Genomic DNA, 144,179 nt, shown 5'->3' with positions numbered 1-144,179 from the left:
GTTCTCATAAGTCCATAATTTACAAACAGGTGGTGAGATTGTCTAATCAATTTGGTCTTATCTAGGTAAAACTTCAGCACTCTTTTCAGATCCAGGGAGTGCAAGGCTTTCTCCGCCGGAGTATCCAGATTGGGGAAAAATGTTGGGAGTGATATAGTCTAATTGAGGTGAAAATCCGACACCACCTTCGGTAAGAATGATGGATGAGTTCTTAGAACAACTCTATTCTCATGGAAAACCATATAAGGTTCCTTGGAGGACAAAGCCTGAATCTCACTGACCCTCCTAGCCGAAGTAATGGCTACGAGAAAAGCTGTCTTCCACGTAAGGTGTTGCAAAGAAGCTCTGTAAATAGGCTCGAAAGGAGGGCCCATGAATTTAGATAATACTATGTTCAGTTCCCATGGCGGCGAGGGTTTACGAATGGGTGGAAAAACCTTCTTTAAACCTTCTAAGAAATCCTTGACTACTGGCATTGTAAAGAAGGATTTCCGAGAAGTAGACTTATGATAAGCTGTAATGGCAGATAAATGTACCTTAATAGATGACAACTGCAGACCTGATTTCGCCAGATGGAGCAGGTAAGACAATATGACCTCCTCCTGAGCCAGAATAGGATTTTGACCCTGTTGTAGACACCATATGTAGAATCTCTTCCACTTGAACGCGTAAGAGAGCCGCGTGGAAGGCCTCCTGGACTCCTTTAAAATGTTCATGCATTCCTGCGAGAGCCCTAGATGCCCATACTGTAGGAATTCAGGAGCCATGCCGTCAAGCTCATAGAGGGAAGGTTGGGGTGAAGAATCTTGCCTCCTAGCCTGCAAAGGAGATCCGGTCTGCACGGCAGCCTTTTCTGCGGTTGTTCTGACAGGTTGAGGAAATCCGTGTACCAGATCTGTCGAGGCCATTGCGGGGCTGTAGGAAGTTGGCTCTGTATGTACTATTTCAAAGTAAGAAATAGCATGCACAGAGTCCAAGGGTTCCCCTTAGAGGTAAGATAGTGGCAAAAAGAGATAATTCTAATGCTCTATTTTGTGGTAGTGTGGTCGAGCAGTGGGCTTATCAGAGGGTAATGTTAAGCACTTGTTTTACACACACAGGCAATAAATGAGGAACACACACTCAAAGACAATTCCAGGCCAATAGGTTTTTGTATAGAAAAATGTATTTTCTTAGTTTATTTTAAGAACCACAGGTTCAACATTTACAAGTAATACTTCAAATGAAAGGTATTTCACTTAGGTAACTTAGGAACTTTGAATCAGCAAAATAGCATGTACAGTTTTCACAAAAATGGCAATAAGGGGGCATGGCCAAGATGGCGGCATGGTAGGAAGCGTTGGTCCGAGCTCCACTGCCCTGGCCCTTTGAAATGCTGCATGGTCTACCAGGGGGGTCTTATTGAGCCCCCCCAGGGTCTCCGAGTGCCACTGTGGAACGCGCACTGCCACCTGAGGGCTTCGGAGCGCGTCGGGTGGCCGCTGCCTGGAGGGTGCTGCCGGTGAGCTGAGGTGCGGCCTGGGACGTGGTGCGGCCGGAGCAGCCGCCTTTTCCAGGGGTGGATTCTTTCTCCCCAGCGCTCGCCTACCCTCGCGCTTGAGGGTGAAAGACTGAGGAGGCCCGGCTCCCCTTCTGTTTTTAGCTTTTTGGGCATTCTGGCACTATCGACCTGCCGGGGGGCGCGGAGGACCCAGGCTCAAGGCGTCATTGGGCTGGGAGTGCGGAGGGATTCTCCTCTGTGCCGGAGCTGCATGGGGCTGGAGGCTGACTCCTCCATGTTGAAGAGCCTCGCGACGGGAAGTGGAGAGGCCTGAGATACAGAAGGAGGTTGGGGGAGGCCATTGCACTGTCTCGGAGGCACCCTGCACTCCCCTATAACAGCAAGTAAGTGTCAGCCCGGGTGGGCACCATGGCCTGGGACATCGCGGCGGAAGATAAAAGGGGGCTACACATGAATAGAGGCCCCGATCAAGGTGACACCCCTGAGTTCGCCAGGGAGAGCGGGCTTGGCATATGAGGGCAGAGGATTTGAGAGACACGTGTGGCAGGAAGCGCTTTCTGGGTGCGAGCCCCAAACATAGGGGTTACTGTGCATCCCTGAGCCCGTTGTTACCGGTGGAGTTGGTGTGGTCACGTGGAAGATTGATCCGGCAAGCCGCCTGGGCCTGCGAAACATGGCGGCGGCTAAGACAAAGTGAGAGCGGTCAGTGAAAGACATGCTGGCAGGTGCTCGTTTGCCTACGAGTGGCATGGCTGAAGACCCACCGGCGACAAGACCTCCTGAAGGTTGCCTGGAAGTGGACTCTGATGGTAGCTCGCCGGTCACAAAGGGTTTCTTGACATCCCTTTTTGATTCACTTCATAGCGATATACAGGATTTGAGACGGGACATATCCCAGGAGGTGAAGGAGTTGAGAGGAGAGGTGACCTTCTTGGGAGAGCGTGTCTCGCAGTTGGAGGAAGGAGAGATTCCTCGTGGTGAAGAACTAGCGGGCCTACAGCAGGAGGTTGTCTGCCTTCGGGAACAGCAAGATCATCTCCAGCTAACAGTCGAGGATCTGGAAAATCGCGCGAGGAGACAAAACATCCGTATCAGGGGGGTTCAGTGGGGGCAGAGAAGGAGGACATCGGGGACTATGTGAAGGGCCTATTTCGTTCTCTGCTGGGCCCGGATGAGACGCAGGAGATAGCCCTGGATAGGGTGCATCGAGTCAGCCGTGCTGGTTGCCCCGGGGACCGCCCCCCAGACATTCTGGCCTGCCTACATGACTTTGTTCTCAAGGAACGGATTTTACAGCGAGCCCGCACTCTCCAGAAGGTCCTCTTTAGAGGACAAGAACTTCAACTATTCCATGACCTCTCTGTGCGCACGTTGCAAAGGAGAAGAGAATTCAGACCGATCACAGAACACCTGCGGGCGCACAACGTTTCTTATTTTTGGGGTCACCCATTCCGTCTGGTCTTTCGCTGGGAGGAGCAGCTCCGGCAGGTGACGTCCATTGTGGAGGCGGCCCAGATCCTGGGCTTGGAGGATGAATCCCAGGGGTCGAGTGAGAGGTCGGCCTTGTCGGGGGTGGCCAGCCTCGGTGGTGACGAAAGGAGGAGGCGGAGGCCGTGGCGCCCGTCTCCCTCGGAGCTGAGATCGGATAGGGAGTCTGCTCTGAATAGTGTGGCAGCTGGAACTTCGGCATAGAGAAGAGTGCCCGGAGGTGTCCTGATTGGTGGCAGGCCTTGATGCAAACGGCATGTCGGCCGTTGGAGGGGGTCGGGCGGCAGGGGTGATGGACGTGGATTATCATATATGACTGGTTCTACTGCCCTTTGGAGACCTTTCCTCGTGAGGAAGGAAGTGCGAGGACTTATATATTTTGTGCACCTGTTGTGCGAGATGGCTAATTCTTGTTGAGTTTCCCGGTGGGTTTGCACGTATATGGAGTTTCTACCAGGGCTTGTGGATACAGGTGGAGTAGATCTGACCCCGGAGCTTTCTTCTTGCACTTTATCCTCCTCACTGCTTGTAATTTTCAATTTAGCCCACGCTTCTTAAATGTATGAGCTTGAATGTCCGTGGGCTTAATAACCCTACCAAGAGGTTGGCCGTTCTGTCCACCCTAGAGAGGTCAGGCTGCCACATATGCTTGCTTCAGGAGACACACCTTGTCCTGAAAGATGTCTATCGCATGTGCTCCAGGTGGTTCCCGAGGCAGTTCTGGTCCTCGGTAACAACAAAGCATGCCGGGGTGGCGATTCTTCTAGCGTGCTCATTCCCGGGCGAAGTGGTATCCAAGTTTCATGAGATAGCAGGGAGGCTTCTGGCCATACGACTGAGATTGGGGGGCTTTTCCTTCACCATTGACTCTTTGTATGCGCCTAACTCCCAGCAGGAACCTTTCCTAAAATGAGCCTTGACCCCCCTGTTGCAGTCCCCAGATGGCGCTATTCTGGTTGGGGGCGACTTCAACTTGGTGATGGATGGAGGGATGAATCGTTCAGGCCACAGGTGGGGGCAGACAGGGTCTATAACTGAGGCTGGCAGTCATTGGCTGAATGAATGTGGCTTGGTGGATGTGTGGCGTAGGGCTCATCCCACGTTGAGAGACTATTCTCTTTACTCGGGGCGACTAAGACGTACGCTCGCCTAGACCTCTTCTTGGCCTCACAGGAATTTCTGCCCGGGAATGGGGACTCCTCGATCGAGCCTCGGTCTCTTTCGGATCACGCCCCGGTCACAGTGGTTGTTCATACGAGCACGGAGCAAGTGAGTGCGGCGTGCTGGCAATTTGGGGACTCAATGCTCCAGAAGGATGCAACAGTGCAAGAGATCCGCAAGGTTATAATAAACTAGCTCGACCAGAATGACGATGGGTCCACAGGCGAGACAACGCTGTGGGAAGCACTGAAGGCTGTTGTTAGGGGGGAGGTGATGTCGCTTTCGGCTAGAGATAATAGGGCAAGGAGAATCCTTAGAGCGGACCTGGAGTGGCGGGTGGGCGAGCTGCAGCGCTCACATAAACGTACTGGGGCCCGAGGGTTTGGCGTGAGCTGGAGAAAGAAAGGAAACAGCTGCGAGCGCTGGACTGGGACAGGGCAGAATACGCGGTGGCGCGCCTCAAACATATGTACTATGTGGGTAGTAATAAATGTGGGAAGTTGCAGGCGCATAGGCTGCGAGCACAGCGAACGGCATAAATGATACATATGGTTCGCTCCTCATTGGGGACTGAGGCGCGAACCAGTGACCAAATAGCGGACGCTTTCGCAGAGTTCTATAAGGCTTTATACCAGGTGGAGGAGTCTGACTCCTCATCTCCAGAGAGTTTTCTGGAGGGTGTAGCAATTGCCCCTATGCCGGAGGGGGATTTGGCCTGTCTGGAGCAACCTATAAGGGCGGAAGAGGTTATATCAGCAATCTCGTGCTTGCAGTCCGGGAAGTCGCCTGGGCCGGATGGCTTCTCTGCACTCTTCTATAAGACCTTCGTCGTGGAACTCGTTCCAGTCTTGGTGCGACTTTTTAATTCCTTCCGACGCACGGGGTCCCTCACGCCTAGCATGCTTGATGCCACCATTGTAGTAATCCCGAAGCCGGGAAAGGACACCGGGGATTCTGCTTCGTACAGGCCGATCTCGCTCCTAAACATTGACGCTAAGCTGTTTACAGGTGTGTTGGCGCATCGTCTAAACTACTATATGCCTGGCTTGATGGATCTGGATCAGGCGGGATTCATACCGCATAGACAGTGTGGCGATAATATTAAACGACTGCTTCATCTATTGGACAAAACGGAACGATCTAGAAGGGAGGCACTCTTCCTCTCTGTTGACGCTGAAAAGGCGTTTGACAGGGTCCATTGGCCATATTTGTTTAAGACGCTAGAGCGTTTCGGGTTGGGCCCTGGGTTCATGGCTTGGATCCGATGCATTTATCAAGCGCCTCGTGCGGCGGTACGGGTTAACGGGACGCTTTCTTTGCCTTTTTCGGTTCAAAGAGAAACACGGCAGGGGTGCCCCCTCTCGCCCCTTTTGTTTGCTTTATATGTGGAACCTTTGGCTCAGCGACTCCGTGATGACCCTCGGATTGTGGGCCTTAAATTCGGGGGAGATAGGCATCTTATCTCATTGTACGCGGATGATGTGATCCTTACCATGGCCGACCCTATGACCTCGCTGCCTGCGCTAATGCAGGTACTTGAGGATTTTGGACAGGTCTCGGGTTTCCGAATCAATATGCTAAAGCCGCAGGCTATGAGTAGGTTGATTAGCGCTGAACACGAAAAAGATCTGAGGGACCGTTTCCCCTTTATCTGGTCTTCCTCAAAGCTTCCATATCTGGGAGTGGATTTGGGCCTGACAGTAGCCCGTACGACGTAGCTGAACTATGAGAAGCTGACGCGGGAGGTACAGCGTGACTTGGAGAGCTGGGGAGGCTTAAATTGTCCTGGTTGGGCCGGGTGGCCGCCGTCAAGATGACCATCCTGCGGAAAGTATTGAATGTATTTCAGGCACTCCCAGTGGACCCCCCGCCGTGAACAATTGCAGTCCTTCAGACGGCGGTTTTAAGATTCATATGGAAGGGGAAGGCAGCAAGGTGACCGCAAAGATTGATCTACCGCCCTAAGCGGGAGGGGGGACTGGCTGTTCCTTGTCTCCTGCGATACTTTCAGGCCGCGCAACTGCGTTTCCTACTGGAGTGGAACCGCCCGTCCTCCGAGAAGCACTGGTGTTTCATGGACCAGGCGGTGGTGGGCTCACATATTTGGAAAGAGCTCTGGTTAAGGCGCCGTCACAGAGCCTGTGGGCTGTATACGTCCCCGGTCACGGAAGTTTTGATGCGTGTATAGGACCGTTTGGCCAGTCGCGCAGGCCTGACGACCTTTCCGTCCCCAATGACCCCTTTGGGGGAATCCTGATTTCGGCCCGGGTCTCCAGGTCAAGGCGCTTCGACGTTGGTACGCGGGGGGCTGTAAAAGGGTTGCCTGCTTCTTTGATGAACAGGGTGTGATCCCCTTTGACCAGATGAGGGAGACATATGGCCTGTCGGAGGCAGACAGGATGATGTATTATCAGATACGACACTGGGTCCTGTCGCCTGCCAATAGACCGTCAATAGATAGGCCCTTAACACCATTCGAAAAATGGATTATAACAAAAAAGGATGTCAAGCGATTGATGTCTGAGCTTTATGCTCTCCTGCCAGGGGGGGCTCGACCACCCAAATCTAAGGGTCAGCTGAGATGGGAGAGGGAGCTGGAAAGAGAACTCTCAGAGGAGGAGTGGGAGAGCATCTTTTACAGAATACATCACACTGCTTATAATGCAGCAGGAACAGAGTCAGCTTATAAGGTTGCTTCCTACTGGTATTATACCCCGGCAAGGATCCATGTATGGGACCCGGTTAAGTCAGACTTGTGTTGGAGAGGGTGTGGATTGTCCGGTTCGCTTGCCCATCTTCTGTGGCATTGCCCTAAGCTCCATCGGTATTGGGAAAGTATTTTAAACACTCTTGACTCAGCCTTCGACACTCATATACCTAGGTTTCCAGGCGTACATCTTACTGGGTCTTCCCAATGAACTTACCTTCCCTTTGAGGTCAATGAAAGGTAGACAGATGGCCTTAGCATTAAATGCAGCCACACAGTTGTTGTTGAGTATGTGGGGTTCTGACCAGATTTCGTCACTAACACTATGGCTCCATAAGCTATGGTTTATTCTCGCCATGGAAAAGCTTACTCTGTCCTCTTTGCAGAATGGTGAAGATTTTAAGGAATTCTGGCAACCATTCTTGCGAATACTGTCAACGGAGTTTACGGCATTGACATGTCCAACCTATTTGAGGGTTCTGAAGCTGACCTAGGGTGGGGAAGGGGTGGGCTGGGCTTGCTCGCGCCCGGGTTCGTGAATATGCAGATACAAGTCCTGGGGAGGTAAGATATCGATGCGATATTGTAAGCCAACAGAAGGGAAACTATGTTTGAGTTTTTCTTTTTTACTTATGTTATTTTTTAGTTTTTCCTTGCCTTACTGATTTGCACAGGACACATTGTATGTTACGGCATCGGTTTCATCATGTAATGTTACACATGCATTGTTATATTGAAAATATTAATAAACAGATTTGATCCTAAAAAATGGCAATAAGCTATTTTAAAACTAGACAGTGCAATTTTCAACAGTTCCTGGGGGAGGTAAGTGTTTGTTAGTTTTGCAGGTAAGTACACCACCTACTGAGTTCAAAGTTGGGTCCAAGGTAGCCCACCGTTGGGGGTTCAGGGCAACCCAAAAGTTACCACACCAGCAGCTCAGGGACGGTCAGGTGCAGAGGTCAAAGTGGTGCCCAAAACGCATAGGCTTCAATGGAGAAGGGGGTGCCCCGGTTCCAGTCTGCCAGCAAGTAGGTACCCACGTCTTCGGAGGGCAGACCAGGGGGGTTTTGTATGGCACCGGGGGGGGGACACAAGTCAGCACAAAAAGTAAACCCTCAGCGGCATGGGGGCGGCCGGGTGCAGAGTGCAAACAGGTGTCAGGTTTGCAATGGAGTTCAATGGAAGACCCGGCGGGGTCTCTTCACCGAAGCAGGCAGGCAAGGGGGGGCTCCTCGGGGTAGCCACCACCTGGGCAAGGGAGAGGGCCACCTGGGGGTCGCTTCTGCACTGGAGGTCGGATCCTTCGGGTCCTGGGGGCTGCGGGTGCAGTGTCTTTACCAGGCGTCGGGTTCTTAGAAGCAGGCAGTTGCGGTCAGGGGAAGCCTCTAGATTCCCTCTGCAGGCGTCGCTGGGGGGGGCTCAGGGGGGTCAACTCTGGATACTCACAGGGTCGCAGTCGCCGAGTAGTCCTCCCTGTAGTGTTGTTTCTCCGCAGGTCGAGCCGGGGGCGTCGGGTGCAGAGTGCAAAGTCTCACGCTTCCGACGTGAAACGTGGAGTCCTTTTAAAGTTGTTTCTTTGTTTCAAAGTTGTTTCTTCTATGGAGCAGAGCCGCTGTCCTCTGGAGTTCTTGGTCCTTTTAGATGCAGGGTAGTCCTCTGGGGCTTCAGAGGTCGCTGGACCCTGTGGAACGCGTCGCTGTTGCAGTTTTTCTTGAAGTGGGGAGAAAGGCCGGTAGGGCTGGGGCCGAAGCAGTTGGTGTCTCCGTCTCCTCTGCAGGGCTTTCATGTCAGCAGTCCTTCTTCGTCTTCAGGTTGCAGGAATCTATCTTGCTAGGTTCTGGGAGCCCCTAAATACTCAATTTAGGGGTGTGTTTAGGTCTGGGGGCCAATGGCTACTAGCCCTGAGGGTGGCTACACCCTCTTTGTGCCTCCTCCCTGAGGGAAGGGGTGCACATCCCTAATCCTATTGGGGGAATCCTCCATCCTCAAGATGGAGGATTTCTAAAAGTCAGAGTCACCTCAGCTCAGGACACCTTAGGGGCTGTCCTGACTGGCCAGTGACTCCTCCTTGTTTTTCTCAATATCTCCTCCGGCCTTTTTTTTCTCATTATCTCCTCCGGCCTTGCCGCCAAAAGTGGGGCCGTGGCCGGACGGGCATCTCCACTAGCTGGAGTGCCCTGGGGCGCTGTAACAAAGGGGGTGAGCCTTTGAGCCTCACCGTCAGGTGTTACAGTTCCTGCAGGGGGAGGTGAGAAGCACCTCCACCCAGTACAGGCTTTGTTGCTAGCCACAGAGTGACAAAGGCACTCTCCCCACGTGGCCAGCAACATGTATGGTGTGTGGCAGGCTAGTAAAACTAGTCAGCCCACACTGGAGTCGGGTATGTTTTCAGGGGGCATCTCTAAGATGCCCTCTGGGGTGTATTGCACAATAAAATGTACACTGGCATCAGTGTGCATTTATTGTGCTGAGAAGTTTGATACCAAACTTCCCAGTTTTCAGTGTAGCCATTATGGTGCTGTGGAGTTCGTGTATGACAGACTCCCAGACCATATACTCTTATGGCTACCCTGCACTTACACTGTCTAAGGTTTTGCTTAGACACTGTAGGGGCATGGTGTTCATGCACCTATGCCCTCACCTATGGTATAGTGCACCCTGCCTTAGGGCTGTAAGGCCTGCTAGAGGGGTGACTTATCTATGCCATAGGCAGTGTGAGGTTGGCATGGCACCCTGAGGGGAGTGCCATGTCGACTTAGTCATTTTCTACCCCCAGCACACACAAGCTGGCAAGCAGTGTGTCTGTGCTAAGTGAGGGGTCCCCAGGGTGGCATAAGACATTCTGCAGCCCTTAGAGACCTTCCCTGGCATCAGGGCCCTTGGTACCAGGGGTACCAGTTACAAGGGACTTACTTGGATGCCAGGGTGTGCCAATTGTGGAAACAAAGGTACAGTTTAGGGAAAGAACACTGGTGCTGGGGCCTGGTTAGCAGGCCTAAGCACACTTTCAAATCATAACTTGGCATCAGCAAAGGCAAGAAGTCAGGGGGTAACCATGCCAAGGAGGCATTTCCTTACACAAACCCCACCCCCCAAACGAAAGAGGATGAGACTAACCTTTCCCAAGAGAGTCTTCATTTTCTAAGTGGAAGAACCTGGAAAGGCCATCTGCATTGGCATGGGCAGTCCCAGGTCTGTGTTCCACTATAAAGTCCATTCCCTGTAGGGAGATGGACCACCTCAACAGTTTGGGATTTTCACCTTTCATTTGCATTAGCCATCTGAGAGGTCTGTGGTCAGTTTGAACTACAAAGTGAGTACCAAAGAGGTATGGTCTCAGCTTCTTCAGGGACCAAACCACAGCAAAGGCCTCCTTCTCAATGGCACTCCAACGCTGCTCCCTGGGGAGTAACCTCCTGCTAATGAAAGCAACAGGCTGGTCAAGGCCATCATCATTAGTTTGGGACAAAACTGCCCCTATCCCATGTTCAGAGGCATCAGTCTGCACAATGAACTGCTTGGAGTAATCTGAAGCATTTAGAATTGGTGTTGTGCACATAGCTTGATTCAGGGTGTCAAAGGCCTGTTGGCATTCTACAGTCCAGTTTACCTACTTGGGCATTTTCTTGGAGGTAAGTTCTGTGAGGGGTGTCACTATTGATCCATATCCCTTCACAAACCTCCTGTATTACCCAGTCGAGCCAAGGAATGCCCTGACTTGAGTCTGGGTTTTTAGAGCTGCCCAGGCCAGAATAGTCTGGATCCTGGGCTGGAGTGGCTGAACTTGGCCTCCACCTACAAGGTGTCCCAAGTAAACCACAGTTCCCTGCCCTATCTGGCATTTGGATGCCTTGATAGAGAGGCCTGCTGCTTGCAGGGCCTTCAAAACCTTCTTCAGGTGGACCAGGTGATCCTGCCAGCTAGAGCTAAAGACAGCAATATCGTCAAGATAAGCTGCACTAAAGGACTCCAAGCCAGCAAGGACTTGATTCACCAACCTCTGGAAGGTGGCATGGGCATTCTTGAGAAGTGTGGCTCAATGGTTAGAGCAGCAGACCCTGAAGCAGAGATCTGGCTCAAAACCAGGGTTCAAGTCCCGCTTCGGCAGGTCTTGGGCTCAATTCCCCTTGACCAGATAATTCTCGCCTCGGTGCCTAATCTAATTCATGGGTCCAACTCTGGGCAATAGCTTGCTTAATCTCCACAACGGCCCCAACAGCGCTTGGATGCCTGGCTTCACCCTGGGGGTGCTCAGGAGTGGGCGCCTCACAAGGAAAAGCCAGGAGGGGTTCCATAGCGGTATGAGTACAGCGCCTTGAGACCCTAACGGGTGAGTAGTGCGCTATACAAGTGCTAATTTACATTTTTTTTTTTTTAAACCAAAGGGCATAACAGTAGACTGATAATGCCCATCAGGTGTGGAGAATGCTGTCTTTTCTTTTGCTCCTGGTGCCATTTTGATTTGCCAGTACCCTGCTGTCAAGTCAAAGGTACTTAAGTATCTGGCAGCACCTAGTTTGTCAATCAATTCATCTGCCCTTGGAATGGGATGGGCATCTGTCTTGGTGACAGAATTAAGTCCTCTGTAGTCCACACAAAACATCATCTCTCTCTTTCCATTTTTGGTGTGAGGTTTGGGGACTAAGACCACTGGGCTAGCCCAGGGGCTGTCAGAGTGCTCAATGACTCCCACTTCCAGCATCTTGTGGATTTCCACTTTGATGCTTTCCTTAACTTGCTCAGACTGTCTGAAAATTTTGTTTTTGACAGGCATGCTGTCTCCTGTGTCCACATCATGGGCACACAGGTGTGTCTGACCAGGGGTTAGGGAAAAGAGCTCAGCAAACTGGGAGAGTGTTTAAAAAAAAAAAAGAAATCCATAGAAATAAAGCATTTTAGTCTGTTTATCAACATAGTCTGCCTTGCTGTTATACACATGTATACATGATTCTGGTATGGAAATTATCTACTACAAAATGCTATATTTTTCATATATATTTCATATTTATACATGTGTGCTTTTATATATGCTCCGGGATCCCAGCACGGGGCGGGAATATTCAATGTTTATGACTATTGATGAGGATCTTCTGGAAGAGAATTATATGTACACAATCCCAAAACAGGTAAGTAACAGTAAGAAAAAGTAGTGCAAACAATGTAGAATCACAATAGGATGCAATAGGTACACATAGGTATAGGGGCAACACAAACCATATACTCCAAAAGTGAAATGCGAAACACGAATGGACCCCAGACCTATGTGAGCTTGTAGAGGGTCGCTGGGACTGTAAGAAAACAGTGAGGGTTAGAAAAATACCCCACCCGAAGACCATGAAAAGTAGGTGTAAAGTGCACCTACTAACCCCAGGGAGCACAGAAGTCGTGATAGGGGGATTCTGCAGGAAGAACAAACACCAGCAATGCAACAACAGTGGATTTCTGGACCTGAGCACCTGTAAGACAAGGGGACCAAGTCCAATAGTTGCGACAATGTCGAGAGTGGGCAGGAGCCCAGGAAATGCCAGCTGATGGTGCAAGAAAGAGTTCTGCAACAAAGAAGAGGACTAGGGACTTCTCCTTTGGAAGACGGATGTCCCACGTCGCGATGAAGCTTGCAGAGGTGTTCCCACGCAGAGAGACCGCAGACAAGCCTTGCTAGCTGTAGGGGTCGCGGTAGAGGTTTTTGGGTGCTGCTGTGGCCCAGGAGGGACCAGGATGTCGCCACTTGGAGGGGGAGACAGAGGGGCGCCCAGCAACTCAGGGAGCCCTCACAGAAGCAGGCAGCACCTGCAGAAGTACCCTTACAGGCACTTGGAAGAAGAGTGAACCGGAGTCCACATGAAGTCACAAAAGGGAGACCCACGATGCCGGAGGGCAACTCAGAAGGTTGTGCACTGCAGGAAGGAGTGTCGGGGACCTAGGCTTGGCTGTGCACGAAGGAAATCCTGGAAGAGTGCACAGGAGCCGGAGCAGCTGCAAATCACGCGGTACCCAGCAATGCAGTCTAGCATGGGGAAGCAAGGACTTACCTCCACCAAACTTGGACTGAAGAGTCACTGGACTGTGGGAGTTAATTGGACATTGTTGCTGAGTTCCAGGGACCACGCTCGTCAGGATGAGAGGGGACCCAGAGGACCAGTGATGCAGTCTTTTGGTGCCTGTATTAGCAGGGGGAAGATTCCGTCGACCCACGAGAGATTTCTTCGGAGCTTCTGGTGCAGGGTGAAGGCAGGCTACCCCCAGAGCATGCACCACCTGGAAACAGTTGAGAAAGCCGTCAGGATGAGGCGCTACAATGTTGCTGGTTGTCATCTGGCTACTTTGTTGCGGTTTTGCAGGCGTTCTGAGCAGTCAGCGGTCGATCCTTTGGTAGACGGTGAAGAGGGAGATGCAGAGGAACTCTGATGAGCTCTTGTATTCGTTATCTAAATAATTCCCCAAAGCAGAGCCCCTAAATAGCCAGAAAAGGAGGTTTGGCTACCTAGAAAGGAGGATTGGCTACCAAGAGAGGTAAGAGCATATAGGAAGGAGCCTCTGACATCACCTGCTGGTACTGGCCACTCAGAGCAGTCCAGTGTACCCCCATCACCTCTGTTTCCAAGATGGCAAAGGTCTGGGACACACTGGAGGAGCTCTGGGCACCTCCCCTGGGAGGTGCAGGTCAGGGGAGTGGTCACTCCCATTTCCTTTGTCCAGTTTCGCACCAGAGCAGGATTGGGGGATCCCTGAACTAGTGTAGACTGGCTTATGCAGAGATGGGCACCATCTGTGCCCATCAAAGTATTTCCAGAGCCTGGGGGAGGCTACTCCTCCCCAGCCTTCACACCTATTTCCAAAGGGAGAGGGTGTAACACCCTCTCTCAGAGGAAATCCTTTGTTCTGCCTTCCTGAGCCAGGGCTGCCTGGACCCCAGGAGGGCAGAAACCTGTCTGAGGGGTTGGCAGCAGCAGCAGCTGCAGTGGAGACCCGGGAAAGGCAGTTTGGCAGTACTCGGGTACAGTGCTAGAATCCCGGGGGATCATGGAATTGTCCCCCCAATACCAGAATGGTAATGGGGGCCACAATTCCATGATCTTAGACATGTTACATGGCCATGTTCTGAGTTACCATTGTGACGCTATACATAGGTAGTGACCTATGTATAGTGCACGCGTGTAATGGTGTCCCCGCACTCACAAAGTCCAGGGAATTTGCCCTGAACGATATGGGGGCACCTTGGCTAGTGCCAGGGTGCCCACACACTAAGTAACTTTGCACCCAACCTTCACCAGGTGAAGGTTAGACATATAGGTGACTTATAAGTTACTTAAGTGCAGTGGTAAATGGCTGTGAAATAATGTGGACGTTATTTCATGCAGGCTGCACTGGCAGGCCTGTGTAAGAATTGCCAGAGCTCCCTATGGGTGGCAAAAGAAATGCTGCAGCCCATAGGGATCTCCTGGAACCCCAATACCCTGGGTACCTCAGTACCATATACTAGGGAATTATATGGGTGTACCAGTATGCCAGCGTGAATTGGTAAATTTAGTCACTAGCCTGTTAGTGACAAATTGGGAAAGCAGAGATAGCATAACCACTGGCAGGATCCCAGCGACACATAACAAACATACTGACAACATAGGGTCTTCACTATGAGCACTGGGCCCTGGCTAGCAGGATCCCAGTGATACAGTAAAAACATCCTGACATATACTCAAAACAGGCCAAAAGTAGGGGTAACAAAGCTAGAAAGAGGCTACTTTCTCACAGACACTGTAGGGGATTTATTGCTCAAGTAGCTATGCCCTCACCTGTGATATAGTGTACCCTGCCTTGGGGCTGTAAGGCCTACTAGAGGGGTGTCTTACCTATGCCACAGGCAGTGGTTTGTGAACATGGCACCCTGGGAGGGGTGCCATGTTGACTTTGCCTTTTTCTCCCCACCGGTACACACAAGCTGCAAAGGCAGTGTGCATGTGCTTAGTGAGGGGTCCCCAGGGTGGTATAATATATGCTGCAGCCCTTGGGGACCTTCCCTGTCCACAGGGCCCTTGGTACCATGGGCACCTTTTACAAGGGACTTATTTGGATGCCAGGGGTATTTCAATTGTGTAAACAAAAGTACTGATTTGGGGAAAAACACTGGTGCTGGGGCCTGGTTAGCAGGATCCCAGCAACCTCTCAATCAAAGTTGGTATCAATATCAGGCAAAAAGTGAGGGGTAACCATGCCAACAAGGGCACTTTCCTACAAATGCCTTTTGGCAGTTTGTGAATAACAGAACTCATCTTAGGGTGGCGCACCAGACATGACAAAGAGTCATCTGGAGCTTTGTACTTTTTGTCTAATCTGGGCGTAACTACTGAGAACGTGGCTGGGTTTCTCATGGATTTTAGTACTTCATGCCAAATATAGGTATGTTTCTTACTGATTATTTCCTTGGCTCTTCAATGTTTTGCAGAAAACAGTTGGGCTGTTGAGAGGTAAATGGAAGTTGAAACCTCATCGGCACTCTTTCCATTATGTTATTGAAACCACAAATGTCTTCTGGTGGTGAGTCGAATGGTGGTGGTATAGGAGGAGAAAGAGTCTGGATCAAATAGCCATCCCACTTGCTAGGACTGATGCCGAGTCTCTTATCTTCCCTTCCTCTGCATCTTCATCCGAGATAGGTGGATCATCTGCTGGTGGATCTGCTGTAGTGTGATATGGTGGTTAAGGAGTGTCCTGCAATTGCATTGTGCGTGGACGAGGGGTTAGTGTTTGCACTCTTGAAGTTCTTAAAGGCATTGATGGTTGTAATATAGGATCAGCTGTTGCTGGCTGAGGAAGCCTCCTATAATAATCCTGTGGCATATGCTGCAGATTGGAGACTAGTTCCCATCGTATCTGGAGTGAGTGTTACTGTTGATTGTAGTGTTCATAGGTAGAAAGCTGTGAAAGATAATATTCTGGGTGTTTAGCCGAGTAATAGTCATCCTCATAACATCGGTCTTCGTCATCCTCTTGACACTTTAATTGTAATTCAGAGGGTCTATGAGCCACCCCAAAGGTACCTTCCTCATTTGAGACATCTTCCTCAAGTAAATGTGCTGGATGGGAATGGTGAAACTTCGCTTGGAGAGGTGTACGTGAGCAAAATTACACTTCTTTCTGAAGGATGAACAAGTTGAATTATTGAATCAGGCGTCAATGGTGTCACTGGAGCCTCTATTTGTTGTGTTTTCTTGGACAGTATTACTGCCCATGGTAATTTGTTTGAGGTGGCCTTTGTCAGCAGAGTCTTCGTTGATGGTGACGTTGACAATGGTGTCTTAGTCGACAGTGTTGACGTCCGTGGAATCTTTGTTGAATTCGTCAACAGAGTGATTGCTGACAGTATTCTTGTTGTCGACGGTGGTCTTTTAAAAGGTGACTGCAGCAGCCTAGCTGGACAATGTAGCTTCTGAGGCACTTTCTTTGATGATGGTGCTGTTGTCGACGATAATGTGCAGGAAATAATGGTCATTGACGCTGCTGAGGATGAAGACAATATCATTGGAGTCAGCACTGAAGTAAACGTCAATGTTGTAGCTGTATGTTATCGACGTGAGAATAGGGCTGAACATTTTAATTTAGGTTCAGCAAGTATTTCTATAGTCGCTGGTAGAGATTTTGAAGGTCTCTTTAACAGAAACTTCTCTGATAGATGAAGTGGATGATTCAGATGAAACATTAAAGGACATTTTTGACGTTTTCGCCAGTGGTAGGTGTTCCTGAGATTTGTTATGGTGCTTAAAAGGCTCATGAGGAATTCTATTTGAAGCTTCTTTAGGTGGTCTGGAAGTCTCTTGTGTGGTCTATCCCTCTTGAGAGGTTTAACAATTGTGGAAGAGTCATCAATTTCTTCCTCAGAAAAAGGATCTTCCTTACATTTTAGCTTCTGCAACCATAATAACAATCTCCCATCCCAGCTGCGGCTGACTGGTGTTGTGGTGTGTGGGTGCTGCTTTTGAGGCCCCGCGGTGACAGAGGCCTCAGGTGAGCCTGAGGCAGGAGGCCGACCAGGCAGCGCACTGTCACCCAACCCTGTTGGTCCCCCTCCCAGGCCCCCACGCAGAGAATGATATTGGAGGAGCATTAACCACTCTCCCTGGGCCTCAGGTCGGTGACTTCTGGGCAGTGCGGTCCTTCTACTCACCATGATAACATCGATGGCAGGCTGCCTGTAGCTCGGCCCCCTGCATATGGACAGGGGCCCATACTCACCTGCCCGTGGAGTAGAGGGGGCAGGATGGACGGCTGATGTAGGCCCCTGCGTTGCTGTTGTGCTGCTGGGCGGGGTGCGATGAGCACGATTGGTGTGCTGGCCCCTGGTCTTCCCCTGCTGCTTTACTTCACCCACTGGGCCTATTTTGGCAGGATGCCTCAACTACAATACATTACAGCATTGCTATCTCTTTAGACTGCGTGGTTGAGGAATGTCCATTTGGCTGCCCGTTGGTGATCTTGTGCCTGGGTGGTTGCAGTTTTTTCCTGCTCTTAAGTGGGGTGGTCGTGGCTTCGAGGTGCTTGGAGCATTTGGTGGGTCGACTGTGGGGATTAGAGGCCTTTGCCCCCAGGTGGCCATGGGCTGCTGTGACCCTAAACACTGTAAACTTCTATTCGAAAAGTGAAAACAGACTGACATGGCTGCTGCACCTACAAGGGATGAAGATGATGCTCCAGATTGCCCATTATGCGATCAAGCAGTTGGAGCGAAGGACACAATGGCAGAGTTGCACGCCGGGTTCCGAGCCACTCATACCAGAGTTGACTAATTAACTGCCAGGTTGGACAACATGGAAAGCAGGCTGGATAAACAGCAGACGCGTCTGGAGGGATCAGAAGGCCACATCTCTGATATTGAGGATGGGACAGCGATGTTGAGGAAGCACCTCGAGAAAGTGGAGAGTAGGTTGAAAACAGTCGCTATGAAAAATGAAGATTTGGAGGCCCGGGAGTGCCGAAATAACTAGCGCATCTCCGGAATCTCTGAAATCATTAACACTGACCAACTGGACCTGTTCGTTGAGAGCCTTCTGGTGGAGCTGCTGCCAGAGCTTCACCTGAATGTTTGTGGTTGAGCGGGCACACCGTACCTTGGGTCCGCGGCCTACCCCTGGGGCACCTGCCCGTCTTATCATTGCACGTCTATTAAATTATAGGGACTGCAACGCTGCCCTTCACCTGGCTAGGAAAAAGGGCCTTTTACAATATCAGGGTGCAACTGTGTTCCTTTTTCCTGACTTTACACCTGCAGTTCAGGACGGCAGGTGGAAGTTTTCTGAAGTCAATGAGCCCCCTGGAACCTTGACATTATGGCGTGATATACCCAGCTAGGTTGAGAGTGGAGGTAGATGGTAAGCCGCTCTACTTTGACAATCCTGGTGACAGAATCACATTTTGTAAACAACGCCCTAGGCGTGGCGGGTCACCCGCGCCTGCTCAGGTGCACGACAATCTGGATGCGGAGCCCGCTTCTAGCATAGAACTGTCGAACCCCCCCCGGACTTGATCAGATTGGCCAACCTGGAAGTCCCATCCTACTTAATTCAGCATTGTTTCTCCCTTGATTATACATGATATTTACATTTTCCCTTGTCTGTTGACTTTTTTACAGGTTTCTTGTATAGACTGACCATTCTCATTCCAAAATATAATTCCTGCGTGTGGTCTGGGACCATGGGACCCATTACCCATGGGAGCTGCCGTGTTCCCATGGTTAATACTGAGATATTTGTTGTTCTGTTGGAAATGTCTTTGTTTAGGGTTATGTGGGTTTCATTAGGCAGTTTTAGGCCGGGTGTGGGAGGTGGAAGGGTTGTTCTCTTTCAATTGACTGTATGTTGGTATGTTGTTATGTAATGCCATGCAGACAACTTTTATACTTATCCCTTCTTTTTTTAAATATATTTTATTCTTTTTTGCGGTATCACACCATATATAAACAATATTACAGATGATCATTACACTTGATTGCCATAATGCTTGGGGCAATCATCGTTTCCCTTTTCCTGTTAACTTCAAATATGCAAGAGCATGGAAACCCCCCAACTGTCCCCCTATCCCCCATACTGCTTCTGGTAACTTCTGAGGTCTTAACATATCAGTACATTGGCCCTCATTATGACATTGGCGGTACATCCCACTTACCGCCATACTGACTGCCACCAACATACTGCAGCCGCGGCGGATATCCATTCACCATATTATGACACACATATCAATCCGTCACTATTCAGCCACAGACACAAGTCCGCCACACTAGAGGTCAGTGATAAGCTGGCGGTATCCAAATCCACACCGTTACCCCAACAGAACAATGCCAACCACATTATGACCCACAAATCACCATGGCAGACATTCAATGGCGGTAAGCCACTGGCGGGACATACCTCCGCGCTAAAAATACACACACTCAAACAAAACTACACTACATTGGACAATTCAAACTACAGACACCTGACACCCATACACACACCACACCAACACCACTAAAGAACACACACCCACACTGTAGGAAAGTACCATCTTGCCTGGCATGTTACCCCTATTTTTACATGTATGTCAGTTTGTTTTTGCCTGCCTGCTAGCCAGTGTTCATAGTTTGTGACCTGAATGTGTATAGCTATGTAGTGACTAACTGTGTCACTGAGGTTCTGCTAATCATGCTCTCTCTTCCTTTAAATTTGTCACTACAGGCTAGTGACCACTTTTACCAATTTCAATTGGCATACTGGAACACCCTTATAATTCCCTAGTATATGGTACTTAGGTACCCAGGGTATTGGGGTTCCAAGAGATCCCAATGGGCTGCAGCATTTCTTTTGCCACCCATAGGGAGCTCAGAAAAACCTTTACACAGGACTGCCACTGCAGCCTGAGTGAAATAATGCACATGTTACCTCACTGCCATTTTCACTGCAAAGTCACCTATATGTCTAAACATCACTTGCTGAAGGTTAGGTGCAAAGTTACTAAGTGTGAGGGTACCCTTGCACTAGCAAAGGTGCCCCCACATAGTTCAGGGCCATTTCCCCGGAATTTGTGAGAAGCTAAGAAAGCCTTCCAACATCTTAAAAACACATTCACTGAAGCAACCATTCTCCATCATCCTGACCTAGCTCAACCATTTTTTGTGGAAGCAGACACTTCCCAAATGGCAGTGGGTGGTGTCTTGTCCCAACGAGATCCTGAATCTGAGCATGTCCATCCAATAGCTTACTTCTCAAAGAAATTGCTACCCGCAGAGCAAAATTACACGGTGGCAGAGCGGGAACTTCTGGCCATTAAGTTTGCCTTCCAGGAATGGCGTCACCACCTACTACGAGCTAGACACACCATAACTATTTACACAGATCACCGTAATTTACAGTTTTTTCAAGCGACCAAGGCCCTGACTCCTCATCAATTACGCTGGCTTCTATTCTTTAACAAGTTTGACTTCGTAATCACCTATAGGCCAAGTATTACACAACAAAAGGCAGACATGTTGTCTAGGGTGGGTTTCTCCTCTGATGTTGCGCTAGAACAGGTCAGAAGCATTATACCCCCAGAAAAAATCGTGGCTGCGTGCACTTCCCAAGAGTTCCTTGAGAAAATACGGATAACCCAACACAAGGTTCCCTGTTCAACTGATGTGTATGAAAAAGAGGGTTTACTATACCATGCTGATCAGTTGTACGTCCCTACCAAAGAATTATGGGATACAGTGTTACATTGGGGACATAATTCTGTCCTCGCAGGTCACCCAGGTGAGAAAAAGATGTTAGATCTCTGTCAAAGATGGTTTTGGTGGCCCTCACTTGTGCAGGATGTCAGAAGCTACATCCAGACTTGTTCCACCTGTGTTTGGGATAACATCCCACATACTCCAGCCACAGGATTGTTATTTCCAATGCCAGTTCCGGTTGGCCCCATGGCATTCCATAAGTATAGATTTTATTTCTGATCTCCCAGCTTACAAAGGACACAATGTCATATGGGTGGTTGTAGATTACCTAACTATAATGGCTCATTTGTTCCATTAAAATGACTCCCTATGGCTTCCAAGCTCTCTGATTTGTTTGTCCAACACATTGTACAGCTTTATGGGTTGCCCACCACAATTGTTTCCATTCGTGACCCCCAATTTATATCACGGTTTTGGCGTAGCTTCTGTTCCTCTGTCGGCATGAACATCCGCTTGTCCTCTGCATATCATCCACAAATGGATGGGCAGACTTGAACGCGCCAACCAATCGCTGGAGCAAATCCTGAGATGTTACTTTGACACATGGTCTACTGAGTGGGATAAGGCTTTACCTCTTGTTGAATTTGTATATAACAACAGTGTCCACATAGCTACAGGAGTATCCCCATTTTACTGTTTGTTTGGTCTGAATTCAAGAATGCTACCTATAACTGGGTCCCAAACATCCACAAGAGTCCCATCAGTACAAACACACCATAAAGAGTTACAGGAGATTAAAAAACAAGTACAACACCATTTAAAACTCTACCAAGCTCAAGTAAAAAAAAAAAAACAAGCAGACAAAAGAAGGAGACCTGCTCCCTCTTATCAGATAGGAGATCAGGTGTGGCTCTCATCACAAAATCTCCATCTTATATGATCCTGAAAATTAAACCCCCGATTTCTAGGCCCCTTTCCTATTGCCAAAATCATCAATCCTGTGGTAGTAGAATTGACATTGCCAGATGATTTTAAGGTACACCTCTTGTTTCATGTGTTGTTGCTCTGTCCCTATTCCCCTGATACCTGTGATGCCCCACCACCCCCGGTAAAAGTACACAGGCAATGGGAATTTGAAGTGGCCAAAATGATTGACTCCAGACGCGTCCGTGGTGTTCTACATTATTTATTGGCTTGGAAAGGCTATGGGCCTGAGGACAGTTCCTGGGAACCCGAGTCCACAGTTCATGCTTCACGTCTTACTAAAAAATTCCATTCACTGCACCCTTCCAAGCCCCACCCTTTGAGAGGGTCCTTGGTGGGGAGGAATGTCAGGAATCCCCAAGGTGCCTCCTGCGTCATCTGTCAGCATCCCCAGGGATTAGGGTTAAATCATATCTCTGTTCTTGGTTAAACCTTCATGTTTCTAAGTAAACATAATGTGCTGTGTTACACAATTGGTTTTATCAATGCTTGTTTTACCAATGCTTGTTTGCTAATGTGAGCAGGTGTAGACATGGGCTTCTAATTGGGTGTGGTGTAGACATGTGCTTCTAATTGGGTGTGGTGACTCATCCACATGTGGAAACTCAACTGCTTTCCTGATTGGCTATAAATAGCAGAGTGAAGCATGCCTCCCTGCTTGGCTTTGTTTTGCTTCCTGATCTCAGCATCGATTTGGCAATCCAGCCCCTGCTGTCATCCTCGTATTCAGGACTTTTGAGGCAATTCTTCTCTTCGTTCCTGTACCAGCTAACACCAGGCATTTCTCCAGCACTCCGGAAAAGACGTCAGCTAACTGACTAGTATTGTCCAGGGGGTTGGTTCTTTGAGTGCTGCGCTTTCCTTGAACAGCTGGTGTATTTCCGAGGCTGCAGGGGATGGCTGGAGCTTCCCCCCGCCACCAGCACCACCACCACCACCAGTGGGCAGCCGTCTGATGCTGCAGGGGATGGTCAGGAGCTTCCCCCCACCAGCGGCTGCAGCAGCAGCACCACCACCACTGAGCAGCCGTCACCGGCAGCAGATGATATGTAGTCCTGCCTCCATGGGCTTCTGTGTGGCCTGCCCCATGCAAATCCTGTGGGTATGACACCCAGCTGAGAGACTGTGACCTTGCACTCCCCAGAATGAAGAGCACAGGGCACAATGCCCCCTCCAGAACCAGTGGGTAAGACACCCACCAACCCCAGCCTTCCCAGGATCAGAAGCACAGGCAACAATGCCTCCTCCAGAACCAGTGGGTAAGACACTCACCATCCCCAGCCTCCCCAGGATCAAAAGCACAAAGGGCACAATACCCCCTCCAGAACCAGTGGGCAAGTCACCCACCTGAGAGACTGTGGCCTTTCACTCCCCAGGTCCAAGCACAGGGCATGTTGCCCATTCCAGAGCATGTGGGCAAGTCACCTACTTGAGAGACTGTGACCTTGCACTCCCCAGGACCAAGCACATGGCATGTTGCCCCTTCCAGAGCATGTGGGCAAGTCACCTGTGTGAGGGACTGTGGCCTTGTACTCCCCAGGACCAAACATAGGTCATGTTGCCCCCTCCAGAACCAGTGGTGTTGTTTCAGCTCCCAGATGAGGGGCCCCCCTGTTCCCAGTCCCCCTGAGGTGCCTGCCTATTTTCCATCTGATGCCCCTGCAGTGTTGTCTCCATGTTGGCGAAGGTGACAAGTGGAACCATGTACAATATGGACTGGGCAGTGTCCCTTGAACTGTACATATGTATATACCATTTGCACAATCCTGTTGTCCTTGTATTATTCATCAGGGGTACGGGGTAAATATGTTTTATTACTGCAGCTGATTGTGTGTATGGTGTTGGGGGGGGGTGTGTTGTATGTGTGTGTGTCACTCTCTTTTTCCTCCCTCCCTCATCTGTGTGCTAGGCGGCTGTGCTCATCGTGGTCGTCTTCGCCGTCGTTGGTGTTCATGGTGGAGCAGGACGTAGAACATCATCAGGAATATAAGAGGTCCAGGCTCCTTGGTGGCGTGGTTGTTTCCTGTATCCCGAGACCCGTCACCTCCGCACTCAACCCATCCCTCGTCGACAGTGGAACAAAACCCCCGTGCTCACCGTCAACCAACCTACCCTCACCACCGACCCCAACGACGCAGCCCTCAGCCTCACGAACTGGATTACCAACTGCGCAGACAACCTTGCTCCCCTCAGACGCACGCATCGACAGGCCATCACCAAAAAACCTCTCTGGTTCTCTGACACCCTTAAGGAATCCAAGAAAACCTGTCGTGCTCTCGAGAAAGCCTGGCGCAAGGACCACACCGCTGACAACATGACCGCCCTCAAAAACGCAACCCGTGAACACCACCACCTGATCCGCGCAGCCAAAAGGAATTGCTTCACCGACAGACTGGACAAAAACAGCCACAACAGCAGAGAACTCTTCAGCATCGTTAAAGAGTTCTCCAACCCCAACGGCAACGCCATCACGCCCTCACAAGACCTGTGCAACTCCCTCGCCGCCTTCTTCCATTGCAAGATCGCCGACCTCCACAACAGCTTCAGACACCAGACCCAACCAAGCATCACCGAACCCACACCGCCGGCCATCACCCTCAACGCCTGGACCCACATCAACACTGAAGAAACCAAAACCACCATGAACTCTATCCACTCCGGCGCCCCCTCGGACCCCTGCCCTCACTTCATCTTCAATAAAGCCGACGACATCATCGCCCCGCACCTCCAGACCATCATCAACTCCTCATTTTCTTCTGCTACCTTCCCCGAAAGCTGGAAACACGCCAAAGTCAAAGCCCTACTAAAGAAACCTATGGCTGACCCAAGCGACCTGAAAAACTTCTGCCCCATCTCGCTCCTCCCCTTCCCTGCCAAGGTAATAGAGAAGACCGTCAACAAACAGCTCACCAACTTCCTGGAAGACAACAACCTTCTCGACCCTTCACAATCCGGATTCCGAACCAACCACAGCACTGAAACCGCCCTCATCTCAGTCACAGACGACATCAGAACCCTGATGGACAACGGTGAAACAGTCGCCCTCCTCCTCCTCGACCTCTCGGCTGCCTTCGACACCGTCTGTCACCGCACCCTAATAACCCGCCTCCGCTCCACCAGGATCCAAGGCCAGGCCCTGGACTGGATCGCCTCCATCCTCTCCAACCGCTCTCAAAGAGTCTATCTCCCACCTTTTCACTCAGACCCCACCGAGATCATCTGCGGCGTACCTCAAGGCTCCTCGCTCAGCCCAACACTCTTCAATGTCTACATGAGCCCCCTCGCCGACATTGTACGCAAGCACAACATCATCATCACCTCCTACGCCGACGACACTCAACTTATACTTTCCCTCACCAAGGACCCCGCCAGCGCTAAGACCAACCCACAAGATGGCATGAAGGACGTCGCAGATTGGATGAGGCTCAGCCGTCTAAAACTGAACTCTGAAAAAATGGAAGTCCTCATCCTCGGCAACACCCCGACCGCATGGGACGACTCCTGGTGGCCCACGGCCCTTGGCACCGCACGACCCCCTCAGACCACGCCCGCAACCTCGGCTTCATCTTGGACCCTCTTCTCACCATGACCAAACAAGTCAACGCCGTGTCCTCCTCATGCTTCCTCACCCTCCGCATGCTCCGCAAGATCTTCCGCTGGATCCCCACCGACACCAGAAAAACCGTGACCCACGCCCTAGTCACCAGCCGCCTGGACTACGGCAACACCCTCTATGCTGGGACCACTGCTAAACTCCAAAAACATCTGCAACATATTCAAAACGCCTCCGCCCGCCTCATCCTCGACGTACCCCGCAACAGCCACATCTCCGCACACCTGAGACACCTGCATTGGCTCCCAGTCAGCAAAAGGATCACCTTCTGACTTCTCACCCACGCACACAAAGCCCTCCACGACAAGGGACCTGAATACCTCAACCGTCGCCTCAGCTTCTAAGCCCCCACCCGTCTCCTCCGTTCCACCGGCCTCGCGCTCGCTGCCGTCCCTCGCATCCGCCGCTCCACGGCGGGTGGGAGGTCCTTCTCCTACCTGCCAGCCAAGACCTGGAACACCCTCCCCACCAGCCTCAGGACCACCCTGGACCACTCCGCATTCTGGAGACCCCTCAAGACCTGGCTTTTCGAGCAGCAGTAATCCCCCTTCCCCCTAGCGCCTTGAGACCCGCACGGGTGAGTAGCGCGCTTTATAAATGTTAATGATTTGATTTGATTTTGATTTGTATCTCCAAAGGTGAGTCCTTTCCTTTCTGTGCAGTGTTTCCGCCAGGCTTTTGATGTTGTTGGTACCGCCCAGGAAAAGGTGGCCCTTTCCAGGGTCTTAATATGCTGGGCGGAACATTGACTTCTGCCTGGCTGTAGGCGGCTACCGCCATGGTGGCTGTTGTTTCCGCCCTGGCAGTAGGTGTGGTAAGCTGGCTGTCTATCTGAATTATCACCGCCATGGTCATAATTTGGCGGTAATTACCTCCCGCCTGTTGGCGGTACTAAAGCCACTTTATCACCGACCAAAAGGGTTGTAATGAAGACCATTGTGTCCTTTTTCTCCATATCGTTACACATTTTCAGACCCATCAGCTATGCCTGGTGCATTTAGTCTGCACAGTCATAAGATACATAAACATTTATTTTACCCACTCCCAGCTGCCCATACCACAGCTTGCTCTGTTACTTCCCAGCACTAGCAGACGTTCTAATCCTCCCCAACTTCCCGTGGGGTTATTTGGCGCTTTTAGATCTTGCACCATTAGTGCCCAAGCTACTATATCTCCTGCCAGTTTTGGATCTGTGCGAACATGTTTCATCTGGACTTCTTCCGTTTTTGCCCATTCGCTGAAGTCTCGGTACCAGTCTCTATATATCAGTGGGGTAGGGTTGAGCCATTTAATCGCTATGCGACGCTTTGCCAATAAAAGTCCCAGCATTATAAATTTATGGTATAAATGTTTCCCCTTATGCGTGGGAAGTAGCCCCAGCAATATCACTCAGGGGATACGTACCAGCTTCCACTCAGTGGCCCCCTCCAATGCCGTCACTATATCCTCCCAGTATGAGGCCAGTGCACTACACTGCCATACTATGTGGAAGAAGTCTGCTGAATCCATAGAGCAGCGCGGGCAACAAGGGGATCTTGCTGGGTATATACGCTGAAGGATATTGGGAGCCAGGTACACCTGGTGATTATAATTACATTGTATGAGTTTGAACCTGGCATTGGATCTGCTGGTCCTAGTTCCCTCATATTCCCGTTTCCAGTCTTTGGCTGAGATCTCCTCCTCCAGCACTGCCCCCATCTACACTGCGCCACAGGGGTAATACATGGCACATCCTCTCTTAGGGCTTTATAAATGCAAGAAATCAGCCTCTGCCCTCCTTCCAGGGATAACAATGCACCCAGAGTGGCTGAGGCTGGAGGTTAGACCAGGAAACTCAGACCGCAGATCACGAACTGTCACCACCAGCTTTGCATACTGTAGGAACTGCCCTTGCCCTAACTGGAAAGCGTCCATAGCATCCTGCTGGGTGTTAAATTTCCCCTCAAGGAAAAGATGTCCTACAACCTCACAACCCCAGTCCATCCATTTCTTCATAGGAATGTCCAAGGCAACTTTCGCAAATGCCTGCATATCCCATATGGGTACATCCCTGGAGCAGGGGTGGCAGCGCAACACAGACACCACTAGGGTCCATGCATTACAAAACTGTTTCACTATATAGGGGGCTCCATCTTGCACTGTCCGGTTCCCCAGTAATAGGGCTGGCAGGTCGTTTCCCCCACACACACCCTGTAGGAGTTTATTCTCCCAGTTAATGTCAGGGTCAAACGGGTGTACTGCATGCTGCAGCTGGGAGGCAAAGTAATAAAGTTCCATATGTGGGAGCTCAAATCCCCCGGCTCCCACAGCATGGACAGTCCCACCCTCTTCCTCTTCTTAGTCCATAACAACTCTAGGATCAGACTAACTATTCGTGCAAAGTGTGATCTAGGCAATTCATACAGGGTATTCTGTAGCCCGGATAAGCAGCACGGCAGGACAACCATATTTTTAACGCCCGCCCTGCTCATCAGGGAAAGCGTCAGGCTCTTCCAACCCCTCCAGCATTCTGCCATGATTGAGGTGATAATATTTTTCCACAGTATGTGCCGATTATATCCCAAGATAGCGAAGGCCCCCAGCTCCCCATGCCAATCCCACAGATGGGAGTGTTTTTCGATCTGGTCCCTAGCTGTAGCGCCCATCGGTAACAGGTAGGACTTACAGAGGCTTACTCAGAGTACAGAGCACTCCCCAAATTTTTCCAAGGCATGCAAAAGAACAGGAATTGATGATTCTGGAAGCCACACATAGACTAGTACGTCATCCGCATATGTGGATACCACATGAGTAGCACCCCACTACATAAGCCCCAGGGGTTCAGCAGCTCACGCAAGTGCAGTGGCAATGGTTTCATTGCCATAGCAAATAGAAGAGGGGACATCGGGCAGCCCTGTCGCGTCCCCCGTTTTAATCAAACTGTTTCCAATACCACCTCCATAGTTTGCACACGAGCGACTGGGCATGGATACAATAGTTGGACCCAAGCAATATACTTCGGGCCAAGACTGTAGGAGGCTGGCCTGGCTTATAGTGGGTACCTTGTGGTACTTACACCCTGTGCCAGGTCCAGTTATCCCTTATTAGCAGAATAGAGGTGTTTCTAGCAGCTTAGGCTGATAGAAGGTAGATATGGCAAAGCAGCTTAGGCTGAACTAGGAGACATGCAAAGCTCCTACTATACCACTTATATCATATAGCACAATATCATAAGAAAACACAATACTCAGAGTTACTAAAGGTACTTTATTTTTATGACAATATGCCAAAAGTATCTCAGAGAATACCCTCACTTAGAAGGTAAGTAATATACACAAGTTATATGTACACAAACCCAAAACAGGTAAGTAACAGTAAGAAAAGTAGTGCAAACAATGTAGAATCACAATAGGTTGCAATAGGTGAACATAGGTCTCGGGGCAACACAAACCTTATACTCCGAAAGTGGAATGCGAATCACGAATGGACCCCAGACCTATGGGAGCTTGTAGAGGGTCGCTGGGACTGTAGGAAAACAGTAAGGGTGTCCAAAATACCCCACCCCAAGACCCTGAAAAGTAGGAGTAAAGTTACATTACTACCCCAAAAAGACACAATAGACGTGATAGGGGGATTCTGCAAGAACCACAAGCACCAGCAAACCACTGAAGTCCGATTCCTGGACGTGAGGACCTGCAAGGCAAGGGGACCAAGTCCAAGAGTCGCGATAGTGTCCAGGGGGGGCAGGAGCCCAGGAAACCCCGGATGAAGGTGCAAAAGGGCTGCCTCCAGGTGGAAGAAGCTGCAGATTCTGCAACAACGAAAAGGGCTAAGAACTTCTCCTTTGGATGGAAGGAAGGACCAGGATGTCGCCCCTTGGAGGAGGAGGCAGAGGTGGCGCTCAGCAACTCATAGAGCCCCCGCAGAAGCAGGCAGCACCCACAGAAGTACCGAAGCAGGCACTTAGAAGATTTGTGAAACCAGAGTCACAAAAGGAGGGTCCCACAACGTCGGAGTCCAACTCAGAGGGTTGAGCACTGCAGGACGGAGTGCTGGGGACCCAGGCTAGGTTGTGCACAAAGGAATCCTTAGAGAAGTACACAGAAGCCGGAGCAGCTCCAGGAACTACGCTCGTCAGGATGAGAGGGGACCCAGAGGACCGGTGATGCAGTCTTTTGGTGCCTGCGTTAGCAGGGGGAAGATTCCGTCGACCCACGGGAGATTTCTTCTTGGCTTCCAGGGTGAAGGCAGACAGCCCTCAGAGCATGCACCACCAGGAAACAGTAGAGAAAGCCGGCAGGATGAGGCGCTACAATGTTGCTGGTATTCGTCTTGCTACTTTGTTGCGGTTTTGCAGGCGTCCTGGAGCAGTCAGCGGTCGATCCTTGGCAGAAGTCAAAGAGGGAAGTGCAGAGGAACTCTGGTGAGCTCTTGTATTCGTTATCTGAGGAATAGCCCAGAGGAGAGGCCCTAAATAGCTAGAAAAGGAGGTTTGGCTACCAAGAAAGGAGGTTTGGCTACTAAGAGAGGTAAGCACCAATCAGGAGGGGTCTCTGATGTCACCTGCTGGCACTGGCAACTCAGAGCAGTCCAGTGTGCCCCCAACACCTCTGAATCCAAGATGGCAGAGGTCTGGGACACACTGGAGGAGCTCTGGGCAGCTCCCCTGGGAGGTACTGGTCAGGGGAGTGATCACTCCCCTTTCCTTTGTCCAGTTTTGCGCCAGAGAAGGGCTGGGGGATCCCTGAACCAGTGTAGACTGGCTTATGCAGAGATGGGCACCATCTGTGCCCATCAAAGCATTTCCAGAGGCTGGGGGAGGCTACTCCTCCCCAGCCCTTCACACCTATTTCCAAAGGGAGAGGGTGTAACACCCTCTCTCAGAGGAAATCCTTTGTTCTACGTTCCTGGGCTGCCCAGACCCCCGGGGGGGCAGAATCCTGTCTGAGGGGTTGGCAGCAGATGCAGTGAAAAACCCGGAAAGGCAGTTTGGCAGTACCCGGGTTCTGTGCTAGAGACCCGGGGGATCATGGAATTGTCACCCCAATACCATTCTGGTATTGGGGTGACAATTCCATGATCTTCGACATGTTACATGGTAATGTTTGGAGTTACAACTGTGATGCTACACATAGGTAGTGACCTATGTGTAGTGCACGTGTAATGGTGTCCCCGCACTCACAAAGTTTGGAGAATTTGCCCTGAACGATGTGGGGGCACCTTGGCTAGTGCCAGGGTGCCCACACACTAAGTAACTTGGCACATAACTTTCACCAAGTGAGGGTTAGGCATACAGGTGACTTTTAAGTTACTTATGTGCAGTGAAAAATGGCTGTGAAATAACGTGGAAGTTATTTCACTCAGACTTCAGTGGCAGTCCTGTGTAAGAATTGCCTGAGCTCCCTATGGGTGGCAAAAGAAATGCTGCAGCCCATAGGGATCTCCTGGAACCCCAATACCCTGGGTACCTAGGTACCATATACAAGGGATTTATAAGGGTGTTCCAGTGTGCCAATGAGAATTGGTAAAATTAGTCACTAGAAGGAAGTTACCTTCCTACAAAGGCATAGGCTCTCATTTCGACCTCAGTGGTCTTTTGTAAAGACCGCTGAGGTACCACTGTGCTGAAGACCGCCAGTGCAGACGTTTTTTCGGGCGGCATATTATGACTGCTAGCAGCCCTCCATCCTTTTTCAGACAGAGTGCCACCAGCAGCCATACTGGTGGTAAGCGGCGGGGAAGTGGAGGTTGCTCCACCTCCACCGCCCCGTCATCAGAACACCGCCCACCAAATCACGTCCCATGATTCGGTGTGGCGGTATTCTGGTGGCGGGGTGCTGGCGGTGGAGCAGCCCCCATGGATCCCGTCCCCTTTCGGAGGACCAACGGACAAGGTAAGTTGATTGGCCGTTAGGGGAGGGGGTGGGGGGGGTGTTGTGTGTTGTGTGCATGCATGGGAGTTTGCGTGAGTATGTAGAGTAGGTGTGTGAGTGCGTGCATGCATGCAGGGTATGTTGTGTGTATGGGAAATGTGTGCGGGTCGGTCTGTGTGCATGTCTGTATGTGTGCAGGTATGTGTTGTAGCGTATGTGTGCGTGCGGGGGTGTGTGTATGTGCATGTTAGGGGTGGGGGTGGGGAGGGGGTGTGTATGTTGGTGTTGGGGGTGGGGAGGGGGGTCCTGTTACCTTCAGGGGGTAGTGGGGGGGTTGGGGTGCGGGGTGAGGATACCCCTATCGGTACCAGGGAAGGAATTCCCTGGCACTGATAGTGCCTACCGCCATGGATTTCGTGGTGGTTCCAAACCACCCGAAATCCATGGCGGTATGCAGGGTCCTGATACTGCCGGCGGTCTGGTGACGGCCGCTGTGCTGGAGACCGAAGTCTCCAGCCCAGCGGTCATCACCGCCCTGGCGGCTGGAGTAGAGAAGTGGCGGATAACCATGGCGGTAACCGCCATGGTCATAATTCAATTTGTTTCTGCCGGCCTGTTGGCAGTATTACCGCCACTTCTCCCCCGTCCGCCAGGGTTGTAATGAGGGCCATAATTTGTCCATAACTTGCCAAAGAAACCCCCAATCCACAGAATTAAAAGCATGTTCTATATCCAGGAGTGCAAACGCTACTGGTCCCTTCCACTGCAGGTATGTGTGATATATATATGGGCAAGGCGACAAATATTAAACATTGTGCTGCGGTGAGGTATAAAACCACATTGATCCTCATGTTTGAGGGAGGCTAAATGAGGAAGTAGGAGCGCCACCAGAACGCTACTTTGTATCTTAATATCCACGCTCATGAGCGACGTTGGTCTATATGCATTGGAATCCATTGGATCTGTATCCGGTTTGGGCATAAAAGCCAACTAAGCTTCCCTCATCGAATCCGGCAGGTAGCCACGTGCGGACGCCTCTTGGTATACTGCCAACAGTTTCTCAGAAAGGATATCAACATATTTTTGATAGAACTCTGCTGGGAGTCCATCTGAATCAGGCATTTTTGATGTTTTGAATTGTTTTATGGTCCCTTGTATTGTTTCCCTATCGAAAGGGGCATCTAATAGAGCCCTGGCAGTCCATGTCAATTGAGGAAGTGAGACTCTGTCCAGGAAGACCGCCCCAGCCTCCAGGGATGCATCCCTGGGCAAAGCATATAGTCCATCAAGGTGATCCCGGAACACTGTATTAATTGCTACCTGTGTACTTACTCTCCTACCTGTATTGTCTACCAGGGCAGTGACAGTTGTACAATTAGCTTGTTGTTTGAGCAGGTGTGACAAAAGCGCACCCGCCTTATCACCCTCCGCATGCAAACGCTGGCGGTATGACCTATAAACATATTGTTCCAGTCGTCGCCAGTTGTTTAGTAGGGACCACTGAGTCTGCCGCCATTCTTCCATTCTCTGCGGCTGTGTTGGAAGGCATTTCTCCAGGTCTTGGAGCTTGGCTTTGTGATCAAGAACATCTTTTTTGAGCTGTCTGCATACAGACCCCTGATCACAACCTTCATTGCTTCCCAGTCACACCCCCTGGTCGTGGACGTTCCCCAGTTTGTGTCTAAGTATTGCGTCAGCCCGTCCCGGAGTGCCACCTCAAACAGGGCATCCGACAACAGCTCCGGTCACAACCGCCATGTTGGGACCACAGGCCTTGGATAGCCTTTATTCAATTTTACTAGGAGAGAGGAGTGATCCGAAATGTAACAGGCCAAGTATGCAATGGCCTGGATCAGTGGGGATAAAGTTTCAGACACTAAGCAATAGTCCAGTCTACTGTAAGTATTTGCCGCTGCGGTGTAACAGGAGCATTCTCTGAGAGTGGGGTTCCTATGGCGCCAGAGATCCTGCAACTGAAGCTCTCGCATATTATCTCCCAATTGTCTAGTCAGGTGGGGTTTCGTACACTGCCGCAGGGATCCCAGTCTAACGTACCATCCAGGACACAGTTACATGCTCCTGCCAAAATAACTTCTGCTGTTAGACATGGGGCGGCGGCCCGCACTACGTCCCCAAAGTAAGTCCCACTATCTACATTTGAGACATATGCGTTTATCAAGCATATTTCCCGGCCATCCAGGGTTCCAAACAACACCACATTTCTTACATCTGGATCTAGCACATGGTTTTTGTGTTGGAATGGGACCCCAGGGGCTATCCAAATCAATACCCATCTCGCATAGCCAGAATAAGAAGTCACATATAATTGCCCCTCCAGCGTTTTTGAAGACTAGAGATACAGCTCCCCCACGTATGAGTCTCCTGTAGCATTGCTATCGAAGCGAGATAGCGCTGGAGATAAGCATGTACCTGGCACTGCTTAGTTGACTGGGTCAAACCTCATACATTTCATGATATTAATGTATAAACGTCCGTCATGATCACAGTCTAGTACATATCTCTAAGAGAATTATTCTGCACCTCAAGACGGCGAAGTACACTCTTCCAACAACCTTCATAAGTAGTGAAGCCCATTTTGAAAAACCAAAAAACAAACATTCCCCAACCTAACCACTCCCATAAGCAGTGACCCGGCCTCTTCCAATGTGAACCAAAATGGCTTAGAGGCCAAAGGGCCCCACTTCATGACCCAATTAGGCAATAAAATCAGATTAGATTAGTAACCTATTAACCAATTATGTGTATCATTACGTTTCGTCAGATGTCATCACCAAGCCTAACCACGAGGCAGAGCCTCCAGTAGTCAGGACTCCACATCCACATTTAACATTTCTTGTTAACACTTAAATCATCGTGTGAGGCCAGAACTGATAAGGCCAGTAGAAGCCAGTCTCAGGACCTGTGCCGTCATCATCCTTTCATGTATCGGGTGCAATTTTACCCCTCATTTCCTAGGACCACATCACAGTAGGCAGGTCTTTCTTTCAACACTATCAATGCTGACCATCCCCTGTAACATCTGTGTTTGAGTCAGAGTGTCTGTGTTGTTCTCCAATTTCATCATGACCATACAGTTCGTCCCCCTCATCGGCCAGAGTTCCATCCAGTTGCACATTAATTCTACCCATTGAAGCCAGTGCCGGGGCGCCACTCTGCGATGGCTTCTGGGTGTGTTTCCTTGCACGCCGGTCCCTATGAGCTTCCGGCCAGTCCGCCTCCGGAACTCGATGGGATCCCTCTTGTGGGGACACCATGTCCACCCATTCGCTTGCCTCTTGCGGGTCAGCAAAAAACTGAACCTTGTTATTATGTATTACAAAGAGTTTTGCCGAAAACACTAAGCTGTAGTATAGAGTTAAATCTCGCATCCTTTTCTTAACATTCATAAAGGATTTGCTGAGATTCTGCACCTTCTGGGTGTAGTCCAGAAACACCAATATTTGGTGCCCTTCATAGAGTAGCTGTCCATTGTTCCGCACCTGTTGAAGGATCACATCTCAGTCCCTGTAATGAAAGAAACGGGCAATAATGGCACCCGGCTGCGCCGCGGAGGAGGCATCAGGGCCCTATGAGCGTGCTCAGCATTGAAAAACGGGGCACACTCCTCCAAGGGGGCTATCGTGACCAGCCATTTTTCCAGAAATTTCTTGACATTTCGTCCTTCCACCCTCTCCGGATATCCCACAAAGCGTAAATTGTTTCGGTGGGACCTGCCCCTTTGCATCTTTCCCCTGCTCCTCAAGTCTCACCGTAAGCATCTGAAGAGAGGAGACAGTGGGGGTCATTCTGAGTCTGGCGGGCGGCGGAGGCCGCCCGCCAGACTTCCCCCACCAAAATACCGCTCCGCGGTCGAAAGACCGCTGAGGGTATTTTGGGATTTGCCCTGGGCTGGCGGGCGACCGCCAAAAGGCCGCCCGCCAGCCCAGGGCAAATCATCCTTCCCACGAGGACGCCGGCTCAGAATTGAGCCGGCGGAGTGGGAAGGTGCGACGGGTGCAGTGGCACCCGTCGCGTATTTCAGTGTCTGCATAGCAGACACTGAAATACAAAGTGGGGCCCTCTTACGGGGGCCCCTGCAGTGCCCATGCCATTGGCATGGGCACTGCAGGGGCCCCCAGGGGCCCCGCGGCACCCCCTACCGCCATCCTGTTCCTGGCGGGAGACCCGCCAGGAACAGGATGGCAGTAGGGGGTGTCAGAATCCCCATGGCGGCGGAGCGCGCTCCGCCGCCATGGAGGATTCACAAAGGGCAGCGGAAAACCGGCCGGAGACCGCCGGTTTTCCGCATCTGACCGCGGCCGAACCGAATGCCCAGTGTCTTTCAGGGTATCCAATTCTCGGTTAAGCACTCCAATGGCGTCCTCTGCCTCTCAATCTCTTCGCCACTTTGTGCAGGTCTGCTCGTAGTAGTGTACCATCCACTTTGGTGACAAGTTCAGTGCATGTGCCCTTTATTTCGTTTAAAATGTCAGACATGCAGGGTTCCCATGAGTTGCAGCTCTCCAAAGTGCCCTGAGTATCACTCAGGATATTTATGTCTGTCCTATCTTTATCATGGGTGACTTGTGTATAATTAACAATCTTATTGGCCTGGGACTGCTGCCCTCCTTTATCCTTTCCCATATCTCCAGTGCCAGCCTCTGACACTCAAGTCAGAACCAGTACAGTAGAATTTCACAGGTCTTTCTAGTGGTCAGCGGGGCAGTCTCCAGAAGCCTTCTCTGTCCCAAAGTAAGGCTCTGGCAGCTTCCTCAGCCGCCAGTCAATCAGCCACTGAAATCTGTTGCGATGTGCCCCCTCCTGTCGTACGCGTGGGCTTCCACTGTACAAGTTTTACTCCCCAGCTCGGGTTACCGTGGCACTGGCGATTCCTTCGTTCCCCCTATGCCTCCAGGTGGCAACACTACAATTAGGAGGCATATTGGTTGTTCTTGCACTCAGGGCCTGTTTATTTAATACTGCACAGTTTATAAGCTGGGGGCCTCCGTCTCAACACTTTCTGGGCCCAGGGTAGGTATTTCCATGGGGGGGGGAGAATGGGCAAGCCTGGTACCTAGTGTGCTCCCCCCAACCGTTGTTTATATTACCTCCAAGGCCTTCCTCCACGCATGGCTCTTCATCTGCAGGCCAGTCATTCCCCACAGAACAGGCCCTTCTCTCTGCTGCTCCCACTGACTCTGCTTCCCATCTCCTTACTTTGGTGGGGGTGTATCGCCCCTGCTTCTGGGCAGCACCAAGGATTCCCCGGCCTACAGCCTCCACTCAGCGTCCCACAGTCACCAGCTCCCCCCGCCGGCTGCCATCACACCACCTCCTTCCCCCATCACCACACCATCACGGGTGGCCACCACATGTGCCTGTTAGTCCCAGTCATTGACCTCAGGTGGCACAGCGGTCGGGTCAGCCAGGGGAGTGCCGCCTCACCGCAGCCCACTTCAGCCAGGGTAGGCCACAGCTCCAGCCGCCGCTCTAGATATACTCTAGAAATCTTGAACAACATACTGTGCATGTAACTCAAATCCTAGGCAGACTTCGACAACATAAACTGTTCTGCAAACCTGAGAAATGCGAATTCGATAGAATGGAAGTGAAATTTCTTGGGTATCACATCAGTCCAACTGGTATTTCCATGGATCCTGAGAAAGTCCAGGCTACCCTACACTGGCCATCCCATTCTTCCATTAAAGAAACACAGTGTTTTTAAGGGTGGCCAACTTTTACCGCCAATTTATTTCCGATTTTGCTCAGCAAACCAGTCAAATAACACAAACTCTTAAGAAAGAGAATTTACAAAATGGGTTTATTTGGTCTGATACGGCCGAAAGAGCTTTCCAAAATTTAAAAAATGCCTTTACCCAAGCTCCAATACTACGACATCCTGATACCACTAAACAATTTATCGTGGTCACTGCTGCTCCAGAGAGAGCTATAGGGGCTGCCTTACTACAAAGATAAGTTGATGATGGACGAGAACATCTAATCTTTTCTGTCTCATGTGCTATCAGATTCTGAATGTAATTATTCTGTTTTGGAATGAGAACTTCTAGCACTAAAAACAGCATTTAACAAATGGAGACACTTCCTTATGGGATCTAGGGAACCTTTTGAAGTACGAACTGACCACCGAAATTTACAATGTCTACGGAACTTCCAATGTCAGAACAGTTGCCAAGCCCGTTGGTTTTTTTTTTTAGTCAATTTGATTTTTATCTTACTAATATCCCTGGTTCTCAGAACATACTTGCAGATGCTTTGTCACGACGTTACCATGAAGTTCTCCATTCTCCTTCACAACATCTTATTGAACCGAAAAGAATCATTGATCTAGTACAGTCTTTTCTCAATAAAGTACGGTCAGAATAATCCACTCTCTCAGACTCAGAAACTACGTCCAAAATTACGCAAAGTCAAAGAACATTTTTACTACAAAGATGCATTATTTCTTCCTTCCAAAAGGGTACAAAGGAGAGCACTCCAAATATGTCATGACTCCCCTATAGCAGGCCATCGTGGTATTAAGGCCACATAAGAGCTACTTCTCTGTTCCTTTCGGTGGCCTACGCTTAAGAAAGATACTGAGAGTTATGTGGCGTCTTGTCCCATCTGTGCCCGAGCTAAGACACCCTATACCAAGCCTGCAGGATTACTTCATCCATTACCTGTGCCACCAGCCCCTTGGCATACAATATCAACGGATTTATGTGTTCTTTACCACCCTCAGCAGGTAACCGAGTGATAATGGTGACTGTGGATTCTTTCACTAAAATGGCTCATTTCACTGCCCTGAAGAAACTACCCACATCACAAGAATTAAGACAAATCTTTATACAAAACATATTTTGTCTTCATGGTCTCCCTCACGTTATCCTTTCCGATCGTGGTCCACAATGTATATCACGTTTTTGGAAGTATTTCTGTAAGACTTGTCTTCTGGTTTCCACCCTCAGACTAATGGCCAGGCAGAATGTCTAAATCAGGGACTAGAACAATATCTACGTTGCTTCTGTAATACTACTCAGAGTAATTGGTCCACATATTTACCTATGGCTGACATTTCATACAATAATACAATACACAGTGCCTCAAAAAACACTCTTTTTTTCTGTTCATATGGTTTTCATCCCAAGTCTTTTCCTACTGTAGTGAGAGATTCTCTACGCTTCCTGCAGTCACTTCCTATATTCGAAGGTTACATACTATTCAACGCCTAATCCATTCTAACCTCCTAGCTACCAAGCAACAGATGAAAAGGATGGCTGACAAGAAACGCTAAGAAGCTCCATCTTATAAAGTACATGACAAAGTTTGGCTTTCCTCCTGGTTTCTACCTCTCCGTTTATCACAAAACAAGTTCAAGCCACGTTATTATGGACCCTTTTCTATCCTTCAAAAGATCAATCCAGTTTCTTTTCGGCTGCGTTTGCCTCGGACATGGAAAATTCATCCTGTCTTTCATGTCTCACAACTAAAACCTTATAGATCTGATCCTTTTGGCAGACAATTTACCTGTCTGCCTCCTCTTTTGGTGAATAATGAACCCAAGTACGAGGTCCAAGAAATTTGTGATTCCCGTCTGTTCCACAATCGCCTCCAGTATCTTATCCTATGGAAGGGCTACCCTTTGAGCGAGTGTTCTTGGGAAGATGCCTCCTCTGTTCACGCCCCCTTTTTGGTTCATCAATTTTTCCATCTGCATCTGCACAAACCCAGGGCTCCGGGGGGGGGGCCTACTGTTGCACCGTGGCCTACCGCAGCACGCTCGGAGGCACCAAGTCGGGACGTGGTTGCGGCCGCAGTACAATTTCTCGCCAGCCAGGCATGCCGCTTCCCTTTTTCTCTGTGTTTCCTTGCACGAGACCCTAGGTTTTGCATCGGGCCTTGGTGAGTTCGGGGTGCGGAGCGCCTAGGTATTAGCGGTGGCCCCCAATCCCCCCACTATGTCACATACCTGATTTTTGCTTTCCTCTGTTCTGTTCTCTTCTGTTTTTAATTTTCTTTTTCTTGTCTGTCTCTTTTTTGGGTGGAGTCATGTTTTTGCTTCTTCTTCCCAGCATGTCTTTCTCTTCCCTGCATGCATCAGGATCCCTATCTAACATGGTGACTTCATCTATATTCTCTATGGTATTTTTTCCCAAACTAACATGGTGTCTTTTCCCTTCCTGAATTTCACTTCCTGTTCTTGGGTATATAAGGACTGAGACACTTGATCTCATTGCGGTGCAACACTTCCCTTTGGTGGTGATCACGCTCCGGTTTTCCAGCCTTTCTTTTGCCTTTTTTCTGGCCCTTCCAGTTATATTTTTGTTATTGAAAACTTACCTTTGCCTGTGCCTTTTTGTTGTTCCAGGGAGTTCCAGCCTTTGAGTTTTTTTCCTTCGGGTTTTTCCTCAGGAACTCCTTTTGGAGGGCACGGACTGCCTTGATGTTCCCTTGTCAGCAGCACCGTGGCTACCAGAAAGGGTCGCCCAAATCTTGGCCAAGGCAGGACCTACAAGCGGCAAGACCATCCTGCAGATAAATCTGGTAAGCGACGAGTCAACCGTGAGAATTTTCTAGGAGGTGATTGATCCCAGCATTAGACACCACCACTCACGCCCAAGCATCTAAACCTCATTCCCTCCAAGCCTTGAATGACCTCTGCAGCGTCTTTGCTCTACATGACCCCTGGAGATTGTTTGGTACTGACGCCGTGCCTTACACTTTTCTTTCAGGGCCCCATGACACCTGGTCGCGTATCGACTATGGGCTCCTTACTAGTACTGTCATGCACTGAGTCACAGCTGTCAAGCATCTATCCCAAACATTGTCAGATCACTCACCGGTACTAGTCACACTTGCTATCTCCGCGACCAATGGCACTAGGAAACTCTGGAGGTTCCCTGACATAGCGTTGCATGACGCTCAGTTCTGCGCAAACCTGAGGAAAGGAATGGTTGAATTTTTCAACTTAAATGAAGACTCGGTGGGCACCTTGGCAGTGCTATGGGATGACTTTAAGTCATACCTCAGAGGTATTTGCATAGTTACACAATCAGGGGTCCTGCGCTACATAATCTGTCTAGCCCAGGTGGAGGTGCAGCTTACAGATATTAATTGTGAGCCAGCGGCGACCAATTTTACCTCCCAACTCCACCGTCGTAGGCTATTGTCTGATGATTTTAACAAATTGGCAGAAAGAGAGGTGCAATACATGGGCAAGTACACTAAGACAGGTCAATATGGCGAGGGGGACAGATTCTGAAGATGCTGGCCAGACTACTACAGCCCTCATAGCCCGCATCCCAAATACTTTAAATTAAAAGACCTGACGGTAGAAGAGAAGTTGGCTCTGCCGAGGTCCATTTAGAACACTTCACATACTACTTCCGCCTGTACACAGCGCAGCCCACACCACCACGCCCAGCATTTCAAAAATATCTAGACAACATTGCTATGGTATGGCTAACCACTGCCCAACAGCAGTTCCTCAGTGAGCCTTTCTCTGCGGAGGAGATTTCACAGGCAAAAGAGTTGTTGGCTGGGATGCACGCCCCGGGTCTGGATGGGTTTACTGGGATATTCTATAAGAAATATAAAGACATTCTGAGTCCTCGCCTTGCCTTAGAGCACGCAGAGGTGTTGAAAAACTGGCATTCTCCCTAAGACAATGCGTGAGACGGTTGTTACCCTTTTGCCAAAACCCAGTAAAGACCCTCTCTATTGTGAGTCATATAGACCATAAGATCTTAGCCAAGATAATCGCTACCCGCCTTTCCCTTATATTGGATAAGATTATCTCTCCTGCTCAATCTGGCTTTGTTCTGCGCCGCTCTACCTCCCTTAGCCTTTGCGCTGTTTTGCGGTACTTAATAGAGTATCTCCAGAGCTACCGGCAGCTATTGCCTTACTAGATGCCATTTGATTCCCTTGAGTGGCCCTTTTTACATTCCTCAAGGTTACACTGATTTGATCTCTCTGCTGTACTCGCATTCCACAGCTGCCATAGGATTAAACAGGGTACTCTCCCCCTTTTTCCCCATATCACGCAGTACACAACAGGGGTGCCTTCTGTCCCCCTTGCTCTTTATAATAGCAATGGACCCTCTGGTGTACCATTTATGGGAAGGGCACATACAGCAAGGACTACAGTTTACCAGTGGGCTGCTCTTGGTATCGCTGTATGCGGACGATACACTATTATTTTTCTACCACCCCGCCACTAATCTTAAACCCAGTGAATTCTCTAGGGCTGCATATTAACTGGAAAAAATCGGAGGTTTTCCCGCTGACAGCCAGTACCCATCCGCCTACAGTTCCCCTTACAATGGTGCGCTGATTCTGCAAAGTACCTAGGTATTCATATTCATAGAGACAAGGAACAGGTGATTTGTTTGAAGTAATGGCCTTCGATGGAGTGTCTTTCTGCCCAGGTGGACAGATGGGTGAAGCTACCACTTTCTATGGTGGGCCGTATATCACTTATTAAAATGGGGGTTCTTCCACCATTCTTGTATCTCTTTTTGAACATCCCTGTCCCACTCACAAACTCCTTTTTTGCGATACTCCGAGGCTTGCTCACTCGGCTGGTGTGGGCGGACAGGCATCCCCGTATTCGCTGAGAGGTCCTCACTCTCCCCTATGAGCTGAGTGGTTTGGGGGTTCCCCACCTTCAGCTCTACTTCCTTGTGGCGCAACAATCAGTATTCATACCACTGGTATCACCCTAGCGCTCGCATTCCATATCTTATCGCTGAGGGGGATTTGTCAGCTCCTGTCCCAATGGACGCCCTCTTGCCTGGGGGAGTCCCACTGCACTGCAGAGCTATTCAAACTCTCTCTACAACTAGCTGGGCATGGCATAAACTTACCCGCCTACTTCACTGTGATTTGCTGTATTCTCAGCACCAATATTGACTAAGAATCCTTTCCTACCTATTACGCAGGACGCACTTGTCAGCAACATTACAAACGTTCAATCTCCAGACCTTCCGGGATGTATTTTCAAATCATCATATATTCTCATGCACTACAGCTACCCACTTTACTGATGCCACCCAATTACAACACTTTGTACTCTGCCGCCTACAAAGCGCATGGCTCCAGCGAACTTTGCACCACTTACCTTGGTTGTTACTGCAGACTCGGGGACCCGATTGGTTTCAAAATTCTATTGTGTATGTACTGCGGCCCTCCCATTCTCAGATGCTCGATTCAGAGAGTCCTGGGAGAGTGACCTGGGACGTTGCCTTTACCAAAAAGTTTGGGAGGCGTGTTGTGCACAGAGCTGGTTTGTCTCACTTAACCAGCGCCACAAGGTAATCCATTTTAAATTCCTGAGAAGAGCTTATATCGCCCCCAGCAATACGGCCCACATTGACCCCAACCATTTCTCTCGTTTGCTTCAAGAGACATGCACCGACTGCAGACTTTCCACACATGAAGTGGCCTTGTGCAAATATTAGGGGCTTCTGGTGTGATGTGTATAATCGATTATTGTGGGATGGCCTCTCTGTCTCGATCCGCTTATGGCTCTTCACGGTTACACTGGAGATATACTGAGGACTATCAGGCACCTTACAGCAATTCCACTCTTATTGGCAAACGGGAGATACCACTTCTATGGGCTCCAAATACACTTCAAATGCCACTTCCTCGTTAACAAGCATCACATATTGTGACACTAACACTGAACTTTACTCCTCGCTGCAGCCTGTGACGTCTAGGCCTAAAGTTATTTGATAGCCACTGAGGGACTACTTGAATAAACTTGTCACTTCTCCACCATCCTCTCAGTGCTCTATTGAACCCTGAACATGCTCCCCCTTTTTCTTTCCATGATACAATTTGTGTTTCTTTTCGGATTAGTAATTTCACTAGCCATCAACCTGCTCATCCTGTGTTGGTAGCAGTAATGTGACTCCCATCACACGATATGCACTTGAAAATCTGAGAGACTGGAGCCTCTGTGGTGAGGGTTCTAAAGGGTGCTGTTGCATGATTGGACGGACTTTGGGTCTTGTTAAATGGCACTGATAAGCTATTAAAGTGAATATCTTTAACATTAACTAGAACTTTCTCTACTGCTTTCTATGGTACCGTGGGACTCCCACTTCGACGACCGGGAATGATTCAGGCATGTGAATCTATGAAAGATCCAACACTGGAGAAATTTAAGTAATCAATTATTAGGCCTTATGTTAATGTACACATATGTATGCATTACCTTGTTTAAATCCATTCTGGAGAAATTGGCCATTATAGCCTTTCCTATAGGCTGCAAAATATTCATGTCTTATGTGTTTCTATAGGCCTTCTGTAACAAAGGTAAACATCTACACTCAAGAAAACATATTATGAAAAGTGCTCTGGGATCTCTGCACGTGGGCAGGACCATTCACTGCTTATGACTATCAATGGACATCCCCTGAGAGAGAACCCAAATTTACAGGCCAGGAGATAGTAGGAGGGAAAAGTGTAAAACTCACGCTTGCTGCAGGGGACTTTAAAGTCTACCTATTGCTGCTCTGGAGTTATTAGGACCATCTTGGCAGCCAGTTGTAAATTAAGTTGCTTATACTTTAAGAAGAGCCATTAAAAATAGAAGCCATAGATGTGTGCATATCCATGTTCTAATCCTTTCAATTATATTTTAATTAAAAACATTCAACTATGACTGCCATGGATGCATGCACATTTGCATCAGCCATTTAAAAAAAAAAACAAATATTGGCAAAGCCAATAGGCTTCTAACTTATGACATATTGGTGGGGCGATGCATGTTCTTTTATAATTGTATGACCCTATCTGTGCCATTGCTTTCTGCAGGTCTACATTCCCCAACACCTATAAATATTCCCTTTGTATGTATATGTAGTCCTCATTATCAGTCTATGATGCCTTGGTATATAACGATCAGCGTTTCTCATGAAGCATTTTTTTGTATAAGTATACAATGATCTTACTAAACAGATCTGAGGACTGACCCACACCTTTCCAGTGTCTACTAACAGAAGGGGATTGGGGTCTTTACAAGAGGTGCCCAGATATATATGTCCCAAATGTAAAGCTTCCTTATACATCCTAGGCAGTAGTGTTTAGTGAATGTGTAAACTGATTTCCAGGCTGCTGACCTGCAGATTTCTGGGATAGGAATATTGCCCAGCAAAGCAGCAGTAGCTGCCTTGCCTCTAGCAGGGGGTGCTTTTGGTCTAGTAGGGAGTGTTTTGTTAGCCTTTTGATAGCAAAATAAAACACATGAAATTATTCCTCGCAAGATGGATTGCTTTGAGGTGGCTAAGCCTCTGCGTAGAGGACCATAATTGATAAAAAAACTGATCTGATTTGAGGATGCTTTGTATCTTGTCAAAGTAGAATTTGAGAACTCCTTTAACATCCAGGGAATGAAGCGATCTTTCCGCTGAAGTAGAGGGAATTTGAAAAAATGTAGGCAAGGAGATGGTTTGGTTGACGTGGAAATCCGAAACCATCTTCAGAAGAAATTTGTTGGCATGCAATACTTTGTATGGTTCATTTAAACAGAGTGCCTCAATTTCACTAAATGCCAGCAGACGTAATGGCTACTAGGAAAGCGGTTTTCTAAGATAAATGTTAGAGAGAGGCCTTATGTATGGGCTCAAAAGGGTCTTGCATAAGGCGTGAAAGAACTAGATTTAGCTCCCATGGAGGAGAAGGGTGCCTAACTGGAGGAAAGTCTTTCTTCAAACCCTCTAAGAAATCATTGATGACAGTGTTTCTGAAAAAAGAGGTTTGCGAATGACATTTTCTGTATGCAGTAAGAGTTGCTAGGTGGACCTTCAAAGAAGAGAACCTTAAGCCGGATTGTGCCAAATGGAATAAGTACAGAAGAATGACATCTTCATGGGAGGTGGTAGGGTCTTTGTTTTTAGATGAACATCATATGCAAAATCTCTTCCATTTGAAGGCATATGCAGCTCAAGTTGAAGGCCACTTCACTTCTTTTAGAATTTCCATGCAGTCCTGTGGAAGATTCAGGTGACCATTTTGCACTAGCTCAGGAGCCATGCTGCTAAACCCAAAGAGGAGAGATTGTGATGCATCATCTGGCTTCCAAATTTCGTTAATAGATCCGGTCTGCATGGCAGCTTGAGATGTGGAAGGATGGACCGGTGAAGGAGGTCCGTGAACCACAGCTGACATGGCTACTCCAGAGCTATGAGTATCATCTTGGCTCTCGACTGGCTTAGCTTGATGAGGACTGCCAGAATTAGGGGAATTGGCAGGAAAGCATAGAGAAATCTGCCAAATCAATTGATCTATAGTGCATTCCCCAGGGTCCCTTGTTGGAACTACAATGCAAAGCTTCGGCATTTGGCTTTTTCTGTGGTTGCGAACAAGTCGATGTCTGGAGTTCCCCACCATTGTAATACATCTTGAACTACTTCATTATTTAAAATCCACTCATAATTTTCTTGGAGGGATCTGCTGAGAGAATTGCCTTGGGTATTTTGCACTCCTGGAAGGTAAGTAGGAGATATCGATACGTTCCTGGCCAGAAGCCATCTCCAGATTGCCTGGGCTTCATGTGACAATGGCCTAGACCTCCTTCCTCCCTGCTTGTTGAGGTACTACATGGTGGTTGTATTGTCTGTCTGAACCACCAGAGAGTTGGAACTCAATGATAGATGGAACGCTTTCAGCGCCAAGTGATCTGCTCGCAATTCAAGGAGGTTGATGTGATATGTAGATTCTCTCTGGAACAATTTTCCCTGAATTTGAAGATGGTCCATGTGGACTACCCATCCGGAAAAGAGGCAACCGTGACTATGGTTTAAGGAGGAATCTCCAGATGGAATGGTATTCCTTGCAGGATGTTGGCCTGAGAGCACCACCACTTCAGAGACAGTTTTGTGTGACGGGACAGCTGAACCTTGTCGACCCATTTGCCTGTCAGTTGGTCTCATTGATCCTCAAAGTTTTCCTGTAAGGGTCTCAAATGGAGACAGGCATTTGGTGTGAGAAATATGCAGAACACTATTGAGCCGAGGAGAGAGGACACTGCTCTTGCGGTTAGATGAGAAATTCTCATGAGAGCTTGAAAATTCCAAAGGATCAATAAGCGTCTCTCCTCCGAAGGATACACGTTTGCTCAGAGGATATCGATGAGGGCTCCCAGGTAGTGTATCATTTGTATTGGGACAGAGATTGATTTTTGCAAGGTTGACCTGAAGCCCCAACCATTGCAGGAGATCACAAGTCCAATTGTAGTGAAGTTGGACCTGTTGAAATTTGGATGCTTCCATTAGCCAGTCGTCCAGGTAAGGATAGGCAAATATTTTTCATTTTTGAAAGTGCGCCACAACTACTGCCATGCATTTGGAAAAAGTCCTGGGTTCTGACTTTAGGCCAAATGGAAGCACCTGGTATTGTTATGATTGTGCCCTACTACAAACCTCAAGAATTGTTGATGTTTCTGGCCACTGGTATATGAACATATGCGTCTTGAAAGTCAATGGAGCAAATCTAATCTTCTTGGTGTAGTACGGGATAGATCTGGTGTAATGCCAGCATGCAGAATTTTTCTCACTGAATCCATTGAGGTCGAGAATGGGTCTGAATTTGTTCCTGTCTTTTTTCTTGACTAGAAAGTATCTGGAGTAAATCTCAGTCCCTCGTTGATAAGGAGAAACCGGTTCCACTGCCTGCTTCTGTAATAGGTTTGTCTACCCCTGCTTGTAATCGGAGAATGTTCAAATTGGAAGGTATTAGTGGAATAGATGGTGGAAGGGTGGAAAATCTGAAACAGTAACCATTGCAAACCCATGCATCTTGTGTGATGTTTTCTACTCTTCCAGGTAATATCGAATGCTTCCCCTAATATCGTAGGTAACGGAAGAGGGGGAAGAGATGATTGAGGGTTTTGTTCCTGTTAGTTGCTTGTCTCCCTGAGCAGGTTGTTGACTCAATCTTCCTTTAGACTGCTTTCTTTTATAAGGCTGGTAGGACCTTTGATAGTGTTGAGACTGAGCCTCAGTCTGTTGGCGACTGTAGGAAGGTAGCCTCTTTCTAGCCTTGTTACCCCCACTTTTGGCCTGTTTGTGAGTATATGTCAGGGTGTTTTCACTATCTCAATGGGATCCTGCTAGCCAGATTCCAGTGCTCATAGTGAAAACCCTATGTTGTCAGTGTGTTTCTAATGTGCCACTGGGATCCTGCTAGGCAGGACCCCAGTGCTCATAAGGTTGTGGCCTATATGTGTTCCCTGTGTGGTGCCTAACTGTATCACTGAGGCTCTGCTAACCAGAACCTCAGTGTTTATGCTCTCTCTGGTTTCTTCTAAATTCGTCACTGCAGGCTAGTGACTAAATTTACCAATTCTCATTGGCACACTGGTACTCCCATATAATTCCCTTGTATATGGTACTTAGGTACCCAGGTTATTGGGGTTCTAGGAGATCCCTATGGGCTGCAGCATTTATTTTGCCACCCATAGGAAGCTCAGACAATTCTTACACAGGCCTGCCAATGCAGCCTGAGTGAAATAACGTCCACGTTATTTCACAGCCATTTTTCACTACACATAAGTAACTTATAAGTCACCTATATGTCTAACCCTCACTTGGTGAAGGTTGGGTGCCAAGTTACTTAGGGCCAGATGTAGGAAGGCATTAGCGCCTCGCAAACGGCGAAAAACGCTGTTTGCGAGGCGCTAATGCCCTCACGCGATGCTGAAACACATATTGCGAGTCGGTACCGACTCGCAAAATGTGTTTCAGACTCACAAATAGGAAGGGGCGTTCTCTACCTAGTTGCGAGTTGTACCGCAATGTAGGGTTGATTTGTGACCGTGAAAGCGGTCGCAATTCAACCCGCAGTTACCATCCACTTGAAGTGGTTGGTAACTCATTCGCAAACGGGAAGGGTTCCCCTTTGTGAATGCTCACAATAATATTTTTTCAGAGAAGGCAGTGGTCCTATGGACCACTTCCTACTCAGAAAAAAAACGAAACTAAAGGGTTTCGGTACTTTTTCGATTTGTAGCTCGTTTTCCTTTAAGGAAAACACGCTGCAAAGAGGAAAAAAAAAAACTGCTTTATTGAAAAGCAGTCACAGACATGATGGTCTGCTGTCTCCAGCATGCCACCATCCCCATGAGTGCCTAGACTCGCTATGGGGTCGCAAACTGCGACCCACCTCATACATTTTTAAGAGGTGGGTCTTTGCGACCCCATAGCGAGTCGCAGAAGGTGTCTGAGACACCTTTCTGCATTTCCTTTTGCGAGGTGCAAATTGTGAGTCGCTGGGACTCGCAATTTGCACCTCGCAAAAGGAAACCTACGTACATCTGGCCCTTCATGTGTGGGCACCCTGGCACTAGCCAAGGTGCCCCCACATTGTTCATGGCAAATTCCCCGGACTTTGTGAGTGCGGGGACACCATTACACGTGTGCACTATACATAGGTCACTACCTATGTATAGCGTCACAATGGTAACTCCGAACATGGCCATGTAACATGTCTAAGCTAAGATCATGGAATTGTCACCCCCATACCATTCTGGTATTGGGGGGACAATTCAATGATTCCCCCGGGTCTCTAGCACAGAACCCAGGTACTGCCAAACTGCCTTTCCGGGGTTTCCACTGCAGCTGCTGCTGCTGACAACCCCTCAGACAGGATTCTGCCCTCCTGGGGTCCAGGCAACCCTGGCCCAGGAAGGTAGAACAAAGGATTTCCTCTGAGAGAGGGTGTTACACCCTCTCCCTTTGGAAATAGGTGTGAAGGGCTGGGGCGGAGTAGCCCCCGCCTCTGTAAATGCTTTGATGGGCACAGATGATGCATAAGCCAGTCTATACCGGTTCAGGGATCCCCCAGTCCTGCTCTGGCGCGAAACTGGACAAAGGAAAGGGGAGTGACCACTCCCCTGACCAGTACCACCCAGGGGAGGTGCCCAGAGCTCCTCCAGTGTGTCCCAGACCTCTGCCATTTTGGAATCAGGGGTGTTGGGGACACACTGGACTGCTCTGAGTGGCCAGTGCCAGCCAGTGCCAGCCAATGACGTCAGAGACCCCCTCTGATAGGCTCTTACCTCTCTTGGTAGCCAATCCTCCTTTCTTGGTAGCCAAACCTCCTTTTCTGGCTATTAAGGGTCTCTCCTCTTGGGATAATGAATGCAAGAGTTCACCAGAGTTCCTCTGCATCTCCCTCTTCAACTTCTACCAAGGATCGACCGCTGACTGCTCCAGGACGCCAGCAAAACCGCAACTAAGTAGCAAGATGACTACCAGCAACATTGTAGCGCCTCATCCTGCCGGCTTTCTCGACTATTTTCTGGTGGTGCATGCTTTGGGGGTCACCTACCTTCACCCTGCACTGGAAGCCAAGAAGAAATCTCCTGTGGGTCGACTGAATCTTTCCCCTGCTAACGCAGGCACCAAAAGACTGCATCACCGGTCCTCTGGGTCCCCTCTCATCCTGACGAGCGTGGTCCCTGGAACACAGGAGCTCTATCCAAGTGACTCCCACAGTCCAGTGATCCTTCAGTCCAAGTTTGGTGGCGGTAAGTCCTTGCCTCCCCATGCTAAACTGCAAACCTGTGTACTGCGTGATTTGCAGCTGCTCCGGCTCTTGTGCACTCTTCCAGGATTTCTTTCATGCACAGCCTAGCCTGGGTCCCCAGCACTCTGTCCTGCAGTGCTCAACCCTCTGAGTTGACCTCCGACGTCGTGGGACCCTCCTTTGTAACTCTGCGTGGACTCCGGTTCACTCATCTTCCAAGTGCCTGTTCGGGTACTTCTGCGGGTGCTGCCTGCATCTGTGGGGGCTCTCTGAGTTGCTGAGCACCCCCTCTGTCTCCTCCTCCAAGGGGCGATATCCTGGTCCTTCCTGGTCCCCAGCAGCACCCAAAAACCTCTACCCCGACCCTTGCAGCTAGCAAGGGTTGTTTGCGGTATTTCTGCATGGGAACACTTCTACACCCTTCATCACGATGTGGGACATCTTCTATCCAAAGGAGAAGTTCCTAGTCCTCTTAGTTGTTGCAGAACTCCAAGTTTCTTCCACCCGGAGGCAGCTTCCTTGAACCTTCATCCGAGGTTTTCTGGGCTCCTGCCCCCCCTGGACACTATCGTGACTCTTGGACTTGGTCCCCTTGCTTTGCAGGTCCTCAGGTCCAGGAATCCACCTTCAGTGCCTTGCTGGTGTTTATTGTTCTTGCAGAATCCCCCTATCACGACTATTGTGCTCTTTTGGGGTAGTAGGTGTACTTTATTCCTACTTTTCAGGTCTTGGCGTGGGGTATCTTGGACACCCTGACTGTTTTCTTACATTCCAAGCGATCCTCTACAAGCTTCTGGTCTGGCGTCCATTTGTGATTCGCATTCCACTTTTGGAGCATATGGTTTGTGTTGCCCCTAGACCTATGTCTGCCTATTGCAACCTATTGTAATTCTACACTGCATTACTTTTCTGACTCTTACTTACCTGTTTTGGGTTTGTGTACATACAACTTGTGTATATTACTTACCTTCTTACTGAGGGTACTCACTGAGATACTTGTGACATATTGTCATAAAAATAAAGTACCTTTATTTTTAGTAACTCTGAGTATTGTGTTTTCTTATGATATTGAGCATATGATATAAGTGGTATAGTAGGAGCTTTGCATGTCTCCTAGTTCAGCGTAAGCTGCTTTGCCATAGCCACCTTCTATCAGCCTAAGCTGCTAGAAACACCTCTATTCTACTAATACGGGATAACTGGACCTGGCACAGCGTGTAAGTACCACAGGGTACCCACTATAAGCCAGGCCAGCCTCCTACAGTGACCCTGATACCAACGAGGAGCTTGAACCCTCTGTGACGAGAAGCAGCGTTTGAAAGGCCTGAAAGATTTTCCTGAGTCCTTAAGCTTCTCTAAACTGACAGCTTTCAATGTCTCTAGCTATGACTTCATCCTTGCCATATTGTCGTCTGTGTGAGAGCCGAAGAGGGTGGTTCCAGAGATTGGTAAGTTAGGAATCAGACTCTAGTTTTAGAGGTGAGGGGCAGCCAGAAATGTTGTGGTAGGGAAACTCTGTGGCAGTATTTGTGTGCTGCCAGCAAAGAAGAGTCTGCTGCTGCGCAAATGAGCTGAGTCGATACCATTAGGCCTTCACTGAGAATTTCGTAAAACTCCCCTCTTTTATCTTTAAGATGTTTAAAAACTTGTAGTGATTACTACAGGGCGCTGTCGTAACAGCCTAACAAGGCCATTGCACCTGCTGCCTTCATTATAGTTGATGCAGTATTTCAGAGTTTATGACCTACTGAGTCTAATTTATGGCTCTCTTTGTCCAATGGCACCATAGAAGTGGGAACTATGGTATGTTGCTTTCTCATTGTTTACCACTACCACGAGTCTGGAGTTGGGTCCAAGTGTAGGAAGACTGGATCTTGTTCGGGAGGTCAATATTTTTTCTGAAGCCTTGAAGGTGCAGCCTTGGTTGATGATGGAGTCAAGAATAGGTCCTTGCCAGGTTCCAAGAGCCCTCGAACAAAAAGGTAGTAACAGACGCAAGGCTGCCCTCTGCTGTAAGATTTTGAAGATGACAGATGTCATCAGTGTAGATATGGACAGTAGTATATTTAACGTGTTTGCACCTCTGACTTGTATTTCATGAAATGTAGAAATGCCATCTACCGGTGAGATGCACAATGGAAGAGAGTCGGAGGGAGTTGGGGAATATTTCCCGGGGCTTGTGGAGCAAGTATCAGTGGTATGCCTGGAGCGAGGCCTGGTGTAATCACGTTGATGATGTGAGCGTCTTGGAACTGTAGGCAAGTGTCACATATGTTGAGGGTGTCTGGAGAGATCATTAGAATGGTGCCTTGAAGGAGAATGAGACCTGGTTTTCACTAGAGAGGCACGTGGTGGTGGTGTTGTCAACAGAGGTGGAGGAGCCAGCTGTGGAGGAGGATCCGTTGCAGGTATTGGCGCAGGATTACTTGGGGGCCGCTTTTGAAGGAGAATAGGTGCACACATAATCTGAATCAGGAGAACTATAGATTAGTCTCCACTTTCTGTGCACTTCTTGAGGTGAAGAATCTCAAATGGTGATCGAGTTTGATCTTCCTCTTTCCCTTGATGTCGATCTACTTTTTAACATTGTACGACGTTGACATCCCAACACTGGAGTCTGCCTTTCTGGCATCGACTTTGACCTTGCAGGCGAAAAACCATGATGAGTCGATGTCAATAGGGACCGCGACGGTGACGGGTGAAAGTGCCTCGACATTGAGGGAGTCCTAGATGAAAATAAGTTACTTACCTGTAACTGTAGTTCTCCAGTATTGGAATCTTTCATAGATTCACATGCTTGAATCATTCCCCGTTGTCGAGATGGGAGCCCCCGGTATAATTTACACAAGCAGTGTTAAGATATGTTAACCAAGAAAGGCCCTAGGCCTCTTCAATTTAACAGTCTATCAGAGTCATTTTGTGAAATGGACCAAACTTGAGTATCCACCAATCAGGCGAGAGCACCCTCTAGAATCCTCCTGAGAGAAGCTCCAGCACCTCAGATTTTCCAAGCACAAGTGCTTGCAAGATAGGAAAAAAGAGAGAGAGAAAGGTGAAGTGAGCTTCTCGGGGAGGTGAGTGGGTCGCATGTGAATCTATGAAAGATTCCAGTACTGGAGAACTACAGTTACAGGTAAGTAACTTATTTTCTTACTCCAGTATTGGAACTTTCATAGATTCACATGCTTGAATCAGAGTACAGAGCAGTAGCTATGCACATTGTATTGTAATAACCATATTTGATAGAAAACACATTCATAAATAAAACATCAGTATATTCCTGTATATAAATCTATGTAACTATAAAGACATACACCTATATATATCTATATATATCAACACATATACCCATATATATCTGTATATATATATATATATATATAAATATACACACATCCAGATTGACATAGAGCAGAAAATATCCCGAAACACGTATGTAATATGAATAGTATCATTAAAAATGTCCACTTATCTGTCTGTCACATTGTTCTCTTTACTCTTGTTTACCTTTGTCTGTTTCTTTCCTTTTTTTTTTTTTAAGTGTGTAAGCGAATATAAGGGATATAAACAATGTGCATACCTATTCTAGGATGGAGGGATGGAGAAGAGATGGCTCACCTTCACATGAAGAGATTCCCGAGAACCGCTTGACCCAATGCTACCTCTCCCTGAGATAGAGATTCCAAGCAGTAGTGTTTTGTGAATGTATGACAGCTCCTCCATGTTGCTGCCCTACAAATGTCTTGCAGGGAAACTCCGGCGAACAGCGCCGCTGACGAGGAGACTGCCCTCATAGAGTGAGCATGTACAGGTGAGTGCAGAGGTTTACCCGCTGCTTGATGGCAGAAGCGAATGGCTGAGGTGATCCATCTGGAAATACTCTGCTTGGAGAGTGGATAGCCTTTTCTAGGAGCACTGTATGCTACGAATAGCTGATTAGAGCGTTGAAAAGATTTAGTTCTGTCCAAATAAAATTGAACACATCTTTTAACATCTAAGGAGTGTAATGCCCTCTCAGCTGGAGTAGATGGATGTGGAAAAAAAGGATTTGAAGACTAGAGGTTCATCGATGTAACAGTCTGAAGGAACCTTTGGAATAATATGCAGATTAGTCCACATTAACAGTCTGTTGTTTTTAACCTGTAGGAATGGCTCTTGAGTGCTTGCACTTCGCTGACTCGTCTGGCTGATGTAAGAGCTACCAATAAAGCAACCTTCCATGAAAGGAACTTGAGAGGAGCACGATGGATCGGCTCAAACGGATGTTTCATCAGTTGTGCTAAGACGATATTTAGAGAGGTGGTGTTCTGAAAGGAGGGAAAACTCTGAAAGGCCCCTTCAAGAACCTTTTAATCAGACGAGAGGAGTAGAGTGAGGGTGAAGCATCCAAACATCTGTACACTGCTATCGCTGCTAGGTGAACTTTAATGGAAGAATGTGCCAGGCCAGCTTGAGCTAGCTGCAATAAGTACAGTAATATTTCTTCCGGTGGTGAAACTAATGGGTCAATCTGCCGCTGATGACACCAGGCACAGAATCGTTTCCATTTACAATAATAAGTTTTATTGGTGCTATCCGCTCTGGCTTTTGACAAGATATCCTTACACTCCTGTGGGATATTCAAATGTGCAAACTCCCTGTGCTCAGGAGCCATGCTGACAAATGCATCAACTTCAGATCCGGGTGCCATACCTGCCCTTTGTTCATTGTTAACAATTGGGGTAACGGCTTCAGCGGAATGTGAGGCTTGATTGACAGAAGAAGTTCCGCAAATCAATGTTGACGCTGCCAATACGGAGCTATTAATATCAGAGTGCACTGCTCTGCTTTCATCTTCGTGAGGACTCGTGGGATCAACGGAATTGGAGGAAAGGCGTAAGCAAAGATGTCTGACCAGACTATCGAAAACGCATTCCCCCAAGATCCCTTTTGGTGATGCCAACTTGCGAAGAACTGGCATTTGGTGTTGTGCTTGTTTGCAAACAGGTCTACTGTTGGTGTTCCCCGCTAGGAAAAAATGTGGTCCACTATTGACTGGTCTAGCTCCCACTCATGGCAGCTTGACTTCTGCCTGCTGAGTGCATCTGCTGTCTTGTTGTTTATCCCCGGCAAGTGTACAGCTGAGAGTGTGATGCCTTGCTGCAAGGCCCAATTCCAAATTGTTTGGGCTTCTCTGGAGAGAGTGAGAGATCTTGTGCCTCCTTGTTTGTTGAGGTAATACATCGTTGTGGTATTGTCTGTCTTTATTACCACTTGCAATCCTAAGATCTTGGGAAGAAACGCCTGTAGGGCAAGATACACTGCTCTGAGCTCCAGCCAATTGATATGCCTTGATGCCAGATGCGGTGGCCATTTGCCACTTACTTGAATATCCTGTAGCACAGCTCCCCAGCCCTCCAGGGATGCATCCGTAGTGATGGTCCACGGAGCCGACTGCTGTAGGAACGAAAGGCTGATTGATAGATGATGTCTTAGAGACCACCATCTCAGAGCCCTGAGTATTGTAGGAGTTATGTGTATCTGATCCTTGAAACTGCCTGACACCTGGAGCCATTGACGATTCAGTTGCTCCTGTAAGGGGCGCATCTTTAGACGGCATAGAGGAACTAGAGGTATGCATGAAGACATCATGCTCAACAGAGACTTGAACAGACAGACAGTAACCTTGCTTCTTTTCTGTATGGAACTTGTTAGTGTCAGTAACCTTTGTTGCCTCTCTAATGTGGGACATGCCATGGTGGATTGTGTGTCCAGTTTTGCCCCTAGAAAGGTAATACTGCGTGCTGGTAGAGGCTTGGATTTCTCCCAGTTGATGGTGAGTCCGAGGTTGGTTGATTAGTAAGGAAACACACTTTTTTGTTGATCTGCGCGCTCCTGCATAGGTCTTTGCCTTTATCAGCCAATCGTCTAAGTATGGAAAAATTTGGTGTTTTCTCCTTCTGAGAAAGGCTGCGATTGGTGCTAGACATTTGGTAAATATTCTGGGAGCTGATTTCAGGCCGAAAGGAAGGACACAGATTTTAAAATGGCTGCCGGCTCCAGTAAATCTCAGGTATTTTCTGTGGGCAGGCTGGATGGGAATGTGGAAGTATGCGTCTTTCAGGTCTAGTGTAGACATGAAATCTCCCAGGTTGAGGCGCAGGAATACGTCTTGTAGGCTGATCATATGGAATTATTGCTTTTTAAGTAGGTATTTAGCTCCCGTAAATCGAGGATCGGCCTCCAGTCCTTCCACTTTTTTCGAATGAGGAAGAATCTGGAATAAAATCCTGTTCCCCGCTGAGCTCGAGGCACCTTCTTTATAGCTCCTTTGAAAAGCATCTTGTCGATCTCCTTTTTGAGTTGTTGAGGGTATCTTGAAGGAGTCCTGCGGGGGGGATTGGAGGGAGGTAGTTGGGTAAATTCTAAAGTATGGCCCCGTTTCACTAATTGGAGGACCCACTTGTCTGATGTGATGGCTTGCCATTGTTTGAAGAATAGGGATATCCTCCCGCCCAGACCAAAAGGAGGGAAATTGGATGTAGCCGGAGCCTCGGATGCATCAGGCTCTCCGAGCCGAATATTTGGCCAGGCGGGTTGAGCGTCCACGACCTCCAGGTCTACCATAGGCTGGTTGCGGCGGCTGTCTCTGTGGGTAGTACTGACGATATTGTTGGGAAGAGGAAGGATAGGTGGAATATCTGTACTGTTGATATTCTCCTCTGTATGAGGGTTGGCCACGCCCTCTAGGTCGAAAGGAAGGCTTTAGATATTGCAGGGTCCCTAGTGACCTTGCTGTGTCTGTGTCCGACTTAATAGATTGTAAAGCGTCATCAATGTGTTTCCCAAATAACGCCTGGCCATCAAAAGGTAAGTCCAAGATCTTATTCTGCACCTCTGGACAGAAAGAGGTAGCTTTAAGCCAACCTTGCCTTCTAAGAACCGCTGCTGTCGCGCCGCGCGGTGCGGCGCGAGACGAGAGCTCGACTTCGGCCGGGCGTTCGGCTCGGGCCGCGCACCGCGTTATTAAGACGCGGCGCGCCCCCAGCCTCTCCTGCGCGTTTCGAGGCCCCAGATTTGCTTGGGGCCTCGTTCTTCCTTCTGCCTTTCACTGTCCCAGGGGTCTCTGAACCCTCTTACCTGTTTTTCTTCGTTTCTTTGTCCTTTCTTCTGTTTGCAGTCTGTTGTGTGCCTTTCTTTATGTCTTTTCCTCCTTCCCAGATTCCTGTGCTTTCCCAGCATTCCTTGTTCCCTATTCTCTATGGTTCCTCTACTATTCTGTTCTATATATTGTTTCCCTATCTAAGATGGTGTCCTTTTACTTCCTGTGGGTCACTTCCTGTTTGTTGGTATATAAGGGCTGTGTTTTTCCTCTTTCCTTGCGCTGCAACACTTTCTGCTCAGTTGGTGTCTTCGCTCCTGATTTCCTTGCCTTTTGGTTTTGGACTCAGCATTCTGTATTTTCTGATTTTTGCTCCTTTTGGATTCCTGTTTGTTGTTCTTGTTTTTCTCCAGGACTTTTCCTGTTTGGAGGTTTTTCCCCTTTGGAAGGGGTTTTTCCCTCTGGCGCTACTTTCTGAAGGGCACGGTCTGTTCTTGGTGTCTCCATTGCCTACAGCACCGTGGCTACCAGAAAGAGTCGCCCCTTTTTGGGCCAAAGCCGAACATTGAAGATTCACGCCACCAGATCTGCAAATTCCAGGCGCAAGCAGCACGTGAGTTGTGACAGATTGCAGCGCCTAACCATTCCGACGTCCTCAAACACCATGGATAATACAGTGGCGGCTGCTGCAGATCCGGAGCAATCTCTGTTAACCACGATTCAGCAACAAGCCCAGGAGTTGCAACAACTACGTAATGAAAATGCTGCGTTACGACAGGCTTTGGCCCTCCGCACCAGTGATGTTCCGACAATCTCCGCTTCTACCCCTTGTTTCTCTGGTGAACCAACCAAGCTTCGCGAGTTCTTGGATGCTTTAACGGTGTATTTCGCCTTCCGACCTACTCAATTCTCCCACGACAGGACCAAGGTGGGTTATCTTATCAGTGCCTTATCCGGCCCAGCCTTGGCCTGGGCAACCCCGATGGTGTCCTCCGACGACCCTGTATTGTCAGACTATTCCGCCTTTGTGAGTCGCTTCAAACAAATGTTTAGCCGTCCTGGATTGGAAGCCTCCGCTGAAGAAGCCTTGTGCGACATCCAACAAGGCTCCCAAGACGTCCTGCAATATATAACCCGTTTTCGTCAGCTGGCGGCAGAGACCACTTGGGTGGAACGTACTCTGGTAACATTATTTCGTAGAGGACTCAAAGAAGAAATAAAGGATGAACTAGTGCATTCTACCAGAGCGGAAGATCTTCGTGGCCTGATGGATCAAGCACTGTCCATCGAATATCGTCTTCAGGAACGGAGATCGGAAAAGAAAAGGAGTAGAGGGTTTACCCAACCAAGTAGCTCCCGTGCATACCTGCAGCGTTCCGAGGAACCTCGCACTCCTACTAGAGACATCGAAGGGGAACCCATGCAGGTGGATACTACCCGAGGTCCGCTCTCTGCTAGTGAACGAGAAGACAGACGCAAGAGAGGGTTGTGCCTGTATTGTGGTTCTGCTGGTCACATACTCCGTACCTGTCCAGTACGTCCGTCCAGACCTTCGGGAAACGCCACCTCCCGTCCTCTGTAAGAAGGGAGGGGACGGGATCTACAGCTATACCTTCCATCAGCTCCTTTAATGACAATACAACTACCTTGTTCATCTTTCCTGTCCTGTTACAACTTCCTGACGGTCGTCAAGAAAAGACTATGGCATTACTAGACTGTGGTGCTAGTGGTATATACATGGACAAGACATGGGCTGCTGCTAACCTAGTTCCTACTCAAGCAAAAGAAGTACCCGAACAGGTACACACTGTGGATGGATCTTTGATATCCTCTGGTCCTGTAGACACCACTACCCTGATGTTAAGTCTACAGGTGGGAAACCATCAAGAACACATCTCCTTCGATCTTATTACGTCCCCTAACCATACCATCATTCTTGGAATTCCGTGGCTCATTAGACATAACCCATATATAAATTGGGTTACCCGGACAGTCTCTTTGTCTTCGCAATTTTGTCACGAGAACTGTTTTACTTCCGACAAGTATTGGTCTCCGAAAAGATCCTTAGCTACTGAAGGTGCCACTGGTATGTCCATTAATACGGTCCAAGGGGTCCCAGACCACTATTTGGAGTTTCAGGATATTTTCCAAAAACCGTCAAAACCTGTGCTACCTCCACATCGAGAATATGATTGTGCAATTCCATTAGAACCCGGCACAATTGTTCCTTTTGGGAGGATGTACTCCCTCACGGAACCCGAAAGGGAAGTTCTAAAGGAGTATCTGGACGAAAATATACAGAGTGGTCTTATTGTTCCATCGTCGTCTCCGGCTGGGGCCCCTCTCTTTTTTGTGCCCAAGAAGACTAAGGATCTTCGTCCGTGCCTGGATTTTCGAGGTCTGAATAAAATCACCATTAAAGATCGTTATCCTTTGCCTCTCATCAGGGACATACTGGAAGCAATCAGAGGGGCCCAACGTTTTACTAAATTGGATTTACGAGGAGCCTACCACCTTTTACGCATAAGAGAAGGCGACGAATGGAAGACAGCATTCAGGACCCCATTTGGCCATTTTGAATATAGGGTTATGCCGTTTGGTCTTACTAACGCCCCGGCAATCTTCCAGAGATTTATGGACTCAGTGTTTTCAGACCTACTTAATCAGACAGTCGTGATCTACCTAGATGACATTCTTATTTATTCTAGAAATCCTGAACTCCATACTTCCCATGTGAAACAAGTTCTTCAAAGACTTCGTGATCATCAACTATTTTGCAAACCAGAGAAATGTGAGTTCGACATAACGGAAGTCAAATATCTGGGCTATCATTTAAGTCCCACCGGCATAGCTATGGACCAAGAAAAGGTACAAGCTATCCTAGAGTGGCCTTCTCCTTCTACCATAAAAGAAACACAATGTTTCCTAGGTTTAGCAAACTTCTATCGACAATTCATTCTAGACTTTGCCAGTCAGACTAGCCACATAACTCACACCTTAAAGAAGGACAATTTAAAGAAGGGATTTGTCTGGACTGAGGCTGCTGAAGCAGCCTTTCAAAGCTTAAAGAGAGCCTTCACCCAAGCCCCCATCTTAAGACATCCAGATACCACCAAGCAATTTATAGTAGTAACTGATGCTTCTGAGAGAGCCATCGGAGCTGTCTTACTCCAACGACAAGAGGATGATGGCCTTGAACATCCTGTTTTCTATTTGTCTCATATCCTTTCCACAGCTGAACAACATTATTCCGTACTTGAAAGGGAATTATTGGCTCTGAAAACAGCCTGCCTTGAGTGGAGGCAGTTTCTGATGGGTTCCAAGGAACCATTTGAGGTGAGGACAGACCACCGTAATTTACAATGTTTAAGAAATTTTGTATGCCAGAATAGTCGTCAGGCCCGCTGGGCCTTTTTCTTCAGTCAGTACGATTTTTATATTACATATATTCCAGGATCCCAAAACATTCTGGCTGATGCTCTGTCTCGCCGATATCCAGAGTGTTCTCCTTCCTCATCCCAGTATCTTCTAGAACCCAGTAAGATCATTGGAGTGGCTCAGTCTTTCCTGGAAGAAGTACAACAAGAATACGCCAACCTATCGGACCATGACATAGAAGAACTAAGACCATTATTGTACAAGAAACAAGGATATTTTTATTACCAAGACCTGATATTCCTCCCTACAAACAAGGTGCAAAAGAAAGCATTACAAATGTGCCATGATTCCCCTGTAGCTGGTCACAGAGGCATCAAAGCCACACAAGAATTACTTTCACGATTTTTTTGGTGGCCTACCTGGAAACTGGATGTGGAAAGATACGTTCAGGCCTGTCCCATATGTGCCCAAGTCAAAATACCTCACACCAGACCGGCAGGATTACTACAACCTTTGCCTGTTCCATCGGCCCCATGGCATACTATCTCTACTGATTTTATGTGTTCGCTCCCACCATCAGCAGGAAACCGGGTTATCATGGTCACAGTGGATTCTTTCACAAAGATGGCTCATTTCACTGGCCTAAAAAAGCTGCCTACTTCCCAAGAACTAGGTCAAATATTCATAGATCATGTCTTCCGTCTCCATGGACTTCCACATACCATAATCTCTGATAGAGGACCTCAGTACATCTCCCGATTTTGGAAGCATTTTTGTAAAACACTGAATATGAATAGAGCCCTGTCTTCAGGGTTCCATCCTCAGACCAACGGACAGACTGAGCGTCTGAACCAAGGACTAGAGCAATATCTTCGATGCTTTTGCAATTCTACCCAAAGTAACTGGAGCACTTACCTCTCTTTAGCTGAATTTTCCTACAATAACTCAGTCCATAGTGCCTCCAAGGTCACTCCCTTTTTCTGTTCCTATGGTTTTCATCCTACCTCTTTCCCTACTTCTCCACAATCCAACTCTCCTCTACCTGCTATTAACTATTTCTCCAAACGCCTTCTCCAACTCCATAAACTAATTCGATCTAATTTGTTACATACCAAGAGGTATATGAAGAAGGCTGCAGACAAGAGACGTACAACCAATCCAAATTATCATCTGCAAGATAAAGTCTGGCTCTCCTCCAAATTCTTGCCCTCACGTCTCTCTCAAAACAAGTTCACACCTCGTTACTATGGGCCTTTCCGTATTCTCCAGTTGGTCAATCCTGTCACTGTCCGTCTTCACTTACCCCATACATGGAAGATCCATCCGGTTTTTCATGTTTCTCAGCTTAAACCTTATGTGCCTGATCCTTACTCACGTCAGTTTCCTTGTCCACCTCCTGTCCTTGTGAATGATGCTCCTGAATATGAAGTGCAGGAAATCTGTGACTCTCGTCTTTTTCATAAACGACTTCAGTATCTGATTCATTGGAAGGGTTATCCTCTCAGTGAATGTTCATGGGAAGATGCCTCTTCCGTTCACGCTCCTCTCCTGACTCAACGCTTTCACTGTTTATTCCCTCTTAAACCTGGGCCTTCGGGAGGGGGACCTACTGTCGCGCCGCGCGGTGCGGCGCGAGACGAGAGCTCGACTTCGGCCGGGCGTTCGGCTCGGGCCGCGCACCGCGTTATTAAGACGCGGCGCGCCCCCAGCCTCTCCTGCGCGTTTCGAGGCCCCAGATTTGCTTGGGGCCTCGTTCTTCCTTCTGCCTTTCACTGTCCCAGGGGTCTCTGAACCCTCTTACCTGTTTTTCTTCGTTTCTTTGTCCTTTCTTCTGTTTGCAGTCTGTTGTGTGCCTTTCTTTATGTCTTTTCCTCCTTCCCAGATTCCTGTGCTTTCCCAGCATTCCTTGTTCCCTATTCTCTATGGTTCCTCTACTATTCTGTTCTCTATATTGTTTCCCTATCTAAGATGGTGTCCTTTTACTTCCTGTGGGTCACTTCCTGTTTGTTGGTATATAAGGGCTGTGTTTTTCCTCTTTCCTTGCGCTGCAACACTTTCTGCTCAGTTGGTGTCTTCGCTCCTGATTTCCTTGCCTTTTGGTTTTGGACTCAGCATTCTGTATTTTCTGATTTTTGCTCCTTTTGGATTCCTGTTTGTTGTTCTTGTTTTTCTCCAGGACTTTTCCTGTTTGGAGGTTTTTCCCCTTTGGAAGGGGTTTTTCCCTCTGGCGCTACTTTCTGAAGGGCACGGTCTGTTCTTGGTGTCTCCATTGCCTACAGCACCGTGGCTACCAGAAAGAGTCGCCCCTTTTTGGGCCAAAGCCGAACATTGAAGATTCACGCCACCAGATCTGCAAATTCCAGGCGCAAGCAGCACGTGAGTCGTGACAGCTGCACCAGCAAGCTGACGAAAAGCAGTGGTTCCTATGTCCATTGCATAGTCGATGGCAACTGGCCAATATAAGGTGCAATGTCCGCCCGTAGCTGTCTATCAAACCTAGCCAATATAGCCAATGAGTTGGCAGCTCTTACCACTAGGCTAGCCATAGAGGAAAATCTTTTACCGATATTATCCAACCGTCTACCCTCTTTGTCTAGGGGTGCGGAAATCGGGGCAGAAGGATTCTTAGATCTTCTTTGTGCTGCCTAAGCTACCACCGAATCCGGAGGAGGGTGTTAAGTTAGACATGCTGGAGCATCGTCCAGTGCTTTGTACTTCTTATCTAAACGAGGCAGTACTGCTGTAACTGTAGCCGGATTATGCATGAACTTTAGACCCTCTTCCCACAGGTAGTTAACCATCGGGATAGAGCGCACGGATTTCTGGAAAGGCTCCTTAAAGTCGTAAAGGAAACAGTCTGTTTGCTTGGTTGGCATCGGCAAAACAAAACGTTTGGCAGCTCTTTCTAGGAGATTGTGAAACCCTCCTATGCCTTGAGAAGAAGGAGTAGCATGGATGATGTATTCATCCCACTCGGAGTGAGTGTCCAGGAGCTCCCCTTCTTCCTGATCTCCCTCTGAGATATCCGTATCCTGAGGAAGTGTCATATCTGGAGTAGCCACATTCGTGAGAGGTAAAGAAGTAGGTCTCTGATGTGGAGTGGTAACCCCAGAGACAGGCGATAGAGGAGGTTGTTCCCCTTGAGGGGGAAAACGCCTGCTGTAGTCAGCCAACATCGCTCTGAGGTCGGTCAATAGGGAGGATGGAATATATGCTCCCTGTTGGTATTGCTGCTGTTCTGCATAAAATTGAGGGTCATAGGATTCATCATATTCCTCCTCTTCCTGATACTTAACGTTTAATTGGGATGGACTATGGGCTGCTCCGAATGGCCCCTCGTCATCTGAGTCTTCATCTCCCTCTAAAAGGTGCACTGGAACAAGGGATGACACCTTACTAGATGATGTATGTGTTGGCGTCAGTTTTTCCACAATTTTCTGATGTTTTTCCCTCGTTAACGGTGTCATCGACGATGTCGTTGACGGCGCATATATAGACTTCGTCATGGGCGGTGTCGTAGACGCTAAGCGCACTGAGAGTTTTATCGAAGAATGTCTCGCCGACGAGTCTACCATCGACAATGGTAGGGCTGACACTGACATCAGTGCCGTCGACGATGACGAAGTGTAGAAAGTTGTCGATGCTGATGTTGTCGCTGCAGTTCACGGTGGGGTACCTGTCCTCGTCGACATTGTCGTCAGCGGAGTCGTTGACGGTGGAAGTGCAGAACTGGATGTCGTCATCGGAAAAGCACTCACCGACGGTGCCGTCGACAGGGCTTTTTTCGCAGTAACAAAGGATGGCTTCTTAAAAGGCACAGATGGTGGTACAGAGGAACATTATTTGTGCCTCTCTGAACTGGTAGAATAACTTCTCTCCTCTTTCCTGGAAGCTTTCTGAGGAGAGGAAGATGGGCTGTGGCCCTTATAACACCCTGAAGCAGTCTTTTTGTGGGCTTTCCTTGAGAGTTGGGAGGGAGATCTTGAGTCTGATCTCGCCCTCTTTGATGATCTTTTAGATGTTGAAGAGCCAGAAACTGGATTTTCTCTGTGTTTTAGTTTCTGCAGCCATATCAATAATTTGCCTTCCCTATCCTTTAGAGTCTTAGAGGAAAAGGTACAATAAACCTTACAGTCTTTGGCTGAATGGTCTGGGTAGAGGCAGTAAATGCAATCCTGGTGAGGGTCTTCAGAATGAAGCCTTTTCTTTCCACAAGTCTTACAGTCTCTGAAAAGACCCCTCTTCTCCTTGTCAGACATAGTTGGAAAATAGCTGACAAATCAAGTTGAGAGAAAATGTTGTTGAAAAGGTGTGAAGAAAGAGCAGAGCTCTCAGGAGACTCCCTAGCACGACGTACGGTAGAAAATCTGAGGTGCTGGAGCTTCTCTCAGGAGGATTCTAGAGGGTGCTGTTGTCTGATTGGTGGATACTCAAGTTTGGTCCTTTTCACAAAAGGACTCTGATAGACTGTTAAATTGAAGAGGCCTAGGGCCTTTCTTGGTTAATATATCTTAACACTGCTTGTGTAAATTATACCGGGGGCTCCCATCTCAACGACAGGGAATGATTCAAGCATGTGAATCTATGAAAGTTCCAATAGTGGAGTAAGTTGAATCTCTTCGGTGTGATTATGGTGGCTCCGTCGTTCTTCTTCGCTCTGATGTCGATGTACATTGTTTCTTTGACTTTGACCCATGGAAAGACGGTGAACATGTCGGCACTGCACCTCTTTTCGACACTGATGCTCTCCACATTGACTGGGACCAATGTTGTTATTCAGCCCTTCTTTCACTGGAGTGCCCTCCAGAGGCAGAAGACAGAGCCCTCATAGAGGACTGTGTCTCTCCTCACCCTGAGGTCCCACCTGTAGATTTGGGTCTTCTGCTTTCATCGCTCATCCAAACCTTATAGGTGAATCTTCTACCTATCACGTAGGGTGAGCCAGGAAAAGGTCTTGCAAATTTTGCACAAGTCGGGTATCTGGGAATCTGGAAGACATCGAATACAAACTCTATAAGGATCAGTCTTGGCCTTTTTCCTCCCACAGTCTGGGCACTTATCAAAAAGAGATGGCATTTTGCTAATAAAAAACACAGATTTCGGTCATAAAATTGCAGAAAAAGGTGGAGGAAGACCAAAGGCGTTGAGTAAAAATAGTTGCCAATGAAATTCAGAAGTGGATTTTCCTGAAAAAAAAAAAAACATTGGTTGAGCTCAATGCTCCAGGGTCCTGTCAACAGGAGCCGGAAAAAAGAACTGAAGCAACTGCCACCAGCTGTGCATGATGGGATACTGGTGGTCCCTGACTTCTTAAAGGCACAGCCTTTTTTGTGACAATATAATAGCAGCCTATGAGGCTACTCTGTCCTTCTCCTTCATCTCTATCATGCAAAAGGGGTTTGTGAGGGAGATTCCTTCTGTTGACAAATTACTCTCAAATTATATTGTGCTGGCCCTTTCTTTGATATAAGATGAAGAGTTCAGCCACCGTAGCCTGTGTACATGGGCTGTATTATCTGTCCACTTCTTAAATTACTTTGCAGGCCTTTCCGAAGAAAGGAAAAAATTCAACTTAATAAGATATTTTTAAGAAGTGCTCTGGAGTACCTGCACATGGGCGGGACTATTCAATGCTTATGCCTATACATGGAAATCCCAGAGTGAAGTGAAGATTCATTGTTTTGCCCCTGTTGTTGTTTTTCCTCCTTGGGTGGGTTGCTGTGAAGGACGCCCTCTGGATTGTCTTTGCTGGTATTGATGTTGGAAAGGGCGCTGCTGTTGCATCTGCTGGCATCTTTGGTACGAATGAGGGGCCTGAACGGATGTCTTTCTTCTTTTCTTTCATGGCCAACTGCTCTTAGTGCTTCCATCTCCACCTTCATGCAAGCCATTTCCTCGTCCTCGTGACTGCCAAAGAGGGTAGATCCTGAAAATAGAAGGTTTAGGATCGATTGATGTGAATCAGACTTTTTTTTCTTAAAGAGGAGAGTCGGAGGCAAGAGGGACGCGTCAAGGCAATACCATGACAGTATTCATGAGCCGCTAACAAGGACGAATCTCCTGCCGCACTGATTATTTGTTTGGACACCATGAGACCTTCATTTACTATTTCCAGAAAGTCTTGTTTCCTATCCCTAAGGAGACCCTCTGCAAATTGCTTGTTAGAGTCCCAGAGCGCTCTATTGTACCTACCCAGGAGGGCCGTGGGACTGGCAGCCTTCATGGTGGTCGCATCTATATTACACACCTTGCGCCCCATGGAATCCAATGCTCTGCTCTCCTTATCAGAAGGTACAGAAGAAGCAGGAGTTGTGGCGTGAAACTTCTTTGCGGCCAGGATGACTACGGAGTCAGGAGGTGGATCTGCTCGTAGGAACAGCAGATCTAGAAGCCTACATTTCTTTTGGAGGCTCGAAGGAGATAGGTGGTTGCTGGAGTAGGGAAAAGCTCCATGGCAGGATCCAGTAATCTAGGTATTAGGGGAGGTAGTGGCCTTGATGCCGATCTTTGGTGGAGCACCTCAAAGATAACAGATGTTGTAGGAGTAGGAACCAACATCCGTATAATAAATTTAGCTGCTCCCCTTACCAACACCTCCTGGAAGGTGAATATGTGATCCACTGGTGTAGGAAGTTGGCTGTGTATATACTATCTCAAAGTGAGAGACAGTGTGCACAGAGTCCAAGGGTTCCCCTTAGAGGTTGATAGTGGCAAAATTAGATAATACTAATGCTCTATTTTGTGATAGTGTGGTCGAGCAGTAGGCTTATCAGAGGTTAGTGTTAAGCAGTTGTTGTACACACACAGGCAATAAATGAGAACACACACTCAAAGACTTAACGCCAGGCCAATAGGTTTTTATATAGAAAAATATTATTTTCTCAATATATTTTAGAACCACAAGATTCAGAATTAAGGTAAGTACTTAAATTGTAAGGTACTTTACACTGGTAAGCATGGAACTTTTAATTAAAACAGTAGTATACACAGTTTTGGCAAAAATGGCAATAAGCTATTTTAAAAGTGGACACTACAAAAATCAACAGTTCCTGGGGGAGGTAAGTATTGGTTAGTTTCTCAGGTAAGTAAAGCACTTACAAGTTCAGTCTCCTGGGCATAGGCAGCCAACCGTTGGGGGTTCAAGGCAACCCCAAACCCACAGCACCAACAACATAGGGCCGGTCAGGTGCTGAGGTCCAAGGAGGGCCCAAATAACATAGGCCCATATGGAGAACAGTAGCGCTCCAGTTCCAGGCTGCTAGCAGGTAAGTACAGTGTAATTTTCAACAGTTCCAGGGGGAGGTAAGTGTTTGTTAGATTCAAGATTTACGAACAATACTTTAAATGAAAGGTATTTCACTCAGGTATTCCATGAACTTTGAATTATCACAATAGCATGTACAGTTTTGACAGAAATGGCAATAAGCTATTTTAAAAGTGGACACAGTGCAAAAATCAACAGTTCCTGGGAGAGGTAAGTAAATGTTAAGTTCACAGGTAAGTAAAACACTTACAGAGTTCAAAGTTGGGTCCAAGGTAGCCCACCGTTGGGGGTTCAAGGCAACCCCAAAGTTACCACACCAGCAGCTCAGGGCCGGTCAGGTGCAGAGGTCAAAGTGGTGACCAAAACACATTGGCTTCAATGGAATTAGGTGTGCCCCCGTTCCAGTCTGCCAGGAGGTAAGTACCCGTGATTTTGGAGGGCAGACCAGGGGGGTTTTGTAGGGCACCAGGGGGTACACAAGCAGGCACAGAAAATACACCCTCAGCGGCACAGGGGCGGCCGGGTGGAGAGTGCAAACAGACGTCGGGTTTTCAATAGGAATCAATGGGGAGACCCCGGGGTCACTTCAACGAAACAGGCAGGCACAGGGGGGCCTCCTCGGGGTACCCACCACCTGGGCTAGGCAGAGGGTCGCCTGGGGGTCGCTCCTGCACTGGAGTTCGGTTCCTTCAGGTCCTGGGGGCTGCGGTTGCAATGTGGTTTCCAGACATCAGGTTCCTTGAAGCAGGCAGTTGCAGTCAGGGGAAGCCTCTGGATTTCCTCTGCAGGCGTCGCTGTGGGGGCTCAGGTGGGTCAACTCTGGCTACTCACGGGCTCACAGTCGCCGGGGAGTTCTCCCTGTAATGTTAGTTTTCCGCAGGTCGAGCCGGGGGCGTCGGGTGCAGAGTGGAAAGTCTCACGCTTCCGGCGGAAAACGTGTGGTCTTTAAAAGTTGCTTCTTTGTTTCCAAAAGTTGCAGTTTCTTGAACAGGGCCGCTGTTCTTGGGAGCTTCTTGGTTCATTAGATGGAGGGTAGTCCTCTGAGGCTTCAGAGGTCGCTGGACCCTGTTGGATGCGTCGGTGTTGCAGTTTTCTGCGAAGTAGGGAGACAGGCCGGTGGGGCTGGGGAAAAATCAGTTGCCGTCTCCGTCTTCACTGCAGGGCTTCAGGTCGGCAGTCCTTCTTCTTCTTTAGGTTGCAGGAATCTATCTTCCTCTGTTCTGGGAGCCCCTAAATACTCAATTTAGGGGAGTGTTTAGGTCTGGGAGGGCAGTAGCCAATGGCTACTGGCCTTGAGGGTGGCTACAGCCTCTTTGTGCCTCCTCCCTGTGGGGAGGGGGGCACATCCCTAATCCTATTGGGGGAATCCTCCATCTGCAAGATGGAGGATTTCTAAACGTAAGAGTCACCTCGGCTCAGGACACCTTAGGGGATGTCCTGACTGGGGGGTGACTCCTCCTTGTTTTTCTCATTATCTCCTCCAGCCTTGCTGCCAAAAGTGGGGGCAGTGGCCGGAGGGGCGGGCATCTCCACTAGCTGGGATGCCCTGTGGCACTGTAACAAAAGGGGTGAGCTTTTGAGGCTCACCACCATGTGTTACAGTTCCTGCAGGGGGAGGTGAGAAGCACCTCCACCCAGTACAGGCTTTGTTCCAGGCCACAGAGTGACAAAGGCACTCTCCCCATGTGGCCAGCAACATGTCTGGTGTGTGGCAGGCAGGCAAAAACTATTCAGCCCACATTGGAAGTCGGGTATGTTTTCAGGGGGCAACTCTAAGATGCCCTCTGGGTGTATTTCACGATATAATATACACTGGCATCAGTGTACATTTATTGTACTGAGAAGTTTGATACCAAACTTCCCAGTTTTCAGTGTAGCCATTATGGTGCTGTGGAGTTTGTGTATGACAGACTCCCAGACCATATACTCTTATGGCTACCCTGCACTTACAATGTCTAAGGTTTTGCTTAGACACTGTAGGGGCATAGTGCTCATGCACCTATGCCCTCACCTATGGTATAGTGCACCCTGCCTTAGGGCTGTAAGACCTGCTAGAGGGGTGACTTATCTATGCCATAGGCAGTGTGAAGTTGGCATGGCACCCTGAGGGGAGTGCCATGTCGACTTAATCATTTTCTCCCCACCAGCACACACAAGCTGGCAAGCAGTGTGTCTGTGTTGAGTGAGGGGTCCCCAGGGTGGCATAAGACATGCTGCAGCCCTTAGAGACCTTCCCTGGCTTCAGGGCCCTTGGTACAAGTTACAAGGGACTTACCTGGATGCCAGGTTGTGCCAATTGTGGAAACAAAGGTACAGTTTTAGGGAAAGAACACTGGTGCTGGGGCCTGGTTAGCAGGCATCAGCACACTTTCAAATCATAACTTGGCATCAGCAAAGGCAAAACATCAGGGGGTAACCATGCCAAGGAGGCATTTCCTTACACAAACACACCCCCCCAAACGAAAGAGGAAGAGACTAACCTTTCCCAAGAGAGTCTTCATTTTCTAAGTGGAAGAACCTAGAAAGGCCATCTGCATTGGCATGGGCAGTCCCAGGTCTGCGTTCCACTATAAAGTCCATTCCCTGTAGGCAGATGGACCACCTCAACAGTTTTGGATTTTCACCTTTCATTTGCATTAGCCATCTGAGAGGTTTGTGGTCAGTTTGAACTACAAAGTGAGTACTAAAGAGGTATGGTCTCAGCTTCTTCAGGGACCAAACCACAACAAAGGCCTCCCTCTCAATGGCACTCCAACGCTGCTCCCTGGTGAGTAACCTCCTGCTAATGAAAACAACAGGCTGGGCAAGGCCGTCATTATTTGTCTGAGACAAAACTGCCCCTATCACATGTTCAGAGGCATCAGTCTGCACAATGAACTGCTTGGAGTAATCTGGAGCTTTTAGAACTGGTGCTGTGCACATAGCTTGTTTCAGGGTATTAAATGCATGTTGGCATTCTACAGTCCAGCTTACCTTCTTGGCCATTTTCTTGGAGGTAGGTTCTGTGAGGGGTGTCACTATTGATCCATATTCCTTCACAAACCTCCTGTAGTATCCCCAAGAAATGCCCTGACTTGAGTCTGGGTTTTTGGAGCTGCCCAGTCCAGAATAGTCTAGATCTTGGGCTGGAGTGGCTGAACTTGGCCTCCACCTACAAGGTGTCCCAAGTAAACCACAGTTCCCTGCCCTATCTGACATTTGGATGCCTTGATAGAGAGGCCTGCTGCTTGCAGGGCCTTCAAAACCTTCTTCAGGTGGACCAGGTGATCCTGCCAGCTGGAGCTAAAGACAGCAATATCGTCAAGATAAGCTACACTAAAGGACTCCAAGCCAGCAAGGACTTGATTCACCAACCTTTGGAAGGTGGCAGGGGCATTCTTTAAACCAAAGGGCATAACAGTAAACTGATAGTGCCCATCAGGTGTGGAGAATGCTGTCTTCTCTTTTGCTCCCGGTGCCATTTTGATTTGCCAGTACCCTGCTGTCAACTCAAAGGTACTTAAGTATCTGGCAGCACCTAGTTGGTCAATCAATTAATCTGCCCTTGGAATGGGATGGGCATCTGTCTTGGTGACAGAATTAAGTCCTCTGTAGTCCACACAAAACCTCATCTCTCTCTTTCCATCTTTGGTCTGAGGTATTGAGGTACTGGGTTTTTCAGAACCGGTACTGATCCGGTAACCCAGTGGTGCCAGGGTACACCCAAAGACCTCGGGTACTTTCCTGATTCAGACCACTGAAACTCAGAGTCTTCTAGGTGAAGTCAAAGATCGAATTTATTGGCTGCAACCAAGTAACAAGCGTCTTAGAAGTACAACAGCACGGTTTGTATGTTCTCAGGAGACTGTGTTTCAATGCAAAGTCAGGTTTCCTTATATACAGTTTTTTAAGCTTCAGGCAAACATTCTTGACATTTTGGTTGGTCATTCACATGTTTTCACTACAAAGGAAAAAAACAGTGTCATGATGAAACCTCATATTTCATGTCATCCAACCCATAATAAATTACCCGGCAAGGCTTAGTATTTTACATCAGATAAGTGTGGACCCCCAATAAAAACGGGCACCTCCCCCTCGTAAAGTAAGAAGAAGAAAAGAGCAGGTGCAGGTGTGAGCAAGATTAGGCAGGGTGTGTGAGCGATAATAAGGGTTTTATGGCATGGTGTGCCTTGATGCTATCTGATTCGGCCACTGGGAGAGGGACTGACCAAACAGGTTTGGCCTGAGGCAATGGTTCCAGCTTGCCCAGGTCAGAGAAAAGTCAATCAAGGTGTACGTGTCCTTGGAATCAAATCTGACTGTATTATAAGCCTATGTGAGGGCAACTTTTAAAAATGGCTGCGGTGTATAAAATGGGAGCCACGAGTGCAGGACGAAAATGGCGATTTCGAGGTGAAAACGCTGCTGGAATTGAGCGAAAATGCTCATGCTTAGTGTACTAGTCATTATCGGTCTTTTGATACTAAAATCGTACTGCTGTGGCAAAGTAAATTACATGGGTCCAGAATTTTTAGAACCACAAACCCTCCTTTTGCCCTTACATAGGCAATAAACCTATTCTCATGCTAATCTGAGTCCAGGTCTATGTTTATAAGGCCATGGAGATGTTGCTGGAGCAAAATTCTAGTACTTGGTAACTCTCTCTGGACAGGTCTCCTCGAACATGAAGTAGCACAAAAGGCCACATATGGCAGGACAAAATAAGGAATACCTCTATCTGTAGTAGGTGGCATAAGATCACACACCCAACAATTAGTGATGTTCACTACTAACTAGTGTTGCTGCAGAAGCTGTACAAAAGAATTGCTTACGAATTCTGATCTTCTAACCTGCTCATGTTCAGGAAAAGGGTGAAAAGAGTGCAAAGAAACAATAGTAGGAAAAGACATAGGTTGGGAAGTGGGTGCAGAAGTCAATTGAGTAGAGAAAAACAATCCCACCCATAAATGACAACGTCATGTTTAAAAGACACTAGAAAACACGTTATTAAGAACATATAGACAACGGGAGAAAGTAGTGACCACTATTACAAATGAAATTATAATTTTTCACAACCCTAACCAAAAAGCAAATCCTAAAATTATCTAGTAACATTTTTAGGGCTCCTCTGCATTTCAGTAATTTTTGTATGTTCAGGTGGAACAGTGGTGACTCTCATCAATGCTCTAAGGTGAAAAGGGGGTACTCTTTCCACAGAAAATTGACTTTATTCTGCTTTTACTAAACAGAATAGTACTTTAAAACAATGCCAGCAAAACAATCAGTCTCCTAACACCTAGTCTATACAATCACACGGAAACCTCTTGTGAAACCAACTATGCCCAGAGTCCGTTCAAAAAGCCTCTCTGGCTGGCTTCTATTGTCCATCAAATTTTCTTTTGTTGTTTTCTTTCGCATGGGCCTCTCAATTCAGGCCTCTTCGTGAGAAAAGTACTGCTTAGTTGGAGTGCCCTCCTGGCAAACACCCACAGCTCACTTGAAAGTCTCAATGTCTTAAAGCAATGCACCAGTGTCTCTCCTCTGTGGCAGACACTACAAACAATGTGCTCTTCATTGATCAAGGGCACAAATCATCTCGTGCAGACCCAAGCACCATTAATTGGGAAATAGCTCAAGCTCAGCAGCACTTTCAGACTCCAACACTCATTATTTAGTGTCAGAGGACGCTCAAGCTGCTCTTTCACGGGCACCACAATATAGTGCCTTTTTCCAAACTTGAAATCTCCGGTGCACTGCCCTTCTTCCGTTGGAGCAAAGAAAAGGGGGGGTGTGGCCAAAACTCAGGCCAAGGGGCTCAAGGGATTGCACACTGTCAGAGGTTACCAGCACATGACAGGTAGAGAAATGAAACCTCAAAACAGCTCTGCCATCAACAACAGGAATCCTTCTCTTTAGCTCTTTTACACTGAAACTTTGGTTTTGTGATGTCCAACGCCGTCTGATGGAGCAAGTACGATACCATGCGCTGGCGATCGCTGTCCAGCTTTGCTACTTTCTGGGTGCTGAGACTGTAGGGCCAAGACGTCCGTCTTTCATCTGTAGCTGTCACTGATGGGAATTAGGCTTAAATCAATGTCCTGCAGGTTATTATGACTTGATACCCGCAGAATCTAGTGACGTAGGAAATGTGCCACAGTTGTTAGTTTCCTTCAATTTAGTACAAAAACAGTTCATGGTTTTTAACAAGGGGACTGCAAGCAGGTGGTCTGCAATCTTCAAAGGAGTAGCCATACACCATGGGCATAAAATACAAAGACAAAGGCAGAAGGGCAAAACAGGGTCTCTAGCATCTTTAATTGGGTTCTCTCCATTATTCTCTGCCATCTATAGCTACATGAGAATTCTATCTGAATGGATTTCCTCACACAGTGGCATTGTCTAATGGGGTAAACACATATTTTCCTCAATGATTAAGTCTAGGTGTTCCTCCTTATCTTAGAACATCTCAATAGAGAAATCACATGATACCGATTATCAGGGACATGTAGAAACCTTCCTTTAAAAACTGTGCATCAGGTACACTATGCAATACACAGACTAATAGTCAAATGTGCAAACAAAAAGACAAGAACTAGAGGGTCCTGATATTTGCATGATTAGGACACATATGATCCCACCAAAAATTAAAGTAGCAGGAACAGAAGGGAACCGAAAACCAAATTAAAATAGACATTGAAAATTCGTCATGTTCAAAAAGGTAAACATAAGATATCTCCTATTGAGATGGAAAACTTGTCTTACTATAATATTGAGTCAGTTAACCAGTCTATCGCTACCCTGACAGTCAGGCTGGAAAACATTGAAGCAGGCCTAAGGCAAATTCTTGAAAACCAGTCTGGTCATACCAAAGGGAATTATACATAACATGGGGGTCCCTGGTACATCACTGCAGTCTGGAAATGTGAACCTGAACAATACATCAATAATAATAAAAGGGCTGACTGGTGAAAGGAATTCGAAAAAGAGAAATGGGACTAGGACATAGCTAAAATCTCAATAACTAAGCATGATGCGACATTGGTCAGGGGAAGTAACAAAAGAAAACATCTATAGGAAGAACAACAAAAATTATTTGGGTGATAGTCAGGCATGTGACACAACACCGAGAGTACGGGTGATACACAAAGGCCAAAGTTACACAAATTTTAACTCTACCGTTGGTGACTACACCATATACGGTACTCCTAGCTAATGTTTCAGTTCCTTCTTCAGGAAAAAATTAAAACCTGGCTTTCTTTTAAGGAACAAAAGCCATATGCTACTTAGGAAACAGAACATCATTAACTAATGTAATATAGAAATTAGGCCACCTTGAGTCACAGATCTATAATTTCATCCTTAGGTCCAATCAAGGCTACATAAATGTAGGGCTGCCTGTTCCTTTAAGGGAAGGGGCAGTAACGTGACTAACTGCAGGTGACACACTTTGATCCTGTATATCTCTTTTTATTTTCCTTCAATACCATTATAGCCAAATAGACATGCACTGGTGAAGTGTTGTCTCTTATGTTCACAGCATGAAATATCATTATCTGTGGAATTTAGTAACCAGAACAAGTTCAACCAACTGTTGCGTAGCGATGGGCATCGTCATGACCATCCCCTCACAACACAGGGGAGCTTGTAATAGTATCAAAAGCAGCAACAAACATGCAAAAAAAACAAATAAAAAATAATAAAAACGCACAAAACGTCAAGCTATCAGATATACTTGCTGTGTATCAAGCACAAAAAGCATAGACAAAACAATAGCATGTGTGAATAAGCGGTGACACACAACACCATGTTATGTACTTTATGCACTGTAAACCTGCAGCCCAAAACCCAATATTTGGGCCTGTTTAATTTGTCAGGTTTAAAATCCTTACCCTCCTTTTGACAGTAGATCACCAGGCAATGGAAATCTGCTGTCAAATATAACTTTACTGTTTCTCTTCTAACATACAGGACCAGCAAGAACAATTCATGATAGGACCAAATACACGAAAATAAATTTCCATTACTTAACTGTTACCCTCCTGTCAGTTACTTCGCAACATCAAGCCACCTTAGTTTTACCTTTCTAAAAGTAAAAATTGTTACACTGACACTCCATATTAATTTGGCACCTACAATTTCCACTGTGAAAAATAAGTCTTAATTGGTAAATCGTTCTCATTAAGGCATGTAGCCTTCAAAATTTTAGAAAAGGGCTGCATCTTATTTTCTGTCTAAGACTTAATGCAACACTTCGTTTTCTGTCAAATAAAAGCAACTAGCAGGCATCATTTTATTTTTTTAGAGCGGACACACAAATGTATCAGTTCTGCAGAGCATTTAACATGATGTTGGGACTTTCGAAGAAACCCCTTTTTTTTATATTTTCCCTTTGGAATTAAGTTCTTTAATTGTATTGATGTGCTTCTGGAGAAACCAGAAATCCCACTTTTAGAGGCCTGTAGGGTCATTCTGCATTTCACAGAGACAAGGCCCTAATTTAAAAGGTCACAAGTGTCAACATGACAGCCTCCTCCATTGTTTATGGGAAAACTAAAGATAGCATCTCAGCAGCGTGACTTGAGCCAGCCTCTGTAGCTCTCCTAGCTTCTGCCACCCTGAATCTGTCAAAGACAGTAGGCCTTCCTGTTTTCCTTCTAACCTGCAATAATTCACTCTATTTAAAAAATAAAAAAAAATTCCTTTTTAGGCGCTAAAAAAATTATCTCTATTTCCAGATTATTAAACTACATTTACTGTGAATAATTCACAAACCTTAATAACACACATACCAGTTGTTAGAATAAATGCTTGTTGCAATCCCATGCAATGGTACATATTTCATCAACCTCGAATGAATGAACGTCTCAGTAGGCCCAGCTGAAGTTAGAACCTTCAACCTTGATATTAAAACAAGCCTTTGTACTGGCACATTGACTCATTGAATCATAAGAAGGCACAACCTGCAAATATATATCAAACCTAAATGTATGCATTTACTGAAGCCTGAGACACTTTAAAAAGTACTCTGAATGAAAGAAAATGCAGTTTAAACAGTGCTTTTGCCCAAAATCGACTTTGATATTTTAGGCATTAAAAAATCAATATCCTACAATTTTCTTGCATAATATGCATTACCAGAATGTCTATTACACAATCCATGAGTCAGCCATTGAAAATATTAACTTATACTTTATAGAAATGAGCTTGTTTGCTCCTGCGCCAAGGGAAAATTGCACATACAAATGTCATTTTAGCGGTGCAACATAACTTAAATTAAATGTTAATGTTAGGAGGTCATAGTATAGGTATTAAGCTTTATAAATATTAAAAAACGATTTTGAAAGGCGCTTATTTTTTAAATAATTTTTCCATAATTTTTTTTTTTTTTTTTAAAAACAATTATTCTTTTTTTTGTGATAATTCCACATATAAAAGCAAGCTGCATCCCTTGCCTATTATTTGGGATACATTAACTCACAAGCCTAAGCGCATAAGCCTAACTTGAAATGCGTCACATTTTTGCGCCACTTTCATTTAAAAGGAAGGTTATGCAAAATTCCACCCGTGTTTAACTGGGAAAGTGCTGGCTGAATTGAACATTCCTATCAAATATACTGCAGCTGAAAAGTTTGCCTGTGAACATCTAATACAATGCATCTAAGAAAAATGCTGTAAATTTATTTATTTTTTTGCAAAAATAGATCATTTCGTTTTTTTGGGGGGGCTCTATTTATATCTATTGAATGTGTTTTCTAATTTATTAAGCATTTAACGGCAGTTTTGTATATGTGCACAATTGCTCATTCTATAAATTAAAGAGCAACATATAGCTATGTTAGCACATCACATGGTTCATTTCTGGATTTTTTCTAAGTTTCTACTTAATATTAATTAACACACATTTTACTTAACAAACTGAAAACATCAAGAAGACCCACAAACACACATTGAGCTCATTTCAGATATAAACAGAAAACACTCAGTACACACAATACAGCGCGCTTTAGCCATTTTTCATAAATAGCGCCGTCGCAATTTACTTACAGAACCGTTTGCAGATCCTAGTTGTAAGTCATATTTACAAGAGAAAAGAAAACTTTTCTCAATAGTGTTCCAAAAAACTGCAAAAACAGCCTCACAGACATTTATTTCCAAGAATAGCGGACCCATACTTTATTAAACGTGATGGGGCCCACTCCGTGCTTCACATATAGTTCATAGGTTGGAGTTCCAATCGGAGGAACCGGACATGAGTCCTCCAACCGGGAGTCCCTTTTACAACCAAGACAAAACAAATTTCTAAGTCTGCTAAGACCAGGCATCTTCGCTCACTAGTCTAGCTTCAAACTTCAAAGGATTATCGTTTACGATAGTCTTGTGAATACACGAGTCCTTCGGCTTTGGTACTTGCAAGTTCCAAATCAAAGTGATCCCGAAGGGATACCAAACCAAATGTCCAACTAAGGACCAAACCAAGTGTCCAACTAAGGACTGGGAGACGCTCCACTTATACTTAACTGAAAATATCGATGACGTCACCAGAAGACTCGTCTTATCGTTTCGCTCTACCAAACATCAAGGGTCCAAATCAGGGCGATAGCCAGGGCAGCAGTCCTTCGTAGCCGTCGGGAAGCGGGGAACCTCGCAGCAAAGACTTTCGGACCACGTCGACATGCAGGGGTCGATGAAGTGGCGGCCTTCCTCCAGAATTTTCACACGAAGCTCCCCACGGACCTCAGGCTTGGACCGGTACCGCTGGTATCGCCCCACGTTGGGCGCCAACTCAGGTACTGGGTTTTTCAGAACCGGTACTGATCCGGTAACCCAGTGGTGCCAGGGTACACCCAAAGACCTCGGATACTTTCCTGATTCAGACAACAGAAACTCAGAGTCTTCTAGGTGAAGTCAAAGATCGAATTTATTGGCTGCAACCAAGTAACAAGTGTCCTAGAAGTACAACAGCACGGTTTGTATGTTCTCAGGAGACTGTGTTTCAATGCAAAGTCAGGTTTCCTTATATACAGTTTTTTAAGCTTCAGGCAAACATTCTTGACATTTTGGTTGGTCATTCACATGTTTTCACTACAAAGGAAAAAACAGTGTCATGATGAAACCTCATATTTCATGTCATCCAACCCATAATAAATTACCCGGCAAGGCCTAGTATTTTACATCAGATAAGTGTGGACCCCCAATAAAAACGGGCACCTCCCCCTCGTAAAGTAAGAAGAAGAAAAGAGCAGGTGCAGGTGTGAGCAAGATTAGGCAGGGTGTGTGAGCGATAATAAGGGTTTTATGGCATGGTGTGCCTTGATGCTATCTGATTCGGCCACTGGGAGAGGGACTGACCAAACAGGTTTGGCTTGAGAAAATGGTTCCAGCTTGCCCAGGTCAGAGAAAAGTCAATCAAGGTGTACGTGTCCTTCGAATCAAATCTGACTGTATTATAAGCCTATGTGAGGGCAACTTTTAAAAATGGCTGCCATGTATAAAATGGGAGCCACGAGTGCAGGACGAAAATGGCGATTTCGAGGTGAAAACGCTGCTGGAATTGAGCGAAAATGCTCATGCTTAGTGTACTAGTCATTATCGGTCTTTTGATACTAAAATCGTACTGCTGTGGCAAAGTAAATTACATGGGTCCAGAATTTTTAGAACCACAGTTTGTGGACTTCCACTTTGATGCTTTCCTTAACTTGGTCAGACTGTCTGAAATTTTGTTTTTGACAGGCATGCTGCCTCCTGTGTCCACATCATGGGTACACAGGTGTGTCTGACCAGGGGTTAGGGAAAAGAGCTCAGCAAACTGTTGTAAGACCTTCCTACAGTCAGATTGCTGTTGGCCAGAGAGGGTGTCTGAATAGATCACTCCATCAACTGAGCCATCTTTAGGGTCTGAGGAGAGGAGATCAGGGAGAGGTTCACTCTCAGCTTCCTGGTCCTCATCTGTTACCATCAACAGATTCACATCTGCCCTGTCATAAAAGAGTTTGAGGCGGTTCACATGGATCACCCTTTTGGGGGTCCTGCTATTGCCTAGGTCTACCAGGTAGGTGACCTAACTCTTTCTCTCTAGCACTGGGTAAGGGCCACTCCATCTGTCCTGAAGTGCCCTGGGAGCCACAGGCTCCAGAACCCAGACTTTCTGCCCTAGCGGAAATTCAACCATAGCAGCCTTTTGGTCATACCACATCTTCTGGAGTTGTTGGCTGGCCTGAAGGTTTTTGCTTGCCTTTTCCATGTACTCTGCCATCCTGGAACGTAGGCCTAGTACATAGTCCACTATATCTTCTTTAGGCTCATGAAGAGGTCTCTCCCAGCCTTCTTTCACAAGAGCTAGTGGTCCCCTTACAGGATGGCCAAACAGAAGTTCAAAGGGGGAAAACCCTACTCCCTCCTGAGGCACTTCTCTGTAGGCAAAAAGCAGACATGGCAAGAGGACATCCCATCTCCTTTTGAGCTTTTCAGGGAGCCCCATGATCATGCCTTTCACTATCTTGTTAAACCTTTCTACAAGACCATTGGTTTGTGGATGGTACGGTGTGGTGAATTTGTAAGTCACCCCACACTCATTCCACATATGCTTGAGGTATGCTGACATGAAGTTGGTACCCCGGTCAGACACCACCTCCTTAGGAAATCCCACTCTGGTAAAGATACCAATGAGTACTTTAGCTACTGCAGGGGTAGTAGTGGACCTAAGGGGAATTGCTTCAGGGTACCTAGTGGCATGATCCACTACCACTAGGATATACTGGTTCCCTGAGGCTGTGGGACGTTCAAGTGGACCCACTATGTCCACACCCACTCTTGCAAAGGGGACCCCCACCACTGAAAGTGGAATGAGGGTGGCCTTTGGGTGTCCACCTGTCTTACCACTGGCTTGACAGGTGGCACAGGAGACACAAAACTCCTTTACTTTCTGGGACATGTTGGGCCAATAGAAATGGTTAACTAACCTTTCCCAAGTCTTGGTTTGTCCCAAATGCCCAGCAAGTGGAATATCATGAGCTAAGGTTAGAATGAACTCCCTAAACCCCTGAGGCACTACCACTCTCCTAGTGGCACCAGGTTTGGGATCTCTTGCCTCATTGTAGAGGAGTCCATCTTCCCAATAGACTCTATGTGTTCCAATGATCTTTCCATCGGTCTCTTCGGCAGCTTGCTGCCTAAGGCCTTCAAGAGAGGGACATGTTTCTTGCCCTTCACACAACTGTTCCCATGTGGGTCACCCTGGGTCTAAGAGTTCAACCTGATAAAGTTCCAACTCCATGGGCTCAGTTCCCTCAGAAGGCAGAACTTCTTCCTGGGAAAAGAGGTTCTCTTTCTCTTGTTGTGTGGAAGCTGGTTCCCCAGTCTTCTTTCCTTTTCTCTTGGAGGGTTGGCCCCTTTTTGCAGGCTCCAACACCACTTTTTCACCCTGAGCCTTGCACTGTGCCCTTGTCTTGATACACACCCGTTCAGGGATACCTAGCATGGCTGCATGGGTTTTGAGTTCTGCCTCAGCCCATGCTGAGGACTCAAGGTCATTTCTAAGAAAACAGTCTACAGGGTTATTTGAGGAGACCACCACCTGCTTCAGGCTATTGACGCCTCCCCACTCTAAAGTTACCATAGCCATGGGATATACTTTAGTCTGATTGTCAGCGTTGGCGACGGGATAAGTTTGTCCAGCCAGGTATTGACCAGGGGAAACCAGTTTCTCTGTCACCATGGTGACACTGGCACCTGTGTCCCTCAGGCCTTCTACACTTGTCCCATTAATTAAGAGTTGCTGCCTGTATTTTTGCATATTAGGGGGCCAGGCAGCCAGTGTGGCTAAGTCCACCCCACCCTCAGAGACTAATGCAGCTTCAGTGTGAACCCTGATTTGCTCTGGGCACACTGTTGATCCCACCTTGAGACTGGCTATTCCAGTGTTAGCTGGAGTAGAGTTTGAAGTGGAACCTTTCTTGGGACAGGCCTTGTCTCCAGTTTGGTGTCCCTGCTGATTACAGCTACGACACCAGGCCTTTTTGGGATCAATGTTTTTACCCTTGTACCCAAAATTGGATTGTGAAGAGGCTTTGGACCCTCCCTCCTGAGCAGGTTTTTGGGGCCCTGTAGAAGACTCTTTACTTTTTCCCTTGGATGTCTCAACACTCTTCCCCTGGGTAGTCTTTATGACCCTTTCTTTTGGTAACCCCCTGTGGAAGTCTTGGTCACCCTAGTCTTGACCCAATGGTCCGCCTTCTTTCCCAATTCTTGGGGAGAAACTGGTCCTAGGTCTACCAGATGCTGATGCAGTTTATCATTGAAACAATTACTTAACAGGTGTTCTTTCACAAATAAATTGTACAGCCCATCATAATCATTTACACCACTGCCATGAATCCAACCATCCAGTGTTTTAACTGAGCAGTCAACAAAATCAACCCAGGTCTGGCTCGAGGATTTTTGAGCCCCCCTGAACCTAATCCTGTACTCCTCAGTTGAGAATCCATAGCCCTCAATCAGGGTAGCCTTCATGAGGTCATAGGATTCTGCATCTTTTCCAGAGAGTGTGAGGAGTCTATCCGTACATTTTACACTGAACATTTCCCAAAGGAGAGCACCCCAGTGAGATTTGTTTACTTTTCTAGTTGCACAAGCCCTCTCAAAAGCTGTGAACCATTTGGTGATGTCTTCACCATCTTCATATTTAGTTACAATCCCTTTAGGGATTTTCAACATGTCAGGAGAATCTCTGACCCCATTTATGTTGCTGCCACCATTGATAGGACCTAAGCCCATCTCTTGTCTTTCCCTTTCTATGGCTAGGATCTGTCTTTCCAAAGCCGATCTTTTGGCCATCCTGGCTAGCAGGAGGTCATCTTCATTGAGGCTTTCCTCAATGCTTCCAGAGTTGCTGGACTCTCCTGTGAGAGAAGCAGCATCTCTGACTATCACATTTGGAGTCAGGGTTGGAGGAACCCTGGTCTCCCTATCTAGGGTTGGAGGTGGGAGTTCCTCCAACTCACTAGTGTCCCCCTCTGTGAGGCCATCATCAGACGGGTTGTTTTTAGCAAACTCTGCCAAAAGCTCCTGGAGCTGTACTTTGGTAGGGTTTGAACCAGTCTTTATCTTTTTGATTTTACAGAAAGACCTTAACTCTGACATCCTAAGATGCAGGTAAGGGGTGAGGTTGAGTTCCATCACTAACTCTTCTGTAGTAGACATTATGGGGGTCATTACAACATTGGAGGTAAAAGCCGCTTATCGCCGTGCAGAAGACCGCCAAAACACTGCTGCGGCCGCCGAAATTCAGACACCCACACAACACCGCCACACCAAAGGTCAGTGTTAAACTGGAGAAAACAAATCCTCCACCGTCACGCCAACAGAAACACGCCCATACTATCACGACCCACGAATCCACACAGCGGTCTTTCAACCGCGGTATTCCATTGGCGGTACACACCGCTGCGCTCTAAATACACACACATCTCCAAAACACCGTCACATTGGACAATTCGAAATACACACACCTGATACACATACAAACACCACTCTCACACAATCAATACTATATAAAACACACACCCACATCACCCACAAACCCCTACGACCCAAAATCAGAGACGAAGGCGACAGACAGAGAGCACAGCAATAGAGAACTCCACCAGACAGAGGCAAACAACACCATCACCCATACAACATTCCACGCACAAAACACCACACACCACTACACATCACCGCACTCATCAACACATACACCACCACCACCCCACACATCACATACACCACCCCATGTCACGCCAAAGACACCACAGGTTTTCCGAGGAGGAGCTCAGAGTTATGGTGGAGGAAATCATCTGGGTAGAGCCACAGCTATTTGGATCACAGGTGCAGCCAACATCCATAGCCAGGAAGATGGAGCTATGGCACAGAATCGTGGACATGGTCAACGCTGTGGGACAGCATCCAAGAAATTGGGACGACATCCGGAAGAGGTGGAACGACCTACGGGGGAAGGTGCGTTCAGTGGTCTCCAGGCACAACATCGCGATTCAGCGGACTGGCGGCGGACCCCCACCTCCTCCCCCACAACTAACAACATGGGAGGAGCAGGTCTTGACCATCATGCATCCAGAGGGCCTCGGAGGAGTCGGTGGAGGAATGGACACTGGTAAGTCAAATCATAACTATCATATCCCCCACCCTACCTGCATGCTATCACACACCCCCACCCTCACCCCCTCCCCTATCACTCCAACTCCTCAATAATGTACTAATAACACAAACCACACATCCCAACACCAAGCCCTGCATGCAACAAGTAAGCATGGTCACCCCTCACTAAAGCATGCTCACTGCACATACCCATAACACCCCCCCAACCATCATCACACAAGCCCCCACACAGGAATGCTTGCACTGGGGTACATGCACACCCACCCATTGCACACCATGACACACACACATGCAATAATCATGCTCTTGTACCCCTGCAGGACCACTATGGAACATCACCAGACAGGAGGGTCCAGACATCTCCACTCCACCCACAGAAGAGGCCAACAGTGACGACAGCAGCTCTGGCCAACTGGATCCTGATGACCAGCCCGGACCATCGTGGGCCTCGGGACAGTCGGTTCCCCTTGCAAAGGCTCAGCTCAACACTGACTTTCCACCCTCTGGTAACACCAGCACAGCACCCAGCGGGCCCATACCTCCGTACCCAGGACACGTCAATCAGCTGTGTGTCCACCACTACAGGGAACCCAGGATAACACACCACCCCAACAACAACAGGGACATGGGGGCAGTGGTAGTGGGCACACGGTCCAGGGGACGGAGGCCCAGGAACACAGGGTAACTGGGAGGGCTGCTGTGCGACAGGGGTGGACAGGCCAAGGGAACCCACTCTCCACGAGGCCCTATCCTCCATCATGGGAGCATACCACCACTCCCAGGAGACGATGGCTACGGTCCTTGCCAAGTTTCAGGAGACCCAGCGCATGCAGGACGAACAGTATTTGGGGTACAGGTAGGAGCTCAGAACTATCAGCTCACCCTGGGAACCATCGTAGGGGTGCTGAAGGACATACAAAAGACCATGAGGGACACAGTGGCACTCCAAGGGGCCCCTGATACTAGCCTGGACGATGAACTGCTCACCACCTTCGCCGGCGCTAGTGGACAGGATGCCCCGCCACAGGACCACCACACCAGCACCCCAACCCCTGCAGACAGAGAACCACCCCGCAAGCGGTCCCTGACATCCAGGAACAGGACAGAGCAAGATGGCAAGACCCCGCCAGGAAATGAGACCACCCTGATTGTCCTCCCACTGTCCCACTTTGTTACCCTGTCCAGATTGGAACTGCCCTAGCTCCACTTCCTATGCCCATATGGGCAAAGCACCTGTGAGACGAATAGACTGGACTCTGCCATGGACATTCCTCCACCATCACCCATCACCATTTAACCACCCCCCTCCATTTCTGAGCACTTAAATAAACACCCTTGAAGCAAGAAACAATCTGGAGTCAGTCTGTGATTTTGAAAATGTGTATTAGCTATGACTATGACAAAATCCGTTAGAAATTTTAATGTCAACATACCTATGTCACACAGCACAAGTCCATGAAGGAAGCAAGCAGATGACACACGTTGGTAACCACACCTGTGAAACCGTTATAGAAATGTACAACTCAGTTACCCAATACTGATTCAAACTGACAGACAGGATAGAGGTAGAAGTGTGAAAGTGAGTATAATAGTAAACAAATTTTCTCACCTGTGTGTCACTGGAAATATTGCTGTATGACTGACTCCCTGTTGTCAATGTCTTCTTCCTCAGCTTCCTCCTCATCACTGTCCACAGGCTCCACAGCTGCCACAACACCGTCATCTGGACCATCCTCCTGTAGAAAAGGCACCTGCCGTCGCAAAGCAAGATTGTGAAGCATCGAGCAGGCGATGATGATCTGGCACACTTTCTTTGGTGAGTAGAATAGGGAACCACCTGTCATATGAAGGCACCTGAACCTGGCCTTCAGGAGGCCGAAGGTGCGCTCGATCACCCTCCTAGTCCGCCCATGGGTCTCATTGTAGCGTTCCTCTGCCCTAGTCCTGGGATTTCTCACTGGGGTCAGTAGCCATGACAGGTTGGGGTAACCAGAGTCCCCTAATAGCCACACACAGTGCCTCTGGAGTTGACCCATCACATAAGGGATGCTGCTATTCCGCAGGATGTAGGTGTCATGCACTGAGCCAGGGAACATTGCATTTACTTGGGAGATGTACTGGTCTGCCAAACATACCATCTGTACATTCATGGAATGATAACTCTTCCGGTTCCTATACACCTGTTCACTCCTGCGGGGGGGGAACCAGAGCTACATGGGTCCCATCAATAGCACCTATGATGTTGGGGATATGTCCAGGGGCATAGAAGTCACCTTTAACAGTAGCCAAATCTTCCACCTGAGGGAAAACGATGTAGCTCCTCACGTGTTTCAGCAGGGCAGACAACACTCTGGACAACACGTTGGAAAACATAGACTGGGACATCCCTGATGCCATGGCCACTGTTGTTTGAAATGACCCACTTGCAAGGAAATGGAGTACTGACAGCACCTGCACTTCAGGGGGGATTCCTGTGGGATGGCGGATTGGTGACATCAGGTCTGGCTCCAACTGGGTACACAGGGGGTCACGCCAGAACTATCCTCATTGGGCAGGAGCCCTTTAAATTTCACGTAGCGCGCCCGCTGCTCAGGTCGCGCCAGAACTATCCTCATTGGGCAGAAGCCCTTTAAATTTCACGTAGCGCACCCGCTGCTCGGGTCGCGCCAGAACTATCCTCATTGGGCAGGAGCCCTTTAAATTTCACATAGCGCGCCCGGGCAAGCCGGGGCCAAGGGCGGGCTCATCCTGCGCCCGTCAGCGGCTGACAGAGGCTGGGCTGGGCCACCCCCCTGACATCTATCACCCAAGTAGGCCTCATTGGACTTAGCCTCATTTGCTATTGCCAACTCTGTGACCTCAGTAAGCTGCTCTACTAAATCTGACACCTTATAGTTCAACTTTGCACCAACATCAACACCAGATGGGCAAAAGGAAAGCAATAGAGGCTGGGGCCGGGGTTGTGCTAAAAGCCAAGCGAAAAAGGCATAAGCATGCAGCTAGCAACTGCGTCATGGATAGAATCGACTCTCTCCTGGGTGAATGCAATGGAATACTAACTAGCCCCCAGGGAAATAATCCTATTGAAACTGGGGGGGAGCCCACATCAATTAGCAGGAAGGATGGTCCCATGAAAATCGCTGAGATTTTCGTGAAACGTGGACAACGAGTCACTGACACTACAGAGCAGGGCGAGAGTAGGAACGTTATCACCCATAACGCCCCTTCTCTAGTAGAAGACCTACCACTGGCCACCAACGATTTCATCCAGCTCAGTAACCGTTTTAATCCCTTAATCAACATCCCTGAATCACACGACAACATCAATCCTGGCACCCTGGCAGATGGGCCAGCAGCCACCAATATGCATTTTCCTCATGTAACCCCACAGCATATTGAATGCATACAAGTTCTAAAGAAGGAAGTCACAAAACTCAAGCATATGGTTAACTCCTTAATTGCAATAGTAAAACAGCTAACTCACGCAAATAACACGGCCACCACAAACCTTGTCCAAAACCCAACCCTATCAGGCATCATAACAAACCCGCCCAACTTCTCAGCTTCTAGCCATCTCGGCCCCCTCCCCATCGGAGATAAGACCACGAACTCTTACCAGACACCCTTTTCCCACAATTCAGGCATAGGAAACTCACTAGACATCTATCATAAAACCCCCAAACCCATGAGCAACACTGCCTCAAAATACTCTGCACAACCTGCCACTGATCGGTCCCATTCAGGTAATATAGTTCTAATGGTTAACGTTCCCAAGTTAACCACATTGACATGCAAGTAAGGGGCAGACTCTATCAAAAACAAGGCAATCCATTGGATTCGCCACGTTAGAGGCTGCCAATCCATAATACGCGAGGACCTAATTAATGTAGTACAACGACCAGACCCGGGAACTCACTTTGACATCCTGAAACTGACACTCAAGGACGGGACCAGGGTGAACAACCTGGTGGATTTAGATGCAAGAACAAGCCCACCAGCACACTCATGCATCCAGTTTAAATACCCCAGTTTAAATACCCCAGGCCACCTACGCACCACGAGGAGTGCTCGAGTTACCACCCAGCAGAAAATGTATCCACTCTTGGTAAAAATGATTGACTCACAGCCTCACCTAAAATCTATGCAGGCAAACCTTGCAACTTTCTAACATCCATCACCCCCAGATCTACCTTTTACCCCACCACTGTTTTTCCATGTATTCTCTCCCCTACCCATGACACTAAGACCACTGCCAGTCCACTGACCAATCATGACAACGATGCACCTTCCATCTTGCAGGCGCATTGCCCACCAAACCAAGTGCTGCGGGCTAGGCGTGCAAGCACTTCCCGGATCAGGACCAGGTCAGTCCCAACAGAGGAACATCACCAACCACCCCAGACCCCACGGGTAAACATTGGTATCACCCCACTTCTGCTCACTCAACCACATCTGCCAGACTAACCCCCGACAGCCAACCATACAAACCCCAGGCATTTAGACAGGATAGTTCAGCCACAAACTGGGGTACGACTTGTTTCATGGAACGTGGCAGGTTTGAAATCTATTCTTCCCCTTCCATCCTTCTCCTCCTTTATTGCCGAACATGACATATGTCTCCTCCAAGAGACATGGTCACTCGACCCACTTTTTCGAACAGGCTATACAAACTTCCACATCCCCGCTGTGGCCAGCACGAAAGGCAGGCCCTCAGGGGGTCTGACCATCTGGATCAAAACATCACTTAGCTGCCATATTTCACAGCTACCTACCGACTCTCCCGACCTGTTAGGCCTTCGTCTATCCTTTGGGCCTGACTCTGTGGTAAACATCTTTAATATCTACACTCGAGGGGTCGGGGGGGTCAAGTCTCCAAAACCCTCTGCGCCCTCGTAGCCCTCTTACAAAACTATCCCCGCCATCACAAAACCATTGTGGCTGGGGACTTCAACGTCACATTCGAACCCCTTGACTGGGACGATCTCAGGTCCACCAACAAGGAGGATCAAGCCTGGTCTATCCCCGCCCTGTCAATCCCACCCATCAAGAGATGGATGCAGGTCGCTATCCAGGTCAAATCACTGACCATGGAGTTCGGGCTCAGGGCGTTAAATGGCAGAACCAAATCAGACACCAATGGCAGTCACACGTTCAACAAAACCAACCACACCAGCAGAATTGACTATTGTCTATTCGATATAAGACTATGGCCTCTAGTCATCGACATGACGATCATTGAAAGGACTGAAAGTGATCACAACCCTCTCTCTGTCCACACATTAGCTCTAGGTAATTTCCCATCCACGTCTAACTCACCAGCAGTAGCACCCGAGGGTATTAGCCTGGCCAACAATAAACAAAACTTAAAATGGGACAAGGTCGTGGCTCGGCCCGCACTCATCAACGCTGCCAATAACGCCCTAAAATCCACACTAATGGGCCTAGAGGCAGGTCCTGCAATTCCCTACCAGGGAATAAGCTTAATTCACACCTCCTGCTTTAGGGATATCGCAGCCCACTTCTCAGTACCCCCAGCCCACTACGACAAACGACCCATAGGTAGGCACCGCTGGTTCAACAAAATGTGTCGGTCCCTAAACAAGCGCTTAGTTCAAACCATTAAATCCAAGGACCCCACCGCCATCCGCGTAGCTAGGAAGTCCTATAAATCTGCAATACGCATAGCCAAGCGTGACCAAAATAACAAGTGGTGGACAGCATTCAGTGACGCTGTGCGCGAGAGGAACCATAGTCTGCTCTGGTCCCTGGCACCGCGAGGCCCAGAAACCAGTGGTTTGGACATCACAACCAATATTGCCCCGAAAGAATGGGTAGTTCACTTTAGTAGCCTGTACTCCCCTGATCATGATAGCCCCATCCCTGTTTGCACAGGCCCCCACCTAAATCACTCATTAGCACCCACTACCGCAGCACCCCTGTTGTTTTCCCAAAGTGACATAACCTATTCTCTAAGCACCTTAAAACGCGGCAGGGCCCCTGGATCAGACTGCGTCCCAGCAGACCTGTTCTCAACAGACCTAGCTTCCTGGTCAAGATACCTCAGCATTATAGCTAACGCAATAGCATCTGGGGCACCAATTCCCGAGTCCTGGAAAGCGGCTATTGTTATTCCAATCTTTAAAAAGGGCGACAGATCACTTCCTTGAAACTATAGACCTATTAGCCTAATTGACTGTGTCCAAAAAGTCTTCTGCCACTGCCTCCTAGGAAAGGTCGAAGAATGGATGACTGAACGCGATATCCTTAGCCCCCTCCAAGCCGGTTTCCAAAATAAAATTTCCACCACTGATCAAGCCCTCAGATTCCTATTATTATATTGGAAAACAGTGTTCATTGGTAAAGGCAGCCTTTATGTAGCTTTTGTGGACCTCAAATCTGCTTTTGATCTAGTACCTCGCAACAAACTATGGGACACTCTCTTTCGGATGGGAATCCCGGAGCACATTCTTGCCATTTTGATACGACTCCACGAGGACAACTACGCAAAAGTCAGGTGGGGCAACAAGGGCCAATTAACTGATAGAATCCACGTTTCCCCGGGTGTGCGGCAAGGGTGCGTACTTGCCCTGACCCTCTTTTCCCTGTATATCAATGAAATCGTCCCCTCCCTCCTCAGACTGCAGGCTGACACACCTTCACTTGGCACACAAAAAATCCCAGTCTTACTCTTTGCCGATGACACTCTTCTGATATCCAAGACCCCTAGTGGTCTAAGGAAACTCCTTGCGTGCTTCGAGCATTCCTGCTCATCACAGGGACTCGAAATCAACACCTCGAAAACAAAATTAATGACCCTCAATCCCCACAGATCTTTTAAAGGGAAGTTTACTTTAGAGGGCTCCACACTTGAGAAGGTGGGCATTTTCAGCTACATGGGCATAACATTCACTGACAACATGTCTTGGAAGTCACACATAGGAAAACAAGCCCTAAAACTAAAACAAACAACAGGGGTACTACTAAAACATTTTCACCTCTCACACACAAAACCAATTTGCCCAGCATTACAGTTATACGAAGCCCAGGCCCTTTCCTCAGCGCTTCATGGGGCTGAACTATGGGGCTATACCAAAACCCAAGACTTAACCACCGCTGAAAACAACTTCCTAAGAAACCTTGTGTCCCTTCCGCTAAGCACCCCACTGTTCCCCCTTTTCAAGGATCTCGGTATCAAACGCATTGGACACAAAGCCCGCCTGAGACCTCTGCTATACTGGCGGCGTCACTGGACCACTCCGGAGCTCGACATCTTCACTGAAGCTCTACAGGTCATCCTAAAAGCCGACCATCTTCACAGAATCCCCTGGCTACGATGCATCAAGGGTTCACTGTACTCACTTGGGCTCGATGATCTCTGGAACTCACCAACCACGTCAGTCTTCCCCTCGAAAAGCGAACTAAAGAAACTATACTGGCAAATGGCAAATTACGAAGACACAAGGGCTGCACTCCACACTACACTATCTTGTGACTTTGCCAACCTAAAAGAGTCATGCAAGTACGAAGCTTTTTGGGACCTAATCACGGCCCCAAGGGAAAGGAGGATAAGTTACTCACCTGTAAATCCTAGTTCTCTTCCAGGGGTATCCTCATCAAAGTCATAAACATTGAATATTCCCGCCCTTCTGCGGGGACCCCGGAGCATATATAAAATACACACATATTATACATGTGTAAAACAGCAATGCAGGCTAAAATGTTAAACAGGCTAAAATGCTTTATTTCTATGAAGTTTTTTTTTTTTTTTTTTTAATATATTATAAAATTACAATAGAGAATAAATATCTACCCAAGCCCCCAAGACTGGGCTTAGGGAAGTAAGCAGCAGTAAACTCTAGAGAAAAAGAGAACAAACTACATTGAAAAACAATGGAGCATTCTTAGACAATAGGCTGCATGCAGGTTAACACAGGAGAACCATAAAAACTTTAGCACCGTGCCTTTAAGACCCTGAGCACCTCCAGTATCCCACCATGCCTCAGGGGTGAAGGAAAGGTGACAGTTGGTTCACAGTTAGGTCAGTACTTTTTTACGGTGACAATCTGTGTAACTGATTCGAAAGACAGTCTGTCCTGCACTTCTAGGAGACGTGAGTCCGGAGAGGAGGGTGGGTTGTTTATGACTTTGATGAGGATACCCCTGGAAGAGAACTAGGATTTACAGGTAAGTAACTTATCCTTCTCTTCCAGGGGATCCTCATCAATAGTCATAAACATTGAATAGATTAGCAAGCCCATCCCTAAACTCTGCGGACTGTCCAATAGAAGTGCAGGAATAGATACATATTATGCAAATACATTTCTCAGAGAGGCCTGCCCCACTTGGGCATCCGCTCTTGCATCTGAGTCCAAACAGTAATGTCTAGTAAACGTATGTACAGACTTCCATGTAGCAGCCTTACAAATCTCAGATATTGGAACATTGTTAAGGAGGGTAGCAGTAGCCGCTTTTCCCCTTGTGGAATGCGCTTTAGGCCTAGCTAGTAGTTGTTTTTTAGCCAGCTGGTAAGTATTAACAATACAAGAAACTATCCATCTTGATATCGTTCGTTTAGATGCTGCCTCTCCTGTCCTCAAATGACCATAATTTACAAACAATCGGTTGGAATGTCTAATCGATTTTGTTTTATCCAAATAAAATTTCAGCACTCTTTTCAAGTCTAATGAGTGCAATGCTTTCTCTGCTGGAGTCTCCGGATTGGGAAAGAAAGTTGGTAAAGATATAGTCTGATTGATATGGAATTCTGACACCACTCTCGGAAGGAAAGATGGGTGAGTTCGCAGAACCACTCTATTGTCGTGAAAAACCGTGTACGGTTCTTTGGAAGACAAAGCCTGAATTTCGCTGACCCTCCTCGCCGAAGTAATGGCCACCAAAAAAGCCGTCTTCCACGTAAGGTGTTCTAAAGAGGCCTTGTGTATAGGCTCAAAAGGAGGGCCCATAAGTTTTGACAATACTATATTCAGTTCCCATGGAGGAGATGGTCTCCGAATGGGCGGAAAAACTTTTTTCAAACCTTCTAAGAAATCCTTGACTACAGGTTTCGTAAAGAAGGATTCCTGAGAAGGTGACTTACGATAGGCTGTAATGGCAGACAAATGTACCTTAATGGATGATACCTGCAGACCGGACTTTGCCAAATGAAGTAAATAGGACAGTATGACATCCTCCTGAGCCCGTATGGGATTCTGACCTTGTTGACAGCACCATATGTAGAATCTTTTCCACTTAAAAGCGTAAGAACGCCGCGTGGAAGGTCGTTTGGACTCTTTCAAGATGTTCATACACTCCTGTTAGAGCCCTAGGTGCCCATACTGCAGGAATTCAGGAGCCATGCTGTTAAGCTCAGAGAGGGTAGGTTGGGATGTAGAATCCTGCCCTCCATTCTGCTCAGAAGATCCGGTCTGCACTGCAGCCTCCTGTGAGGTTGTTCCGATAGGTTGAGGAGATCTGTGTACCAGAATTGACGGGGCCATTGTGGCGCTATGAGAATCATTCTGGTTCTGGATCTGTAAAGTTTGTTGATCACTGCCGGCATGAGGGGAATCGGTGGAAAGGCGTAGAGAAATATCCCTGACCAGTCGATCAACAGGGCATTCCCTCGAGATCCCAGACGGTAGAACCTGGATGCGAAGTCTGGGCATTTCTTGTTTACTTCATCTGCGAAAAGATCCAATTGAGGTCGACCCCATTGAGCGAAGATGTATTCGACGACTTCGCCGTGTAGGACCCAATCGTGTGCGTCCTCTAGGTGTCTGCTCAGGAAATCTGCTTCCACGTTTTGTTGTCCTGGCAGGTGAACCGCTGTAAGTGACATTCTTCTGGCCAGGAGCCAATGCCATATTGTTTGGGACTCTCTAGATAGGGATAGGGATCTCGTTCCCCCCTGTTTGTTCAAATAATACATTGTGGTTGTATTGTCCGTTTGTATTAGGAGAGTTTTCCCCTGAATTAATGGTGTGAAAGACTTGAGAGCCAGATGGACCGCTCTGAGTTCCAGCAGATTGATGTAGTACTGCTTTTCCTTGTCTGACCACAGGCCCTGAGCTTGAAGGGGACCCAGGTGAGCCCCCCATCCCTGAAGAGACGCATCCGTTACGAGAGTGTCGGATGGAACTACCTGGTGAAACGGAGCACCTACTGACAGGTGAGGTCTGTGTATCCACCATTTCAATGACTGAAGTGCCGCTGCCGGTAGTCGCACTCTGTCCTCCCAGCGACCTGTCCTTTGGCTCCAGTTGCTCTCCAATGCCTCTTGGAGGGGCCTCATGTGCAGTCTGGCATTTGGGACAATGAAAATGCATGATGCCATGGAGCCCAGCAGCGATGTCACCTGACGTGCCGTAGGTGTGTAGGCTTTCAACAGGTCCTGACACTTCCTGTCTATTGAGGATAGTAGTTCCTCCGAAGGATACACTCTTTGGAGTTCTGTGTTTATTATAGCTCCCAGGTAGTGAAGGTTCTGTGTTGGAATCAAGGTTGACTTTTGGCAATTGACCTGAAGACCTAGAGACTCGCAAACCCTGAGCACAATGTCCCGATGGCTTCTCGCCTGCTCCGGAGAAGAAGCCTTCAGTAACCAGTTGTCTAGGTATGGGTAGATGAATATCTTTTGTTTTCGAAGATGTGCCGCTACCACCGCCATACATTTCGAGAAGACGCGTGGGGCAGATTTCAGGCCAAATGGTAGAACTCTGAACTGATAATCCTGTGATGCTATTTGGAAGCGCAAGAATTTCCGATGCTTGGGAGCTATTGGGATGTGAAAATATGCATCCTGCAGGTCGATGGAGCACATCCAGTCTCCCTGATGTAGTTGAGGGAAAATCTGGTGAAGCGCTAGCATCCTGAACTTCTGTTTTCTTATGTATTTGTTCAGCAGCCGTAAGTCCAGAATTGGTCTGAAGACGCCCTCTCGGCCCTTTTTCGCCACCAGAAAATAACGGGAGTAAACCCCCTTTCCTCTGTGCGCAGGTGGAACCCTTTCTATGGCATTCTTTTGTAAGAGGGCGAGAGCCTCTTTGCGCAGCAGGCCGAGATGAGATGGATAGCATTTGGCTGGTGGCAAGTGTGGCGGAGGTTGTTTGCAAAGAAGAGAGTAGCCATTTTCGACAATATTGAGCACCCATTTGTCTCTTGTGATAGAGTGCCACTCGTGAAGATAACCTGCAATACTTCCCCCCACCGGAGTGGTGTACAGTGTCGAGGGAAGCGAGATCTCATTGTTTGGCCGGCGCTTTCGGTGCGGACTGCTGAGGTCTACTTGATCCTCGCTCCCTTGTGTTCCTTCGCTGAAAGAGAGGGCGTCCCTGCCGTTGTTGTGGCCTCTGGGACCAGTGACGGGGTTGAACCCTCTGCTGGAAAGGGCGCCTGTCATAAGGCCTATACCTTCTCCTGAAATCTTTCTTCCTTTCCAGGCCTACAGCTCTCATGGTGTCCACCTCGGTCTTCATGCGGGCCATTTCCTCGTCTGCACGGGGACCGAACAGCGAGTTCCCGGCGAATGGGAGATTCAGGATGCGCTGTTGTGCTTCTTGTTTTAACCCAGTCAGTCTCAACCAGGAAGACCTTCTTGCACAGATTCCATGTGCATACCCATGTGCAGCTAGATCCGCCCCATCTGCCGCCGCGCTGATAACCTGGTTGGATACCAGGCATCCCTCCTGCAGGATCTCTTGAAAATCTTGTCTGTCTTCTCTGGGCAATTTCTCTGTGAATCTATTGAGGGAGTCCCACAGAGAGCGGTCATACCTGCCCAGGAGTGCAGAAGCACTGGAGACTTTCATTGCCGAAGCCGCCGTACCGCACATCTTTCTCCCCAGAGAGTCTAGATGCCTGCTCTCTTTATCCGGGGGGACCGTGGAGGATGATGCCACCGAGTGGGTTTTTCGGCTGCGGCCAATATTACAGAGTCCGGTGGCAGATCCTTTCTTAGGAACAAACGGTCCTGTTCGGGAGCCTTATATTTTTTCAGAATCCTAGCCGGGGCAGATTTGAGCGTAGCTGGGGCCAGAAAAGTGTCCATGGTTGGCTGCAACAAACCAGGCACTAGAGGCAGTAGCTTTTTTGACGCTGATCTATGCTGCAGAGTCTCAAAGATGACTGACGAGGAGGTAGATGGCTCTGGAACCTCTATGTTTAATTTCTGCGCTCCCCTTAACAGCACCTCGTTAAACGTGGTAATGTCATCCACCGGTGAGATCCTAGCAGGTGGAGAATCTGTTAGGGTGGGGGAGTAACGCCCGACAGATGATCCTGACGATGACCAAGAGGGTAATCTTCTTCGTGAACGAGACCTGGATCGCCGTTGAGAACGAGACCTGCTGCGAGACGCTGTAGCAGAGCGCCCAGGCCTTGCGGTCGGTTGACGAGGAAAAGAACGAGCCCGTCCTGCCCTTGCTGTCGGTGATGGCGTTCTTGGAAGGGAGGCAGTAGGCGAGTACATTCGCGAATACTGCGAATCCGGGGAGGCCGCTGGTCTGTTAAGGCTCTCTAGCCATCTTGGAGATAGGTTGATGGGCGAAACATGCCCAGATGATGCCGCTCTTGAACGAGATAAGTCGCTCGGTATGGAGACCACGGGAGATGGTGCGGCCTTGTCTGCTGGTGAAGGGCGATGTTCTACTCCCTGCGGGACAGGTAAAACCTGTGTCGACGTCGACGGCTGTGTCGATGTCGAAGGGCGCCCCATCGGTTGCTCTTGCCTCGACGTTGAGTGTCTCGACGTAGAGTGTCTCGACGTCGAACGGCGATCTTTGGACCTCGACCTACTCGCCGTCGTGTGCCTCGACGTGGAGCGGTGGGAGGTCGACGGCGGATGTCTCTCATGCCGTTGTGGCGATTTCGACGTCGCGTCTCTTGACGTGGGGGGGCGTACGGCCTTTGGCGGCAGCCGGGCACGCCGGCGATGGCTCGACGTCGATCGGCGGGCTGCCGTCGACGGAGATCTGCCCCTGCGATGGTGTTCCCTTGACGCCGTATCCTTCGACGTCGGGTCTTTCGCTGTCGATGGCGATCTATGCCGGTGAGACGATGGCAGCGACGACGTCGACGGGGAACAAGCAGGTACTTTCCTACCTGCTGATGTCGACCTAGCCATTCTCTCCTGAGAATGACCTGCTGGTTGCCTGGGAAGAGAGGAGGACGATGTTTTCTGCCTCTCATGAAGCCCATGTAGCCTGATCTTCTCTCTGTCCTTCAGAGTCCTCTTTGACATATTCTTGCAGTGCTTGCAAGTGTCAGGGCAGTGACTCTGAGGCAGGCACACAATACAAAGAGAGTGTGGGTCTGACTGGGTCTTCTTCTTCCCACAAGAAGGGCATTTGACAAAAAGTGAAGGCATTTTTCTGTCAGGAAAAAACTGCCAAACACAGACAAAGATGTTATCTGTCGAATGAAACAGGGAAAAACGCTTTTTAAAGGATTTTTCTGAGAAAAAACTCAGAAAAACTGAGAGCTCAATGCTCCAGGATCCTCTCAGAAGAAGCCGGAAAAAAGAACTGACCTAACTGTGAACCAACTGTCACCTTTCCTTCACCCCCGAGGCACGGTGGGATACTGGAGGTGCTCAGGGTCTTAAAGGCACGGTGCCAAAGTTTTTATGGTTCTCCTGTGTTAACATGCATGCAGCCTATTGGCTAAGAATGCTCCATTGTTTTTCAATGTAGTTTTTTTTCCTTTTTCTCTAGAGTTTACTGCTGCTTACTTCCCTAAGCCCAGTCTTGGGGGCTTGGGTAGATATTTATTCTCTATTGTAATTTTATAATATAAAAAAAAAGAACTTCATAGAAATAAAGCATTTTAGCCTGTTTAACATTATAGCCTGCATTGCTGTTTTACACATGTATAATATGTGTGTATTTTATATATGCTCCGGGGTCCCCGCACAAGGGCGGGAATATTCAATGTTTATGACTATTGATGAGGATCCCCTGGAAGAGAAACTGTACTTCCAGCTGCGCATTGGAACACTCCCATTAAGACTTTTCACCAGTAGCTGGCCACACAATGAATCAACCGTATGCCCAGCTTGCAAAGCCCCCGTTGAGAATCTCCCTCACGTCCTTTTTGCCTGCCCCGCGTACACCGCCCCCGAAGGAAATCGCTGGCCCCGGCATGCAGACTACTGGGAGTCCGCAGCTCTGCGCTAGCCCTGCGAATCCTCAGATTAGACACTAGGCCAACGCTAGTGATCGCCATCGCCAAATTCCTCGGAGCTAGTTGGCTTGTTAGGGGGAAAACCCTTCTGGATAAAGACTCCAAATAAGACTGTCCCATCGTCCTTTGCAGCACATTTTATTCCATTTTTATTCCATTTTTATTCCACTTTTTTCCATTTTCTCTTATCTTTTACTCCCTTTTATCATTATATATCTACTTGTAATTATCATTATGTGTATTTATTTGTATTTATTACTGCTTGCGGTTTTTTGGTTCTTGTAGCCGCAATAAAGCTCCTTTGAATTGAATTGGGTAAACAGTTCCTGGATTGTGGCACGATCAAACCTGTAGGTGATGATCAAATGTCGCTCCTCCATTGTTAACAGGTCCACCAGCGGTCGGTGCACAGGAGGATTCCGCCATCTCCTCAAATGTCCCAGCTGACGGTGCCTAAGAAGGACAACAGAAACCAAAGTCAACAAAATCTCAGGTATGTACCCACAGCTACACAGAACACAACACCAAAAACAAAACTCTTCCTGTATGTGTGTTGAGTGTAGGCCTAGGTATGTGTGACGCAGTAGTGAATGAAGCCATGTGGGCCCCTGAAATGGCGGCTGCCTGACCTCTAAACTGGGACAATGGGATGTGAGGTAACTGTGCTGGCGTTGTACACCGTCGCGGTAGGCGGTCGTAGACCGCGGCGCAATGCTGCATTGGTTAACATTGGACCCTATGGGTCCCAGGAGCCAATGATGAAGTGCGCCGGTGGTAATGATACACACCGCCGCGGACGTCACCGCCACGGACGTGACCACCATTTTTTATCTGTTCAATCACTCGATACCTGATCTTCGACAGGAGAGGACCTACACTGCAAGTGCTGCTGGGACCTCGGTCTGGAAGAGACAATGGCTGCTGCGTCTGGGGAAAGGGCCCCTGCCTTCACTGCTCAGGAGTTGGAGAAGCTCGTGGACGGGGACCTCCCCCAGTACATGCTACTCTACGGTCCTCCAGACCAACAGGTAAGTACACAGGGAGGACGTTGTATGGGCTATGCCTGGGTGGAGAGGGCTGGTTGTAAGATGGAAGGAGGCAGGGTTCTGCGAGCATGTAGGACTGTGAATGCGTGTGCCACATGGCAAGGGTAGGGATCTGGGCCACTCACTTCGACGGTGCAGTTGGTAATGACTTCTCTTCTTCCCCTGTACATGTCATGTAGGTCAGCACCCACCAGAAGGACATTTGGCGTGCCATCGCCAAAAATGTCCGGACCCTGGGGGTCCACCAGAGACGGGGCACCCACTGCCGGAAAAGATGGGAGGACATTAGCCGCTGGAGCAAGAAGACGGCGGAGGCTCAGCTGGGGATGGCCTCCCAACGTCGGAGGGGTGCCCGTCGAACCATGACCCCCCTGATGTTCCGAATCCTGGCGGTGGCCTACCCTGAGTTGGATGGGCGCTTGAGGGCATCACAGCAGACACAAGGGGGTGAGTACACTCTCATTCTGCAGACTTTGCGCGCAGTGGAGGGGTGTAGGTGGGGGAGGAGGGCTGTGGGTTTCCCTAGGCCAGGGCGAGTTCCGTAGGCTGGCCCCTCCCTAATGCAGGCCATGTGCCACTCCACCCCACCTCTGTAGAGTGCCAAGTACAGGTAGACCTGCCCCTGTGTCATCTATGTGGGCAGATGACACCCATAGCCATGTAGGCCATATCCCAGGAATTGCATCTGTAGAGGCCAAGAGCACAGCGTAGTGCAGGGGGCTGCTGTGTCTGTATTGTCCGCCAACGGTAGCGGTACGCCATGCACTCAACCTGTCTTTCTTCTGTCGCCCCCCCCCCTTTTCTGCTCTCCGTGTTCTTTTGTGCATCAGCATCATCAGGCGGAGGTACAGTGGCACCGGAGCACGAGGGAGCTGCATCTCACATGGCCATGGAGGGCCACAACACGGACTCTGAATACACCAGTGGGACGGAGGGTGAGGGGAGCTTCACGTCGGTCACCGGATCAGCAAACAGCAACACGGACTCGTCCTCCGATGGGAGCTCCCTTGTGGTGGCGGCACCATCTGTGCCCCCCACTTCTACAGGTACAGCCGCCACCCCCCTACCAGCACCGCCCTCCCAGCAGCCCCTCAGCCTTCGCTCCTTGCCCGCTCACCCAGGAGGGTGGGCATCACCTTCGCCCCAGACACCTCAGACCCTGCCCCAGTCACCCCTGCTGCCCTCAGTGAGGAGGCCATTGACCTCCTTAGGTCACTCACTGTTGGACAGTCTACCATTGTGAATGCCATCCAGGGTGTAAAAAGGGAGTTGCAACACACTAATGCATTCCTGGAGGACATTCATTCTGGTCAGGCTGCCCATCATCGAACCATACAATCTCTGGCCTCAGCACTGATGGCAGCCATTGTCCCTGTGTCTAGCCTCCCCCCTCCAACTTCCTCCAACCAGACCCAATCCCCTGTACCCCAGCCTATCCCAAGCACACCATCAGACAAGCATGCATACACCTCAACACACAAAAGTAGCTCAGGCAAACATAGGCACCACACAACCCACAGGCACTCACACAAGCATCACCCACATACAGACACAACAACATCCACTGCCTCACTGTGTCCCCCTCCTCGTCGTTTCCCTCATCCCTCCCAGTGTCGTCTACACTCTCACCTGCATGCACTACATCTACAGGCACTAGGACTCGCACCAGAACATCCAGCACCACACCTCACTCACCTGCACTCACCACCCCCACTACCATTTACACGTCCCCTGTGTCCACTCCCAGTGTGTCTGTGACGCCCCCTCCCAAAGTACACAAACGCGGGCACCCACACACCCAACATCCATCCACCTCACGACAGCCTCCAGTACCTGCACCTGCACCTGCACCTGCACCCAAATCACCTAAAGTTACACCTCCTACAACCACCTCCTCTTCCTCCACTCCAAGACCCCCTCCAGCTACCCATCCCAGTCTTCGTCACAAACTTTTCCTGAGCAAAGTTGACCTCTGGGCCACCACCCCCACCCCTCCAATTCATAGGTCCCGTAGTAGCACCCCAGCCAAAAAAAGTCCGGTACCAGTGGTGCGTGTTAGAGGTCTGTGGAGTGCACCGGCCAACAGGGCAGGCAGTGTGACACGGAGCCAAAGCACTGCCAGTCCACCCCCTGTAAGGCACCTTAAGTTGGACAGTGCCAGACGGGAGGGGGTGAAGACTCCTGCTGGCAAAACTGCTCACAAGGGTCCCGGGGGGGAGTGCCGAGTCAGCTGTGACTCCTCCCAAGGTGGTGAAGGGGCAGAAGAAGTCTCCAAAGTCAGTGCCCTGTAGGGCACCAGTATCGTCACTGGTCCGAAGACCACCACCAGAGTTAGCGCCCTGGAGGGCACCAGTATCGTTACTGGTCCGGAGACCACCGCCAGAGTCAGCGCCAGACCACCGCCAGAGTCAGCGCCCTGGAGGGCACCAGTATTGTCACTGGTCCGGAGTCCCCCGCCAGAGTCAGCGCCCTGGAGGGCACCAGTATCGTCAGTGGTCCGGAGACCACCGCCAGCGTCAGTGCCCTGTAGGGCCCCGGCAGCCACAGCCACGCTGGGCACTGAGGGACCGTCATGCCACAAACCAATGCACAGGTTAGAGACAGCAAAGTCAAGCACAGCTGACGAGGGCAAAGACCGCCATAGCGAAGCACCGCTGAACAGGGCAAAGACCGCCATGGCAAAGCACCGCTGAGCAGGTCTGACAGGGCAAAGTCAAGCACCGCTGAACAGGGCAAAGACCGCAATGGCAAAGCACCGCTGAACAGGTTAGAGACACCAAAGTCAAGCACCGCTGAACAGGGCAAAGACCGCCATGGCGAAGCACCGCCGAACAGGGCAAAGACCGCTGATCAGGACAAAGACCGCCATGGCGAAGCACCGCTGAACAGGTCTGACACAGCAAAGTCAAGCACCGCTGAACAGGGCAAAGACCGCCATGGCAAAGCACCGCTGAACAGGGCAAAGACCGCCAACTCAAGCATCGTTAGCCCATGTGCAGCTGGGACAGTGACGGAACTGGAACCGTCACGGAGAGCGTGATGCACTCTGGGCACCAGTCCCCCTCCAGAACCAGTGGAGACATGCATCCACTACCTCAGTCCTGCACAAGATGAAGCACTCTGGGCACCAGACCCCCTCCAGAACCAGTGGAGACATGCATCCACTACCTCAGTCCTGCACAGGATGAAGCACTCTGGGCACCAGTCCCCCTCCAGAACCAGTGGAGACATGCATCCACTACCTCAGTCCTGCACAGGATGAAGCACTCTGGGCACCAGTCCCCCTCCAGAACCAGTGGAGACATGCATCCCACTACCACAGTCCTGCACAGGATGAAGCACTCTGGGCACCAGTCCCCCTCCAGAACCAGTGGAGACATGCATCCACTACCTCAGTCCTGCACAGGATGAAGCACTCTGGGCACCAGTCCCCCTCCAGAACCAGTGAAGAATGTTATCGACTTGAGAGACTGTGGCTTTGCAGTCCCCAGGATGTAACAGTGGGCAAACCACCCACTGTAGAGACTTGAGAGACTGTGGCTTTGCACTCCCCAGGATGTAACAGTGGGCAACCCACCCACTGTAGAGACTTGAGAGACTGTGGCTTTGCATTCCCCAGGATGTAACAGTGGGCAAGCCACCCACTGTTAGAGACTTGAAAGACTGTGGCTTTGAACTCCCCAGGATGTAACAGTGGGCAAACCACTCACTGTAGAGACTTGAGAGACTGTGGCTTTGCACTCCCCAGGATGTAACAGTGGGCAACCCACCCACTATAGAGACTTGAGAGACTGTGGCTTTGCACTCCCTAGGATGTAACAGTGGGCAAACCACCCACTGTTAGAGACTTGAGAGACTGTGGCTTTGCACTCCCCAGGATGTAACAGTGGGCAACCCACCCACTGTAGAGACTTGAGAGATTGTGGCTTTTCACTCCCCAGGATACATCAATGGGCATGGAGTCCCGTTGTGGATCTGGCGTGGTGCTGTAATCCGGCTGAGGTGCCCCCCCTTCCCTTCCCCCTGAGGTGCCTGTTGTATTTCTATCTGATGCCCCTGCAGTGTTCTCTCCGTTTGTGGACAGGTATCTAGTGTGGGCCTCGCCCATGCTTTGTGGGCCCAGTGGTCCACGGACATTGATATGTGCATACCTGCACTACTAATCGTAATGTATAAATTCTAGAATGTGTATACATATCTGTATATATTTGGTTACTGTGTGTTGATACATTACAGTGGTTGAACTGATTTCCTTTAGTCTTTGCATTCTTCCGGCGGGGGTTGTGGGTTGTTACTGTAATGTTTGGAAATGCATTGGTGTGTGTGTTGTAATGTGCGAGGGTTGGGGTGGGGGTGGGGGTGTTGCGTGTATGTCCCCCTGACTTTTGCCTCCCCTCCCCTATGTCGTAGGTGCAGTACTCACCATTGTCTTTAGCGCCTACGTTGCTGGTGTTCGTAGACAAGCAGGAAGACAAGGGCAGGGAGTATTTGTAGTTCCGGCTCCATAGTGCACTCCTTCCTCGTGGCGTGTGTTAAGGTGAGCGTTTTCCCATTGCAAAAGCTATTTCCGCCATGTTTTTATCCACGGTGAATCCGCCCCGGAAAAGGTGGCGGATTGGTGGGTTGTGATACTATGGGCGGTACATTGTCTTCCGTCTGTCTGTTGCCGGTGACCGCCGCACTGCTTCTCTGTACCACCGTGGCGGTCGGAGTGTTAAAGTGGCTGTCTATGTTGGCGGTTTCCACCACGGTCATAATTCCCTTTTTTTTCCGCCAGCCTGTTTGCGGTATTACCGCAGCTTTAACACCGTCCGCCAGGGTTGTAATGACCACCTATGTTTCTAAAAGTTGGAATACTTTTTAAGAATCTAAAACTATCTCTAGAACTTAATCCAAACTTTTACAAAACTTTTAAACTCTAAAAGAAATGCTAACAGGGACTAACACAAGGCCCTAGCAGGACTTTTAAAAATTTAGAAAAATAGCTCAAATTTCAAAAATCAGTTTCTAATGAAATTTTTGGGAATTTAGTTGTGTGATCAGGTATTGGCTGAGTAGTCCAGCAAATGCAGTCTTGTACCCCACCGCTGATCCACCAATGTAGGAAGTTGGCTCTGTATGTACTATTTCAAAAGTAAGAAATAGCATGCACAGAGTCCAAGGGTTCCCCTTAGAGGTAAGATAGTGGCAAAAAGAGATAATTCTAATGCTCTATTTTGTGGTAGTGTGTTCGAGCAGTAGGCTTATCAGAGGGTAGTGTTAAGCATTTGTTGTACACACACGGGCAATAAATGAGGAACACTGGAAGTCAGGTATGTTTTCAGGGGGCATCTCTAAGATGCACTCTGGGTGTATTTCACAATAAAATGTACACTGGCATCAGTGTGCATTTATTTTGCTGAGAAGTTTGATACCAAACATCCCAGTTTTCATTGTACCCCTTATGGTTCTGTGGAGTTTGTGTACGACAGACTCCCAGACCATATACTCTTATGGCTACCCTGCACTTACAATGTCTAAGGTTATGCTTAGACACTGTAGGGGCATAGTGCTCATGCACGTATGCCCTCACCTGTGGTATAGTGCACCCTGCCTTAGGGCTGTAAGGCCTGCTAGAGGGGTGACTTATCTATGCCATAGGCAGTGTGAGGTTGGCATGGCACTCTGAGGGGAGTGCTATGTCGACTTAGTCATTTTCTCCCCACCAGCACACACAAGCTGGCAAGCAGTGTGCATGTGCTGAGTGAAGGGTCCCCAGGGTAGCATAAGACATGCTACAAGACCTAGAGACCTTCCTTGGCATCAGGGCCCTTGGTACTAGGGGTACCAGTTACAAGGGACTTAGCTGGGTGCCAGGGTTGTGCCAATTGTGGAGACAAAAGTACAGTTTAGGGAAAGAACACTGGTGCTGGGGCTTGGGGCCTGGTTAGCAGGTCCCAGCACACTTTCAAATCATAACTTGGCATCAACAAAGGCAAAACATCAGGGGGTACCATGCCAAGGAGGCATTTCCTTACAATGGATATATACGCCTCCCTTTTCTTCTTGACGTCGACAGGGACCTTGACCACTCCCTGGCATCGAAGGGTCTGGTCACCTTGACATTGATATGCTTTTCGATGTCAAACTCACAGTATGCGTCGACGAAGTGTAGGTTCTAACTTTCCTCAGCGTTGATCTGAGCTGTTTTCTCAATGGCGATCCAGTCCTCGATAGTGAACAAGTTGGTGCCGTACCTGACCGGGAAAGAAGTGGTTTTCTTTGTGGCACTCTCTTTGTGGACTTTCCACATCACTCAGAGGCAGATGTAAGAGCCCTGGTAGAGAAGCAACCATCTCCTCGCTATCAGTGTCTCACCATGAGTCTATAGTCTGTGCCGCTCTTCCTTGTGTGAAGGGGAATCTTCTCCCTCTCAGGGTACGTCATGAAAACTTTTTGCAGAGAGGGCACTGCTCTGGATGATAACTCGATGGAAGGTAAAGGATACAGAGAGTGTAGGGTTCTGTTTTTGCCTTTTTTCTTTTACATGAAGGACATTTGTCAAACAGGGAAGGCATTATGAAAGCACAAAATGCCTCAAAATCCTTACAGAAAAAGTGTCAAGATGAAGGAGACTGATGAAAAACATTGAGTGAACCAATTTAAATGAGAATTCACATGTGAATTTTTAGAAAATCCTAAAAGGCCGACTTCAGTGCTCCAGGATCCTGTCACCAGGTATCGGAAAAAAGAACTGAGGTAACTGCTACCTGCCGAGCATGAAGGAATACTGGTGTCTCTGCAGCCTTAAAGACATAGGCCCTCATTGTGACCCTGGCGGAAGGCGTTATTTTGGAGAAAGGTCCTACCAACAGGCTGGCGGTACCTTTCCCCAAAAGAAAATTAGTTGCTTACCTGTAACTGTAGTTTCCCAATATTGGAATCTTTCATAGATTCACACGCTTGAATCATTCCCCGTCGTCGAGATGGGAGCCTCCGGTACAATTACACAAGTCATGATGAAACATATCAACACAAGGGCCTTAGGCCTCTTTAATTTAATAGTCTATCACAGTCATTTTAAGAAAAGGACCAAACTTGAGCATCCACCCATCAGATGACACCACCCTCTAGAATCTTCCTGAGAGAAGCTCCAGCACCTCAGATTTTCCAAGCACAAGTGCATCAATGAAAGGAACAGGAAGAGAGAGAGAGAGAGAGAGAGAGAGAGAGACAGAGAGACAGAGAGAGACAGAGAGGTGAAAGTGAGCTTCTCCGGGGAGGCAGGTGGGTTGCATGTGAATCTATGAAAGATTCCAATACTGGAGAACTACAGTTACAGGTAAGTAACTAATTTTCTTACTCCAGTACTGGAACTTTCATAGATTCACATGGTTGAATCAGAGTAACGAGCAGTACTTATGCACATTGGAATATTGCAGCTATGTATGTCACAAAACGTTTGCATATATAATATATCTTTACTTCTGTTAAATTTAAAAAAAAAAAACATTTAAAACATAGGATCCGTATTGAATAGTAACAGGATATAAAGATATAAACAATGTGCATACCTTATCTAGGATGGAGGGATGAAAGAGATGGCTCACCTTCCCCTGAAGAGGTTCCTGAGGATTTTTTGACCCACTGCTACCTCTCCTTGCGATAGTGCAAATGTATGGCAGCTTTTCCATGTTGCTGCCCTACAGATGTCTGTTTAGAGGACCCCCCGCAAACAGTGCTGCCGAGGAAGAAACTGCCCTTGTATAGTGAGCACGGACTGATGAATGCAGTGGTTTGCCCGCTGCTTGATGGCAGAAACGAATGGCTGAGGATATCCATCTGGCTATACTCTGTTTGGAGAGCGGTTGACCTCGTCTGGGTGCACTGTAAGCTACGAACAATTGATTGGAGCGGCGGAAGGACTTAGGGGCCAGATGTAGGAAGCCTTTTGCGAGTTGCAAACTGTGAAAAACGCAGTTTGCGACGCGCAAAAGGCCTAACGCGATGCACAACCTCAAATTGCGAGTCGGTACCGACTCGCAATTTGAGGCTGCGACTGGCAAATAGGAAGGGGTGTTCCCTTCCTATTTGCGACCGCATCGCCATGCTGAGTTGCTTTGTGACCGAGAATGCGGTCGCAAACCAACTCGCAGTTACCATCCACTTGAAATGGATGGTAACTCATTCGCAAAAGGGAAGGGGTCCCCATGGGACCCCTTCCCCTTTGTGAATGCCCCAAAAAATCTTTTTTCAGTGCAGGCAGTGGTCTTATGGACCACTGCCTACTCTGAAAAAAACGAAACCATTCTTTTTGCAGCTGCTTTTCCTTTAAGGAAAACGGGCGGCAAAAAGAAAAAAAAAAACTGCTTTATAAAAAAAGCAGTCACAGACATGGTGGTCTGCTGTCTCCAGCAGGCCACCATCCCTGTGAGTGCATGGACTCGCTATTGGGTCGCAAACTGCGATCCACCTCATTAATATTCATGAGGTGGGTCTTTGCGACCCCATAGCGATTCGCAGAAGGTGTCTGAGACACCTTTCTGCATTTTGTTTTGCGAGTTGCTATTTGCGAGTCACTGTGACTCGCAAATTGCAAGTCGCAAAAATCTACCTACCTACATCTGGCCCTTAGTCCTATCCAGGTAGAATTTGACACATCTCTTAATGTCTAAGGAGTGTAACACTCTTTTCGCAGGAGTCGATGGATGTGGAACAAAAGTTTCGAAGACTAAGGGCTCGTTCATGTGAAAATCCGAAGGGACCTTCGGTATCAAATGCAGGTTTGTGCGAAGTATAGTTTGTCTTGTGTGATCTGCAAAAACGGCTCCTGTATGGAGAGGGCCTGAATCTCACTAACCGTCTGGCTGATGTGAGAGCCACCAGTAAAGCAACTTTCCAAGAAAGGTATTTGATCGATGCACGATGGATTGGTTCAAATGGATGCTTCATTAACTGTGCTAGAACAATATTCAGGTTCCACGAGGGGGCAGGAGGTCTGAATGGAGGAAAGACCCCGAAAAATCCTTTAAAAAACCATTTGATTAAACTAGAAGAATACAGTGAAGGTGAAGAGTCTGAACGTCTATAGGCAGCTATTGCCGCCAGATGCACCTTTATGGATGAGTGCGCCAGGCCTGATTGCGCTAAATGTAATAAGTAAGACAATAATTGTTCCGGTGGTGAGGACAGTGGATCAATTTGTCACTGCCTGCACCAGAAATAAAACCTTCGCCACTTGCAAGAATAAGCCTTATTAGTGCTATCTGCTCTAGCTCTGGACAAAATGTCCCTACATTCCTGTGGGATATTCAGATGTGTGAACTCCCTGTGTTCAGGAGCTATGCTGACAATCGCATCGACTGAGGATCCGGGGCAATATTTGCCCTTTGTTCATCATCAGCAAGTGTAGAGATGGTGTGAACGGAATGTGAGGCTTCATTGATAGAAGAAGCTCTGCAAACCAGTGTTGGCGAGGCCAGTACGGAGTAATCAATATCACGGTGCACAGCTCTGTCTTTATTTTCGTGAGGAGTCTTGGGATCATGGGAATTAGAGGAAAGGCGTAAGCAAAGATGCATGACCAAGCTATGGAAAACGCATTCCCCCAAGATCCCTTTTGGGGATGCCAGCTTGCGAAGTACCGGCATTTGGCGTTCCATTTGCTGCCGAACAGGTCGATTTTGGGCGTTCCCCACTGGGAAAATATGTAGTTCACTTCGGCCTGGTCTAGCTCCCATTCGTGGCAGCTCGATCTTTGTCTTTGTCTAAGTGAGTCCGCTATCTTGTTCTCTATTCCCGGCAGATGCACCGCTGTGAGTCTGATGCCTTGCTGCGAGGCCCAATTCCAAATCTTTTGGGCTTCCTTGGAAAGGGTGAGAGGCCTTGTGCTTCCTTGTTTGTTGAGGTAATGCATCGTAGTGGTGTTGTCTGTTCTTATGACTACGTCTGACCCCGCTATCTTCGGAAGAAAAGCCTGCAGAGCGAGATAAACTGCTCTGAGCTCCAGCAGGTTGATGTGCATTGCCCTCAACTCTAGTGGCCACTTATTTGAAGATCTTGCAAAACAGCTCCCCAGCCGTCCAGAGAGGCGTCGGTCGTGATAGTCCACGGAGCTGGACGATGTAGAAAGGAAAGGCCCACAGACAAATGATGCTCTTGAGACCACCATGTCAGAGCTTTGAGCATTGCTGGGGTTATGTTAATCCGATCTTCGAAACTTCCCGAAACCTGGAGTCATTGAAGATTGAGTTGCTCCTGTAGCGGTTGCATTTTCAGTCTGCAGAGGGGAACCAGAGGTATGCATGATGACATCATGCCCAACAGGGATTTGAAACGGCGAACTGAATCAGAGTTTTTTCCCTGTATTGACTCCGCTAGAATCAGTAACTTCTGTTGTCTCTCTACTGTGGGGCACGCCATGGTGGACTGAGTGTCCAGGTTTGCCCCTAAAAAGGTGATACTGCGTGATGGTAGGGGTTTGGACTTCTCCCAGTTGATGGTGAGGCCTAGACTGTTGAGTAAGGAAACGCACCTTTTTGTTGATCTGCGCGCTCCTGCGTAGGTGTTTGCTTTTATCAGCCAACCGTCGAGGTATGGAAAAATCTGGTGTTTTCTCATCCTGAGGAAAGCTGCGATTGGTGCTAGACATTTGGTAAATATCCTGGGAGCTGACTTTAGGCCAAAAGGTAGGACACGAAATTGAAAATGGCCTCCGGCTACCATGAATCTGACTGTCTGTGGGCAGGGTGGATGGGAATGTGGAAATATGCGTCTTTTAGGTCTAGTGTAGACATGAAATCTCCTTGGTCCAGTCGCAGAAGGAGATCCCGTAGGCTTACCATGCGGAACGACTGCTTTTTTAAAGTAGATGTTTAATTCCCTTAGGTCGAGGATCGGCCTCCAGTTTTTCCACTACTTGCAAATGAAGAAGAACCTGGAATAAAACCCCCTCGCTGTGACAGAGGTACTTTCTCATAGCTCTTTTGAGGAGCATCTTGCTGATCTCCCTCTTGAGTTGTTCTGGATACCTTGATGGAATGTTGCGAGGAGGATTGGAGGGAGGTATTTGGATAAATTCCAGAGTGTGGCCCTGTTTCACTAATTGGAGGACCCACTTGTCTGATGTGATGACTTGCCATTGCTTGAGAAACAGGGTTATCTTTCCGTCTAGAACTAGTGGAGGAGGGTTGGATGTAGCTGGTGCCTTGGATGTATCAGGCTCTACGAGCAGAATCTTTAGCAGGGCGAGTTGAGTGTCCCCTAGTGCCAGAGCTACCGTAAGCTGCTTGTGGTGGTTGCCTTTGTGGGTAGTATTGACGAAACTGCTGGGAGGAAGAAGGATAGGTTGAATATCTATACTGCTGATAGCCTCCTCTATATGAGGGCAGTCCACGTCCTCTAGCCCGAAAGGATGGCTTGCGAAACTGGAGAGTCCCTAGCGATCTTGCAGTATCCGTGTCGGATTTGACAGATTGTAAGGCCTCATCAACATGTTTACCAAATAATGCTTGGCCATCAAAAGGTAGGTCTAAAATCTTATTCTGGACCTCAGGCCTGAATGATGTAGCCTTTAGCCAGCCTTGCCTCCTGTGCGTTGGCAAAATGCAGTTGTACCTATGTCCATCGCACAGTCTATGAGCTCAGCTGAGGTGCGCTGACCTTCCTGCAACGTCTTCCTTGCCAATATGCAGGGCGATGTCTACCCATAGCAGTCCGTCATACCTAGCTAACACCGCTAGCGAGTTAGCAGCTCTTATAACTAAGCTAGCCATTGAGGAGAACCTTTTTCCAATATTATCCAGCAGTCTACCTTCTCTGTGTGGAGGTGCAGAAATAAGAGCAGACAGATTCTTGGACTTTCTCTGTGCCGCCTGGGCCACCACAGAGTCTGGATGAGGGTGACCAATTAGACATGTTGGGGCATCGTCTGGTGCCTTGTACTTTTTATCTAGCCGTGGTAGTGTAGTGAATCCTAGTTCGTTTTAATGGGATAGCAGGAGTTAGCTTAGCCTCTGGCTTGTAGACTCGTGCCCCCGTCACCTAGTGACTTTTAACCTACTTAGCTTGCTCTGTCTTAGTCCATTTAAATATTTATTTCTTCTAAGATGGCTGCCTTGTTTATAGTTAGGCCACTTGTTATGAGTTACATTATCAGTGTCACCGTGCCAAGGCGTCAAGATCATGCACCAAAGACAAACAAACGAACGAGTTACTTACCTTCGGTAATGACTTTTCTGGTGGATACATTAGCTACCTGTGGATTCCTCACCTAATGAATACTCCCATGGCGCCAGCATTCGACGGAAATCTTCTTCCTAGTCTCTGCACGTCGACGAGGACTTCACTCTAGCCCACGCGACGCCGTCTGACGTCATACAGGCAATAAGAGGTCCTCGACGACGTGCCGACGTCAGTACCAACATTTTTTACGTGCATGAGAACAACCACCCAATACAATGAAAGAGCAAGGCAACATCCCATAACCTTGTAAAATACACAATATTGCAATGAATAGCTGTAAATTTAATATAACGAACAAATATATGCAAATCATGTATGTACACAAAGATATATACATATATATATATATATATATACAGATAATATACACACGTATCCATATATACAACGTCTATTGCAACCTTGAAGACCAAGAGGAGCGCACTCAAGGATTACTTGGTAAGACCAGAAAGGCAACGGGGAGGCGGGTGGGACCTTGAGGAATCCACAGGTAGCTAATGTATCCACCAGAAAAGTCGTTACCGAAGGTAAGTAACTCGTTCTTCTGATGGATACAACTACCTGTGGATTCCTCACCTAATGAATAGAGTCCCAAAGCAGTACCACGCCCGGTGGCGGGTGCCTAAATGGTCAAACCAAGAAATCCTGCAGCACTGACCGTGCAAAATGACCGTTCCTTCTGACCTCAGAGTCCAAACAGTAATGTTTCGCAAAAGTGTGAAGGGACGACCAAGTTGCGGCCTTGCAGATGTCAACCACAGGAACACTCCTGGCCAAGGCCGAAGTGGCCGACTTAGCTCTGGTGGAATGAGCTCTAATGCCCTCAGGAGGGTCCTTCTTTTCCAAAGAGTAACAGATTTTAATGCAAAGAACCACCCACCTGGAGAGTGTTCTCTTGTGGACTGCCTTTCCTCTCCTCTTGCCCACGTACCCGATGAACAGCTGATCCTCCAGCCTGAAATCCTTTGTTCTATCAATAAAGAAGCTCAACGCCCTCTTTGGGTCCAGACGGTGCAGTCTTTCTTCCTCTTTAGAAGGATGAGGCGGAGGATAGAACGTGGACAAAGTAATTGTCTGAGCCAAATGGAAGGGTGAAACAACCTTCGGGAGGAAAGCAGCCTTGGTCCTCAACACCACCTTATCCCCATAAAAAGTTGTATAAGGGGGCTTTACCGATAAGGCCTGCAACTCACTCACTCTCCTTGCAGATGTTATAGCTACCAGGAAAACTGTTTTTATAACCAAATACCTTAAGGGGCAAGAATGCATAGGCTCAAAAGGGGACCCCATAAGGAAAGTCAGGACCAAGGACAAATCCCATTGCGGCATAACGAATGGTTTTGGAGGATATTTATTTAGAAGACCTTTCAAGAATCTGATAACAATAGGGGATTTAAATAACGATGGTTGGTCTAGAAGACAAATGAAGGCTGACAAGGCCGACAAATAACCCTTAATGGTAGCCACTGCACAACCTTTCTGCGCTAGAGAGAGAGCAAAAGACAAAACGTCCGATAGATGAGCATGTAAGGGATCAATCTGCCTCTCTCCACACCACGCAACAAATTTAGACCACCTATTAGCGTAGATAGATTTAGTGGAGTGTCGCCTGGCCGCTAATATAACATCCACTACATCAGGCGGGAGAGAGAAGGAACTCAGGTTGCCCCGTTCAATCTCCAGGCATGTAGGTGCAGACTCTGGAGGTTGGGGTGTAAAACCTGCCCCTGCGACTGCGAGAGGAGGTCTGCCCTGAAAGGGAGACGGAGCGGAGGGCACATTGAGAGTTGGAGAAGGTCGGAGTACCACACCCTCATTGGCCAATCCGGAGCTATTAAGATGACTAGCGCCCGGTCTTGGCGAATCTTCCTCAATACTCGAGGAATCAAGGGTATGGGAGGAAACGCGTAAAGCAACTGGCCGCACCAGGTTATTTGAAACGCGTCCCCTAACGCTCCCTGCATCGGATACTGGAGGCTGCAGAATAACGGACAATGCGCGTTCTCCAGAGTGGCAAACAGATCTACCCGAGGAAACCCCCACCTTTGGAAGATCAAACGGGCTTGATCTGGATGGAGACGCCACTCGTGGTCTGCCGAGAATTGGCGACTGAGACCGTCCGCACGTACATTCAAGACCCCGGCCAGATGATTTGCTACCAAGCAAATCTGATGGTCCTTTGCCCAGGACCATAGTCGAAGAGCTTCTCTGCAGAGAAGGTACAACCCTACTCCTCCCTGTTTGTTTATGTACCACATCGTGGTAGTATTGTCCGTCAGGACCTGTACCGACTGACCACGAAGGGAAGGGAGGAAGGCCTTGAGAGCCAGACGTACAGCCCGTAACTCTAACAGATTGATATGAAACATCTGCTCCTCTGGAGACCAAAGACCTTTGATCTCCAGATCCCCCAGATGAGCTCCCCACCCTAGAGTGGAAGCATCCGTTATGACCGTGGCCACTGGTGGCGACTGCGCGAACGGCTTTCCTTGTGAAAGATTGTTGCTCGCAATCCCCAACTTCAAGTCCACAGCAGCATCTCTGGAGATCTTGACAGCACCTTCTAGATCTCCTATGTGTTGAGACCACTGCCTTCGGAGGCACCACTGAAGAGCCCTCATGTGCCAGCGAGCATGCGTGACCAACAGAATGCAGGAGGCAAACAGACCGAGCAGACGAAGGACCTTGAGGACTGGAACTACCGCTCCATTTCGAAACATTGGAACCAATTCCTGAATATCTTGAATCCGCTGAGGCGGAGGAAAGGCTCGACTCAATGTTGTATCCAGTACTGCCCCTATGAACAGGAGGCGCTGAGAGGGCTCCAGGTGAGATTTGGGCTCGTTCACCGAAAAACCCAGGTCGAACAACAACTGAGTCGTTGACTGCAGATGATGCGACACAAGCTCCGGCGACTTGGCTTTGATCAACCAGTCGTCCAAGTAAGGGAATACTGCTATCCCCTTCCTTCTGAGCTCTGCCGCAACCACAGACATCACCTTCGTGAAGACTCGAGGTGCTGAAGTAAGACGAAACGGAAGGACCGCAAACTGATAGTGCTGCGATCCCACCATAAACCGGAGATACTTCCTGTGTGACTTGAGTATCGGGATATGAAAGTAAGCATCCTGCAAGTCGACAGACACCATCCAATCTTCCTTGTTCAACGCCAAAAGCACCTGAGCTAGGGTCAGCATCTTGAACTTTTCCTGTTTGAGGAACCAATTCAAGATCCTCAGGTCCAGGATTGGTCTCAACCGACCATCCTTCTTGGGAATCAGGAAATACCTTGAGTAACAACCTCGACCCCTTTCCTGCTCTGGGACCAACTCTACCGCGCCCTTTGAAAGGAGGACTTGTACCTCCTGTTCTAGCAACAGGAGGTGTTCTTCTGAACAATAAGATGGGCGGGGCGGGATGAGGGGCGGGAACTCCCGAAAGGGAAGGGTGTAGCCTTTTCCCACAATACTAAGAACCCAAGTGTCCGTTGTAATAGTCTTCCACTTGCGGAGAAAATGCTGTAATCTTCCCCCTACAGGAGAGGAGTGAGTGGGAAATGGTGGAAGCCTAAGGCTGCTTTCCCTGCTGCACCCCTCCAGAGGACGAGGAAGAGGCAGAGTGCTGCTGAGAGGCTCCTCTGGTGCGGGCCCTCCCTCTCCCTCTAAAAGATCTATAGGGATGGGAAGAGGCAGGTTGCTGGAATCTCCCCCGAAAGGAAGAGGAGGAAGAGCCACGCCCAAATCCCCGAAACCTCCTGAAAATCCTGGAAGAGGCAGAGGAAGAAGGAGCTTGGAGTCCTAGCGATTTGGCTGTGGCCCTGCTCTCCTTAAAACGTTCCAAGGCCGAATCTGCCTTGGCGCCAAACAGCTTGTCCCCATCAAAACGGAGATCCAAAAGGGTTGACTGCACATCTGCAGAAAACCCCGAATTACGGAGCCAGGCCTGTCTCCTTGCCACCACAGTCGTGCCCATTGCTCTGGCCACCGAGTCGGTCGTATCCAGCCCAGCCTGAATAATCTGGGTCGCAGCAGCCTGGGCATCTGAAACAACATCCAAAAGACCCTGGGGAAGCTCCGTAAATGATGAGGAAATGTCATCCATAAGAGCATGAACATATCTCCCCACGATACAAGTTGCGTTGGTGGCCTTCAACGCCAGACTGCAGGATGAAAAGATTTTCTTGGACTGCGCATCCAGTTTCTTCGAGTCTCTGTCCCCAGGCACCGTTGGGAAAGAACCAGGCGCTGATTTGGATGAACAGGAGGCCTGCACCACCAAGCTCTCCGGTGTAGGGTGCCTAGAAAGAAAGCCAGGGTCAGTTGGTGCAGCTTGATACCTCCTGGCTATGGCTCTATGAACCGCTGGGGAAGATACTGGTCTCTTCCACACCTCTAGCACCGGATCCAGCAAAGCGTCATTAAAGGGCAATAGAGGCTCTGCCGCAGCTGAGGCCGGATGAAGCACCTCTGTCAGAAGGTTCTGTTTTGTCTCTGCCACCGACAAAGGCAGGTCCAGAAAACTAGCTGCCTTCCGTACCACTGCGTGAAAGGAAGCAGCCTCCTCCGTGTATTCCCCTGGAGACGAAAGATCCCACTCAGGGGAAGTGTCCAGCCCACTGGCTGCATGCATGCATGCATTCCATCACCCGAGTCCTCTAGTTCTCCTTCTTCCAGGACTCGTTGGTACTCCTGCTCCTCTAATAAACAGAGAGCACGTCTCCTCGAATGAAGCCTCTTCTCGATACGCAGAGTCGACAATGCCTCCGCCGAAGCCGAAGATCGGCGCCGATCTTCAGAAGCTACCGACGCCGCGTCCGGCGCCACAGGTAACTTCGGTGCCGATGAAAGAGCACTCGGAGCGGATGGACCCACCGGAGTCACAGGACGAAATCCCGACGTCGACGGGATGGAAATCTCCGGGGCCAATCCCTCCGAAGCCACCGGAGCGGCCACCGGCGCCGAGCCCACGTTCCCAAAAGGGACAAAGGGCATAAAGGGTGCCGGCCGTAGAGGCGCAGGATCACCCAATGAAAAGGCCAAAGGGCCAGCCGGAGCACCCCCTGGAGCCATCTGTTGGAAGATGGTATACATCGCATTTAGGAATGCAGTACTATCAGCTCCAGGGGTGGTAAAAGCCGGATACTGGGGTGCCTGTATCGAAGGCGACCCCGACGCCAGCCTCGACGTCTGCGACGCCGGGGACAACACCAGAGGCTGCACCACTTCAATCACTGAAGCCTGACCAGGTGAAGTCGGTGACGCCGGAGAGGGCAACGGCGTCGATGGATGCGGCGTGACCGTGGGACTGACCTCCCAAGTCCTCCGGCGCCGATCCGAAGACCTGGAACGAGTCTCCTTGCTCGAATGGCGCCGTGATTCTCTACGGCACCGGGAGTCTCGATGACGCCGATGCCTTGGCGAAGAAGACTTCTTATGATGTTTTTCTTTCTTCGACTTCGTCATAAACAACTTCGCCTCACGTTCCTTGAGGGCCTTTGGATTCATGTGCTGGCATGAATCGCAAGTCGAGACGTCGTGGTCGGAGCTTAAACACCAAAGACAGTCGGAGTGAGGATCCGTAACTGACATCTTGCCCCCACACTCACGACAAAGCTTAAAACCCGACTTTCTCTGCGACATTATTACTGCAGCGAAGGACTACGCAGCAAAAAATACACTGTAACCACGAAAGTAGCAGTTGCTCCCTCGAAGATAACCGTTTCGAATGCACGGAAAAAAGGGAACTGACGTCGGCACGTCGTCGAGGACCTCTTATTGCCTGTATGAAGTCAGACGGCGTCGCGTGGGCTACAGTGACGTCCTCGTCGACGTGCAGAGACTAGGAAGAAGATTTCCGTCGAATGCTGGCGCCATGGGAGTATTCATTAGGTGAGGAATCCACAGGTAGTTGTATCCATCAGAAAGTAGGTGTTCACACTTAGGGATTTTCCTTCTCTATACTTTCGAGGGATTGTTGATATTAATTGCCATCCCAAGCATGCCTGTTATCTATTGTTTAGGAATACACCTACGTCAGGGGACCTTGTAGATCTGTATAAATACATCACACTTCAGACAGATAATCAGAGGGATTCCGACCAGAGGGCTTCGCCACCATCGCTGATACCGATGCTGCAGTCATCTTGACGCTGACCCAGTCTTCGTGTCCCTGTGGAGTCTGAGATAGAGACCTCATTCCAAGGTAACGAGGGTTGGGGGCTCCTCTCATGGACACGGCATTGGCAGATTAGGTTTAACGAACCCAGCTCTCCTTTAGGTAGGAGGTTAGGCCTTTTTCTCAGAATAGTAGGGTATCTTACATCTCATATATCTTTTCTATGTATTACAAAATGGTGAGGGTCTTTGTAACAATGACTCTTGTCTTCACAATACTGTTGCTTGCTTTATTCATTATCCTAATTATTGCAGTCCATGCAACTTATCGCAAATTGCAGTTATGTTAAATAAAAAACTATTATAACTTTACTGCATCTGTGTCATTGCCTGTGTTTGTATGAGACATAATATATCTGTGAGCAAAGGGTAATCACCGTTTAACCACGACACTCCCTGAGATGTCTTATTTTCGAGTCCATGCGTAAACGGCTGCCATAAATCACCTTTTACTATTGCGTTTCTGGTGAGGTGCTGCTAGTGAGCCGGTAAGGTTGGGATAACAGTTGCGACTTGTTGTAGGAAAGACGCAGTCGCCTACAAACAAAAGTACTGTCATCCTTAAACCAGCAGTCTTGCCCAGAGCTAGAGTCCAAACTACAACAGGGTTATGCATCACTTTCAGCCCTTCTTCCCATAAGTAGCTGACCACTGGAATAGAGCGCACAGATTTTTGGAACGGCTCTTTAAAATCATATAGGAAGCAATCTGTTTGCTTGGACGGCATTGGCAAGGCGAACCTTTTAGCTGCTTTCTCCAGGAGATTAGGAAATCCCCCGATGTCATCTGGCGGAGATTCTACTTTTGACTGTGACGGAGAAGGAGGAGCAGGAATAATGTATTCATCCCACTCGCAATGAGTGTTAAGGAGCTCTCCTTCTTTCTGATCTCCTTCCGACATATCAGTGTCCTGAGGTAAGGTCATATCTGGCGTAGTAACATTTGTCAATGGTAATGAGGTCAGTCTCTGACGTGGAGTAGTCACCCCTGAGACTGGCGACGGCGGAGGTTGCTCCCCTTGAGGAGGAAAGCGCCTGCTATAATCAGCCAACATCGCCCGGAGGTCAGAGAGCAAAGAGGTTGGAATGTATGCTCCTACCTGATATTGTTGGTCTCCTCCACAGTTCTGAGGGTCATAGGTTTCCTCAAATTCGTCTTTGTCCTGATATTTTACGTTTAATTGAGAGGGGCTATGTGCTGGTCCAAATGGACCCTCGTCATCTGACTCTTCATCCCCCCTCTATCAAGTGAACCAGTATGAGGGCTGTCACCTTACTAGGTGAGGTGTGCTTTGGAGTACGTTTTTCTTGTTTTCTAGATTGTTTTTCCCTCATCGACGGCCCAGATATAATCTTCGTCGTTGGAGGAGTCGTCGACGACGGACGCATGGAGATCTTGATCGTCAACAGCCTTACCGAGGAGTCTACGGTCGACGAGGTCGTCGATGATGGCAAAGCAGACACCATCGTTACCGTTGTCGATGATGAAGAAGGATAAGTTACTTACCTGTAAATCCTAGTTCTCTTCAAGGGGTATCCTCATCAGTCATAAACATTGAATATTCCCGCCCTCGTGCGGGGATCCTGGAGCATATATAAAACATACATGTATAAGTATGAAATATATATGAAAAAATAACATTTTTAGTAGATAATTTCCATACCAGAATCATGTATACATGTGTATAATAGCAATGCAGACTATGTTGATAAACAGGCTAAAATGCTTTATTTCTATGGAGTTTTTAGTTTTTTTAATACATTACACTCTCCCTTATAATTACAAAAAACTTTCTGAAGCCCAATTGGAGGGCACAGAAAAAATACCAGCAACACATGTGAAAAGAGAAAAAACTACATTGAAAACAACAGAGCATTATTAGCCAATAGGCTGCATGCAAGTCAATACAGCAGAACCACAAAATGTGGCACCCTGCCTTTAAGACCCTGAGCACCTCCAGTATCCCACCATGCCTCGGGGGTGAAGGAGAGGTGACAGTTGGTTCACAGTTAGGTCAGTACTTTTTTACGGTGAAAAATAATACTATAGATTAGATAGATGGTATGTACTGCACTTCTAGGAGACTCACGTCCGGGGAGGAGGGTGGGTTGTTTATGACTTTGATGAGGATACCCCTGGAAGAAAACTAGGATTTACAGGTAAGTAACTTATCCTTCTCTTCTGGGGGATTCTCATCAATAGTCATAAACATTGAATAGATTAGCAAGCCCATCCCTTATCTCTTGCGACTGTCTAGTAGAAGTGCAGGAAAAAACATACACTATGCAAATACATTTCTCAGAGACGCTTGACCAACTTGTGTGTCTGCTTTGGCATCTGAATCTAAACAGTAATGGCTAGTAAACGTATGTACAGATCTCCATATAGCGGCCTTACAGATCTCTGAGATTGGAACATTGTTAAGGAGGGCAGCAGTAGCCGATTTTCCTCTTGTCGAATGAGCCTTAGGCCTAGCCAATAACTGTTTGTTAGCCAAGTGATATGCAGTTACAATACATGAGACTATCCACCTAGAAATAGTTCGTTTTGAGGCAGCATCGCCTGTTCTCATATGTCCATAGTTTACAAACAGGTGGTGAGATCGTCTAATCAATTTGGTCTTATCCAGGTAAAATTTTAGCACTCTTTTAAGATCCAGGGAGTGCAAGGCTTTCTCCGCCGGAGTATCCGGATTGGGGAAAAAAGTTGGGAGTGATATAGTCTGATTGATGTGAAAATCCGACACCACCTTCGGTAAGAATGATGGATGAGTTCTCAGAACAACTCTATTATCAAGGAAAAACGTATACGGTTCCTTGGAGGACAAAGCCTGAATCTCACTGACCCTCCTAGCCGAAGTAATGGCTACGAGAAAAGCTGTCTTCCACGTAAGGTGTTGCAAAGAAGCTCTGTGAATAGGCTCGAAAGGAGGGCCCATGAGTTTAGATAACACTATGTTCAGCTCCCATGGAGCCGAGGGTTTTCGAATGGGTGGAAAAACCTTCTTTAAACCTTCTAAGAAATCCTTGACTACTGGCATGGTAAAGAAGGATTTCTGAGAAGGTGACTTACGGTAAGCTGTAATGGCAGATAAATGTACCTTAATAGATGACAACTGCAGACCTGATTTACCCAGATGGAGCAGGTAAGACAATATGACCTCCTCCTGAGCCAGAATAGGATTCTGACCCTGTTGTCAACACCACATGAAGAATATCTTCCACTTGAACGCGTAGGAGCGTACAGTGGACGCCCTTCTGGACTCCTTTAAAATGTTCATGCATTCCTGCGAGAGCCCTAGATGCCCATCCTGCAGGAATTCAGGAGCCATGCCGTCAAACTCAGAGAGGGAAGGTTGGGGTGAAGAATCTTGCCTCTCAGCTGCAAAGGAGATCCGGTCTGCACAGCAGCCTCTTGTGCGGTTGCTCTGACAACTTAAGAAGATCCGTGTACCAGAATTGTGGAGGCCATTGTGGGGCTATGAGTATCATTCTGGTGTTGGATCTGTAGAGTTTGTTTATCACTGCTGGTATCAGGGGGATAGGCGGAAAAGCGTAGAGAAATATCCCTGACCAGTCTATCAACAGGGCATTCCCTCGAGTCCCCGGACGGTAGAACCTGGACACGAAGTCTGGGTATTTTTTGTTTACTTTGTTGTTAAACAGATCTAACTGAGGCTGACCCCATTTAAAGAAGATGTCTGTGACTACCTCGTCGTGAAGAACCCAGTTGTGGGCGTCCTCGAGGGTTCTGCTTAGGAATTCTGCCTCCACGTTTTGCTGCCCTGGGAGATGGATCGCTGTAAGAGACATCCCCTTCACTATGAGACAGTGCCAAATGGCTTGAGACTCCCGAGACAGGGGGCGGGATCTCGTACCCCCTTGTTTGTTTGTTCAGATAATACATTGTTGTTGTATTGTCCGTCTGCACCAGAAGAGACTTTCCATGAATCGATGGGGCAAATGATTTGAGAGCCAGATGAACCGCTCTAAGCTGCAGCAGGTTGATATGGTAAGTCTTCTCTTTGCTGGACCACAAGCCCTGAGCTTGAAGGTAACCCAGATGAGCTCCCCAGCCCTGTGGCGATGCATCCGTTACCAGAGTGTCGGAAGGAATTGGTTGGTGAAACGGAACCCCTACTGACAGGTGATGTCTGCGCGTCCACCATTGCAATGATTGCCGCGCTCCGATATGAAGAAGTATCCTGTCCTCCCATTGGCCTGTGTGTTGATTCCACTGTTCTTCTAGAGTCTCTTGAAGAGGTCTCATATACAGTCTGGCGTTCGGGACAATGAAAATGCAAGAGGCCATGGAGCCCAACAGAGATGTCACCTGACGGGCCGTAGGCGCAGGGGAACCAAGAAGATCATGACACTTCCTCCTCATTGATAATAGTCGTTCCTCAGAAGGACAGACTTTTTCTAGCTCTTTATTCAGTATCACCCCCAGGTAGTGGAGGGTTTGAGTTGGGATGAGAGCGGACTTTTGGAAGTTGACTTACAGACCTATAGAGCGGAAAACACTGAGAACCATGTTTAGATGTTTTTTTGCCTGTTCCGGAGAGGAGGCTTTCAGTAGCCAATCGTCTAGGTATGGATAAATGAAGATTTTCTGCTTCCCTAAATGTGCCGCTACTGTTGCTACACACTTGGAGAATGCGCAAGGGGCAGATTTGAGGCCGAAAGGCAGCACCTTGAACTGATAGTGTTGAGAGGCTATCACAAACCGAAGGAATTTTCTATGTTTGGGTACAATCGGAATATGAAAATTCGCATCCTGCAGATCTATGGAGTACATCCAGTCTCCTCGATGCAGCTGAGGGACAATCTGATGAAGAGCCAGCAATCGGAATTTTGGTTTCCGTATGAACTTGTTGAGCAGCCTCATGTCTAAAATAGGTCTGAAGACTCCTTCCCGACCCTTTTTTGATACTAGAAAATATCAGGAGTGTACTCCTTTTTCTCTTTGGGTGGTTGGCACCTTTTCTATCGCTCCTTTCTCTAACAGGATGCAAACTTCTTTGCATAGTAAGTTCATGTGAGCAGGCCTTGACTTGGTTGGTGGCAAATGAGGTGGAGGTTGTCGGAAAAGAAGAGAGTATCCATTCTCTACAATGTTCAGCACCCATTTGTCTCTTGTTATGCCATGCCACTCGTGAACAAACTTTGTGATACTTCCCCCAACCGGAGTGGTGGACGGTATTAAGGGAAGTGAACCCTCATTGTTTTGCGGGGGCTTTGGTGGGTAGACTGCTGAGGTCTGCTTGATCCTTGGTCTCTTGTGGCCTGGCGAGACTGGAAGAGGGTACGCCCTTGCTTCTGTTTCGATCTCTGGGACCAATGAGGGGTTTGAACCCTCTGTTGGAACGGGCGCCTGTCGTAAGGTCTATACCTCCTTCTGAGGTCTTTCCTTCTTTCCAGACCAACTGCCCTCATTGTGTTGACCTCCGCCTTCATACGTGCCATCTCATCATCCGTGTGGGCACCAAATAACGAGATTCCGTTAAACGGAAGATTCATGATATGCTGTTGCACCTCTTGCTTTAACCATGTGAGCCTCAGCCAGGAAGATCTTCTTGCGCAAACCCCATGCGCGTATACATGTTCTGCCAAGCCTGCACCGTCTGCGGCTGCGCTGATGATTTGATTGGCCACCAAACTTCCCTCTTGAAGGATCTCCTGGAAGTTCTGCCTGTCCTCCCTAGGCAGCTTTTCCGCAAATCTGTTTAGCAAGTCCCAGAGGGATCAATCATATCTGCCTAGGAGTGCTGAGGCACTGGAGACCTTCATCATCGACGCCGCCATGCCACACATCTTCCTACCCAGAGAGACCAGATGTCTGCTCTCCTTGTCTGGCGGTACCGTTGAGGATGACGCCACTGAATGTGTCTTGCGGGCTGCAGCATATATGACTGAGTGTGGTGGTGGATCAGCCCTGAGAAACAAAGGATCCTGATCCGGGGCCTTGTACTTTTTCAAGATCCTAGCAGGAGCTGAACGGAGGCTTGCTGGTGTCAAAAAAGTCTCCATGGTCGGCTGGAGAAGACCAGGCACGAGTGGTAACAACTTTCTTGAAGCTGTTCTGTGCTGCAAGGTTTCGAAGATCACTGATGAGGAAGTTGAAGGTTCCGGGACATCAATGCTAAGCTTTTGTGCTCCCCTGAGCAGCACCTCATTGAAAGTTGTTATATCATCCACTGGGGAAACTCTAGCTGGTGGAGAGTCTGTCAGAGTCGGGGAGTAACCTCTTATGGAAGACCTCGACGATGTGGACCAAGAAGGGGTCCTTCTGTGATGACACGACCTTGACCTAGACCTCCTCTGGGAGCGTGACCTGCTCCGAGATCTTGTAGGAGTGAGCCAAGGCCTAGTGATAGACTGGCGAGACGTAGAGCGAGCCCCTCTGTATGCGCCGTTGGCGATGATGTACTCAGAAGAGACGCTGATGGTGAGTACATGCGTGAATACTGAGAGTCTGGAGAAGCCAGTGCCTTCTTAAGGCTCTCCAACCACCTAGGCGATAGGTTTATGGGCGAGATGTGCCCTGACGAGGAGGCCCTTGACCGTCTGGACGATCCACACATTATGGAGACCACTGGCTTTCTATGTGTACGACTCAACGTCGTATCCCTCGCCGTCGAGTGATGGGCCGCTAACGACGGAAGTCTCTGCTCTCCACGATGCGGTGACCTCGATGTCGTCTACCGTGCCGTCGAGGGTTGTAACGCCTTCAACGGCGTATGAGCATTCCGGTGCTGGCTCGACATCGATCGGTGGGTTACCGTCGACGGAGCTCTGTCCCGATGAGGGAGATGAGCTTTCAACGTTGTATCCTTCGATGCCGGTCGTGTCGCCATCGACGGCGATAAGGTCCGATGATGCGACGGTGGCAGTGATGACATAGACGGAGAACAAACAGGTATTTTCTTACCAGCTGACGTCGATCTAGCCTGTCGCTCATGAGAATGGCTTGTTGACTGTCTGGGAAGAGAAGAGGATGATGTTTTTTCTGCCTCTCATGAAGCCCATGAAGTCGTATTTTCTCTCTGTCCTTCAGAGTCCTTTTAGACATGTCTTTACAGTGTCTGCATGTGTCAGGGCAGTGGCTCTGAGGCAAACACACAATGCAGAGAGAGTGTGGATCAGACTGGGCCTTCTTCTTCCCACAGGAAGGGCACTTCACAAAAAGAGAAGGCATTTTCCAGACAGGAAAAAATCCCCTCACTCAGAAAAAGGTGAAACACGTTGAGGGAAGGTAGAAAAAACAAGGTTTTTGAATATTTTTCTGTGAAAAACTCAGACAAACTGAGAGCCCAATGCTCCAGGATCCTCTCAGGAGAAGCCGGAAAAAAGAACTGACCTAACTGTGAACCAAATGTCACCTTTCCTTCACCCCTAAGGCATGGTGGGATACTGGAGGTGCTCATGGTCTTAAAGGCACGGTGCCAAATTATGTGGTTCTGCTGTATTGACTTGCACGCAGCCTATTGGCTAATAATGCTCTGTTGTTTTCAATGTAGTTTTTTCTCTTTTCACATGTGTTGCTGGTATTTTTTCTGTGCCCTCCAATTGGGCTTCAGAATTTTTTGGGTAATTATAAGGGAGAGTGTTAATGTATTAAAAAAAAAATCCATAGAAATAAAGCATTTTAGCCTGTTTATCAACATAGTCTGCATTGCTATTATACACATGTAAACATGATTCTGGTATGGAAATTATCTACTAAAAATGTTATTTTTTCATATATATTTCATACTTATACATGTGTGTTTTTATATATGCTCCGGGATCCCCGCATGAGGGCAGGAATATTCCATGTTTATGACTATTGATGAGGATCCCCTGGAAGAGAAGTGTAGAGCTTCGTCGACGATGACGTCATTGACGCTGCTCTCGTCAATGGTGGGGCACTAGTCGACGATGATGCAGTGAAAGTCGTTGTCGACGGTGAGGAAACCCTCACCGACGGTTTCGTCGACACGGAGTTCGTCCTCGAGGGCACATTCTTAGCTGCCGAAGTAGATGAAGGCCTTTTGAATGGCAAAGATGGTGGTACAGAGGACAATTTCTTATGCCTCTCAGAACTGCTGGCATGACCTCTATCCCCTTTCCTGGGAGATTTATGAGGCGAAGTAGATGGGCTGCGGCCCTTGTAAGACCCTGTGGTAGTCTTTTGTGGGCTTTTCTTGGTTGTTGTGAAGGAGATCTTGTGTTTGATCTCGCCCTTTTTGATGACTTTTTGGATGTTGAAGAGTCATTACTATCAGAATCAGAGACTGGATTATATCTGTACTTAAGCTTCTGCAGCCAAATTAACAATCTGCCTTCTCTATCCTTAAGAGCCTTAGAGGAAAAGGTACGACAAACCTTCCAGTCTTTGGCTGAGTGGTCTGAATAGAGGCAGTATATGCAATCCTGATGAGGGTCTTCAGACTGTAGAGTTGTCTTACCATTTCTGAATAAACCCTTCTTCTCCTTGTCAGACATGTTGTAGGTGTTAACCCCAATCAGTCAAAACAAGTTTTAGTAGAGAAAAATGGTTTCAAGGCAATCCAAAGGTGAGACTCCCTAGCACGACGTGCAGTAGAAACTCTGAGGTGCTGGAGCTTCTCTCAGGAGGATTCTAGGGGGTAGTGTCATCTGATTGGTGGATGCTTAAGTTTGTTCCTTTTCTTAAAATGACTGTGATAGATTATTAAATTAAAGAGGCCTAAGGCCCTTGTGTTGATATGTTTCAATATTACTTGTGTAATTGTACCGGAGGCTCCCATCTTGACGACGGGGAATGATTCAAGCATGTGAATTTATGAAAGTTCCAATACTGGAGTAATATGACATTGGCGGTTTGGCTCAAGCCAAACCGCCAATGTACCACTCCGCCTGCCAAGGCGGTAACAGCAGCTGGGCTGGAGACTTCGGTCTCCAGCCAGGCAGCCGTCACAGTCCCACTCTCGGGATTATGACTCAGCCTGCCGCCATGGTTTTTGTGGCAATCTTACCACCACGAAAACCATGGCGGTAGGCACTATCAGTGCCAGGGAATTCCTTCCCTGATACTGATAGGGGTCTCCCCCGCACCCTCCCCCTCCCAGAGTCCTACCCCACCCTCCGCCTCCCAACTCCCCGACATACACACACCTACACGGACAGACATACACACGCATACACACATTCACCCACGCATGCATACATTCATACACACACACATCAACACACACTGACATACATCCTGGCACACCCGCATTCACATGACACAACATACACGCACACTCACACCCATTAATGCACAAACGCATTCCACACACCTCACACCTGCATGCACGCAAACAAAAACAGTCACACCCCCTACACACACAACACCCTCCCCTGTCGGAGCCCCCGTCTTACCTGCGTGCAGGGGGTCCTCCGGCAGCAGCGTCCACCAGCGGAACCCTGCCAGGCCGTATCATGTGTCATGATATGGTTGGCAGTGTTCTACTGGTGTGGCGCTGCTGCTGGCAGCAGCGCCACCTTACCGTCATCCGCCACCATGACCGTAGCCGGAATTCCGCCAGCCTTCAGGCAGATTTCCGGCTACGTTCATAATATAGTAGATGGTAGGTAGCCATGGCAACGGTCTTTTGGAGGCCGCTGCTGTGGCGGTAGGCGGCGTTTACCACCATTGTCATAATAACGGCCATAGTCACTGTTTTCCACTCACATAATAGCAGCCTATGGGGCTACACTGCCTTTCTATTTTTCATCACTTACTTTGCCAGAAAAAGGGTTTGTGAAGGAGATTTGAGGTCTGGTGTAGACATCTACCTAAAATTATACATTTATAGGGTGTTTTTAACCCTTTTTTCTAAGTATAATCTGAAGAATTACACAACTATAGCTTGTTTGTTTAGGCTGCATATTATGGGGCTCATTCTGAGCCCGGCGGACGGCGGGAGCCACCCGCCTGGAGGGAGCCGCCAAATGACCACACCGCGGTCAAAAGACCGCGGCGGCCATTCAGACATTTCCTCTGGGCCGGCGGGCGCTCTCCAAAAGAGCGCCCGCCGGCCCAGAGGAAATGCCCCTGCAACAAGGACGCCGGCTCAGAATTGAGCCGGCGTAGTTGCAGGGGTGCGACGGGTGCAGTTTGCACCCGTCGCGTATTTCAGTGTCTGCATTGCAGACACTGAAATACACAGTGGGGCCCTCTTACGGGGGCCCCTGCAGTGCCCATGCCATTGGCATGGGCACTGCAGGGGCCCCCAGGGGCCCCGCGGCACCCCCTACCGCCATCCTGTTCCTGGTGGGAGACCCGCCAGGAACAGGATTGCGGTAGGGGGTGTCAGAATCCCCATGGCTGCGGAGCGCGCTCCGCAGCCATGGAGGATTCCCCCGAGCAGCGGGAAGTCGGCGGGAGACCGCCGACTTTCCGCTTCTGACCGCGGCTGAACCGCCGCGGTCAGAATGCTCGTGGGAGCACCGCCAGCCTGTTGGCGGTGCTCCCGTGGTCGGTGGCCCTGGCGGCCACCGGCCGCCAGGGTCAGAATGACCCCCTATGTTCTTTCTCAAGTGTCTCTGCAGGCCTTCCAGAGCAAGGCAAATGTAGGAGGCTGGCCTGGCTTATAGTGGGTATCAATGGTACTTACACCTTGTGCCAGGTCCAGTTATCCCTTATTAGTAGAGTAGGATGAGTTACTTACCTGTAAATCCTAGTTCTCTTCCAGGGGTATCCTCATCAAAGTCATAAACATTGAATATTCCCGCCCTTGTGCGGGGACCCCGGAGCATATATAAAATACACACATATTATACATGTGTAAAACAGCAATGCAGGCTATAATCTTAAACAGGCTAAAATGCTTTATTTCTATGAAGCTTTTTTTTGTTTTTTTTTAATATTATAAAATTACAATAGAGAATAAATATCTACCCAAGCCCCCAAAACTGGGCTTAGGGAAGTAAGCAGCAGTAAACACTAGAGAAAAAGAGAAAAAACTACATTGAAAAACAATGGAGCATTCTTAACCAATAGGCTGCATGCAGGTTAACACAGGAGAACCATAACAACTTTGGCACCGTGCCTTTAAGACCCTGAGCACCTCCAGTATCCCACCATGCCTCAGGGGTGAAGGAAAGGTGACAGTTGGTTCACAGTTAGGTCAGTACTTTTTTTACGGTGACAATCTGTGTAACTGATTCGAAAGACAGTCTCTCCTGCACTTCTAGGAGACGTGAGTCCGGGGAGGAGGGTGGGTTGTTTATGACTTTGATGAGGATACCCCTGGAAGAGAACTAGGATTTACTGGTAAGTAACTTATCCTTCTCTTCCAGGGGATCCTCATCAATAGTCATAAACATTGAATAGATAAGCAAGCCCATCCCTAAACTCTGCGGACTGTCTAACAGAAGTGCAGGAATATATACATATTATGTAAATAAATTTCTCAGAGAGGCCTGCCCCACTTGGGCATCCGCTCTTGCATCTGAGTCCAAACAGTAATGTCAAGTAAACGTATGTACAGACTTCCATGTAGCAGCCTTACAAATCTCAGATATTGGAACATTGTTAAGGAGGGCAGCAGTAGCCGCTTTTCCCCTTGTGGAATGCGCTTTAGGCCTAGCTAGTAATTGTTTATTAGCCAGCTGGTAAGTATTAACAATACAAGAAACTATCCATCTTGATATAGTTCGTTTAGATGCTGCCTCTCCTGTCCTCAAATGACCATAATTTACAAACAAGCGGTTGGAGCGTCTAATTGATTTTGTTTTATCCAAATAAAATTTCAGCACTCTTTTCAAGTCCAAGGAGTGCAATGCTTTCTCTGCCGGAGTCTCCGGATTGTGAAAGAAAGTTGGTAAAGATATAGGGGGTCATTCTGACCCTGGCAGTCGGGGTTAAAGCGGCGGCCAACCTGCCAACAGGCAGGCGGTCAAAAAAATGGAATTCTGACCCTGGTGGGAACCGCCAACACAGACGGCCACTTTAACACTCCGACCGCCATGGCGGGACAAACAAACAGCGCGGCGGTCACCGCCAACAGGCAGGCGGCAGACAATGTACCGCCCACACTATCACGACTCACCAATCCGCCACCTTTTCCGGGGCGGGAGCCCCGCCGATAAAAACACGGCGGAAACAGACATTTCCAATGGAAAACGCTCACCTCGACACACTCCATGCGGAATCGGGACAGCATGGAACCGGAACTCCACATCCTCCCAGCCATTGCCTTCCTGCTCTTCTTCCAGGATCACGAACCTCGCCGCAGACGACAACGGTGAGTACTGCACCTACGACACAGGGAAGGGGGGAGGAGGAAAGGTTATGGGCACACACATACGCCACACACCCATCCCCACCCTCACCCCCACCGATATACCTACACACCAATGCGGATTAAAAAGTCAGAGTGACACCCCCAAACCCCTTGACAGGAAGGGCCCACGGAGCGGTGCTTGACAGCAAGGGCCCAGCGGAGCGGTGCTTGAGATGAAGGGCCCAGCGGAGCGGTGCTTGAGACGGCGGTGCCCAGCAGAGCGGTGCTTGACAGGAAGGGCCCAGCGGAGCGGTGCTTGACAGGAAGGGCCCAGCGGAGCGGTGCTTGACAGGAAGGGCCCAGCGGAGCGGTGCTTGAGATGAAGGGCCCAGCGGAGCGGTGCTTGAGATGAAGGGCCCAGCGGAGCGGTGCTTGAGACGGCGGTGCCCAGCAGAGCGGTGCTTGACAGGAAGGGCCCAGCGGAGCGGTGCTTGACAGGAAGGGCCCAGCGGAGCGGTGCTTGAGATGAAGGCCCAACGGAGCGGTGCTTGACAAGAAGGGCCCAGCGGAGCGGTGCTTGACAGGAGGGCCCTGTTCAGCGGTGCTTCTCACGGCGGGCCCTGTTCAGCGGTGCTTGTCTTGAAGGGCCCTGTTCAGCGGTGCTCCTCACGGCGGGGCCCTGTTCAGCGGTGCTTCTCACGGCGGGGCCCTGTTCAGCGGTGCTTCTCACGGCGGGCCCTGTTCAGCGGTGCTTGTCTTGAAGGGCCCTGTTCAGCGGTGCTCCTCACGGCGGGGCCCTGTTCAGCGGTGCGTCTCACGGCGGGCCATGTTCAGCGGTGCTTCTCACGGCGGTCCCTGTTCAGCGGTGCTTGTCTTGAAGGGCCCTGTTCAGCGGTGCTTCTCACGGCGGTCCCTGTTCAGCGGTGCTTCTCACGGCGGGCCCTGTTCAGCGGTGCTTGTCTTGAAGGGCCCTGTTCAGCGGTGCTCCTCACGGCGGGGCCCTGTTCAGCGGTGCTTGTCTTGAAGGGCCCAAACGTGTTCAGCGGTGCTCCTCACGGCGGGGCCCTGTTCAGCGGTGCTTCTCACGGCGGTCCCTGTTCAGCGGTGCCTGTCTTGTGTTTCGAGTGAACCACACCTGGCAAATACTTGCCGCTCAGTCAGCATCGGACCTTTCCGTTGCGGGGCCCTCCTGTGATGGAGTCCTGGGTCTCTGGGTCTCTTCCAATACCCCCGGAATGGGGCTGGTGGGGCCCTCATGGCCAGGTCGGTTGCTCCCTGCCTTTTTTGTTTGCTGCCCTTGGCAGACTCTCCGTGGCCTTTGGCTCCCCTACCCGATGTGGCAGGTGACGGTGCAAGGCTATCCTCCTTGGGGGCAGGCGTATCAGGCCTGTCGCGCCTGGCCTTCAGTTTTTTGCTCCTCTTCCCAGGGGGGGGGCTGGCTGTGCCTTTGCTGCTGGACGATGTCCCAGCCCAAGGAAAAACCAGACACGACGTTCTTGGGAGTTGCTGGGCTGGTGGTGGCTGAGGTGTTTGTGGAACTCTTACGGGATGGAGGGGGTGGGTCAGGTGAGGAAAAGAGGTCCACTCTAGAGAGGAAAAGTTTTTTAGAAGCCATGGGAAGGGTAGCTGGAGTGGGTATGGGAGTGGAGGAAGACGATGTGGTTGTAGGAGTGTCAAGTGTGCTGTCTTTGGGTGCAGGTGCTTGGGCTGGAGGCTGACGTGAGGTGGATGGCTATTGGGTGGGTGCCTGCCTGCGTTTGTGTGGTTTGGAAGCGGGGGTGACAGACACACTGGGAGAGGACACAGGGGACGTGTACATGGCAGTGGGGGTGGTGACTGCACGTGTGCGGACTGTACTGGAGGGTGTGCTGGTGATGGGTGTAATGGCTGATGGTGGTGTGCTTGCAGGTGTGAGTGGAGACGTCACAGAGAGGGAGGAGGGAGATGAGGAGGTGGGGACACAGAGGAGGTAGTGGCTGTTGGCATGTTTGCATCTGTATGTTGCTTGGGTGAATGCTTGTGTGTTCTGTGGTGCTTATGTCTGGATGAGCTGCCCTTGGGTGTTGAGGTGTGTGCAGGCTGGTCTGTAGGTGTGGATGGGATAGGCAGAGGAACAGGGGAGTGGGACTGGGTGGAGGGAGTTAGAAGAGGGAGGCTGGAGACAGGGACCATTGCTGCCGTCAGTGCTGAGGCCAGAGCGTTGAACGATCGCTGCTGGGCAGCCTGACCCGAATGAAGGCCCTCCAGGTATGCATTGCTTTGATGCACCTCCCTCTCCATACCCTGGATGGCATTCAAAAGGGTAAACTGCCCAACAATGATGGTCCTCAGGAGGTCAATGACCTCCTCACTGAGGGCAGCAGGGGTGACTGGGGCAGGGCCTGAGGTGCCTGGGGCGAAGGAGATGGCTGGCTTCCTGGCTGTGCGGGCACGGGCCGAAGGCCGAGGGGCTGCTGGGAGGGCGGTGCTGGTGCGCAGGGTGGCGGCTGTACCTGTAGTATCGGTGGGCACAGATGTGGCCACCACCGCAAGGGAGCTCCCATCCGAGAACCTGTCGGTGTCACTGACGTCTGCACGGGTCCCCGTGGTGGAGCCACCCTCGCCCTCCGTCTCACTGGTCATGTCGGAGTCCGTTGCATGGCCCTCCGGGGCCATGTGAGATGCAGCTCCCTCTTGCGCCGATGCCACTTCTCCTCCGCCTGATGATGCTAATGCACACAATCACAGAAAAACAAAGAAAATGGGGGGGGGGGGTGGAAAACATAAAGACAAGTTGAGTGCATGCATTGGGGACACCGTTGGCGGAGAGGACAGACACAGAAGCCCCCTGCACTACGCTGCGTACTTGGGGTACACAACTCATTCCATGGGACATGCCCTACAAGCCTATGGGCGACAACTGCCCACACAGAATACACAGGTCCATGAATCGCGTTACTAGGCACCCTACTGAGGTGGGGGGCGGGGGCACAGGACCATTCCTCACGGAGGGGCCTATCCTACTGAAATCGCCCTGGCCTAGGGTTACCCACAGCCCTCCTCCCCCACCCAGGCACCTCCACTGCGCGCTAAATAGCTGAATGTGCTGGTACTCACCCCCTTGTGTCTGCTGTGATGTCCTCAAACGCCCATCTAAATCGGGGTAGGCCACCGCCAGAATCCGGGACATCAGGGGGGTCAAGGTACGACTGGCACCCCTCCTAGGTTGGGAGGCCATCCCCAGCAGAGCCTCGGCGGTCTTCCTGCTCCCGCGGCGGATGTCCTCCCACCTCTTGCGGCAGTGGGTGCCCCGTCTGTTGTGGACCCCCAGGGCCCGGACGTCCTTGGCGATGGCACGCCAAATATCGATCTTCTGATGGGCGCTGACCTATATGACATGTACAGGGGGGGAAGAGAAACATCATCACTTTTCTGCATGTTCGATGTGAGTGGCCCCCCCTCCCCAAACTAGACCTGTGGCACATGCTCTCATCTGTCGTGCCATGCATTCGTCAGTCGCTGCCCTCCCCTCCATCGTACATCCTCACCACTCATCACAGGCATACCCACTATGCATTGCCCCGTGTACTCACCTGTTGGTCTGGAGGACCGTAGAGTAGCGCATACTGGGGGAGGACCCCGTCCATGAGCTTCTCCAACTCTTCGGAACTGAAGGCGGGGGCCCTTTCCCCAGTCGCAGCAGCCATTGTCACTTCCAGACAGAGGTCACAGCAGCACTTGCAGTATGGGTCCGCTCCTGTGGATGCTCAGGTCTCGTGTGATTAAGCATAGAGAAAATGGCGGTTACGGCCGCGGCGGTGCGTACCGCGGCGGTGCGTACCGCGACCACCGGCGCTCATCGCCATTGGCTCCTGAAACCCATAGGGTTCAATGTTGTCCAATGCAGCTTTGCGCCGCGACTGCGACCGCCTACCGCCACGGTGTGCCACGCCAGCGCAATGACCTTACTTCACATTGTCACACTTCACAGGTCAGGCAGCCGCCATTTCGAGGGCCCACATGGCTTAATTCCTACTACGTCACACATGGCTAGGCCTTGCACCGACATTGATACTAGCCATTCAATCCCGAGAGATTCGTGTTATGTGCATGCTGTGGGCACTTACCTGTGGGTTGATTGACTCTGTGCTCCATCTTGTCCTTCCTAGGCACCGTCCGCTGGGACTTGCGAGGAGACGGAGGAATCTTCCCGTATACAGAGCGCTGGTGGACCTGTCGACAATGGAAGAAAGACACGTCATACTCACCTACAGACTCAACCGTGCCACTATACAGGAACTGTGTGCCCAGCTGGAGCCAGACCTGATGTCACCCATCCGCCAACCCACAGGGATTCCGCCTCTAGTGCAGGTGCTGTCAGGACTGCATTTTCTTGCCAGTGGATCATTTCAAACTACAGTGGCCATTTCATCTGGGATGTCTCAGCCTATGTTTTCAAAGGTGTTGTCCAGAGTGTTGTCTGCCCTGATGAAATACATGCGGAGCTACATCATTTTCACTGAGGTGGGTGACTTGCCTACAGTGAAGGGTGATTTCTATGTCCTTGGACACATTCCCAATATCATTGGTGCCATTGATGGTACCCATGTGGCTTTGGTTCCCCCAAAAGACAATGAACAGGTGTACAGGAACTGAAAAAATTATCATTCAATGAATGTCCAGGTGGTCTGTTTGGCTGACCAGTACATCTCCCATTTAAATGCCAAGTTCCCTGGGTCAGTGCATGACGCGTACATCATGCGAAATAGCAGCATCCCTTATGTGATGGAACAGCTACAGAGACACCGTGTGTGGCTAATTGGTGACTCTGGTTACCCAAACCTGCCTTGGCTATTGACCCCAGTGAGGAATCCCAGGACCAGGGCAGAGGAACGGTACAATGAGGCCCATGGGCGTACTAGGAGGGTGATTGAGTGGACCTTCGGCCTCCTGAAGGCCAGGTTTAGGTGCCTGCATATGACTGGTGGATCCCTAATGTACTCACCAAAGAAGGTGTGTCATATCATCGTGGCCTGCTGCATGCTTCACAACCTGGCTTTGCGACGCCAGGTACCTTTCCTGCAGGAGGATGGTCCAGATGGTGGTGTTGTGGCCGCTGTGGAGCCTGCGGAGAGTGAAGAGGAGGAAGACGAAGAGGACGACACAGACAACAGGGACAGAGTGATACTGCAGTATTTCCAGTAACACACAGGTAAGAATCTACTCCTGCATTGTATTATATCTGTAACTGTGGTGGCTCTCTACTGTCTGACCTTTCACCCCAATGTATGGTAACTTAGTTGTGTATTTCACTTCCTATTTCAGTGATCTGATCCCCACGGAGTGCCCTCTGTTTTTTTTCCCATGGACTACTGCTGTGTGACACTGGTATGTTGTCATCACAATGTAAATAGAAATGTTTTGTTGGTTATATCGAATACATTTGGTTTAAATAAATAGATAGCAGAATCCAGTTGGTTTTTGTGCAATAATTGTGTTTATTGAAGTTTTAAAATAGGTGTATAGTTCAAAAAGGGTGATGGGTGATGGTGGAGGCATGTCCATGGCAGAGTCCAGACTGTCGTTCCTACAGGTCCATTGTCCATATGCCTGTGGAAGGTGGAGCTGGGGCAGTTCAAGGTTGGACAGGGTGAACAAGTGGGACAGTGGGATGACATCCGGGGGGATCCGTGCATGGCGGGGGTCTTGACATCCTACTCTGTCTTCTTCCTAGATCTCAGGCCTTTCTTGCGGGGTGGTTCTTGTTCTGCAGGGGGCGGGGTCCGGGGGGGCCATTGCTGTTGTGTCGGGGCATCCTGACCACTAGCGCCGGCGGAGGTGGTGGGCTGTTCTTCCTCCATGCTAGTGGCAGGGGTCCTTTGGGGGGCCACATGGTCCGGCAAAGTGGTGACAATCTGGTTGAGTGCCACCACCATTGTACCCATTGCGGAACTGATGCTGCGCAGTTCTTCCCGGAACCCCATATTCTGTTGCTCATGCAGAAGCAGGATCTCCTGCAACCTGGCCAGGACCGTCGCCATCGTCTCTTGCGAGTGGTGGTACGCTCCCATGATAGTGGTGAGGGCCTCTTGGACAGTGGGTTCCCTAGGCCTGTCCTCCCTCTGTCGCACAGCAGTCCTCCCAGTTCCCCTTTGTTCCTGGGCCTCTGTCCCCTGGACGGTGTGCCCACTACCACTGCCACCAGGTCCCTGTTGTTGTTGGGGTGGTGGGTTACCCTGGGTGCCCTGTACTGGTAGACACACCGCTGCTTGACCTGTCCTGGAGACAGAGGCATAGGCCCGCTGGGTGGGTGCTGTGCTGGTGTTTCCAGAGGGGGGTAGGTCTGCTGTGGCCTGTGGCTGACTGAGGGTAACCGACTGTCCAGAGGTCCCCGATGGTCCGGGCTGGTCATCAGGTTCTAGGTCGACAGAGCTGCTGTCATCACTGGGGGCCTGTTCTGGGGGTGGGATGGACAAATCTGGACCCTCCTGGCCGGTGTGTTGGCGTTCGGGCCCTGCAGGGGTAAAAGAGTATGGTTATTGCTTTTGTGTGTGCCATGGCGTGCGATTTGTGGGTGCCCTTGTCCCCCAGTGCTGGCAGTCCCTTGTGGGAGGAGTTGTGAGGGTGGTTTGGGGGGGGGATGGGTATGTGCAGTGGTCATGCTTAGGTGATGGGTGTCCATGGTTTGTGTTGGCATTCAGGGGTTGGTGTTGGGTTGGGTGGGTTGTGCTGGTGAGACATTAACAGGGAGGATGTGTGCTGGGGGGTTGGGGGTGAGGGTGGGGGTGTGGGTTGGTATGCTGGTGGTTGGGGGGGTGAAGTAGTTGAGATTAGACTTACCAGAGTCCATTCCTCCGCCTACTCCAGCGAGGCCCTCAGGATGCAGGATGTTAAAGACCTCTTGCTCCCATGCTGTGAATTCGGGTGGAGTGGGTGGGGGTCCGCCGCCAGTCTTCTGCACAGCGATGTTGTGTCTTGACACCATCGACCGCACCTTCCCCCATAGGTCGTTCCAGCGCTTTTGGATGTCTTCCCGATTTCTGGGATGCTGTCCCACAGCGTTGACCCTGTCGACGATCCTTTGCCATAGCTCCGCCTTCCTGGCTATTGTGGTGTGCTGCACCTGTGTGCCGAAGAGCTGGGGCTCTACCCTAATTATTTCCTCCACCATGACCCTGAGTTCTTGGTCCGAGAACCTGGGGTGTCTTTGGGGTGCCATGGGGTGGTGTGGATGAGGTGTGGGGTGGTGTTTGTAGTGATGAGTGTGGTGGTGTGTGGTGTTTTGTGCGTAGATGTGGTGTGGGTGATGAGGTTGGGTTCCTGTGTGTGTTGTGGTTTGCGTTCCCTGTGCTCTCTCTCTGTGTATTGCGCCTTGTCTCTGAATTTTGAATTGTGGGGGTTTGTGGGTGATGTGGGTGTGTGTTTTATATAGTGATGGGTGTGTGGGTGTGTTGTTTGTATGTGTATCAGGTGTTTGTATTTTGAATTGTCCAATGTGGCTGTGTTTTGTAAAGGTGTGTGTATTTTGAGCGCGGCGGTGTGTACCGCCAATGGAATACCGCGGTTGTAAGACCGCCGCGTGGATTCGTGGGTCGTAATGGCATGGGCGTGTTTGTGTTGGCGTGACGGTGGAGGTTTGGTCATCTCCAGTTTATCGCTGACCGCTGATGTGGCGGGCTTCAGTGGAAGTCGGGTTTTTGGCAGTTTGGCAGTTGTGGGTCAGAATGACTGTGGCGGTTTACCGTGGCCGCGGCGGTGTAATGGCGGTCTTCTGACCGGCGGTAAGTGCCTTTTACCGCCAGGGTCAGAATGACCCCCATAGTCTGATTGATATGGAATTCTGACACCACTTTCGGAAGGAAAGATGGGTGAGTTTGCAGAACCACTCTATTGTCGTGAAAAAACGTGTATGGTTCTTTGGAAGACAAAGCCTGAATTTCGCTGACCCTCCTCGTCGAAGTAATGGCCACCAAAAAAGCCATCTTCCACGTAAGGTGTTGTAAAGAGGCCTTGTGTATAGGTTCAAAAGGAGGGCCCATAAGTTTTGACAATACTATGTTCAGTTCCCATGAAGGAGATGGTCTCCGAATGGGCGGAAAAACTTTTTTCAAACCTTCTAAGAAATCCTTGACTACAGGTTTCGTAAAGAAGGATTCCTGAGAAGGTGACTTACGATAGGCTGTAATGGCAGACAAATGTACCTTAATAGATGATACCTGCAGACCGGACTTTGCCAGATGAAGCAAACAGGACAGTATGACATCCTCCTGAGCCCGTATGGGATTCTGGCCTTGTTGACAGCACCATATGTAGAATCTTTTCCACTTAAAAGCGTAAGAACGCCGCGTGGAAGGTCGTTTGGACTCTTTCAAGATGTTCATACACTCCTGTGAGAGCCCTAGGTGCCCATACTGCAGGAATTCAGGAGCCATGCTGTTAAGCTCAGAGAGGGTAGGTTGGGATGTAGAATCCTGCCCTCCATTCTGCTCAGAAGATCCGGTCTGCACGGCAGCCTCCTGTGAGGTTTTTCCGATAGGTTGAGGAGATCTGTGTACCAGAATTGACAGGGCCATTGTGGCGCTATGAGAATCATTCTGGTTCGGGATCTGTAAAGTTTGTTGATCACTGCTGGTATGAGGGGAATCGGTGGAAAGGCGTAGAGAAGTATCCCTGACCAGTCGATCAACAGGGCATTCCCTCGAGATCCCGGACGGTAGAACCTGGATGCGAAGTCTGGGCATTTCTTGTTTACTTCGTCTGCGAAGAGATCCAATTGAGGTCGACCCCATTGAGCGAAGATGTATTCGACGACTCGCCGTGTAGGACCCAATCGTGTGCGTCCTCTAGGTGTCTGCTCAGGAAATCTGCTTCCATGTTTTGTTGCCCTGGCAGGTGAACCACTGTAAGTGACATTCCTCTGGCCAGGAGCCAATGCCATATCGTTTGGGACTCTCGAGATAGGGGTAGGGATCTCGTTCCCCCCTGTTCTTTCAAATAATACATCGTGGTTGTATTGTCCGTTTGTATTAGGAGAGTTTTCCCCTGAATTAATGGTGTGAAAGACTTGAGAGCCAGATGGACCGCTCTGAGTTCCAGCAGATTGATGTGGTACTGCTTTTCCTTGTCTGACCACAGGCCCTGAACTTGAAGGGGACCCAGATGAGCCCCCCATCCCTGAAGAGACGCATCCGTTACCAGAGTGTCGGATGGAACTACCTGGTGAAACGGAGCACCTACTGACAGGTGAGGTCTGTGCATCCACCATTTCAATGACTGAAGTGCCGCTGCCGGTAGTCGTACTCTGTCCTCCCAGCGACCTGTCCTTTGGCTCCAGTTGCTCTCCAATGCCTCTTGGAGGGGCCTCATGTGCAGTCTGGCATTTGGGACAATGAAAATGCATGATGCCATGGAGCCCAGCAGCGATGTCACCTGACGCGCCGTAGGTGCGTTGGCTTTCAACAGGTCCTGACACTTCCTGTCTATTGAAGATAGTCGTTCCTCTGAAGGATACACTCTTTGGAGTTCTGTGTTTATTATAGCTCCCAGGTAGTGAAGGTTCTGTGTTGGAATCAAGGTTGACTTTTGGCAATTGACCTGAAGACCTAGAGACTCGCAAACCCTGAGCACAATGTCCCGATGGCTTCTCGCCTGCTCCGGAGAAGAAGCCTTCAGTAACCAGTCGTCTAGGTATGGGTAGATGAATGTCTTTTGTTTTCGAAGATGTGCCGCTACCACCGCCATACATTTCAAGAAGACGCGTGGGGAAGATTTCAGGCCAAATGGTAGAACTCTGAACTGATAGTGCTGTGATGCTACTTGGAACCACAAGAATTTCCGATGCTTGGGAGCTATTGGGATGTGAAAATATGCATCCTGCAGGTCGATGGAGCACATCCAGTCTCCCTGATGTAGCTGAGGGAAAATCTGGTGAAGCGCTAGCATCCTGAACTTCTGTTTTCTTATGTATTTGTTCAGCAGCTGTAAGTCCAGAATTGGTCTGAAAACGCCCTCTCGGCCCTTTTTCGCCACCAGAAAATAACGGGAGTAAACCCCCTTTCCTCTGTGCGCAGGTGGAACCCTTTCTATGGCATTCTTTTGTAAGAGGGAGAGAGCCTCTTTGCGCAGCAGGCTGAGATGAGATGGATTGCATTTGGCTGGTGGCAAGTGTGGTGGAGGCTGTTTGAAAAGAAGAGAGTAGCCATTTTCGACAATATTGAGCACCCATTTGTCTCTTGTGATAGAGTGCCACTCGTGAAGATAACCTGCAATACTTCCCCCCACCGGAGTGGTGTACAGTGTCGAGGGAAGCGAGATCTCATTGTTTGGCCGGCGCTTTCGGTGTGGACTGCTGGGGTCTACTTGACCCTCGCTCCCTTGTGTTCCTTCGCTGAAAGAGAGGGCGTCTCTGCTGTTGTTGTGGCCTCTGGGACCAGTGAGGGGTTGGACCCTCGGCTGGAAAGGGCGCCTGTCATAAGGCCTATACCTTCTCCTGAAATCTTTCTTCCTTTCCAGGCCTACAGCCCTCACGGTGTCCACCTCGGTCTTCATGCGGGCCATTTCCTCGTCTGCATGGGTACCGAACAGCGAGTTCCCGGCGAATGGGAGATTCAGGATGCGCTGTTGTGCTTCTTGCTTTAACCCAGTCAGTCTCAGCCAGGAAGACCTTCTTGCACAGATTCCATGTGCATACCCATGCGCAGCTACATCCGGCATCCCTCCTGCAGGATCTCTTGAAAATCTTGTCTGTCTTCTCTGGGCAATTTCTCTGTGAATCTATTGAGGGAGTCCCACAGAGAACGGTCATACCTGCCCAGGAGTGCAGAAGCACTGGAGACTTTCATTGCCGAAGCCGCCGTATTGCACATCTTTCTCCTCAGAGAGTCTAGATGCCTGCTCTCTTTATCCGGGGGGACCATGGAGGATGATGCCACTGAGTGGGTTTTTCGGGCTGCGGCCAATATTACAGAGTCCGGTGGCGGATCCTTTCTTAGGAACAAAGGGTCCTGTTCGGGAGCCTTATATTTTTTCAGAATCCTAGCCGGGGCAGATTTGAGCATCGCTGGGGCCAGAAAAGTGTCCATGGTTGGCTGCAACAAACCAGGCACTAGAGGCAGTAGCTTTTTTGACGCTGATCTATGCTGCAGAGTCTCAAAGATGACTGACGAGGAGGTAGATGGCTCTGGAACCTCTATGTTTAATTTCTGTGCTCCCCTTAACAGCACCTCGTTAACGTGGTAATGTCATCCACCGGTGAGACCCTAGCAGGTGGAGAATCTGTTAGGGTGGGGGAGTAACGCCCGACAGATGATCCTGATGACGACCAAGAGGGTGATCTTCTTCGTGAACGAGACCTGGATCGCCGTTGAGAACGAGACCTGCTGAGAGACGCTGTAGCAGAGCGCCCAGGCCTCGCGGTCGGTTGACGAGGAACAGAACGAGCCCGTCCTGCCCTTGCTGTCGGTGATGGCGTTCATGGAAGGGAGGCAGTAGGGGAGTACATTCGCGAATACTGCGAATCCGGGGAGGCCGCTGGTCTGTTAAGGCTCTTTAGCCATCTTGGAGATAGGTTGATGGGCGAAACATGCCCAGATGATGCCGCTCTTGAACGAGATGAGTCGCTCGGTATGGAGACCACGGGAGATGGTGCGGCCTTGTCTGCTGGCGGAGGGCGATGTTCTACTCCCTGCGGGACAGGTAAAACCTGTGTCGACGTCGACGGCTGTGTCGACGTCGAAGGGCGCCCCATTGGTTGCTCTTGCCTCGACGTTGAGTGTCTCGATGTTGAGTGTCTCGACGTAGAGTGTCTCGACGTCGAACGGCGATCTTTGGACCTCGACCTACTCGCCGTCGTGTGCCTCGACGTGGAGCGGTGGGAGGTCGACGGCGGATGTCTCTCATGCCGTCGTGACGATTTCGACGTCGCGTCTCTTGATGTCAGGGGGCGTACGGCCTTTGGCAACGACCGGTCACGCCGGCGATGGCTCGACGTTGATCGGCGGGCTGCCGTCGACGGAGATCTGCCCCTGCGATGGTGTTCCCTCGACGCCGTCTCCTTCGACGTCGGGTGGGTCGCCGTCGACGGCGATCTATGCCGGTGAGACGTGGCAGCGACGACGTCGACGGGGAACAAACAGGTACTTTCCTACCTGCTGACGTCGACCTAGCCATTCTCTCCTGAGAATGGCCTGCTGGTTGCCTGGGAAGTGAAGAGGACAATGTTTTCTGCCTCTCATGAAGCCCATGTAGCCTGATCTTCTCTCTGTCCTTCAGAGTCCTCTTTGCAGTGCTTGCAAGTGTCAGGGCAGTGACTCTGAGGCAGGCACACAATACAAAGAGAGTGTGGGTCTGACTGGGCCTTCTTCTTCCCACAAGAAGGGCATTTGACAAAAAGTGAAGGCATTTTTCTGTCAGGAAAAAACTGCCAAACACAGACAAAGATGTTATCTGTCGAATGAAACAGGAAAAAACACTTTTTAAAGGATTTTTCTGAGAAAAAACTCAGAAAAACTGAGAGCTCAATGCTCCAGGATCCTCTCAGAAGAAGCCGGAAAAAAGAACTGACCTAACTGTGAACCAACTGTCACCTTTCCTTCACCCCTGAGGCATGGTGGGATACTGGAGGTGCTCAGGGTCTTAAAGGCACGGTGCCAAAGTTTTTATGGTTCTCCTGTGTTAACCTGCATGCAGCCAATTGGCTAAGAATGCTCCATTGTTTTTCAATGTAGTTTTTTCTCTTTTTCTCTAGTGTTTACTGCTGCTTACTTCCCTAAGCCCAGTTTTGGGGGCTTGGGTAGATATTTATTCTCTATTGTAATTTTATAATATAAAAAAAAAAAAGAAAAAAAAAACTTCATAGAAATAAAGCATTTTAGCCTTTATAAGATTATAGCCTGCATTGCTGTTTTACACATGTATAATATGTGTGTATTTTATATATGCTCCGGGGTCCCCGCACAAGGGCGGGAATATTCAATGTTTATGACTATTGATGAGGATCCCCTGGAAGAGAAATAGGCCCTCATTACAACTTTGACGGGCGGCGGAGGCCGCCCGCCAAAGTTGCGCCGCAGGAATACCGCACCACGGTCTGAAGACCGCGGCCGGCATTCTGAGTTTCCCGCTGGGCGGGCGGGCAGCCGCCTTAAGGCCGCCCGCCAGCCCAGCGGGAAAGAGGCTTCCACGATGAAGCCGGCTCGGAATCGAGCCGGCGGAGTGGAAGCTGTGCGACGGGTGCAGTTGCACCCGTCGCGTATTTCACTGTCTGCGCAGCAGACAGTGAAATACATTTTGGGGCCCTCTTACGGGGGCCCCTGCAGTGCCCATGCCGTTGGCATGGGCACTGCAGGGGCCCCCAGGGGCCCCGCGACTACCCCTCCCGCCATCCGGTTCCCGGCGGGAGAACCGCCAGGAACTGGATGGCGGGAGGGGGAGTCGGAATCCCCAAGCCGGCGCAGCAAGCTGCGCCGGCTTGGAGGATTCCTTGGGGGCAGCGGGAAACCGGCGGGAGACCGCCGGTTTCCCTTCTCTGACCGCGGCGGCCTGTCGGCGGTGCTCCCGCGTGCCGCGGCCCTGGCGGTTCTATACCGCCAGGGTCGTAATGAGGGCCATAGTGTTTTAGCAGCTTAGGCTGATAGAGTTAGCTATAGCAGAGCAGCCAAGTCTGAACTAGGAGACAAGCAAAGCAGAAGCAATACCACTTATATCATATAGGCACTAGGTAAGAAAGACAATACTCAGTGCTACTAAAAATAAAGGTACTTTATTTTAGTGACAATGTGCCAAAAGAATAAGTTACTTACCTTCGGTAACGCTTTTTCTGGTGGATACAGTAACTACCTGTGGATTCCTCACCTAAAGAATTCTCCCCTCGTGCCAGCCTTCGACGGAAATTTCTTCTAGCTCTGCGCGTCGACGATGACGTCACAATCGCCCGACTCCACGCGACGCCACATGACGTCATCCAGGCAATAAGAAGCCCTCCTCGACGTGCAGACGTCAGTTTTCTCAATTTTTTACGTGCCATAGAGGCGAACAGGTTAACCTAAAGAGCACACATTCATCCAGAATAGATGAAAATAAAACATTTAATATAAAACTCAATATAAATCACAGTTATGAATACTCAATTCGAGATAAAAATAAATATATATATGTATAATTCCAGTCCAAAATGTCCTTTTCACCATCTTAATTTGCAAAGGAAAAGTATATACAATGAATACAACTATATGCATAAAGAAGCTATATACATATATACAAGATCAAGGATACGTACCCAAAGAGATCTTGGTTTGACCAGTCAGGCAACCGGGAGGTGGGTGGGACCGTGAGGAATGCACAGGTAGTTACTGTATCCACCAGAAAAAGCGTTAACAAAGGTAAGTAACTTATTCTTTTGATGGATACACCTACCTGTGGATTCCTCACCTAAAGAATAGAGTCCCAAAGCAGTATAACCTCCGGAGGTGGGTGTTCGAATGGTCAAACCAAGAAATCTTGCAGCACCGAGCGAGCAAAATGGCCATCCCTCCTGACCTCAGAGTCCAAACAGTAATGCTTGGCAAAAGTATGGAGGGATGCCCAGGTCGCTGCCCTGAAGATGTCAGCCACAGGAACACCTCTAGCCAAAGCCGATGAAGCCGCTTTGGTCCTGGTGGAATGGGCACGAAGCCCCACAGGTGGATCTCTCTTCGCCAAAGAATAGCAGACCTTAATACACAGAATGACCCACCTGGATAGCGTTCTCTTGTGGACCGCTCTACCTTTCCTCTTCCCCACCTATCCAACGAAGAGCTGTTAATCCTGTCTGAACTCTTTCGTCCTGGCGACGTAGAAGATCAGTGCTCTTCGCGGATCCAGCCGGTGGAGCCTCTCTTCCTCCTTGGATGGGTGAGGTGGAGGGTAAAAGGAAGAGAGCGTAATTGACTGCCCCAGGTGAAAGGGTGTAACAACCTTCGGTAGGAAAGCCTCC

The sequence above is a fragment of the Pleurodeles waltl genome, chromosome 7 (genome assembly GCF_031143425.1).
Source record: "Pleurodeles waltl isolate 20211129_DDA chromosome 7, aPleWal1.hap1.20221129, whole genome shotgun sequence".
NCBI classification, from domain to species: domain Eukaryota; kingdom Metazoa; phylum Chordata; class Amphibia; order Caudata; family Salamandridae; genus Pleurodeles; species Pleurodeles waltl.
This window is presented reverse-complemented; position numbering follows the sequence as displayed.